General features: G+C 36.6%; 1 protein-coding gene across 1 annotated transcript; it reads right to left on the reverse strand.

Annotated features, from left to right (window-relative positions):
- Nucleotides 1-60,026: 60,026 nt before the first annotated feature.
- Nucleotides 60,027-119,088, reverse strand: LOC150075212 (glycine receptor subunit alpha-2-like). Its single transcript, XM_090389098.1, has 9 exons — nt 118,866-119,088; nt 87,047-87,135; nt 81,189-81,256; nt 80,781-81,004; nt 74,611-74,693; nt 72,602-72,736; nt 71,747-72,120; nt 69,653-69,688; nt 60,027-60,818 (listed from the first exon to the last, which is right to left on the reverse strand). Exons 1-9 carry the CDS (start codon nt 118,940-118,942, stop codon nt 60,645-60,647), a joined length of 1,260 nt encoding a protein of 419 aa, XP_090245224.1. The 5' UTR covers nt 118,943-119,088; the 3' UTR covers nt 60,027-60,644.
- Between the last annotated feature and the right edge of the window lie 4,531 nt (nt 119,089-123,619).

Here is a 123,619-nt window from a genome sequence, read left to right on the forward strand (position 1 = left end):
AACCGAGAAAAAAATAGTAAAATACAAGGTTGAAAACAAAGTCAGTTATCAAGAAGCAAGAAGACTAGTTGCACCAAATATAAACCAGAATATTACCTATGCAAATGCTGTAAAAAAATATCAAGCAGTCTCCGTTCAAACCGACGTCACAATCCCTACTAATAAATCAATTTCAGATTGGGCTAGAAATGTCCTCTCTGACATGCAACCAAATGTATGCAAGCAACAATCCAAGACCACAGACCAAGCAAATAATACACCTCTGACAATACCAGCGGTAACTCCTCCACCAGTGATTGCTACCACATCTTGTATTACAAACACAAATACTGTGAAAATTATTCAGGACCCAACCATGGACACAGATGGCACATCTATTCAGGAAGATCCTGTTTTAGAAATCCATGCCGAAGAAGAAGAAATGGACATTGGTAGGCCAGTTTTCTCCAAAAAAGATAAATCTAGATTAGAACGCCATAAACCAGTCACCTTCAAAAAGCAGTCAGAATCAGCTCCATCAACTAAACACAAATAATGCCTTGTATTTTACAATGGAACTGCAGAGGCTTTCGTTGCAATACAGACGATATCCAAGATCTAATTAATCGATTTTCTCCAGTTGCCCTTTGCCTTCAGGAAACTTACTTAACTTTGCAAATTTCTCCTTCGATAAAGAACTATTGCCTTTATCGAAGGGATCGTAATACAACAAATGCTGCCCATGGTGGTGTCGCAATCCTGATAAATTCCAAGATCCCAACTAAACATATTCCACTTCAAACTGAAATAGAAGCCGTTGCTGTGCGTATAATGCTCCATATTGAAATAACATTAGTATCAATCTACTTACAGCCAAACCATACTTACTGTTTAAAAGATCTTGAAGATCTCCTTATACAGATACCTCCACCTCTCTGTATGTTAGGGGACTTCAACGGGCACCATCCCTTATGGGGCGATCCTAAATTAGATAGACGAGGACGACTCATTGAGAGCCTAATAGAGGCAGTAAACCTCACTATACTCAATACTGGCACACACACACACCCACGTTCAGCTCCCAAGTGGACATAGCTCAGCCATAGATCTCTCCATTTGTTCTCCATTACTGGTCCCGACCATAGAATGGTATGTTTTAAATGACATAATGGGTAGTGATCACTTCCCAATCGTATGCAACCTATTAATAGCACAGGCTCCTCCTGCTAAACCCTTCAGAAAATGGAAATTTGCCAGAGCAAACTGGCCAAAATTCCGGTCATCAGTATCTTTTGATGAGGGAAAAATCCGTCTCCAGTCTATCGATGATGTGACAGAATACATCACGTCACATCTGTTAAATGTGGCTAAAGAAGCAATACCACTATCAAATCCCTCGGTTCGTAGGCATTATAATTATTGGTGGAATGAACAATGCACAAAAGCCAAAAAAGCAAAAAATAAAGCCTGGAATTTGTTTAGGCAGTATCCAACAACACCCAATCTAATAAATTATAAGAAGTCAAAAGCAAAAGCACGTTTCATACAAAGGCAAGCCAAGAAAGAATCCTGGACCCGTTTTGCATCAAGCATTAACAAAAACACTGACACCAATATAATATGGAAAAAAATTAGACAGCTTTCTGGTAAGTTTCCTACCGTACCTTCACCAATTCTGTCCTGTAATGGGCAAGATCTATCTGGTCCTCTGGATATCGCAAATGGTTTGGGCAAAACTTTTGCTGAAATCTCAGCGGCAGCAGCTTATACTCCACCTTTCCAGAGAATTAAAAACACTGCAGAACGGCACTCTATTAATTTCCAAACTTCCCTCCTTCTGCCGTATAACAAACCCCTACAATATTCCGAACTCTTGCATGCTATTGGAGCAGCCCACAATGGTGCTGCCGGACCAGATGGAATCTATTACGTCATGCTAAAACATCTTAATGACAAAGCTTTGCGTCTCCTTCTGGTCTTTTACAATCGTATTTTTCTAGAAAATGTCTATCCAACTTCTTGGCATCATTCTACTGTTTTGGCATTCCTTAAACCCGGAAAAGATCCAACCAATCCCCATAGCTACAGACCAATATCTCTTTCCAGCTGCCTCAGCAAAATTCTAGAAAAAATTGTCCACTGTAGACTCGTCTGGATCATTGAGTCAGAACAGCTAATGAGCAATAGTCAGTATGGCTTTCGTCAAAACAGGTCATGCCTGGACCTTATGGTTAAGGCTGAATTTGCCATTCGTAATGCCTTTATTAAGCATGAACATCTAGTAATGGTTTCCATAGATATCGAGAAGGCTTTTGATACCACCTGGCGGCATGGCATACTAAGAGATCTTTACTCTCTTGGTCTACGGGGCAACCTTCCTATATTTATAAAGCATTTTCTACACAGTAGATCGTTTCAAGTACGATACCAACATGCCCTCTCTGCAACTTTCATTCAGGAAGAAGGTGTTCCACAGGGATCAGTACTGAGTGCCACACTTTTTGCTCTAAGAATAGATTCTATCACCAAACAACTTCCAAATACTGTCGAAACTTACCTTTATGCAGATGACCTTTCCATCTCCTGTCATTCCCAAAATATGAGATCTATTGAACGACAGCTTCAGATATCATTAAATAAAATACAGCAATGGGCCAGCCTTAATGGCTATAGGCTATCACAGCAGAAAACAGTTGCTATCCACTTTTGCAGACAACGCAAATTTCATCTGGATCCTGAACTTCACATCTCTAATATTTCCATCCCAGTCACTAGTAACATTAGATTTCTAGGTTTAATCATGGACAACAAGCTAAATTTCTTAGAACACATTAAAAAAGTACGTACTGCCTGCTTAAAAAAGATAAACATACTCAGAGCTTTATCTGCACAAACGTGGGGTGCAGATCGTACCTGCCTTCTTCGATTATACAGGGCATTAATCAGATCCCGTCTTGATTATGGAGCTCCCATTTATGACTCTGCCAGAAAGAGCGCATTACGCTGGCTTGATCCAGTACAACACAGTGCACTGAGGATTGCACTTGGCGCATTCAGAACATCGCCAGCACATAGCCTTTACATTGATGCTCACGAGCCGCCACTATCTTTACGTAGGAAATTGCTATTGCTAAAGTATTCTGTCAAGATACAAAGTTGTACTTCGCATCCCATCCAGCCTTATCTTTTCAATCCACCATTAGAAAATCTGTACAGAAATAAACCTAGCATAGGAAAACCAGCTGGTCACCGCCTTCTTGAACTACTGCAGGTTTGGAATATATCCATCCATTCCGTACAACAAGTAGCCACATGTACTCAACCACCATGGGTTCAACCTCCTATACCAACCTGTGACACTTACCTCTGTCAGTGGGGGAAGAATGTTTTGCAATCATCAAATATCAGACAAGTTCATGCTGTTCACACTCAAAAGTATGTTGATTTTTTACCAATATACACAGATGGCTCTAAATCCAATTCAAAAGTTGGAGCAGCTGCAGTGTTTCCGAATACAATTGTATCAGCAGCCCTTCCTCCTGATTTCAGTATCTTCTCAGCTGAATTATTCGCAATTAAATTAGCTTTAAAAAATCTCCCTTCTGACTGCTCTTTAAAATCAGTAATTTACACTGATTCCCTCAGCTCAATCAAGGCTTTGTGTAATTCCTCAGATAAATTTCACCCTGTTATAAATGAGATTAGAAAATTATTACTAAAGATAAAAGAACATCACCAACTGGTCACCTTCTGCTGGATACCAGCACATTCTGGTATTTTAGGCAATGAACAGGCTGATAAAGCTGCAAAAAACCCAACCAGCTTAGATTTAACCAATATCCCTGTCCCAGCCTCAGACTGTGCACTAATGATTCATACTGCATGCCTATCAGAATGGACAGCACTATGGCATTCCCAAACGAATAATAAACTCTTACAGATTAAACAGGTTCCGAAAATCTGGCTCTCCAGTATCCGGACATCAAGACGGGAAGAAGTAATTCTTTCAAGAGCAAGAATAGGTCATACTTACCTGACCCATCTTCATTTACTCACAGGAGATGATCCACCACAGTGTCCACATTGTTCTCTAAATTTGACAGTGAAACACATTCTCATTGAATGTCCATACTATAAACAAAACAGAAATACAATCCTGCTATCTTTGGTTAACGATCGAAAACCAATAACTCTAGAGAATATCATAGGTGACAATGCAAACATTCCGGAATTTTTTAACTTTCTGAAAAAAATTGGAGTTTTTAGTCATTTCTGATTACTGCCCTTTCTGACGTGACAAGAATTTCTTATATATTATTACATTAAAAGAATAGGCGCATTATAGCCAAAGTTGCTTATGCGCCATAAAACCCCCACAACAACAACAACAAGTAAGTCGTTGACAGTGCAGTAGTCGCCGCATGAAGAGTATGCATTGATATACGAACTGTTAGCTGGCAGACATGCACCTAGTTGTTGTTTGTTATTTGGTTTTTAGGAGCATTAGCAACTAAGGCCATATGCTCTTGGAATATGCAGTGGTCATTCCCTGACCTTTCCGGACATGCACCTAGTGTATGGATTAGCAGAGGGCAATGGACGAGCCGCTCAACGAATTTATGGAGAACGCTTCCCAGACAGACATGTACCAGACCACCGTTTGTTGCGCTTGTGCATCAAAATTTATGCGATTATGGGTCATTTAGAGGTAACAGGAGTAGTGGGGCAGACCATGTTCGACGCGAACTCCCGCCATGAAAAAAAGTGTGTTGAATCCCATCCAGAATAATACGATTACCAGCACACATGCCGTTGCCTCTGCCTTAGGAGTGTCTCGTTGCAGTGTACAGCATGTCTGACACGACAATTCCTCACACACCTTTCATCTCCAAAGGGTTCAGTTACTGCTCTCCCCCCCCCCCCAAGATCATCCTGCACGTGTGGCTTTTGTGCAGTGGTTTCTCCAAGAAAGTGTTCAAGACTTGAATTTTCCAGCCTATGTTTTGTTCACAGATAAGGCTTATTTCCCTCGGGAAGGCTTATTCAATCATCACAATGCTCATGTGTGGGCTCACGACAATCCACACGGTGTGTCCCCATGTGGCACAACATCGCTTCGCAATAAATGTGTGGGCAGGTATGGTCGATGACTGCTTAGTCAGCCCATACCTGTTCCCATCCCGCATGAACTCCGCTAAATATCGGATCTTTCTTGAACAAGTTCTACCAGGGTTACTTGACGACGTTCCAGCAAATGTGAGACGCAACATTTGGTTTCAACATGACAGGGCACCTGCCCATTATGGAAGGTGTGTTCGTGACCATTTGAACAGGCGTTTTGGGCATCGTGTATTGGCCATGGTGGACCCGTTGCCTGGCCCCCACGCTCACCTGATTTATCGAGCCTTGATTTCTTTCTGTCGGGGGCCCTCAAATCTATCGTGTATGAATCGCCTGTGGAGATGGAAATGGATCTCGTGGCGAGACTCGTCTGCGCTGCTGCTGCTACTACTGTCAAAGAAACTCCAGGTGTGTTCGACCGTGTCCACCAATCCATGCTGCGTTGGTGTCACGCATGCATTGCATCTCATGGTAGAACCTTTGAGCATCTGTTGTAACATCATGAAATGCATCCATCTCTTACTCCATTGTTAATATTATGTTAAATAAATGTTTGCCACTAATTACTGTCTTGTGTCATTTGTGCTTCTTGTGCCTCTGCTACTACTTTCCCGTGACGTTTCCGGTTATGGGTTCCTTTGCGATTCACATTCCTTTAGATGTTACCTACCTCCCCTAAATGTTTGTACCAATATTTTTGAGACACCCTGTATGTATAATAAACGGCCTGCTGAAAAAATATAACAGGAAATTATGTTTATTGTAATTTTTATTATATTTGCTTTTAAAAAAAAAAAAAAGAAAAAAAGTAAACTTCAGCCATTATCTGTTGAGGAGACTGCCACTGCAAGATGGCAGTCTCCTCAACAATTTTATTTGAGGGAAAAGGACCATAATCTGCCATGCTGGTCCAGTGCTCGTTGGCAGATTGATCGTATTTAGTAGTCAGTGGCTTGAACCCCAGTCTTCTTTTTTTTCTTTTTTTTTTCTTAGTAGTTGTTGGTGCATCGGCTTCTGTGGCCATAATGCAAGATGGCAGTCTTCTCAACAATTTTATTTGAGGGAAAAGGACCATAATCTGCCATGCTTGTCCAGTGTGTGTTGGCAGATTGATCATATTTAGTAGTCAGTGGCTTGAACCCCAGTCTTCTTCTTTTTTTTTTTTTTTTTTTTCTTGGTAGTTGTTGGTGCATCGGCTTCTGTGGCCATAATGCACCTCCCAAGGTTTTTGCAGTACTTTGATCCAAGCCCGAGGCGGGATTCGAACCCGCGACCTTTGGGTTGCCAAGCAGGCACTTCCCAGTCTTCTTAAAGTTCGTGTGCTACTGCACTCCCGCTCCTGACCACTTGGGTTTTCAACATTTTAATTGATAGTGTTTAGAGTCTGAATATATGAGATGTTTGAAAAGTTGCTGGCTTATCATGTATTTCATTATTAGAAAATAAGCAGTTATATTAAATTATTAATTTTTGTATGAACAACCCAACTTTTATAGTTAATATCATAATTTTTTTTACGTTTAGAAAGTCGTGTCTGCCCAAAATAATTTCACAAAAGAAGAAAACTGTACAGTAACGAAATACTTTTTTTAAAGGACTGTCTTGGGTGCAAATCTGCAAAGATATGATGGAGACATTACACAATGAGTGTTCATCATATAGTACCATCAGCAACTGGGTTGCTAAATTTAAAAGGGCTCATTGAGTCACCGAGGATGGACTTGGGTCTGGACAGCTTGCGTCTTAACCACAGAAAATGTTAATGCTCTCCATGACCTGAGTTTGAAAGAGCATTATGTTGAGTTACAGTACATAGTATATGCATATCCTGCACATTGTGTCCGTTGTATTGACTATGAGAACTGAGCATGAAGAAAATTTCTGCAAAATGGTTGCCAAGAGATTTGATTCAAAATAGGAGAGTATGAATTGTGCAACAACAGTTATTCCAAAATTTGCTCTCAGTTTTCAAACAAATTTGTCAACTATTTGATGACCATAGTGAAACTTGGATTCATTACCTTGATTTAGAGATCAAACTGTTGTTTGATCTCTGAATCATGGTAATGAATCCAAGGAATCTTCAGGAAAATGGTTTTGTGAAGGATCTCCTCATCACAAGAAATATCAAGAGGTAGCATCAGCCACCCACTGATAACATCACTTTTTTTTTAGGACAAAGAAGGATTGATATTTATTGATTAAATATTGATTTAATCCATTACAGGTGAATATTATTCTTGGTGCTGAAATTTTGTCTGCAATTAAAGGCTAAACACCATGGGAAACTCTCCAGAGGGATACTCCTTGGTCCCAGTCACAAGACTTGAACAACTATACAAGTGATCAATGATTTTGATTGTACATCACTCTGCATGGATTTTGATGTTTGTAAAATAATAGCTGTTTTTAACTCTGATTTTTATGCTGATTTCAGAAATGTTATTAGTTTTTTTCTAGCATGTACAATTTTTTCACAAATCACCTAAGTTGATGTCTTGAGTTGTATTATTTAATCTGTTAAGTTAGGAGTAAATGCTGGGAATTTGTAAACTAAATCTTCACATGTTGGCAACACTGCCTTTAATCATTTGTTTCTTGACCTTGAGAGATCCATGCAGCAGCATTTATCAGTGTGAGCTCAGTTTATTTTTGAGATTGTGTCAAATTGTGCTGAAAAGTGAGTAAAATATCTTCACTCAAGTGTTTGAATAATCCTAACTTATTTTGTTATATTTGCGGGAGTTATGTAATCCTCAAGCAAAGACAGGATATTACAGAATTTGCAAAAAATGTGCATTGTGCTTATTTTGGAGTGAAACTTGGTGACCAAGGTAAACAATAGGTTCCACATAAAGCTTTCCAAACCTGTGTTGAAGCATTGAGATTGTGGAAAAATGGTAAAAAAAGGCTGTGCCATTTGAAATTCCCACCATTTGGTGAGAGCCTACAAACAACTATGATGACTGTTACTTTTGCTTAGTTAATGTAGAGAGATACAATGCAAAGAGTAAGAAGGGCATTGGGCATCCTAATATTCCATCTGCCATTAGACCAGCCCCACATGGAGATAATCCACTGATTCCATGCCCTCCACTTATATTGGAGAATGTAGCAGCATAGAGTGCTGAAAATTAAGCTTCTGAAGATGAAACCGAAGTCTACACACCTGGCAACATTGAGTCCAGCGCTCAACTGTTTTCACAGCATGAACCCATTGATCTGGTAAGAGATTTAAATTTACCAAAGGAACCTTCAGAACTCCTTGTTTCTAGACTTAAATCAAAAAATCTTCTAGCACATGGGATGTTTTTCTCATGGTACCAACACAGAGAACAAAAACTTGTCCCCTACTTTTCTGAGGACAATTCTATTGTTTTTTTGCAGTAATACAAATGACTTAATGAAATATTTAGGAATTAATTACAATCCTACATGGTGGAGACTTTTATTGACTCATCAAAGAGGAAATTATGTAGTCCTTCCTTTAAATGTGTGTTGCTCCACAAGGGAAATAGATATGGGTCAATTTCAGTAGCTCTATGCATTTGAAAGAAAAATATGAGAACCTGAAGAAGTTGTTGACAAATATTAAGTATGAAGAGCACAGTTGGTTGATCTGTGCTGACTTTAAAGTGATAGGCATGTTACTTGGACAGCAATCTGGCTACACAAAAATGTCTTGCTTTTTGTGTGAGTGGGATGGTCGGGCAAGGGGTATACACTGTGATGTCAAAGTCTGGCCAAAGAGGGGCAGTTTTGTGCCAGGATCAAAGAACATAGTTCATAAACCACTGGTAGACTCCAAAACTGTTCTCCTACTTGTCAAACCCAGTTTCGTCAAACTGGGTTTGACCAAACAGTTTGTGAAGGCTTTACTTCAGGAAAGACCCTGCTTCAACTACCTTTGTACTAAATTTCCATCAATCACCCAAGAGAAACTAAAACAAGGTATTTTTTTGGACTTCAAATTCACAAACTAATGAGACTGAGATTTTGAGGGAACTATGAATAAAAAAGAAAAATGGGCATGGATTAGCTTCAGATCTGTTGCTGAGAACTTCTTAGGGAACAACAAGGATCCAGACTACAAGAATACAGTTGAAAAACATGTTGGCAAACTGCAAGAAGCTGAGCTGCAACATGAGTGGCAAGGTACATTTTTTTTACACTCCCACATTGATATTTTCCAGAAAATCTAAGAAGTATTAGCGAAGAACAGGGTGTGAAGTTTCACCAGGAGATTAAAGATATGTAGATGAGGTACCTGGGGGGAGGTGGAATGTCAACATGATAACTGACTATTACTGGATGCTGAAATGTGGAATATGCTGGATGCTGACTATTACTGGATGCTGACTGATACTGGATGATGTAAAATAGAAGGATCTGCAAGAAAATCAAAGAAACAAAAAATTTTACCCATTGTAGATCAGTTTTTAAAGTGAGAAGTGCGTGTTTAATGGACTTTTTGCCACACTGCCCTTTTCAATAGTGTTTTCAGCATGTATTTAAATATAAAAGTCTGGTAAAAGCATTTTGTTATAATTTCAGTGTACAAATTCTGCCAAAATTAATAAAAATTTGTGAAAAACCAAATTTTATTTCATGATTTTTGAAGAAACCTGATGTAATGGAAACAAATGTAAGTTATTTTTGAAATCAGCATTAGAAAATGATTTAGTAATATCCTTTTCTGAGAAAACATCAGTGAATTTTTTTCAAAATGCAGAGTAGTGTAATAAATTGCTGTCACCCTTCCTTTATTTTCCAGATATGGCCCATTCCTGTTACTACCTATTTTGTGTTAAAAAAATAATTTGAAAGGGCAACATTGTGGGACAAATAATGATATTATTCATGTAGTTTAGGAGCAGTTTTATGTGAGTAGTCTAGAAAAGACAAGGAAATGTTTCCTTAGAGAGGACTGTGTTGAATAAATGTTGATTCATTTCCAGATTAATGCATATCTGTATCGAATGAAGTGAAAAAAAAAATTTGCAGTTATAGATCGCAATAAGAAATCCGTTTCATTAATGTGAATAATAATAACGTTTTTGCTAATTTTGCACACTAGGAGAAATTTTTGCTAACGTTATTTATCTTTAAAATAATATTAGCAATGTGTATAAGGTTATTATTTAATTTTTAAGTCTTAATTTTATGTTGTCTGTGATTAGTTAGTTTCTTTGACCTTGCTTATTCAATTTCATCAGAGTATATTTGGTAATCATTTAGAATTCTACATACATCAGAAGCTGTCCAGAATTTATATATGCATGTTTAATTATTTCTATTTCTTTCATACATCTTATTTTGATACAGCTTTTTTCGGACTAGCTTAGAAATAATTCATTCTTAAATTTTGGTATAAAGACTATTAAGGTAGTGAGGTATATAAAATGTTTTTTATTATTATTATTATTATTATTGCCAACACTATATTTTTTTAACATTCCTAAAGCCATCCCATAAAATGTAATATATGAATGACTAGAAATGAATATCACATTATATTATAAATATTTATTAAGGCAATGAAATACAGAAAATATTTCTCTCTCTCTCTCTCTTTTTTTTTTCTTTTTTTTTTTTTTTGTTCTCCCTTTTCTAACAATTTTTTTGAATCGTAATGCTTCCATAAATTCACTTAAATATTTGTGATTAGAAATGAACTAATTTTAGTAAATTAATTTTAACAGTTGTTTAATATCTTATCTTTCCAGAGAGAATAACTTATTTGGAAAACTGATCATGGATGAGAATTCTGCTTAAGAGATTTAATCATTTTTTTAAGTTCTACATTGTTTGGCACTAAATATGTCTTTGTCATGTTTAACAGTTGTTTATACTGTTCAGATGTGAAACAGTTAATACACAAACAGGATGGTTTAAAAATGGGGGTTAGTATTTCACAAGATCGTTCAACACAAAAAAAAAAAAAAAAAAGTTTGAGGAGACATTTTGGGTTTCAGTCATTGCTATCCATTTATACAATTTGTGATTTGATCTCTGCTCAGGTATATGACATCTGATAAGTGTGATGCAAAATTAGCAATAAGCTGAAGAAGCATTGTTGAAAACATTGATTTTAATCATGTAAATACCTTTGTCATCCTCTATAATTCAAAACATTCTGCTTGAAATGGAATGTCATTCACTGGTGTTTGAAGTGACTGCCATCAGCTCAAACACATGCTTCAGTATTCCACAAGTGATATACGTGAATATGGCTGAATTTTTTAGGTACTGAGGGACAGCTGCAGAAGCTACTTGAATGCAGCTTAAAATGTGTCATCCTAGGTCGTAATCTGAGTGTTATACACATTGTTTCGTGTATCCTACAAAAGAATCAATTGTTTTAGTGGGTGAACATGGTGGCCATTCTCTATGGACAGTCACAATCCTCATGGCTGAATGAGGATTAACAACAGTGTGTTGTTAATCCTCATTCAGCCATGCCTTAACCTACTGCCCAAAATGAAATATTCTCCATATTAAAAATCGATAGCTTCTTAATGAATTTATTATAAGAATATTGCTGCATGTTCATTTAAAGGAACAGTGTTGCAATTAACTCTCTGTAAAAATTCAAGGTTTTGTTCTGTGTTTAAATTCTCACACAATTTGTGATCTGATCAGTCCCCACAATGCGACTAGCACATTAATACTGAACTACACCTGGAATCTGAATTTGAGTTTGTGTGCGCGTGCACACATGCGCAAGTTCTCCACTAACAAAAAATTTCAGGTGTGCATGTTAAATATCCCATTGGTGTATAAAGTTAACTTGTCTGCCCACAGGACATTAAAAAGAACATCAGGTTGGTCAACACAGTGTTGCAGGATCAGTAACAAAATTCCCGTTGATTCTACACATTTTCTGGTAAAAGCATTTAAACCTGTTACACATGATATAGATATAAATTTGATGCATGCTGTGTGTATCAAATGAGATTATGATTCATTCCCATTGTTGCTGCAATCTGTTCAATACTAATGGAAGTTTTGATGGACACAGCTTTCAGTATGGCTGGTCCATTCCTTTTCTGATGCCATCTTGAACCATGGCCCTTTTTCTCTCTCTCTCACACACACACACACACACACACAGGGAATGAGGTCTACTGAAATTACAGTAGTGCAAAAATCAGCAATATGTGCCTCTCCAGGTGTGGCATTTCATTATGTATAGTGCAAAAGTTGAATATTTGCATTTTCAGCTGTTGTGATCGTTCTGTGCTTCGTTTCTGGAATGATTCGATATCTTTGTACTTGAATGTAACATTTTCTGTCATGTGATTTGCATTTTAATCTGATGTGGTCACTTTAACATATATTAGCAATGCACAGCTTATTCTTCTGTCCTGACAGTAGAAGTAATTTATTACTTTTGCTGCTGTGATGCAAATTTGCATCAAAATGAACTGCAGTTTTTGCTCCTTGAATGCAATTGTGCATCTATTCAATTTCAGTCAATAAATGAGTGTTGTAAAAGGAAAGGCACATGAAGTGAATAACTGCCTGTTTAATAGCAGCACACTGATTTAACCATGGGCTATTTGCATTATGGCTGGGGTTTTTCTTAACATTAATCACTTTTCATAGAATGCTATAAAATCTGTTTACTTGTTTTACAGTTTCATATATTCTTTGTTCTTGTTGAAGTTATTTTATCTAGCTTAGTATTTTCCACAAGAAAAAAAGACAAAATTTAATTTAATTCTTTAATTTGTGAAAAACAAAACGTCATCCTTAGTGTGTGTGTGTGTGTGTGTGCGCCTACTGATAAAATTTTGTGTAACAAGTGTTTTCCTATAAAATCGTACCCCAAAGTATTGTTATACTGGATCCATAGCCTGGGACATCAGGACTGAAAAAGAACAGGGATGGATAGAGTGTTGAAGCTGATGACATTGAATCAACTCTATAATATGTCATATGATATTGAAGTAGAATTCCATTCAAGTGTTGTGGATTCTGAATCTCATTCAGATACATTTGTTGATGTTAGAACACTACAAACAACAGATACTGGGGTGATGACACTTCACAGATGAAATCCATTTACTAAAAAGCAGTGCTTACTTGTTTCAGCACCCCCAGAAAAGAGCCCACAGAAACATACCAAGCACACAGAAAGGACCCTTGCAAATATAAGCAGCAGAAAACATGTTAAGAAAAGTCTTTTGCAACTAGCATGCTTAACAAGGAATTTAGCCAGTATTTTTGTTGATATAGAAACATGGAATAAAAATTAGTCCCTTATCATAATGAAAAATAGTAGTGGTTTATACAAATGCATCCAATAATGCAAGTACTACCATTGTGAAAGTTCAATCTTACAACTCCAGTAGCAGTGATCTAAATCCAAAAATGACTCCAGACTTTTTTGTTTTTATTTTCATCAAGAGCATCCTTGTGAATCCTCTGTTTTTAAATTGCCCTGTGCAGTTGCTGATATCGATGATGCTAAAATATCAAAATACATATACTTCTCACTCATAAACAACAGTAGTTAATATGGCTTTTAGCACTTTTTAAGGTTTGATTTCAGATTCTGCAAAATCTTTGATAGTAAAACAGTTTCCATAATAGTCTCTTTTTTTTTTTTTTCTTCTTTTTTTTTATTGTTGATATACAAAATAATTTTTGTATATTGAACAGTATAATATTAATGCTTAGTTTTAATGAGTTTCAGAACCTTAATAATATTAGGAAACTGTGTTTTTTTTTTAAATGGGTCTTCATTTTGTCTTGATTTTAGAGATAGTTACACAATAGGCATTCATTAAAATAAGAATTGAATATGACTGCATGTATGTTGTTTCAATGAATAGTGGCAAGTCGGCTAATTTTTTAAAATTTTTATCGGATATACTATTCAGATATCTTGTTCCAGTTTAAATATGTAATTAGGGAAAAAAAAACAGTCATGCTGCATTACAAATTCATTGTTGGTAGAAACAGAGAAATATCAAACATTGTTTCTATTGATCTTTCAAAGTACTAATTTATGCAAAGTAATTTTTGTCTATATCCTAACCTGTTTCTCTCCATGCATTGTAATTATTGTGACTTGGTATATACAGTTGGTCTTTTTAACGTGAAGATTTTATGTGGAGAAATAATTTTTGACCTTGTACTTTATAATTTTTGATGATATATATAGATAAAATTTTTCTATCTTTATAGTGATAATTGTGATCCTAAAGAAATGTTTTCCGTTAGCAATTTACTGCATTTGTAAGTTATAAAAACGTTCCTAATCGCACATGATCATGAAGCCATTTAAATTTATGCTTTAATACCAAAAAAAAAAAAAGAAAAAAGCTGTAATAAAAGTAATGCAAATATATGATCTGGGTAATTTGCATTTATGGCTATTTTATTAAAAAATGGTATTCAACATTGTAAGCTTTATTTTAACTTTTTTTATTTGCTTTATTTTTTACATTATATTATTTCTTGGTGATGATGCATATTTTATTACAATTTTTAACACTTGTTGGCTTATTTGGTAAAGCAGTGGTAATAATACGTTGCATTTAGTGAAATGTGATATAGTAGTATTTCATTGCTAGAGACAAATTTAGAAGTGCAGTTATAATTTGTGGCATTTTTATGTTAATTTCAATAAGTTTTTTTTTTTTTTTTTTTTGTTTTGTATTTAGATATCATTTGTTAATTATTGTTCAATATTAAAATAAATTAAATCAAGTGTACAGATGTATTTTGCCCTTTGTAACTGAGGAAATTAAATTTTAATGTAATAAGTAATATTTTCAGTATTGCCATTGTTACTGCATTTAAAAATTATTTTTGTTAAATAATCTTATGGATAATCAAATTTTAACAAGTCATTTTGACTTTATATATATATATATATATATATTTGAAGTTTGGTTGCTTGAATTCAATTTTAATCAACAGTGAATAAAACCATTTTGTTGTTCCCAAAGTTTATCCAGTATGATACTTAGCCCTGAATTTCCATTGCTTTCTTGTTGACATTATTTCCTTTCTCATTATGATTTATTATTCATCTTAAAATAGCAACAATTACTCAGAGGCATGGAATGTAATTTGGCTATCCCAGTGAAAATTTAATCCACAAGATATCAGCTAATCTGATTATTGATAGACAGAAACTGTAGTTTATATTGACAAAAATAAATACAAAGACACCCATTTGTAAAAAATAGTATAATTACATATACTGCCATTCCATAATTGAATCCACACTATGGCTTCACCTCTCAGTGTGCCATAAAAAAAGCAAGACACCCAACCAACTCTGATTAAATGTTTATAGGAACTTCAGCTTTCATTCAAATAAAAAATATTTATACCAGATGGATATTTCCAATTTGTAATGGAAATTGTACCAAACTTGAAGCATTCAATGGAGTCTCATTTATCAAGCTATGTAAATGGCTTTTTTTTTTTTTTTTTATTTATATATATATATATCTGAGGTATAGGCTAGTGAATACTTTTCATAAGAACTGGTCAAAACAAGAACAGTAATTTTCAAAAGTTAAATTTGAATTGCCATTGGCAAATGAGAATCAGTTTTCATCTTTTTATTGTAAAACTAAATTTGCTTATTATGAAACCATCCTGTGACTTTTCTCTATTTCTTAACCTAACAAAAATACTTCTGTCGAAAGAACACAAAGACAACAACAATTATTATGATTTTATATAATATAATGATGATTAAGTTCCTTTTCCCCTAAGAACAAAGTTTTCGAGTTACATGTAAAGTTTAATGAGATATCATATGGGAATTATTAAACTGGCATTGTAGTCTTTGGATGTAAGAATAAAATCATTAATAGTAATTATTGCTATATCAGTGAATTTAGTATTTTTATTAACTCTTCTGCTGCCAAGGAAGAGGGCAAGAGTAATGAAATTATCTCAGGATAGCCCTTTTTGTGAATGTTTTGGTGAACATTTTTTAAAACACTTTGCTCATATTTGTTTCATAGAGGCTGGTAATCAATAAATGATATTTATTGATTATTAATTTTATAATATATAATATAATCATGTGAAGTAATATTTTCAAATACATTTTTAAAATAAAATTTCTTTAAAAATTTTAGAAATATATGGGATAACTTCATTATCTCTGTTGGTATAAGTTTCAGTATTTTAGCCATTTTTCCTTTGAATAATTGTTGGCAATTTCATCTTTTTAAAACTTTAAGAATAACTGCACTCAATTCATTTGCTTTCTAAACTATTAAAGGTCCTTCATGAAAAGCAGAAATATAAGGAAACACTAAAATTATTTTGCTCAGCTTTATTGTATAATTAGAATGTCATGCATTGAACAATGGGCATATTATCCTATGGAATTACCTGCAAATGTATTGAATGCAGTCCATGGTGTTACAGATAAAGAAATGTAGTCATTATTACCATGAAAAGTGATTTTGACAACATTCAAATATGCCACCAGGGGAAAAAAATGTATATTCAAGAAGGAAATGCTGCTGGAACTTAAACAAGTTGAGACATCTGTTTACTAATTGCATCCAGTTGAGGATGTTGTAAAATGTACACAATGTTTTCTGTAGATAAATGTATACATTGGATTTCATAAATATGTAATATTAACAATAACAGTCACAACTGCAATAAAAAAAAATTGTTTGGTTCTTTTCCTACTTTCCCAGATTATTGAGTTTTGCATAAATTGGACTGCAGGAAAACGTGATGAAAACTAACACTAAAAATTGTATCGTTAATTTTCTTAACTAAGTGAAGCAGAATTCAGAAAGAAATCAGTAACATGAATTAGTCAAAAACAGAAATTGTGTGCTGATGTGGTTATTTTATTAATTGATATGCACGAAATAAATTGATAGTAGAAGGAATAAATGAAGAAAAACTACTGCAATATGATTCAGTATATCATAATGTCAGTAGTAACTGCACATCAAATCAAGGTGTGTTCACCATGAAAAACTAATAATTGGCTTCATCACTTAAAAAAATTTTTCTTTCTTTTTATGTAGACAGATATAATTTAAAAGAAGTAAAATAACAAAGTAGTGGAACAGTCAGTTGTAACCATGTCTAGATGCTTATTGAACTGTCTGTGATCCTGGGGCATAGTGATACATGTGTTGTGAATTGAAATCATATAGTGCCACAAAAAAAAAAGAACCACATGCACAAACTAAAATAACTTACATTTTTGGACCTTTAAAGGATATTCTTTTTCTAATGTATCACATGAGAAGAGCACTGTAAGATGTGGAAGAAATATTGCTGAAGAATTTCAGTCATATAATATTCAGTGATTGATGATTTCCAGTGTTGTTTCAAAATTTAGTTTTTAAAATATGCAAAAACAAAGCAGAACAAAAATAAAACTTGGGGTGCTTTGAATGAACTAAAGTAGATGAAATCTTTTTGTACTGTAGGAAAATTTTAAAACAGTCTAAAATATATTGCTTTTTACATTGTAGATTTATATACACACATACATGCATACACTTCTTTGTTATGTCAATATCATTGTCCCTACATATCCACTGCACTTAAATTTCACAAGAAAGATTACATTGCATTTTGTTTATACTTAGGCCTGCGTAATTAGTAAATGGTGCTTAAGGAAATTACTTTTTCTTGTTTTGCTCAGTTCCTTTAACAAAGTCATTAATGTTTGACAATGAAAATGAAGATATGCAGTTCTAATTAATTAGATTAGCTAATACATACATTTTTATTAACCTGGTAAAAGTAACTAAAAGCAGTGTTCAGCATATCTTAACATTACAAAGGGTACTAGGAAAGTTTTGCAATACAGCTTTGTTTATTTAATTTTTTCAAAGTAATTTCCTCTACATTCAATACACCTCTCCATCCTCCGAAACCAATCTTTAAACCAGTTCTGCCAAGTTTCACTAGGGAGTAAAGCACACTCGTTTTCCCAAGCCCGTAGAAGGTCCTCATCACTGGAAAACCGCCTCCCTTTTAACTTCATTTTCACATGCGGGAACAGTGCAAAGTGGCAGGGAGCAAGGTCTGGACTGTAGGGAGGGTGCTCGAGAAGTTTCAGTCCTGTCGTGGTCAAATATTCGGTGCAGGCTTTGGCGCGGTGAGCTGCAGCATTATCGTGATGGAGGTACCAGGTGTCCATTCTTGACTTTGGCCGCAGGTTCTTCATAGATCCAATGACTTTAGGCAGGCATTGTTCAGTATACCACTTAGCTGTGACTGTCTTCTGCGTGTCCAAAACGACACGTTCCACAATTCCACTCGATTTGAAAAATACAGCTATCATTTTCTTCTTTACAGATCGGGATTTTCTGACAATTACGGGTGTGTCGTCATCATCAAAGACCCAAACTTTGTTTTGAGCCTTGGTCGGCAGATCGTAATAGTACAGCCAAGTCTCGTCACCTGTCACGATGTTGTTCACATACCGAGATTGTCCCTTATTAAACCTTTTTAACATCTCCCGGCACCAAGTCACACATCGTGTCATCTGCTCTTCAGTCAGTTGATGCGACACCCAGAGAGAACAAAGTTTCTTCACGTGCAAATGATCTTTCAGAATCGAACGAATTGCTGGTGCATTTAGGCCCAAAGTATCCTCTATCTGTTGGTAGGTCACTCGCCTGTTTTCGTCAAGCATTTTCCTCACAGCAGTAACGTTTTCCACCGTAACTGACGTTCGTGGCCTTCCCGGCCTCTCAGAATCCTCCAGAGTGAAATTTCTCCTTTGGAATTCTCTATACCACCTGAATATCGTTGTACGATGTGGACAATCATCATCTAGTGCAAGAGTCATTTCTTCTAAGCACTGGTCTATGGTTAAACCACGCACGAAATTATACCGCAAAACTGTCCTTATCTCATTTCGTGACCACGATGCCATCGCAAGCACTTTACACTCTCACTACTAATGAATAACTGAGCCCATCGACTTGGCGCGGCGGCTACTATGCACGTATGAACATGTCTCAAATTGCAGCAACAATCAGCTTCCTGTGATTCATTGTTGCGTCATATTGCAAAACTTTCCTAGTACCCTTGTATCTCATTAATGTGTGTATATTTGCTAATATATTATGTGCATATTTATGTATTTCGTGGATGCTCTCACATGAAATTGTCATCTTTATTTGGGTGTTGATAACCATAACATGCAAGAAAATATAACTATTTTAGGTATTATCCTTTATGTAAGAATATACATAGTGCATGTAGATTTTTAATGTCTGGTGGTGTTTTAAATGTTTTATATTTGTTCCTTACTTTAAAACTTAATTTAACCTTCACCTTTAATAACATTGCATGCCTACCTTTATGGGCTAAGAAAAGGAACTTTTGGCCTTACCTGCTCTATCAGTTAATTACCACAAACTATATGTCATTTTAAAGGTCTTGTTGAGATCCCTAATTGTGAATTACCTATTATAAAAAAATTCAAATGGCTAATGAGACAGCATACACACATTTGTTGTGTATTGTAATCTTACTGTTGTGGTTTTGTTGATTAGTAGTAGTAGTGGCATGTGAGGCAAGAAAGCAAGCGTATGAGCTTATGCAGTATCAGCCAAAAATAAATAAATAAATTACAAAACAATCCCCTCTAAATATTTGTCCAGTTCCTCCTTAAATTTAACCTATCAACTTCCACAACGACAGATGGAAGTGTGTTCCAGCAGTTAACCACCCACTGGCTAAAGGCAAATTTCTGCACATCTATTCTACATCTGTCATTCCTCAATTTCAATTTATGTCCCCTTAGGTTTGTAATCTGAACAAGTGGAAGAATCCCATCAGAATTCAGCGTGCTCAACACATTCAAGGCCTTATACACCTCAATCATCATCAACCCATTCAAGGCCTCATTACCTCTCAGGTGCCTAGTCTCCAGCTGCTGCAATTTGCAGAACTTAAGCCTCTCCTGGTAAGAGGATCCCTTCATTCCCCTCACCAATCTTGCTAAAATGAATTGCACACATCATTCCTAAAATGAGGCCTCCACACCTGCATGCAGTACTCAAGATGTGGCCTGACCATTGCCTTATACAGAGGGACAATCACCTCCTTTTCCCTGTTAACAAAATTCCTGTATATCATTGACAAAACCCCCATGACCTGCCCTGGCAGCCTGTCTGCATTGCTCAGAAAATTTCATATCTGACTGCACATTACTCCCAGGTCTTTTTCATTTTCTACCACCTTAAGTGCAGTACCACACAATTGGTACGTTTCTCTGGGGTTACTTCTACCCATATGCAGTACTTTGCATTTTTCAATGTTAAACTTCAGTTGGCACTTCTCAGCTCATCTGCCCAAATTTTCTAGATCCTGTTGCAGCAGCACACTGCCATTACTGTCATTAACAACCCTGCCAACTTTGTATCATCTGCAAACTTCTGCAAACATACAAAACAACAGTGGACCCAACACCGAACCCTGTGGGACTCCACTAATAACATTAGTCCACGAAGGGCGGCACCCATTGATTACCACCCTCTGTCTTCTCCCACTCAACCATCCTTTTATCCATTGTAGCAACTTACCCTTAATACCATTCTGCTCCAATTTGTACAATAGTCTTCCATGCGCAACAGTGTCAAAACTTTCCTGAAATCCAAGTAGATGATATCAAAATTATTTTTTGCATCCAGTTCCTTTGTAACCACATCATAATAACCAATCAAATTTGTCAGACAAGACTTTCACTTAACAAACCCATGCTGGGTCTGAATTATTGCTGCAGTCTTGTCTAGATGATCCCGCAATGCATCTTTAACCAGTGACTCCATTATTTTATCCGGAACAGAAGTTAAACTAACTGGTCTGTAATTACTCATGTCACCCTTTGATCCCCCTTTGTGAATTGGGGACGCATATGCACATCTCCAGTCCGTGGGGACCTCCCCTGAGTCCAAGGATGCTCTCATAATTATGGCTAAGGGTTTGCCATAAATGTATCCATTTAAAATTCTCACATTGCTTATAATGAGCAATCTATAATTCAACATTTTTGTAATTATATACAAGAAGTTTATATTAATTTTTATTTCTTTTTTTAAGTGGAGGCTTATAAATTCCATGGTATTGTGAAGTTTTCATTTCCATGATGACACAAAACAGAAGGCTACAGATTCTTTGAATTTTCCTCTTTAATTATGTTAAAGGAATTGGTCTGAATATATGGATTAACTTCTTTTATGACAGTTGACAATTTCTGGAATTATCGAGGTTTATCTTCTATAATGTGTTGTTATTGATAAAGTTGTACTGCAATTTTCCTTATGGATAAATGTCCTCGATGCTAATATGACATCATCATAATCTGAGGAAACAGAAGAAATGCTTTTAACTGTTCTTAGGATTATGTTTAAGTCCCAAGAAAATATACCTGCATTTGAAGCATAGCAATTTTGTATAAAAGTGCAGTTATCCTTCCTGAACATATTCAAGAAAGCTTAACTAAATGAATACATTTGTGTACTGTGAATGATACCAAGTTTTCATGAATCCATTCATCAGCAGGGTTGTGCTTCGACAGAAATGCTTGCATAGTGTATTGGATTTTTGCCGTTTTATTAATTTGTTCCATAAAAAGATTAATTTCATTGAACTGAGTGGGGCTAAAGATTTGTCACTTCAGTTTACTGACTTATACAAATAAGAAAACTGAGGCATGGACAAAAGTGAAAAAAATATTAGAATGAAATAAAAATTATAAGTTACTTCTTTCCATCATTTAGAGGCGCCTCCTTAGCCAGGTGGCCAGGAGCAGCAGTGCATAGCACACGCTTCTTGATTAGACCGGGGTTCGAGCCTGTGACCGCCAAATACGGAGGATGCGGAAAGGTCAGGGAACGACCACCACATATCCCCGGAGCAATATGGCCTTAGTTGCTAATGCTCCTAAAAATCAAATAACAACAACAACTACCATCATTTATAAGGGAACTTAGAACAAATGTTTACTAAAAGAAGAAAATTGTGATCAAGGACCAATGAAGTCTATTATTCAGATTCATCAAGTCTGCACGCAGATCAGTTCCATTATAGTTGCTTTTGCCTTTTGAAACTGATGTCATGTTTTCTTCAGTCATTTGTTCTTTTTTAATTTTTCTAGTAAAATAAATTTCTGTTTATTCTCAATATTGTCAAGGCCAGAAGAGTTTGCATATGTCTTCAATTATGGACAGCCAAATTTTCAGTGCCACAGTTAACAACAAGCCTGCATTTTTATTTATTTATTTTATTTTATTTTTTGTGGTAGCATTTAAGCTCGAACATGCAACCTTCTTACTTTAGTCTGAGCACAGGACCGCAACTTGTCCAAATTATCAGTCAAAACTTTATTCAGAATGTTTTACCTACCTGCACAAAAACTGTCTTCCCAAAATGTGCAATTATTGATGAATGAGAACAAATCAGAAACTGAAATGCAATATGATTGTAGCAGCAAATGAATGCGATTAAATTCAAGCGAACATTTGTTTAAAATGAAAACTGAAATAAATAATTGAAGAAAAAAATTGAATTGAATTGTTTTCAGTTCACTTGAAAAATTTGTTTTAAAATGGCAGGTCAAACATTTTATGGTTTAGATTTTATGATTTTAAATTAGATTTTGCTTAGAAACATAACACTTACTGTCTTCAAGGCTTCGCTTTTGAAAACTGTTACAAAGCAGAACATAAATTGCATTTACATTGGGTGACTAAAAGCATATATATTCTAATTAAAAATTACCACTGAACTTGTGTTAAAGTTGTAATGAAAAAACCAGATGGATAACAAAATTACATTGAAAAATTATGATGGTCTGTTGCACAAAGAATATGACCTAGCATTTCAGAAATATTGAAACAGTGATTTCTTGAGATATAGAAATGAAATAAATAAGAATGCCAAAACTAAAAGAAAATGAAATAAAATTTGATTTATGGATGATGTACTATGTGAAAATTTCCCAGTCATATAAGCAGTGGTTTTGGAAAATAATTTTTTAGCCTCTGAGTAGGTGCATAAGTACACGTGCCTTGAGTGACCAGGGTTGAAGCCCGTGACTACCGAATACGGTGCTGTTTCTTGTATTCTATCTATCTTGTGAACTCCTCTGACCATTTGGTCATCCCGGAGTATAAACAGAAAATTTATTTTATTTTTTTTATAAAAATATCTGCCTGTGTGAATGCATGTATAACTTGATAGTTTACGTATTCAGAAGTGATCTCTATTGTGACCTTTATAATGTCATATAGATTGTTATTGTGACTCAGATTGTCAATAGGATGTTTTCATTTCTTTGACTATCTATTAATTCTCTTGTATATAATATAACTAATTAAACATAAACAATTGTATACTGTATTTAATACTATAAAACTAGTAAAGAAATACATGCATACTCTTTTACATGTTGGCTTTCTTCTTCTTCCAGACGCGCCTCTAGAATGGCTCATGTTCTGGTGAGCGTCAACTAGATGGTGCTGGTGTGTCAGTGGTATGTGCTTCATGTGTTCCTCTGATTTCTGATGAACTCCTAACCTGTGCCTGTTGTCATGCTGTGCCACACTAATAAATTCAAATGCATATTTCATTAAAGTCTCAGGCTAACATCTGTTTGCTGCCTGCTCTTCAAACCTAGTGCCAGTGGTCTCTGTAAATTCTCTAGCTGCTTTAAACTAGTTCTTTTGCCTTACATTCCACATTTTATAAACACACATTCCACGTATTCAACTGTGTTTCTTTATAAGATTATTTATATGTATAAATGGACTGTATAATTTTATCAGACTTATTTTGCCAAATTTAATTCACTGGTAAAACTGATTTTATTATTTTGTGTTTGCTGTATTTTAATATGTGTTAATATTAAATGTCAATTGTTTCTTCTGACAGTTATTGAAAAAATCAGTGATATGAAATTTAGCTGAAATTGGGCAGTAAATGTTGCGTTGAACATACTGACCTTCCATTCTTTGAAAATAATGAAGACGTAACTTGCTGGCCTGACAGCGTACACTTAAAAGCTTATGTATAGTATATGGATAATGTACATAATGAAATTTTGTGTATGTGTGTTGTGTGTATGTATATGTGTTAGTGCATGTGTGTGTGTAGTTGTGTGTGTATATAATACATATATACACATACATAAACATGAATGACACTCACATTAGCACACATAAATGAGCCTCATGATTGGCCATGTAATTTTTTTACAACAGGTCTTTGTTACAAGTGTGAACTAAATCCTCAGGTTCTATTATTTTTTTTTTTAGGTGACGAAATTATTGCTGCCATCTTATATATAGATATAAATATCTATATATATGTGTATGTGTGCATGTGGAAAGTCATTTATGTGACTTGAAATATTTTGCAACTTCTCTCTACTCCTCAAATTATTCTTGTGATATGTGTCAATAAGAAGTTCCTCTCATTCTGTCATGGGTGACTCTCACAACCCTTTGATTTCTTTTTCTAAAAATGTTTGGGTTTTTTTTTTCTTTTGAAAAAAACATTCCAGACTTTTATTTTTTATTTTTTTTTTCACTAGGGAAGGTGGGGGTGGATTTATTGTTAAAAGACATGAAGTTTCTCATTTGAGAAGTATTGTGTACGAACTTCATTTTTATGCCCTATAATAAATAAAACAAAAGAAAGTATATCACGTGTAAATGCTCATTTTTCCCCCTTTGTTATTGATCATTAAACTGTAAATTAACTGTTTTGTTTTGTCAGTGATTTTGCATTTTAACTATGAAGTTAAAGCTGTTATATCCTTTGCTACAGGTATTGTCATTAAATTATAGATAATTCATTACTCTCAACCATATTGGTTTTTAATATAATTTTATTATTGTTATTGTTGCTCATCAGTAGAGGAAAGCATGCTAATTTTCATTTTTCTCCTTAGAAAATTGATAATTGGTTTTTCTTTTCTTGAATCATGTATGACTTGTTTGTTGTTAAATGTTGTGTTAAGATGTCTAATGGTTTTGTAACAAAATTGAGCAGTTCGGTAACCTTAAATTTTTGTATATATTTTTTCAACCTACTAAAACATGTTTGGAGAATTGGTTTATATTGATTACAAATAAATTATTGGTGGAACCAGTCTTAGTGAATAAGTCAATGCCTTATTTTTTATATAAAGAATCTCATTGTACACTTTTCATTTTTTAAATTCCCCACTGTTTCTGTGCCTACTGTTCTACCTTTTCTGTGCCTGATAGGAAGGTTTTATTTCACATTAAATGATAATGAACTCTTTTCTCTCTCTCCAAATTCTTAATGTAACTTGTACTGTGCATTCAAATCAGCAGTGATTTAAAAAATGAAATTAATTCTAGTAAATGAGAGGAATTTCATCAATCACAATTTATACCCATCCCCTTATTTAACTGCTGAGGTCAATGGTGGTCCAAATCTTTTCATTGAAAAGCCTCTTTTTCTAAATTGTGTGATACTTCAATAATTTCTTTCCATAAAGAAAAAAAAATCAAATAAATTTCTTTTGTTTAAAATAAACTGTATGTACCCCTACATATCAAATACTGTACAAAAAAGTAAAGAAACATCTGTAGTTCAGAACAATATTTACTAGGAAAATTATGGGTTGGGTTGTCTTTGGCCTTAATGGTTGAGTATATTGTGTAAAGTTTCTACTGTTTCTGGTAAAGTTTTTTTTTTTTTTTTTTTTTTTTAGTATTAAAAACACTATGAACCATATGTATATAAATTGAGGTGAATTTTTTCAAGGTATTTTCAAGTTTTTAAAAAATTAAAGAGTACAATGTGCTTATATGTGAGGTGTGATTTAAAAAGTTTGGGGACAGACTTTGTATCTTGAAATTGTAACATCATAGAGAGTGCTGACTTGTTGCAACATATTCGGTGACTCATCTAGACATAGTACTGTACCATGAATCACTGATCTAACTGTAGTCATCTAAATTAGCACACATTAAATAGATGGTGTGTAATGTTTTCCTTGCATTTTAAAATGAGGGATTTTATTGAGCAATAAATTTGCATCAAATTTTCTTTCAAATTATATGGTTTCGGTTTCAGATTAATGTGGATTTTTGCTGCACTTTCCATACAGAAAAGTAGAACAGAAACTCAGTGTTAAAAACAGCTTTTGGAGAAGATGCTATTTGTCATTCAGACTTTTCAGTGCTTTGCAGAATTTAAAGGGAGAGAACCTGTATGTCGAAGATTATCCTCAATCTGCCCATCCTTCAACTTCAGAAACTAATGATTCGTTCATGTGTGTTAAGGATCGATTGACATATTGCTTTCTACAAAGATGCCATTGAAATTGGTATTTCTTATGGAACATGACAATTTTAACAGAAGATTTTGGAGTACAGTGCATTTCAGCCAAGTTCATGCCACACATCTTCACTGATCTTGAAGAGCAGATAATTCTTGCATGTCTTTGTCAATATGCTGCTGCTGACCCACGCTTTGTTTTCTCCCTCATTACTGGTAAAAAATTTTAGGTGGTGGTGTGACCAAAAAACATTATTCAAGTGGAATATTTCATCTTCTCCAAGATCCAAAAGCAGCAAAACAGTCTCTCAAAAATGTGAAGATTATGCTTATCATATTTTTATGACTCACAGGACATTGTTTATTATGAATTTGTCCTATGTGGTCTAACAGTGAACCAGGTATACTACAAAATAGTTTTAGTGATTGCATGGTGAGTGAAAGTGGGCAGAAAAGTGGGCTTTAGGCAATTTATGCTTGGATCATTTACAGTGCTGCTGTAGTTTGGAACTTTCCATGCAATGATTACTTGCAAAACAGTCTTGCAAAAAGTTTACAGATTTTCAACAATGAAATTATTCAGAAGGTGACACAGGAGTTAATAACAATTCCAAAAGAAGGACATCTGTATTGGTTCCAGAAGTTACAAATGGATCGAAATGGTTGTATATAGTATCAAGGAGATCACTTTGAGGTGGGGGGGGAGTCTTTCTAAATAATATTAGTAGTGATAAATGATGGAAGAAAGCAAGCTTATACAGCATCAGCCAAAAAAAAACACACATCATCTGTTCATCTCTGCCACTAATAATTTTTCCAATTCCTCTTTAAACTTGTTTAAACTATCCACTTTCACAACACCAGATGAAAGTTTGTTCTGACAATCAGTTACTCTCTGACTGAAAGCAAATTTTTGCTATCTAGCAACCATCTGTCAATTTAAATTTGTTTAGAGTAAAGGATAAAGGTGCCATCAGCATTCAGCTTATGCAACACATTTAAAATCTTAAACAATCAGGTCTCTTCACAGGTACTTTCTTTCCAGATGCTGTTCACAGACCCAGATCTTTTCTTGGTATAAGTATCTTTTTGTGCTCCTGACTAATCTTTTTGCTCTTCTTTGTACCCATTCCAATACATCCACATCCTTCTTAAAATGAGGCTTAGAGACCTACATATAGCACTCAAGATGGAGCCTAAACATTACTTAATACAAGAGGATAATCACATCCCTGATGTCAAAATCCCTGTATATCATTCACAGAACTGCATGAGCTGTACACTATGTCCAGCAGCCTACTCTCTGCACTGTTCATTGGCACCTCTGTAGCCAGGTGGGCAGGAGCAGCAGTGCGTAGCACACACTTCTTGATTAGACTGGGGTTCAAGCCCATGCCCACCAAATACAGAGGATGCGGAAAGGTCAGGGAACAACCACTGCATATTCCCAGAGCAATATGGCCTTAGTTGCTAATGCTCCTAAAAACCAAACAACTACACTGTTCAGAGAACTTCATTTTGGACTTTACAAATATCCCTTTGTCATTTTCATTCTCCAGTACTTTGAGTGTGGTACCAGCCAATTTTTTTTTTTAATGAAAATCCAAAACACAAAAGGTATTAACTTATAGTACTTAGTGCTGTGTGTGTTGAACATTGAAAAGACACAAGAATTGGTACATTATTTTGAGATTACCACTATCCATTACAGTAACTTGCATTTATCAATGTTAAACCTCAACTGCTAGTTTTCAGCCTATCTGCCTAATTTCTCTGAATTTTATTCCAGTAGTATAGCCATTGTCATAAACTGCCCTGTCAGCTCACGGGTAGCAGATAAAAAATTAGCCAATTCTGTGGAAGTTTGTTCCAACAGTCTTCCACACAGGTAGCTAATTTTTTTAGCAATTTTTCAATTGATAATGTGTAACCCCTCCTTTACTATGAATCAATTTGTGAATTCTTGGTCAGGATTTAACTAGCTCTTAAGTAGCTTCTATCAATAGACGTAGTAGCTTCTAGACTCTTCTGAAAACAGTTGAACCCATAATTCATTCATTGGATTCTGTTGTGTTTTCACTTTCCATTTTCTCTATAGGATTTAAATTTGTTGACTTAGCTGGCTAATTTAAATTCCCTACAATTCCCTTGAGTTCCTCATGCCAGCTTAAAATAGGGACCCCTGCAAACTGCACAGTTGACATGCTGGAACACAGGAGTATTGGAGTAGTTCCTTAAATTTTCTGCAAGAGATGCAACCTGATCAACCTGAATAATGAATATTTATATGTAGACAGCCTGATTCATCCTTGTTGGAATTTCAAGTAGAGCCCAGTTCATAATAGTTAAACACTCCCAAAGCATCACTGACCCACATCAGCTTGTGACGAACAACACAGTCTGGATGAAATGCTTCATTGCTTCTCCCGTGAACTTGATGTGTAGCATGATCAGAGTATAGGCAAAATTTGTATTCATCACACCACATCAGCTTTCCAATCATCAACAGCACAGTTTTATGCATTTAGCTCATATCGGCAGTGTTTTTTTATGTACAGCTGTTAACATCGGTGTTTTTTGAGGGACCCTATTCCAGGTATTCTTGTTATGCAATTCACTTTGCAATGTTCTCCCACAAACTCACTGATGAAGTTCTTGGTTTTCAGTGGCTCTTATCACATCTGAAATCATATTTCATTTACTAGATGTGATATTTGTTATTGATCACAATCACTTAGCACAGATCTGCCGATTTCTAGATTGATTTTAACTCGCACCATAAGAACCCTTATTACAATTCTGCAGGAACTGAAGGTACAGCTCTCCTGTTTGGCAGAAAGTGTGGTCCAATTAGACGGTCTCCTAGTAGTCCTGCCCAGACATTCAACGAGAAACGCTGATGTCATGATTCGTGAATTGCATTAGGATTTTCGTTGGACAAATGTGACAGTTATGGAAATTAAAAATACCATTACGAGTAAACCCAGCGTCATCAGTGAACAAAACATTTAAAAATTGGGGGTTCAGGACATGCTGTTGTTGCATCCACTGGCAGAAGTTCACTCTGGGAGGGTAGTCTATTGTTAAGACCTTGTACATGGTAGGGGTACAGTAATTGGCAATGTAAAATTTGCCCCACACTGCTATGACAGTACACGCTCTTGCAGAGCAACCCTCCTTGTCGAAATGCCTAGATTTTGTTCTTTCTAACACTTTCCTCAACATCAGGTGTTGTGCTTCTGGGCCTACCTGCTCGTACTCTATGTGCGAAGCACCCATGTTCTCTAAGGCGTTGATGTACCCTGATGAATGTGCACCGCCTGTTGGACTGCCTTTGGCAGGGAAATGCTTCTTGGTACAAACATGCAGCCTCGAGTGCACTGCTGTTGGCTTTACCATACACGAAGTGCATGTATGGTAACCTCTTTCCTTGTTGACTATCCTTTGACAAGTACTAGTATATCTGCTATGTCTCAGAGCATTGAGAGGGGAATGAGCAAAACCTAACCTAAACAAACAAGTCAGTGGATCTCAACTAGAAATGTGCAATATCTCGAAAATGATTCGCTTAAGGACCCATGTTTACTAGACTTTTTTTGCATATTGTAGTCTGTACAGTGAATCTTTAAATTATTGACCATCACTTTTGAAACACCCTGTATATGGAAAAGAATTGCATCTGCTTCTCTTCACCCAGCCAACTGATGTTTTGCAGGAACATTAAAGACCTCATGTAGAAAAGTACTCTGAAATAGCTTTGCGTTAGGGGGATACACATGTTCAGTACTGTTCATCTGGCATCCATTGCCAGATGAACAGTATTGAGACACGTGGCAGAGGAAAAAAAGTGCATAGGATGCATATATTAATCATCAGGTGATACAGAATCTATGGTAGATATAAATTAGTCTGTCGCAAAGCTAAACCAAAGAAAAACAGCAAACTTCTAGGCTTGTATTAACAGTAGAAGGAAGGAGTTGAATTGCATTGGGCCACTTAATATCTGGTTTAACTGTTGACCCTGCTGAGGTAGCACAAAAATTGAATGGGTATTTTGCATATACATTCACACATTCATCAAGCTAACAAGGAGCTAGATAACTGAAAGGAAAGTGGAGGAAAAATTGTTGAGAATGGACAAAAAAGGCACCTTGGACAAATGGAATCTATCCAATTATATTAAGGGAGGCAGCAAAGGAGGTAAGCAACAGCCATAATTATGAAAGAATCCTATCCTTGGATTCAAGGAATGTCCGTACGGACTGGAGATGTGTAAATGTATTTCCAATTCATAAAAAGGTTCAAAAGGCAATGAGTAATTACAGACCTGTTAGCTTAACATCTGTTACAGGGAAAATAATGGAATCACTGGTCAAAGAAGTAATATAGGATCATTTGAACAGGCATGCAATTATACTGCAATCACAGCATGGGTTTGTCAAGGAGCCATCTTGTATGATAGGTCATTATGATGCAGTGACCAAGGAACTGGATGCAAAAAATAATTTTTATGTCGTATCCTTTCATTTCAGGAAGGCTGTTGATACTGTTGCCCATAAAAGTCAGTCGTACAAACTGGAGCAATGTGACATTAAGGGCAAGTTACTGCTATGGATAAGTGGGAAAAGACACTGGTTATCAATGGGAATTGCTTTTCTTGGACTACTTTTATCAGTGGAGTTCCCCAGGGTCCAGTGCTGGGCCCATTTTTGTTTTCAATATTTATCAGTGATACTGATGAAGGTGTATATATTAATGTCTAAGTTTTCAGATGATACAAAAGTTGGCAAGGTGATTAATGACTGTTATCAGGGTGAGCTACTGAAACAAGATCTAGGAAAATTGGATCAATGGGCTGAGAAATGGCAGTTGAAGTTTAACGTTGACAAATGAAATGTACTGCACATGGGTAGCAGTAACAGCAACTGTGTGGTACTACACTCATGGTAGTAGAGAATGAAAAAGCAGTGGTGGTAATGGTGCAGTCAGCCATGCTACCAGAACAGTACACGGGGTATTGTCGATGATATACAAAAACATTGCTAGCAGGGATAAAGAGGTGATTAACCCTTTGTCCATGGTTAGGCTGTATCTTGAGTACTGTATACAGGCGTGGAGACCTCACTTTAGGAAGGATGTAGATCTGCTGAAATGGGTGCAGAGAAAGGCAACCAGATTGGTGAAGGGAACCAAAGGTATGGTCTTACCTTGAAAGGGTTCAGTTCTGCAAATTGCAGTGTCCTGAGACTAGGTGCCTGTGGGGAGATTTGTTGTAGTTGGGTTTTTAGGAGCATCAGCACTAAGGCCATATTGATTAAATTTCGTACGTTCTGAAGTCGATTTTATGTTTGCTGGACGAAAAAACCAGAGTTTCTGGGAATAAAAACATGCTACTATCTTCTGAGACCTAAATCAACCACATTGTGGAAAAGGCCCATAAAAGTTCCTCATGTCATCGACAGGACTCGAAGTGAGTTTTTTCCCACCCTGTGTGGGGAGGACGACGATCCTACCAACTGTGCTACCCACACTGGCAGGGAGGAGATCTCATTGAGGTGTGAAAAACTTGAATGGTTTGAGTTAACTGAATGTTAATGGAATTCTTCCACTTGCTGAAGCTGCATGCATGAGAGGTCATAGATTCGCGTTGAAATATGGTTACAGGATAGATGTGTGGAAGTTTGCCTTCAGCCAGTGGGTGGTTAATTGTTGGATCAGTCTTTCCCCCCATCATCACCCCACGACGGCAGAACTGCGACGTGGGGTGGTGATGTGTTGCCTGGCTAAGTATGAACACTGCACAGACTATTGGACTACAGTAATCTGAAGCCAGAATGTGGAAAAAGGTTGATCTATCAGACTTTAAAAAAGGTTTTATTGCGTGCGCACGTTTAGCAGTAGCCACGATTCAAGAAAAGAAAATCATAATTAGTTTGTGAAAAGCATCCATCTCAAAAGTTTTTAATGATTGGACTAGAAAGCAAGTGGTTCTTCCACATCTCAAAGGCGTAAATGCGGCAGAAGAACAATACTTCAAGAGGGAAGCCGTGTTACTCTAATGAAAACTGCAAAGAAAAAGGACATACAATGTGCAGCAAATAACATTTGAATTCAACGAAACGTATACCATGCATGATCTATCAGACTGAAAAAGGTCCTATCGTTGGTACATGTTTAGCAGGAACTACTATTCAAGAAACGAAAGACATAACTGGTTTCTTGAAAGAGGTTTTAATGACTCGAAAGCAAGCGGTTCTTCCATAACTCAAAGACAAATGTGGTAGAAAAACAATACTTCAACAGCGAAGCCGTCTTACTCTAAGGAGGACTGTAAGGAAAAATAGGACATCCAATGTGCAGAAACTAACATCTGAATTCAACCAAACCCAGAACTTCTATTTCAACCCATACCATGCGCAGGGAATTGAAAAAAAAAAAAAAAATGAGTATTGGCAGTAGCCTGCTTAATCGGATTCCATTTTTAGGTGGGGGGGGGGATAAAAAATCCGCTTGCAGTGGCTCCAAGAACGTCGTGATTGAACAATGGAAGAAAGTCGTGGTCAGACGAATCACGATACACTTTGTTTTGCACTCTAGTAAGCAGAGAGTGTGGCGAGAACCTCACAGAGCAATTGACCCTGCTTGCCTGCCTTGTTAAAACAATACAAGCATCTAGAGGTGGTATGGTATGGGGAATAATTTTTGGCACATACTTCCATCAATATTAATGGATAAAAATATTTGTCCATTGATATTGATGGAAGTTCGAATATCATCGAAGGTGTACCTGAATGAATTTTGTGTCAGATCTACTGGGCCATGCAATGTTGCACTTTTATCTCAAAGGTGATGGCCACTTTATGCATAATAATGCAACTTGGCATTGTGCAAGAATGTTTCGGAGAATATGATACTGATTTCCACAACCTTCACTAGCCCCAATATTCACCTGATCTCAATCCTATTGAGAATCTGTGGGCTATGCTGAAAGGAGCTATTCCACTTCTTTCAACTTTGTAACAGCTAAGCGATATTTTGCTGGAAGAATGGGTACAATTAGACCAAAGTGCACGAACACACCTTATAAAATCCATTTTGCTCCGCACACTAGATGTTATTCGAAAAAGAGGCGACTTTATTCGATACTGAATAAGGGTTCATGTTTTTTTGGCCAGCATGTAATTTCTCCTAGCAGAAAATAGGAGTGTGCATTGAGCTTTTGTTAATAAAACTGATCCAGCAATTTTAATCAAGTGTTTTTTACTAAAATATTTGTTAGATCTATGCTTACTGTTATCAAAACTTGGTAACGCCTATGTGGATATGTGCATTCAGAAGCTGGAAAGGTAGATTTTGTCTTCATGGATTGTGTTGATGAACAGAATGCACATTAAAGCTCACTGACATGTTACTCTGGAACTATATATTGTTTATCTTCTCCAAGAGATTTTTAAAAGAGATTTAGAATTCTTGGTACAAGCAGATTTGATTTTCATTCTGTGACGGTATAATTTTTCACCAGTTACTCATTTGGACAGGTAGTACTAACAAGTCATATAAAAAAAGCAAGCTTATACAGCATCAACAACAAAAAAAATATATCCACATCATGTGTACATCCCCTCTAGTAATTTGTCTAAGTTTATTATTATTTGTTTTTTTTTTTAATTCATTCCCATAATAGGGACATGGTACCCTTACAAAATGTAGCCTCTCTAAGTTAGCACGAAAATTTCCTCCTTCTGCAATGACAGATGTCATTTGCTGATGAACCCTTCAGCTGCCAAAGGTTCGTTGTAAGACTTGGACAGTTATGATTTTCAAATCTGATTTAGGTAATTCTGGTGATAATAGAAGGGTGGCAGATGTCTGATACCAAACCTCTCTGTAAGATATGGTAATAGTAGAGAGAAAATGTCCAAATTGTTTGTTGACTATTATTTAGATTAAGACTATTATTCGTATCATAGTAGCGTCTTTTGAGTCGGAGAGAAGCCTTTAAATAAATTTTTTTCTGTTTATACTCCGGAACGACAACCAAGTCAGCAGAGTTTACAATAAATCGTCAATACAAATATTTATCGTATTTAGTAGTCACGGGCTTGAACCCCGGTCCACTCAAGGAACGCGAACTATGCACTCTCGCTCCTGACCACTGGGCTACGTCAGGCTTTAGACTGTGGTTAGAGCCAATAACCTGTGCATCAAGGAGATAGACAGTGCCCCCCCCCCCCACAAACAAAAGTCTGCTTTCCTTAAACTTTCTAGTGTGTTATAATTCGGTCCTAGAAGAGTCAGCCAGCCCTTTTGACTCAGTCTGTTGTTAACTAAGCCTACCACAGCATCATGCCTTTTAACTCTAGTACCTGTCCGTGGGAGGGAAGAGGATCTTGATCAGGAAGAGGGTAATTCATACGGGTCGTGATCAGGTCAATAGAAACATGGCCTGACAAGGTCGGATCCCATTTCCGACCCACTGATGATGGGAGGGGACTTCAATTGACTCCCCCAGACCACACTCATCAAAAGACCTGTGGAGGAGGGAACTCCATCTTTCTTCAACTTTGCTTTTTGAATCCACAATCATCCGTCCATTTTATTGTAACTTAATAATACTGCTAAGTTCGTTCCTAATGGGGGGAAACTATTCACATCATGTGTATATTCCCTCTAGTAATTTGGCTAATGCATCTTTAAATTTATTCAAACTACCCACTTCCGTAACACTAGATAGAAGTTTGTCCTGACAATCAGTTAAATTAAAATTAAAATTTTAATTTTAATTTAACTGATTGTCAGGACATTGATTTAAGCAATTTAAAGCCTTAAACACTTCAATCAGGTCTCATAATTGCCGAATGACTTTTCGATTAATGTTTCTATTCCTTGCACCCAGTGGTGCGTTATACCTTTATGAGGCCCAAGGCAAAATGGAATTTAAGGCCCCCCATCCAAAGAAAAAACTAATAAAGAACATTTCCAATTTCATTTTATCGTGGTCTGCGCGCGTAGCACAGTGGTATCGTCACCGTCCGAATTCGAATCCGGGCCTTTTCCACACCGAGTGGAAAAGGCCCGGGTTCGAAGCCCGTCTATGACGCGAGTAACTTTAATGGGCTTTTTCACTCCGGAGCTGAGTTAGTCGGTCTCAGACGTAAATAGAAAGGTTTTTTTCTCCACAAACTAGTTTTTTCGTCCAGCAAAGCAGGCAAATCGACGAGAGAACACACGCAATTAACAGACATATTACATATATGGGTAAGAAATTATGGGTAGCCCTAATATAATAATTTTAATTTTTTTTTTTTTTCATTTTATTGTGACAACAAAACAAACAAATTATATGACATAAGAACTAAATATAAAATTTCATCAAAATCGCTAAAAATACCATCTTTTTTAAAAAACGCAATTTTCATGTTAATCTTCAAGTAAAATTCATTTACTTTGGCAAGTATCCGATTAAAATCACCTAAAAATATTAGTAAAAAACAAAAAATTCAAATTATTCTATTAGGACCACCCTTTCTTACATATACCGTTTATTATTGATGTCTGTAAATTGCGTGTGTTCTTTGGTCGTTTGATTTGCTGTTTTGCTGGACGAAAAAATCCTAGTTTCTTAGGTAAAAAACCTTGCTATCTATGCCTGAAACCGTCCAGCAGAGAGAGTGGAAAAGTTCCTCGCGTTATCGACGGGATTCGAACCCGGGCCTTTTCCACTTGGTGTGGGGAGGACGGTGACGATACCACTGTGCTACCCACGCAGACATTAGTAAAAACACAGCAATGAGTTTTTGAATCAGTGAATTTGGGGCCTCCCTCTGATCGGGGGCCCTAGGCGGATGTCTTTATTGCCTATAGGATAACGCGCCACTGCTTGCACCCATTCCAACATCCACATGCTAAAATGAAGCCTCCAGACCCATATATATATACAGTACACAAGATGTGACCTAACCATTGCCTTGTAGAAGCAGATGGTCACCTCCTTATCCCTGCTGGAAATTCTTGTGTATTACTGATAGAACTGCATGAGCAGTCTTAGAAGCGTACTTGCATTTCTCAAAGGACTTCACGTAAGACTGTAAGAATTACTACAATCTTTTTTTTTTTTTTTATTCTTCGCCTAATTGGTATGTTATTCTGGGATTACTGCCACTCATATGCAGTACCTTCTATTTATCAATGTGAAAACTCAGCTCCTTGTGGGTAGCATGGTTGGTAAAATCGACGTCTTCCCCCACAGCTGGTGGAAAATAGCCGAGTTCGAGTCCCGTCGATAACGTGAGGAATTTTTATGGGGCTTTTTCACAACCTACCTGAGTTAGTTGGTTTCGGGAAAGGGTAGCATGGTTTTTTTTTTTACTTGAAACTCTGGATTTTCGTCCAGCAGAGAGAACCGACCACAGAACACACACACAATTTACAGATAGCAACAGGGAAGTTGCCTTGGTCGCTTATGATCCTAAAATCCTACCACAACAACAACAACAAATCTCTACTGCCATTTCTCAAGTCTATCTGAAGAACCCAATTGCTTATTAGAAAATAATGGCAGACCTGTAGATCTTTAACAAAGATTGGTGAAAAATTTGAATTTTTTGTTATTTTTCTAATCACTTTGAACGCCCCAGTGGCCAAATTTCGAAGTACAGTAATTTGTTATTATTTAGAAACATAAAAAATTAATTATTTGTTTAGTTTAAACTTGATATTTTTGTTGTCATTGATCGTTTAATTAGGGTTCGAGAGGATCCTAAGATGTGAGCACAAAAATAGAGAAGCAGTCAGTTTAATTTAAAGGGAGCCTCAGGTTCGTAGGTTGAACTAATGATTCACCCTACACCTCACCAAAATTCGTCCATATACAAGATTATTAAAAAGTAGGTTAACAACTTTAAACATTTGTTAACTCTATAATACAAATATAAACAATCTACAAATACATCAAATTAAAGAAGGTTCTGGGGAGCGTGCATCTCATTTCCTTCAATGTTCAATCACTTATACTTGCTCTGTCTGTTTTTCATTGCACGAGTCACACAACGTCCCGTATTCACCAAATTTCTGTGCCACCGAAACACTGGATTTCTTCTGGGAGGATTCTTTGTAAAATGAGTGAGAAATAGAGCCCAATTGCTGACCATGTTTTCTCAAACCAAAAGACACACCGCTTTTTTGGCAAAGCAAAATCCGCAGTTTTGTTGGTGCTACTGCAGTGCCTCTGGTGGGGACAGACACAATTAATTGTTTCAAAAAACTTCATTATTCATTTGTCTAGAACAGTGTTATCAGTATACGAAGCTATTTTGTAATAATTGTGCATATAAAAATAGGTTTGTATCCCTTTCATCCTTTGTGATCAGTGCCAGCAGCCCAATATATGTTTTGGTAAGTGGTTCCATTCTTTTAGTATTTAATTAGATTTGGTCTTATACTCAGAGCATTGCAAAATTTGCTTTCCAGTGCGTTAAGGTTCCATGAATTTCGAACATTCCCACTCCTATTTATGCAAAATAACACCAATTTTCCTATATGGACTCCCTAATTTTAACTTTTCTCTTCCACTGCGAGTAATAAAGTGTATTACAAATATATTAAAAGAAATTTTCTTTTTTTTTGTTAGCATAGCATATCACTTCGGATTCCCCAACCAAACTGAATATTTTTGTCACTTTGAATAACTGCATACGTGTTTCCACATTGCGAAAAGCAAATACTTAACACGTGTCCAGAATTCCTTTTTTTTGTCCCAATTTTTAGATTGATGTGCTGTCTTCTTAATTGAATCTATTTCATCATTGCAGTTGCAAAGGACGGAAGACCTCTTCTGAAAAATTCTTATCCTTCAAGAAACTGCCCACGTATTCTGAAATTACTTCAGTCAGCTTTTATTCCCATTCTATTTCTCTTCGAGTCTCCTAATTTGCTCTGTCAGTCTCAACGTACTTTCAGCTTTTAAGATTCCACGGGTGAAAATATACGTCACAGTTTAGTCCATCTTACCTGACGTTGCACGTCAGGTAAGATGGACTACTTTGATTGTTACTGTGCATCTGATTACAATATTCAGTAGGTAACGGCAGACTCTGAAATTCCGTTTTAAGTATTAGGAGCAGTTTGAAGTTGTTAAAATTCAGAGTCACTAGAACTTTGTTGTTCTATTGACTCTCCAAAGTAGGGGAAAATTAGATCCAAATATTGGAATGCATGCATAAAGGAATCCCGACCACTGTTGGGGGAACATCAAAAATGCAAAATATCCTCGTGTCAAAAGGAAGAATATATTTTTAAACAAAGTTGGAGCTGATTAATAAGGGCAAGTATTTGTTAAACAAAAATGTTTGAATGAAATAAATCTAGCGGAAAGAACCAAACTAAGAGAAAGAAGAAACAATCTAAAATTGATCTACATTTCAGTATACTCTCATTGGACTGTTCCTCTGAGGGAAGGGAAAAATAGCATGTGCGCTTTATATAATCATTTCAATGGAAAAAAATATAATCACATCCCAAAAACACGATGTTTATTTGAATATTGTTTGTCTGCATCCGAGTGAAAGCGGGCTTTTCTTTATTAGATAAAAAATAAGGTTTGTGATTTACTGGTATGTTAACTGCTGTAGATAGCGTGTTTTGGATGATCCCGAAATCTTCAGTGTGTAATTGTGATAAACAGCCTGTTTATTCGAAACCAACACCTCTTACAGCATGCATAGGGGTAGTCGATAATAAATGACAGCGAACGTGTCACAGTAATTGCGATAAGGTGGACAATGGATTATTATGTTATTCAAAGAGTAATGATTTATAGGTGGTAATCGTAAAGCTGTGAGCTAGGAATTTGCGAAGTTATCCAGTGAAATCCTTGCTTGAACTTATTTGTTTCTCCGTTGAATCCTAAATCCATCTACAACGGTGCTGGATCCATCAGAATAGCTTCATCGTATCGCCTTGGTAAACGTAGATCATATGACTACCTAATACCATAGTGTTGTTCAAGACCATTCTCGTGGAATTACTATACAGTCGTTAGGTTTTTTTTTTGTTAGTCACTGCATATTGAAACAAAATATTAGACAAATATAGAAGACTAGATAAATATTTGATAAAACTGCATATTACACCAAGGACTTCCAGTGTTTTTAACTGGAATGTTACTTTTTTTCGTGTTAAAAAAGATGTTGGTAGAACCATTTTTTTTTTCAGTAGGAGTGGAGTATGCAAATAATTCTGTGACCTAATTTCGTCCAATAATCCTCACTTAATCCTTTTTCCCAGAGACGTTCAATTTTTATGGAAATTGGGGGGGGGGATGACTTTTTACCATCAACAGGTAATTGCTGATCATAACCCAGTAATTTATATATTTTTTAGCCACAGACTGCATAGTTTCTATAACTACAACAAATACAATGTCTATTTTTCATGAAAATTAACTTTCGTTTAACGTAAACTGCAGAAGAAAAAGAAACAAAACGAAGTTTAATTAATCAGGACATGCTGATTAATTAAACTTCGAAGAAAGGTTTGAAGAAAAGAAATGCTAGAGAATGATGAATTGTTAAAAACTGTATGTGAACAATGGATTATTATGATTTATTTTATACAAATTTTCATATTTACGCATTCTTCACCAATTTGGCACAGAGGAAATTTTAAAAAATCGAGGTACTGTATTTACTAACCAAAAAAAAAAAAAGAAACAATCAAAAAGACATCAGTAAATAAAAAGGAACCAAGTGTAGATTGAAATTAAAGTAATTTTACATATTCCAACACCGTTACTTCTTTATTGCATCGATTAATTTTTAACGATTTCGAATTGAAATACTTGGGACATTGCATTTATATCAGGCACGATGTACATGGAACGCAGTGTGTCTGAGTTACGTGTATTTGTTATTGTGGTAGTGCTACCACAATGGCGTGGAGTGGTAGCACGAAAACACATTATTATTAGGCATATGGTGCCCCTACCAAAAACAAATTCTGAGTTACTCTGAGAGAGAAGTAAAAGGGAATCACCAAGAAGGAGAAGAATGATTATATCCAGCTCAGGACCCTGGGTGTGCCAAGCCCATACTCACCAGATGTGAGCCCCTGGGAAGCTATAAATAACAGCAAATGCTTCCTTCTTCTAGGGACCCCCCGTTTTCGAACGAACCAAAATCCCCAACCAGACCTACGATTTGTCATTACTAGTCATAACGTATAGTGCCTGTCGTTTTAGTGTTCTTAATCTTCAGAATGATAAGTCATAATCATGGGCGCCGGCAGCATGGTACAAGTGCACTACATTTTAATTTCAAAGTAATACACAATTTTTAGGATTTTCATTAATTTATTGAAACATTAAAACAATACAAATTCTACACGAAACGTTGGCTCGGTTGTACATCAGTCAAACTTGACTCAATTAAGATATTGCATGTATTCTAAAACTTGGTAAACAAAACATTTATTCCCACATGCACCCCTTGAAAAATATCCTGCCAGCGCCCATGGTCACAATTACTTCTTTCTTCCCCCGCCTCCCTCAACTACGATAGTGTTTGTATGGCTATATATGGTCAATCATTATGACTGCAAAATTGGTGCCATACTGAGTGACCATTTTAAACATTTGGGCATTTTCGAAATTTCGGATTATTTGAGTTTGTTCCCCAGTTTACCAATTACCGGTATTATTTTTAAACGAAATATGGATGTGGTTTCTCCCTTGAATACACAAGATTCTGAGGCTTAAGAAAAAAAATTATTTAAATGTACTTTTAAAACGGTTATTTGGTCTAAGATATGCAAATTTCCAAATCGTCTCTTGAAAGTGGGGAGGACTTTTTTTTTCAGTGGGTTGTTATCGGAGCTGAATGAGACAGTAAACCACAGAAACACCATGAGCTTAAAGTGGAAACATTAGCTTTCTCTGCCACCAAAACTACCTTCATTTTCTTGATTACGTTTATAAGAGATGCTAGCGTAGATTTACCAGAGTTCAACTGCTTTAAATGCATTTTAAAACGAAGACTCACCATCTCCAAACTTTGCATTGGCCTTTTGATTTGTTACGATAGATTAAATATAATTAAAAGAACCAAATTCAATATTGAGGAAGATGGATTTATCCTGTGATGTTCATCCAGGCTCCTATCGTTAGTTGCCATCAATTGTAACTTAGTAGCGAGCTTGGTCTAGACACAGATAATTAGTCTGTGGTAACTGCTCTTTGTCTAGGATTAAACTATTTTAGAGTTCCATTTTAATCAGAGTTGTAGAAACGGATAAAATCAACCTCACCTCCTCATCTGGTTGGACTATCAAGAAAAGATTTGACTTTTTTATTATACACATGCTAGCGCTATTGCATGACCATAAGTTGTGAGCTTTGTCAGCTATAGTATTTATCAAAATGACATCATTAACAACAGAACAAAGAGCGTTTATTAAGTTTGAAACCGTTCTTCAGGACAAAGTAATCAAAGAATTTAAAGGAAGGAATATTCCTTCACGAAGATATTTAAATTGGTACGAAAGTTTTAAGAAAAGAGTATTAGTTAAGAAGCAGACTTTTTCTCCATTAGCCGAAAATAAATAAAAAAGGAATGCCCATGTTACTCCTATTCCCACAAAATGGCCATCCAATTCCACTTTGAATTTAGCCAGATTCAAAGATCGTGGTCGTCTTGCCTCTGATAATACTGTACTTCTCCTCCCTCGCATGTAGGGCGGCAAATCGGTTTATGGGGGTCTATAAGTTGCGTACGTTCTGTGGTCGATTTGTCTCCATGCTGAAAAATCTTGTCCTCGTGGGTATGTAGCACAGTTGGTAGAATCGCTGTCCTATTCACACCGGGTGGAAAAGACCAGAGTTCGAATCCCGTCGATGACGTGAGGAATTTTTATGGGCCTTTTTCAAAACATTGCTTAGTTAGTCGGTCTCAGGCGAGGGTAGCATGGTTTTTCTTCCAGCAAACAGAAAATCGACCACAGAACACACGCAATTTACAAACAGCATATACGGAGCAATATGGCCGTGGTTGCTAATGCTCCTAAACTCAACAGCAATGGAGAACACATGCAACTCTAGTTTTTCGTTCAGCCTGTTTGCTGGACCGAAAACTCGAATTTACAGCAGGGATAAAGCCATACAAGTTTCGCCCGAGATAGACCACGTTATGCAAAAATCCCATAATTCCTCGCATTTTCCATCCGTGCGAGAAGGATGGTAATAATATGCACAGCGATACCCTACAGGGCTGCAGTGAGGGTTGCATAGTAACTCCATTGTACTTTTCAGGATTTTCATCCCGAAAACCAAGAAATCGAACCACAGAATGCATAAATTCACTGCTACGACCCTTAATGGTCTCGTTTTTCTTGACTTAAATTTTAAACAACTCAATCTAAGAATGCCAGTGGAACACAATCATGCTTGCCTCAGATAGTTATGATAGGTTTCTTATTGCATTGTAATATTCATTAACAATGCTGGGGAAAGTTTTGCGGAATGCAGGCTTACGTGAGTGACATATTCAAGTAATCGCCAATACACTCTTTGAAGTTGGTTCCTTGTCGTTACCTCAAAGAGTGAAGTTGGTAACGACAGCCCAGTTAGTCTGACTTCAGTGGTAGGAAACGATTAAGAGCGCAATCCAGGGACATTTAGAAAGGTACATCACTCTGGACACACAACATGGCTTTGTTAAAGGAAAGTCACATTTAACTAACTTAGTAGGCTATTTTGACTTAGTTACTCAGCTAGATTTAAGGAACAATTTTAACATACTTTATTTGAATTTTAGCAAAGCATTTGGCTCTGTTCCTCATGAGAGCTTACTATATAAGCTTGAACAGGTTGGAATTACTAGTCAAATTCGAAGATGGATTGCTGGGTGGCTGCAGGGTAGAAGACAGAGGGTTTTGATTAATGGATATTCTTCAGATTGGTGTAAGGTCAAGAGAGGGGTCCCTCAAGGATTTGGTCTTGGACCACTGTTGTTTCTCATTTTTTTTTTTAAATGACATGGACAAAAGGATAGGTGTGATGTAAAAATTTGCAGATGACGTGAAGATCGGCTGAGTCGTTAATGATCAGTGCCAAGCAGCACTCCTTCAGGATGACTTGAACAGACTTCAAAGAAGGTCAGAGAAGTGGCAGCTATTTTTTAATGTTGCTAAATGCAAGGTATTGCACTTGTGGGTATAACAACCAACTAATAAATTATACACTTGGTGGGGTTAAATTAAAAACAGCGGAGGAGGAAAGGGATATGGGAGTTACAATACGGACAGATATGAAGTTTTCTGAACAGTGTAAACAGGGCAGCCAGGAAAGCCCATGGTATCCTATCGATGATTTATCGAACCTGTAGAGATAGGGAGGTCATAATTCCACTGTATAAGGCAATTGTAAGACCGCATTTGGAATATTATGTTCAAGTATGGAGACCTCATCTGAAAAAGCTTCTTGAAAGGGCCCAAAGATGATGTACAATTCGAATGGTGAGATCAGCAAAAGGGCGACCGTGTGAGGGAAGACTCCGATTATGTGGGCTACACAGCTTGGCAACCAGGCACCTCAGAGGTCTACCTGATTGAGGTTTATAAGGCTCTGAGAAGAATTATTAAAATGAATGAAGGTGGAATTCTCACTTTTTGTAAAGAATTCAAGAACGAGGTGCCATAAATTCAAATTACAGGTGTTGAGATTTAGATTTAAATTGTAGGAAGTTTTTTTTTTTATTACTTTTAGACGGCGAGTCGTTGATAGTTGAAAGAAGTTGCCCTCGCAGGTAGTTGAGGCTGGCAACTTGAATAAATTCAAAGGTGAATTGAGATGGTACCTGTATGAGGAGGGAAGCATATAATTTGTGTTTTTTGCCATTGCAGAAAAAGCTTGTGGCTTCCTTGCACTGTTATTACTATTTCAAGCATGGGAATTGTATTTTAGGAAGAATGTGGACCTGCTGGTGGTGGGGAGGATAAAAAAGCCACATAGAGCTGTGCGATGTAGAATGTAGCGTTTCTGCTTTTCAGGCATCATCTGGAAGATTTAATTTAATTAAGAATTGCCGAAGAGGTTACAAATTTTTCCTTCATCCGGAGAGTAATCATGCTATTAGAATAAACTCCAAAGACTTGTGGAAGCGTGAAGTTTATGCAAATTTAAAAAGTCTGGATAAGTACTGATGAAATAAAAGAATGCGTGGTTTAATTTAAGAGGTATTTTTATGGCCGATGCGACATATGTTTCGTTTCCTTGCATCATTTTTCCAATACTAATACTAGCTGGAATTTCGTTGTTTTAGGGACATGGATTGGTAGAAACCTGCACTATGAAAAAGACTGAAACAAAGGCACGTGAGTTGGCTGGACGGATCTTGAGAACACTTTAGACTCACTAAGAAAATATTTTTCTGGTACCCAATCTCAGAGGACAATAGAGCAAGTTCGGAAAAGCCATTGTCAACAACAGAGAATCGATTGGGAAATAATTCAAACTGAAGCACGACGACCGCCTTTAAAGTGAATTCCTTATCTTCTCGGTGATAAATAGAGCGGACAAAATAACAGGGATAAACATTCGATCACAGAATTACGATAGCTGACCTCGAATGAGTGGAGATTGAAGCAAACAGACAATCGCGAAAAATAATATTTAATATCGCAGTGCGCCTCTCTGAAGTGTTATCAGCGTTTATACCTATATAAGTCAAAATATTGTATTTGTCTGTATGGGACCGTTCGCAAATTGAGTAATGCATGTAGGGGAAGTGAGTTAAATGCCACAGTGGGAGTTTGGATTGCGCGAATATTATGTAACATGTTTTTGTCTAAAATTGGAGTGTCCGTTGGAGTGTTTTATATTCTTTTATAAAGAGATGTGCGTAATAATTTAGATATCTCAATGTTGGTTACTTCCTTCAGTTAATTGGTACTCCAGATAGGATAAATTATGAATATTTCTTTTTGGAAAGAGCAGCAAATTCTACAGTTGGCAACTGCAGAATTAGCTTAGGTATTGAATTCATCAAAATGCGATACTTGTACATAATAGATGCAAACACCAAGTCATTCCGAAACGGATGCGCTTTCATCTGAGTTATTAAATATACAAAGAATACAAACTCCATAACGAAATAACGGTCTGGAAAATCCCGATACATTTACCCAAACTCGTGTAAGATTTCATTTATCAAAAGCGCTGAGATGTAAAAGAATTCTTTGTAAAACTTCAAGTTTTAAAAAGCAAATATTTACTTTCATGAATTGGTGAAAAGGAAAGGCATGCATATTTTAATCTTCCGAAGCCCAGTTTTTATTAACATTAAATATTGCTATGAACACAGTTTCGTACAGGGGATAGAAAACTATGTGACCTCCTCAAAAGCCAATAACGCGAACTCTAAAAATATACGATGCTGCCAACAAAACTTTCTTAATGTATCGTATTCATAGGAAAACATGATGGGGCAGCTAGTAGAACCATGCCATGAAATAAACATGTGCTGGAAAAATATAAAGAATCCTCAAGGGACAGGCTTTGACTACAGCTATACCTACTTCTCATATTCACTTAAACTGTTGTTCAGAAATATGTAATATAGAGGTTTTTCCTCGCGGAAATCTCAAATTCCAAAAGTTCTTGTATACCGCATGTAATGTGGTATCCTGTTAGCTACCTCTGGTACCAGGCATGTAATAAGATTCGTCGATGAAATTCATTTTTGGTCCCCATTGGGTAACTTCATCTTCCAACACTTGTATATATTAAACACCGGCTTACCATTCTGCGCCTGACGTCATCTCTCTCTCTCTAATCCAAAAATGAAAGTGGCTGAGTAGGGCACACATATGATCTTCACTTGAGTATTCTGGAGTTCGATTTCAGACTAAGCGCATTTCTGAAAACGTGCTATCTCGGCCAAGGCTGACTCTTTATTTTGTTCTTTTTGAATATTTGATGTATTACGTTAACTTTTATTTGTATAAAAGGCAAAATTGGTTTTAAGAAGCTAGTTGAATCAAGGCCATCGTGATTCCTGACACGGAAAGGTTATCAGGTGACCTATCAGCTATTCAACAACTGCCGATGAAATGGTTAATACTGCCTGAGAGTTAGCACAAGAGACCCAGGTTGCCTGTTTGCTTTTTCAATCACAAACTCGGGTTTTTCATCCCTTGAACAGACATACCAGAGAATGCATGAAATTTAGTTAATTCTAATTAACCATTAATTGCTGTTTTGATAACAGACCATGGATAACAGACCATCCCAACATAAACCCTTGTTTCCTATTGATGGGATTAAACTGTCAAGAGGACAACATTTGTCTTTTTCTCCTTTTCATTGTTTTTTATTGTTGCTTTTTTGGAATCGATGCTATCAATTATTCTTTTTGGCTCTATAAGAAAGGGCGTATCCGTGACGAATCTATTTACTCTAACAAATCACCTCCTTATATTCTTCTCCGGCAGATAAAAGTTAGATTAGTTCGAAGTTCTCTTATTCCTATCATTACACTTTCATTAGATACTCCAATAATAGGAGTTGTCAGATGCTGCAGATGTAATAAATCATAATCGGCATTGAGCTGACAGCGAACTAGTACGTTTGGACTATCCATCTCTCTCTTTTGTGTGCTGATCGCTGTCTCGAGAATTGAAATAAGATATCTATCAGTTTGATCAGCTGGAAGGGCAATACAATAGAATGATGAGGTAAGTCTGGTAAAAGTACACCATATGTAAGAAACCACAACAACCTGCCCTTGAATCCGCTTCCATTTTCCCCTAATACATCGTCTCTACACAACAATTCAGAAAAATAACTACATGTTCAAAAATTATATCAACTCACATATTTCATTATGACACCTTTAGACCCAAAGGTATTCAATTCATCTTGTTGATCTACTTTTCTAAACAAGACCATAGCAACGCTTCCATCTCGTTGTTAGATCACAACGGACAAATAACTCTTCTAAAAGACTTTTGCTGTCAAAAGAAATGCGAGAAAAATAAATGGTTAAAGATCATGTATAAAATTCATCTTTCTGCGAGAGCTAAGCCGACCATAATTTGAATACCACATAACGAAATAAGGTCTTTGTCAAAAGTGCTTATGGTGTACGATTTCCTGTGAGGTTTCTGAAGTAGGCTAAATGGTCTTACAAAAATGGTGGCGCTACGCCTGATAGGTGTAAAATTTCTTTTAATTTCTGGAAAAAAATTATGGTATTTTTTAAAATTCTACTTGGAGTTTAGAAACTTTTCTTAATGATAGCTTAAAATGCATCAGATATCGCAACACTGGTAAAATATTTCTTTACGTATTCTTAGCAGAAAGCCGTTATAAATTGGACCGTTGAGAATCAAATTCATTGCATCTTTATGAACTTAGATTTCTGTACCTCACTCAGTAATGAAGGTCAAGTGAAGATCATCAGCAAATTTAAACTTATGAGCCCAATTATGCACGAGTTCGTCCATATATTTAAAAGATACTTATAGCAAACTACTCTAAATTTGTTATTTTCGACAATTAACACTCCTTTGACAGCCATCCATTGCCACCAGCTAGCTGACTCAAGTTCTAATATAACTAAATGAGCAATTTTGTTACTTATTCTCCAAGGATTCAATGATAGAGTGTTGGTTATGAGTTCGTTATGACCATTTCTCTTGGTTCCACTTGCGAATTTATATCTCTCCTTTACGTATTTAAAGGGCTCGCGATAGTGGTAGACTAATCACGTGAAACAGTCGATATATTAACTGGCAAGCATGCGCACGATGGACCAAGCATTAGTTAAAATGCTCGTGGAGATTAAAGTTTAACCGCGAGTGTGATTCTGGAAGCTTAAATCAGCGAGATTGTCAGCAAAGGTACGAGATTAGATGCAGATAATTATTATTATCGAATGCCAGGAATGAATGCAGTAATTATGTATGGTAACCATATTCGCAGAAGAGATTATTGTATCCACATGCAAACTATCGCACCACTTTCGAGTGTATATTAATGCGATTAACATCATCTGTATGTAGATACTGGATATTTATATGCAAATGCAGCCAGAATTACCAACTAGTGGAGGTCAATAGATTTGGAATAAGGCCGCTGTTTAAGTGTTCTTAAATAGTAGGAGTCTCTGTTATATTATTGATAACAAACTTAGTTTCCAGTATACTACATGGTTGTTGACGTTTATCGTAAACTGAAGTTTTATTGGTCTTTCAAATATGTTAACTGATACTTTCACACAGGTTTCGAACTGTTTTGTTTTTTAAAAGAAATACATTAATGTCATGTACATGCTTTATTGTTAAAAATAGTTTATTAAAGAGTGTTTCGGGTTATGGGACTTGTCCAATTATATTAAGGAAGGGAGGAAAGCAGGTAAGCAAACCCTCAGCCAAAATTATGAGAGCATCTTTGGATTCAGGAGAGGACTGGAGATATGCAAATGTATTCCCAATATACAAAGGGCGAAATGAATGATTACAGATCTCTTAGTTTAATTTCTGTTCCAGGGAAAATAATGGAGTTATTGGTTAAAGAAGTAATTCAGGACCATCTAGACAGGAATTCAGTTATACTGATCCACAACATGAATTTGTTAAGGGACGGTCTTGTCTGACTAATCTTACTGGATATTATGATGCAATAACAAAGGATTAATACTGCTGCATATAAAAGATTTCTGTACAAATTAGAGCAGTGTGGTATTAAGGGAAAGTTACTTCTATTGTTAAAGTTATGGTTGAGCGGGAGAAGACATAGAGTGGTAATCAGTGGACACTGCTCTTCGTGGATTAATATTATTAGTGCATTCCCCCAGAGGTGAGTGTTGGGCCCATTGTTTTCAATATCTATTAATGATATTGATGAAGGTATATCAGGAAATTAACGTACCAAGTGTGTGTGGTACTACACTCAGGGTAGTGGAGAATGAAGAAGACCTGGGGATAATTGTGCAATGAGATATGAGTTCTGAGCAGTGAAAACAAGCTGCCAGGATATCTCATACGGTTTGTCAATGATATACAGGAACTTTGCTAAGAGGGATAATGAGGTGTTTATCCCATTATACAAGTCAGTTGTTAGGCTGCGTCTTGAGTACTGCATACAGGTCTGGAGGCGTCATTTTAGGAAAGATGTAGATCTTGCTGGAATGGGTGCAGAGGAGGGAACGAAAGGGTGGTCTTACCAAGAAGGGTTTCAGTTCTGAAAATTGCTGCATCTGGAGACTAGAGGCACCGACGAAGTGATCCGATTGAGGTGTTTAAGGCATTGAATGGATTGAGCAGGCTCAATGGCATTCTTCCTCTTGCTCAGGCTATACACATGAGGGTGCATAAATTGAAATTGAGGAAGGATAGTTGCAGGACAGATGTGCGGAGGTTTACTTTCACCCAGCGGGTGGTCGATTGTTAGAACAAACTTCTATCTTTGTGGGAAAGTGAGCAGTTTGAATGAATTCAAAGAACAAGATACATTATATAACAGGGGGTGGACAGGTGATGTTGCAGGTTTTTTTTAGCTGATACTTTATAAGTTTGCTTTCTTCCATCACGTGCTACCACTATTTTTTAAAATGAGAAAGGTTATTTGATAATTTCATTGGCAAAAAGATTACATATGAATTGCTGAGGATGAACAGTATTATTGGCAAACAAGTGGTCAGCAAAGACAGGAGATGAATTATGGTGTACCTACAACAGGAAGATTACAATTTTGGTTGTAGTTATTTTAAAAGGCACGAAAGACAGTCTGCGATATTTCATATTAGAATATCAACAGTTATATCTTCACTCTTTGATTTAGGGGATGAATAAATTATAAGAGCGGGAGTAAAGAAATGAAACTGATACTGAAATAGAAGAATTTTATAAATTGATCTGGTAGCTAATCAATACGATGGCTGGCTAAGTGAGTGCAGAAAATTCACGAATTGCGCTGAATATTTTCAAACTTAGCTAACCGAGATTAGGAGATCAATTTACAATGAAATAATCAAGAAAAACAATGTTCATCTTTAATTAGCAGTCAAAGGTAATCAAAAGAATTATCTGTAATGTATATGACACATGTAACCTTATAATCAACTCAGCTTCTAAATTTCATTGCGTGCATCTACATAATTACTTATTAACCAGAAATATGACTTGTGCTAATCAATAGGAGCTTTCTTTTAAACCTCTATTAAAATGGAACCGTCCATAAATCACGAATAAATCAATACTATCTCAGTCTTACTGGTAGCAGAACATTACAGTACTCCATTAATAATCTCCCACAATTTCATTCATAAAACCAGTCTTTAGCTTGGAATAAACTGCTCAATTTATAAAACTTAACACCTAATGTAAACAACAGTAATCTGCTCGGTCCTTTCACAAAATACTGCACCCTTTGATAAACCTCTTTCCGTTATTCGTCTTATCAACAGCTGAACACCCACAACATACTCATGGTACTTTAAATTTTCAGAAGGAAGTTATGGCAGCCTACATTTTCCACTGGAAAGACGGTCTTTTCATAATCGGGATAGTTTCTCAACAGTAGAGATTTTGTGCATAAAGGCCATTATGAACTTGTGCATCTGCTGATTTGATACGATGATACAATCTAATCCACATCAACTTCTTTCTCAATTTAAAATTGAGGAGTTTGACAAGGAGACGCAATATCTCCGAAGTTGTTTAATGCTGGCTTTTGAGGAGGCGTTTAGAAGATTAGACTGGTCGCAGAAAGGAGTCAATGTGAACGGAGAGTACCTAAACCATTTACGATTTGCAGATGACATTGTGGTCATAAGCCACGATCCCAAAGAATTAGAGGAAAATCTTAATCAGTTATGCACAGTTAGTAAGGATTTTGGACTAAAGATGAATATGGCTAAAACAAAAGTAATGATGAACAAGTATGCCACGGAAAGGGAAATAATGATTGGAGGAGCAGTAATTGAAAAGGTGGAGTCATATACTTATCTGGGACAAGTTATTAGCTGTAATAATGATAAATGGCTGGAAGTCAAGAGAAGAATAAATTTTGGATGGATAGCATTCAGGAAATATAGTCACATACTGAAGAGCAATATCCCAGTTTGTCTGAAACGTAAAATAATGAACCAATGTATACTCCCCACCATGACTTATGGAAGTGAAACTTGGGCACTCACCAAAAGAATGGAAGAGAAGCTAAGAACTACACAGCGAAGAATGGAACGAATCATATTGGGAATCAGACTGTTAGATAAGAAGAGAAACACATGGATTAGGCAGCAAACTCAAGTAAAGGACATTCTTATCAAAACTAAAGAACTAAAATGGTCTTGGGCAGGACACATAGCTCGAAGACATGATGACAGATGGACTAAGAAAATAAGAGAACAGTACCAAGAGGAGCTAGAAGAAAACCTGGAAGAAAACGACAGAGATGGGCAGATGAAATTCATGAGTTTGTGGGTAGTAAATGGATGGCCATTGCACAAAACAGAAAGGACTGGAAAGTTGCTGGAGAGGCCTTCAGTGGATTGAAAACGGATGATGACCGCCAAGTTTTTCTTTCCCACAAGGCTTTGCTGCTGGATTGTCTGATTTTTCTGCTACATCTGTATCTATAATCAGTATTTTTTCTTTACAATATCGTATCATTAATTTCGTCTGCAATATCCAAAGATTTGATTCGTTTTATATTTCAATTTTCAGCCAGCTATCCGGAAAGTGCTGTCCCCATATCTTGGAGAATTGCTGCTGCTTCATCTTCCGTCTCAAATTGGGTACCTCCTTTTTTTTTTTCGCCCCTCTATCGCGCAATCGGCTGTGCATATCCATTCCGAGGTGCTCGTTTGCACGTGCTACCGGCGTTAACAATGTTAAGAAATATAAATTGGCAACTACACCACCCCCCGGCCGTCCAATCGCGTCTTAGATGTTGAGAAACGAACAGAAAGGAGAAATGCTTTATCGGAAACATTTTCCATAACTTCGAGACACTCGAGCGACTGCACAGACCTTCCTTCAACTTCCCGAGTGCTCCTATTTCGTTTTACAACTTCAAAATTCCATTTTCTCAAATGAGTTTTCTCTTTCTGTTTTTCTAGGCAGTGTTCCGCGAATTGGGGGGAGGGGGAGGGCGTTCTTCGCGCGTGACTAAGCGCTTTGCTTTCTTCGGCATCTCGAGTGCAGATTTTGTACCGTTAACGTTTTACGACCTCTGTCGTCCGCGAATGATGTCGTATTTAACGAAACTGTAACGGCGAAGGAGAAGAAGAAGAAGAAAAGGAAAGAAATACGTTAAGTGATTTTCCTTTGAACACGTTAATACTACTCACGCGAATGCGGAAGTTTGTGCAAAGCTTCGACGGACTCTTTTTGCCCCTTCCCTCCCCAGGAGTGGCTTCTGCGCGAGGTCTTTTACAGTTGCGTTCTTACACGAGTGGCTGAGTCAGACGCCGGCTCAACAGGCCCCCCGTAAAGCAGCTGACATCCGCTGCCGCTCTTGCTTCCCTAATAACGCGTGCATACTTTTAAATGATGGTACACGTGACCTAATTACAGTCTGTCATTCTGGTGTCGCCTGTCCTTCCCGGACACTAATTGATATTGATGACGTAAGGTGTTTTCTGGTTTCTTGCCGAAAGTTGCTGCTGCGGGCGCCGGCGACTGTTCTTCCGGAACATCGATTTCGCTAAGAAAGAGTTTATCACGTGCATCTTTGCCACCCTTTTCTTCTTAGAGCGAGTTCGCTTTCCTGCACTAGTGAGTGTTCTTGACACGGAACGCAACCCGTGCAGGCTATAAAACAAGTGAAAGTTGCCCGCTTTTCAAAATTCCAAACTACTTTAATACTTTCGTGTTTTTTATTTTCAACCACCCCCCCGCCCTCTGTCAGATTTAATTCCTCTTTCTCCTGTGCGTGTTCATCTTATTTCGCTCTTCATCCCTTCCCTTTCCTTTACTGCTCCTATGATGTATTTGTCCGATTTTTCTCTGTTTCTCTCTATCCTCTTCCTCCTTCTGTACTGTTTCCTTAGATCTTTCTTTTTCTGTTCCTCTTATGCTGTATTTAATCTCTCTCACCTACGCTGTTTCTTTTATTTCTCCTACTTCTGTCTCTCCCCTATGCTGTGTTCCTCTTATTTTTCTTCTCTGTATCTCCTGTACTATTTCATCTTAGTTTCCTCTGTATTCCGCTTGTATTTTTCCCTTATTTCTCTCTTTCCATGTTGCTGTATTTCTCTCATTTCTTTCTCTATATTTTCTCTTATTTTTCTCTCCTTGCGTTTCTCCTATTTTTTTTTATCTCTGTTTCTCCTGACTGTTTTCTTTATTTCTCTGTCCCTCCTGGACATCATGTGTAGCACAGTTGGTAGGATCGCTGTCCTCCCCACACCAAGTGGAAAAGACCTAAGTTTGAGTCCCATCGATGACAGGACGAATTTTCATGGGTCTTTTTCACAACATGGCCGAGTTAGTCGGTCTCAGGCGAGTAGAATGGTTTTTCTCCCGGAAACTCAGGTTTTTCGTCCAGCAAACAGAAAATCCAATATCTCCTCATTTATAATCCCCACCCTTGTGCTTCAGTGAAAATAGGACACGTACAGATTAAATGGCAACTAAGTGCAGTGTTATACCACGTGAATTTGTTTAAAAATGTATCTATCGAATTAACGCATCGATCTACAGTTTAAAAATTGGCAACGTTTCAAGGTTCTAGTGTACCCCTTCATCAGGCCTCTTTTAGCAGAGGAAGAGTTTTGAGGCGAGTATTTCCCCCTGCTAAAAAGGCCTGAAGACAGGGTTCGGTATTAGCTTGAAACGTTACCAATATTTTAACTATAGATTGATATACTAACACTTCAAAAAATGAATTTTAAAATAAATCGACGTGGTATAACACTACACCACATACCTTTCCCTCTCCTCACAATAAGAATAGAATAACCAAAAAAAATTATGGCTGTCTTTAAGTAAATATCTCGTTCAGAGCATGCGCACTAAGAATGAAAACAATAAATGAACGTAGAAAAAATGCTTAGCTTTTAATCTTTTTAATTAGTTTCCTTTTCATGAAACGAAGCAATGAATATTTAACGAAGTAATAAACATAAAATACGCTTAAAAATGAAAGTCACTCGCTTATTTACTTCCAGGGACCACGTGTGATGAGTGGTCCCCCCCCCTCCCACCCACACGCATAACATCACGTGGAAGCCAACACTGCCTCGCTCTGACAAACGACCCATGTTTTATGGCATTCATTCGCACTCCCACCGATGTGACGAAACCATTTGTGCACCTTCATACTTACTTTAACGGGAAGGGCCTCCTCTGTAGCGGAACCCGCTTCCACCCGCTCCATTAACTCCGTACACTGCGCGTATTCCTCCCGTTTATAGTTCACACATCAGCGAACACTCATCATTAAACGGCTCGTGCTCTTAAACACTTAATGAAAATGCATTTACTGTTACGTTATTAAAAGTGCGCGAGCGACTAATGCAACCCCTTTTAATAATAAAGTGCTACGCCATCATCCCGAAAAGAGGAAGCGTCTTGAAGAAAATTCAATGGATAGTTACTCTTTCGTCCGTTAGAGGGCGCTGCGCGCAGTTTTCAATAAAGGGATCAAATAAGGCTTAGTTTTATATTATCTTTTGCTTTCATGGGTGTAATCCAGTGTTGGGGCGTTATAGATTGGATTCTTTGTGTCAGCAGTAGTCATTGAAACAGCAATCAGGGTGTTGGCACCTTATTACGAATAAATAGTAATAGCATTTAAACTTTTAACTGTAAATTTGAATTATAATATTCGTGATAATAAAAATAGTAACGCGCGTGGTGATTAGGATTCGCGATTTGGTGTCTCAGACATTCTTGCTTAATTACTCAACCGCGATGGTTTTAATAGCATTTTATGAGCCCTTAGACGCTGAGATACGATTCTTATGTCCCCGATTAGAAATATTCAGTGTCCAACTTCCATCTGTAGTCTCTTAAATTGGTAACCACATATCAAACAAATTGTACTTTTTGGGGTTACCATTAAGTAACGCGCTCTAATTGTGGCAGAAGCTGTTCTGAATTAGTACTGAGATCGTTAGCCAACTGCGCTGTCTTTTATTAATTATATGCCACGATAACACGGACATAATTTCGCATTTTAAGCAGAAGATGGATGTTAAAAGTGGGTCAGAGTTATGTAGGGGCTCTGACTAGATTTTCCCGGGATTCGGGAGATTGATGACAAACTATAGGATAGTGTCTGCCTTCAACTCATGACACTGCGCCCTTTGCTATCGACCCATCTTTCATTTTAGACAAGAGGTGGCTTTAGTGAACTTCACACAGTTGAGTGAGATTATATTTTCCCTTTCGCATTCTATAAACAAATACATATTTTTGTTATGGTATTTTATTTTTAGTTAACTTCCTTATTAATCTTCTCGCTATAAACCTTTGATTTTATGAAACCCCAAGCAAAAAAATCCAAAGGAGTTAAATCGGGAGAACGCGTCCCCCAAGGTCTAGGTCCTCTACGCCCGATCCACCGATTCGGAAAGCGCCTGTTGAGATATTCCTGGACAGTTTGAGCATAATGACATGGTGACTCCATCCTGCTGAAACACTACACTTGAAATAACACCATTATCAAGAAGTTGGGGTTCAAGAAACTGCTGAAGCGTGTCAAGTCAACAGTACACAGTTCCTGCAAAAAGGTTAAGATCCATAAATATTTGATTTCGTCACTCCCAAGTCACACATTTACTTTAGGGGAGTCTCTTTGCCATTCTGTGAACTCAGATGGTTTTTGGGAAGCCCAGATACAATTGTGGAGATTGATTTTACCACAAGTGTGAAAAGTCTTCTCATCACTGAACAAATTATCCATTAAGCTGCTATTTTGGATTTGATCGACAAGTTCTGCACACATTGCTGCTCGACGTGGAAAATCTTCACGCAGGCCATGCAACAGTTGGATGTGGTAGGGCATCAGTATCGATCTTGGGTATGTTCAGTCTTCGAGATCCCTCCCTAACTGAATTTTTAGGTCCTCTTCGAACAATTCTCGAATTGATTCAGTGCTGTCCTTTGGCGTCCACATCACTCCTCTTCACGCACAGACCCAGTTCTTTTAAACTTGTTCATCAGCGTACGAATCACATTGCCTGTAGGGCCGGGACTATGACATCTCCTTGAAAACTTTCCCTAATTTCAAAAAACTTCATTTCTTTGATGCGGGACGTTACAACAAAAAATCGCTCTTGAAAATTCATCACGAATTATGGGTTTGAAAAGAAAATATTAAAAAATTAATAAAAATTATAATAACATCTCTAACGCATTAAAAATACTTGTTTTATTTAAAAAAATAATAAATATACTTGTAATGAAATTTATTTGAAAATAACTATTTCACCAAAATACGCAGTTACTTTTGGGACACCCTGTATTTCTTTTTGTCAATGTTAACATGAAAGGATCGTGTGGTAGATTATTGGACTCATTACATCCAGCACAGCAAAGAAGCTATGCATCAAAAAACAGAGAAATCTGTGTTCTAAAAGAATCGATGCTGTGGAAAGTATAAAAATAACAAAGAATCTTCATTTATACCTAAAAAAATCTTGTTGGAAAAATTTCGAATTAAGAAAAATAAGCTGTTCTGAATCGGAATGTAATTTTTTATGAACAACAAAAAAAAAAAAAAAACAAGAAAGCACTTAGGTATTTTCCTAATTATGTACAAATCTACTTTTATACACTTGAACAAAGTGTCATAGCCTTCTGGCCCTCTACCATAAAAACAACCCCAGTTTAATTCCTTTTCATTCCACAAAGGACCAGTTCTATGATCGTGGCTGTTTTATTGAGCTTTGACATAGTTACTGGAAGATGTCACTAACATTAATTTCTTCAAACATCTTATGTGAATGTTGTTCGCTCCATCTAAGAGTAAGATTCATAAATGTTTCAGTATAATTCTTTATTATGTATGACCTCTGGCGCCGCCTTGTGGGAGAATAAAAGTTCATGATAATGCAGCAGGCTATTTGCACCCTGACCTATGCGAAAGTGGTTCGATAATCTCAGGAAGGAATACGATGTGATCTATGTTAAGATTGCTATCATCCAACAAAACAATCTTAAGCACGATGTACGAGAAGTGCTCTGGCCAAAATAAACAGTACGTCGACACCTTAACTTACCACTTGCTGATAGGATGGAGCAGCAGAGACAAATGCACACACACGAAGACCACGAGACTACATCCTATCTACGACTAAAGTTGTCTTAGCCTTAAGGTTGTGTGTACCGACATTTATATAGCCTGCTTAATTCTCCAGTGCTTTTCTGGCACGTCTTAGGTTAGAGTGATGTTGACTTGACACTTAAACCAGCGTAGTCGAATGATTGAAGAGCGACTTCCGCATCACCACACAACTGATGTTTGTGTTCATGGAACCTATTACGTTTTCAACCCATTGATTCTTCTCACCATTTGTATGTCTTGAGTGAATCAGCGAATATTCACACGTATCTCTTGTTATAGTGGCAAGTTATGCATATTAAGACTTCAACAAAGGAAAGACAGAATCGAGGCATTATTTTCACGATAAATATTTTATTTTAGCACACTTACATTTGTCTTAATATAGAGAACAAATTCTAATATTAATCTCTATTTACATAATAGAACGGATCCTTTATCTATACTAAACATATCACGACTTCCTTTCGATTATGAAATTAATTTTTTTCATGCATTGTACAATAAAAGTTGTTTTAAATAAAAACAACAGAAATTTGAGTATTATTCACAAATATACAGTTTCTCTTTCATCCTAAATAAATTTGCTTATATGGTAACATGAGATGTGTTGTTTCTAGGATTCGCCGTTAGAGGCTCTGCTTGTCGGTTGCTAAGGAGTTGGTTACTAGGCATCTTTCCTCTTAAAGCTGTGTAATTTATAAAGACGAAAGAGGTATTTATTGCCAACTAAATTCGATTTGTTTTTGAAGAGAAATTTCGGCTCTAAAAGTTTAATATTCGCTAATACAGAAGTAAATTTTGTGTATATTGATATTAAGTACAGTAACTTACGTTAAAATTAAATTAGGGGAAAAAAATCAATAAAAATGAGTGTAATCAGTAGAAACAGCATCCATTAGTCAATAACCAAGAATTTAAATGCACTATTGATGCTTCCTGTTTAATGGATGGAAAATGTTTTAAAAATGTTACCTTCACACGGGAAACTACGTTTTTCGTTTTTTTTTTCAAAACTAATCATCTAAAACCAACCTTTTTGACTTAAAAGAAAAAAGGAAGATGAATTTTTGTCAAAGAAGTTTATAAATATATCTTCAGTTTAAAATAACCCCTTCTTATATTAGTGCTGAAAATGAAAAAGCTGGGCACATTCTATTTTCAAATTTGTTTTAGAATTCTGATGTCTTGTAAGCGTTTCCTTTCTTTCTGACAAATTTAATTTTATTAATAAGTATTAATAAGTATATTTTCAAGCGAAAAGTATGTATTATCTTTGGATTATTTAAATCTCTAACAGACAAAAATAAGTCTTTCTGGTGTTATACAATTACTTTTACTATGCATTTATTTTCAACCGACCATTCCTTCGTGTTTTGCTATAAACTATGGGGTGCTCGTGAGAGGGCATGCAAAAATTGTCTACTCCAAAATACTATCGATTAAACAGTGGCTAATCAGAATGTAATGATCTACATATTAAGAATAATATAAGAAAAATCTGTCGACATGACTTTGAGCTCAGACAGACAAGTTCTGATGTGAAAGCCAACACAGATCAACAAAGTGATATGATGTGTTAAGTTGAACAGATATAAGAAAGAAACTCGACATCTTATTACCATTTAGTCGAGTAACTTTTATAGATTATTATTTACAGAGATGCATGCTAACTTTTGACACAGGTAGAAATCTTAGCTTTATATGAATAATCTGAATTATAATTAATGTAAAGGTTAGGACAATATCCTCAATTTTGTAGCTGGGAGAAAACTAGGTTTACTAGAATGCATCAATTGCATATTTGTGGAGGAATTTCACGACGAGTAGCCCTAGAACAGTTCTACTTGATTTAAATAAACAAGCACTGCCCCAGTAAAGTATATCGTTATTATATTCAAAATGTATGCCATTACCCAGACCAGGGTCAAAACCGTGGTGAGCATTCGAAGCAAATCTACGAATTCTCTAGTTTAGAAAGATATTGCCCTAACCTGTACTATAACATTATATAGCTGTTGTATCAAACAATTCCTATTCCTTTTACACCATTCTGTTTCCTGTTTGTAACTCCACAAATGAATACCCTCAGCAGTGACAAATTCATACCTGACATGAACAAAACAAAGATCTGTATTCGTTGACTGTGGCCCCACCAGTCATTAGTAAAGCTGGATGTGTATGACAGCTGAGAGAACAATAAATTCTTTTATCACTGATACTTCGGAGAATCGAGCAATAAAAAGTGGAATTGTATATGAAGCTAATTATTTTACTTTTTCTAAAGCTCTATATGAAAGCGATAAACTAAAAATAGTAGAGGTTAAGCAATGAAAAAACTGAAAAAAAAAAATCTTTAGGAAGAAGATATATTTATTTTTGATTTTATTTTGTTTCCATTTGATTAATTCATTTTTCCACAGAAATGAATTCTTTTAAGAATCTCGCGTTTATGAATCAAGATTTCTGCTTAAACATTACTATATTTCTTAATTAGCATCATCATCCACTCTGCCCGTTCTCTAAAACCCTCATATATTAGGAATTCAACACGAAGATGGACATAACGCTAAAATCTATCCTTCTGATCACTACTCTATTGGATATGTTATACGGATATTTTCAGATGATTTCTTATGCTAGTCTAGAGCAAAAATAGATTTTAATTATTGAAGTAACATCGACAAGACAAAATATTTCAATATTCTAACAACAGAGCACCATTATGAATGGGTAGTTGATACCAAATTAAATTTTTGAGCTAACTTTTTTTTTTTTTTTTTTTGATGGAACCGCGAAAGGTAAATTCTCTCGCCAGAACCAGACCCATTTCTAATAATCGTGTGAACAACTGTATAACAGTCACAAAGAATTGACTCCGAGTAATCTCAAGCCACTTGTGATGTCTGTGAGTTTACCAGTCTCAAACAACCTTTTCTTTATCATTCATGCGGGTTGTTATCTGAATTTATAGCAAGTAATACGGCCAATAGAGCACGTTAAAGATGAGAAATAATGTTGGAAATCCAATGCGGCACATTTTATCTATACGTTTTGCAGAAATCTTGTAAGATCCAGTGTACGCTTTCAACTGCGGAATCTTTTCAGCTTCATCTTCAGATTCGTGTTGCAGTTTTGTCATCTGTTAAAAAAATTGAAAAAAAAAAAGAGAGAGAGAAATGAAAAACTTAGAATAACAATTAATAAAGTGTAATCTTATATTCTTAAATTTATTAAGTGGCACGAAAGTTTTGTTATTTGCTTTTTCTGTACCCCATTTATTTTGTATTTAATTTAGATATTGTTTAAGACAATAAAATAAAAATACATAGCTGTGAAGTGTACAGTCACTATTTTTTAAATTATTTATATAAAGTTGGGAGCCCTGCAGCCACCTGAATTTAAAACTGGATGGTAAATATAAGCCAGATGACCAATTGAAACTGGACGGCCAACTAATACCAGTACATTCCCAATCTCATGCTCAGTCCCTCTTCGAGCTGGGCTGTGGCCGATTTCAGCATGAGGGGATGGGGTTTTTCCTGTCAGTTGTTCCCTGTTTTTTTGGCCTGCACAACATGCAGATCGGCCACTCAACACACTTTAAAAAAAATCTAAACTGCCATTTATTTAAACGATGTGACACTACTATGGTAGCCTCTTTCAGGACTTGCTGATCTCTCGTCAGAGAGCATATAGTGTCTAAAAGAGAATAAACAAGGAAAAAAATTGCTTCAAAGTACTTATAGTGCAATAACAGGGCATCTCTTTGCGAAGGCCAATGCATACAATATTTTACAATCCGAAAATATTAAGAAAGCAATACGGTACAAATATTAACGATTGCATTTGTCATAAGAATCCATGCGAAAATTGTAATTTCTTTCTTTATATAGATTAGTGCAGGATTTAAACTGCAGAAATAATGCAATGGTCTTAATTCTGACTACAGAACAAACTTTCCTTTGCAACAAGTTGCCTTCGTATTGCACTACTTTATAAACAGATGGCCTCTCCAAAGTTTAAAAGATGAGACTGCTATGACGCCCCATTTCAAGACTAACTGGTCCCTCATTAGATAATAGGTGGTTTCTAGTGATAACATACAGACAAAACAGTTATGAAATCAATTTTAGAAGCTATCTGTTAAGAGTAGTGTAATACCAAGGCAACTCGTTAAGAATGAAGGTAGCATTATCCCCTTCCATGATAAATCTATTTATTTATCATAAAATATACATTTCACTGGCTATGTATGTACTTACCAATACAATTTATACTTTCTTTTATAAACAGTCTACATACTTGATGTTTCACATTTTCTGTAGTATCGATGTATTTATTGCCCATAAAACTTTATCCATCTTATGAAGAAAATAAACGATCTTATCGGTTTTTTGATTTTTACACTGTTCCGATTTATCGATTGTCATTCACAATATTTTCAGTATCGTTACTCACTGGGGAACTGTATATCATGAGCCAAAATGATACTATTGAGAACCGATAAATAATAGTTCAGTTGTCATTATGAGCCAAAAACCGATACTAGTTCAGTTGTGATCGCTGTATCCAATTTGTAGTTCACTTCACTACGATACACTTAAAATGGTGTTTAAAGAAATTAATTAAATTACTGTAAAATAATTAAAATTACTAATATAATTAATATTTGAAGGATTATACATATTACTTTATTAAATATTTTATACATTTTTATAAGAGAAATATTACTAATATTGAGTTCTGTTCCTTGATTTGTCCTTATGAGAAATATCGTTTTTATAATTTGTGATCAGTCACCTAACGCAAACTCGGCAAGTTGTCACCTTCTTTTTTTAAAAATTGCTCTTTTTAACAAAAAGCATAAAAGTTTATCTCCATAGCTTTATTTAATTTTGCTGTTTTAATAAAAGTGCTTTCAAAATGCGAAAAGTCGTTCGCACAGATAAATGTGTTGAACTGATGAGTCAGCAGTTAGTTTTGACAAAAAACCCTTAAAACAGCAAATATCGCTGAGTTATTACTAAATCTTAATTTTCAGTCTTGGCCAGTGGATGAGAGGGAGAATTCTACTGAAAGTGCAGAATTTTAATTCTTCCCCCATTGAGTTGAATAGAGGGAGATGAATCAGCACAAAGTATTAAGGAAGATGAAATATTGCTTTTTGTGAACCGGCATAAATGAGTTATACAAACGTCTTCTTGGTCAATAAAAAAAAACATGGCTTTTTAGTGCCTGAGCTCTTGGGCGAAAAAAATGATACTGGATGAAAGCTTGCATAGAAAATTGAGATAAATATTTCTTTTATACTTAGTCTGATAGTCAAGAAGTCGCGCGTGAGAAATAAAAAAAAAAATTTGTTTATTTGTCATTTGCGATTCTCTAATAGTCATTTTTTCGTGGAAAATTAATGCATAAATGAAAGATCTTTGGATGGATTCTGCATCACGAATCGTTTTGGTAAAAAAAAAAAAAAAAAAATCATGAAATTTGCCTACAAAGCTGCTGAGCTAATTTGAGGAGTAGTTCTCTAATGTAGTCGTATTACAGTTAAACACACACTGCTGATCTACACTGGAAGGACAGAATTCATGGGATACCTGGTTTCTTGGCAACCCGACGCTGTTACCCCACTCGCTAGTGGACGAACCCACCACTTCGCAGGTATATAGGTACACTGTATTCACGTAGACGGTAATTCGATGTTAGTATGGATAAACGTCGTGAGTTAACCGACTTTGAAAGAGGGATGATAGTGGGTGCCCGACGCATGGGTCACTCTATCGGGGAGGTGGTACAGAAATTGCACCATCTCCGTTCGACAGTATCAAGGGTGTATCGGGAATACACCATTTCCGGAATGACATCTCATCGTGGACAGCGCTGTGCGCAGAGAAAGATGGTGGATGAATGTGTCTCGACGTCTTTCTCGCAGTTTCAGCCAACCGGAGAGCGAAAGTGGCACAAATCACCCCCGACTTCAATGAGGAAGGTGCCAGAAACGTCTCCATCAAGATCATCAGGTGATCATTAGCCGCAATAGGTTATGGAACCCACCAGAGTCCCATTGCTAACACTACGACAGAGGACGCTACGCCTCAACTGAGCGAAAGAACGTCGACACTGGACCTTCGATGATTGCAGATGGGTATCCTGGTCAGATGAGTTCAGTTTTTTCGAGCGGACGGGAAGGTGCGTATCTGGCGGAAATGCACGAAGCTATGCGCCAATCATGTCAACAAGGTGTTCAGGCAGGTGGACGGTCGGTAATGGTGTGGGGCGTGTTCAACTGGCACACGTTGCGACCTCTAGTACGCTTAGACGCATCTCCGAACGGTCCAGATTACGTGTCCATCCTTGCAGACTATCTGTATCCCTTCATGGTCATTGTGCACCCACAGGCAATGGACTCTTCCAGCAGAACACTGCGCCTCTCCACAGAGCTGTGGTGACAAGAACATGGTTCGAAGAGCAGTCCGCAGATTTTACAACCATGGAATGGCATCCCCGTTCACCGGACATGAACCTTGTGGAGCATCTTTGCGATGCTGTGGAAAGGTCCGTTCGAGCTTTGGATCCTCCACCCAGGAATGCGGCGGAATTATGTACAGTGCAGCAAGCATGGATGAAAATACCTGTGGAACGGTTTCGTGAACTGTGGATTCAATGTCTCGTCGTGCGACTGCCCTTATCCGGGCGAAAGGTGGGCCTACCCGTTACTAGGTAGGTATCCCATAATTTCTGTCCACTCAGTGTATGTATATTTATCTCAATTTTGATAGATTTTCTTTAGCCAGGAAGGATGATTTGATTTCAGTAGAAAGTGATTAGTTCCTATTCGATATTAATAAATTGATGTAATATCGTTTAGTTTGATATTATGCATGGACATTCAATATATATATATATATATATATATATATATATTAGGCGACAACTCGGCGTTGTTATGGGCCTATATGAGACCTTGAAGGACAGGGTGGATGCCCTCGAAGGAAATAAATTGAGGGGCCCATCAAGCTCTCAGCTGCCCACATCAACACCAGAGCTTGGACTTGGTCATCTTGCAACACAGAGGCAGCCCCCAAGGCAGAATGCGCTGGTCCAACAGGAACTAGTAGTTGTTGGTGACTCAATTGTCTGGGAAACGGGGAACATGCTTTGTAAAAAGGATAGGTGGAACAGGACCAGGGTATGTCTGCCAGGGGCAAAGGTTGATGACGTTGTAGAGCAGATATCATCTTTTAAGGGCACAAAAGGTGATATAGTTGTACACGTTGGCACTAACGATATCAAGAGTAGGTGACCGGCAGAATTGCTTAACAAGTACAGGTCACTGTTGAAAAAAAGCCGTGAAATAGGGTTGAATTTGAAAGTGTCTGCAATTCTGCCCAGACACGATAGGAGGGAGTATATGATGAGAGCCTTGTCGATCAATTCGGCCCTGGAAAGATTGTGCAAGGCTCAAGGGGTAGAATTTTTTCCAGCCTGGACTGTACTTGTTAACAGGAGAGATTGCTTCTACAGGGATGGGATACACTTAAATAGAAAGGGTGCAAGAATATTTGCTGATGCTATCGAGGCAGTGTTAGGTGGGTCGGAAAACTGCTAGCTTGGGGGGAGACAAAGACCAATAGATTGACAGTAGCCACGGGCAGAGGTGAAAGAGATTCTTGCACTGCTTCTATTAGAATGAGCAGAAGCCTGAAAAACAAGATGCAGGATATTTCAGAGACTGCTGGAAGTCATTGCGGTACAAGTAAACACATGGGTTGTGTTAGGGTAGCTAAGAATAGAAACAGGTGCATGTATACTTGCGTGTACACTAATGCTAGGAGTTTAGTAAATAAATTTGATGAATTTGAGGTATTGCTCAAAACATCAAAGGCAGATATTGTTGGGATATCAGAGACGTGGTGTCACACAGATATAAGGAATGCAGAACTGGAATTTGGGGAATACAACGTCTACAGAATGGACAGACAGGACAGGAAGGGAGGAGGGGTTATGCTATTAGTTAAAAAACACATAAAATCCAAGGAAGTGAAGCCAGTTGACATTGCTGGACAGTGCAGTGTTGAGTCAGTTTGGTGTGACATAAGCATGGGTAAATCAAAATTGAGAGTAGGAGTGTGCTATAGGCCTAATGACTCTGATGAGTATAATAAGATACTGTACAGGGAAATAGAGTGGGCCAGTAAATCAGAGAGTCTTATAATGGGGGATTTTAATTTCCCAGATATTGACTGGAATTTGTGCGTTGGTCACTCACACACTAGCAAGGCTTTTGTGGATTTATTGGATGATTGTTTTCTACACCAGCATGTTCGGGAGGCAACTAGAGGGAGTAATACTCTTGATCTGATTATCAGTAGTGATTCTTCATGCATTAGGAATCTGCAGATAAATGAACCACTGGGTGGCAGTGATCACAGTGTGCTGAAGTGGGATTTACTCAAGGAGGTAACTACCATCAGAGGTAAAGGGAAGGGTTTTTGCTTTCGTAAAGGAGACTATGCTGGTCTGAGACAGTATTTAAATTCTATACAGTGGGACCAACTGATGATGTTACCAACAGCAAACTCAAAATGGGAAGCATTCAAGGAACTAATCTTGGAAGCTACCAGGCTTTACATACCAACCAAGAAATATTGTTCAAGGTTCAGGCCTAAATGGTTGTCAGATGAACTAATGAGACATATGGCAGAGAAGAAAAATGCATGGGATACATACAAATTAATGGGTGACGTGGAAGCCTATGATAGATATAAGTTGGTCTGTAACCAAGTCACAAAGGAGATTAGGCAGGCAAAGGCAGATTATGAGAAATCCTTGGCAAAGGATGCAAAGAAAAACAGAAAAGAGTTCTTTACCTATTTAAACTCAAGAAGGAAAGGGATGAATCAGATTGGTCCACTGGATGTTGATGGTTCAACAGTTGAGGATCCAGCTCAGGTGGCTAACAATCTAAACGAGTATTTTACATCTACATTCACACATGAGGAGTTATTCAGGAAGGGGAATGCCGTAGGTGAAGTAAACATTGGCAGTGAGCTAGATGATTTTCTAATAACTGAGAGGAAAGTGGAGGAGAAATTGTTGAGGATAAACATAAAAAAGGCACCCGGGTGGATGGGATCTATCCAGTTATATTAAAGGAGGCAGCAAAGGAAGTAAGCAAACCCCTAGCCATAATTATGAGAGCTTCTTTGGACTCAGGGGAGGTACCCATGGACTGGAGATGTGCAAATGTGACCCCAATTCACAAAGGAGGATCAAAGGCTGACACAAGTAATTATAGACCTGTTAGTTTAACTTCGGTTCCAGGAAAATTAATGGAGGCACTGGTTAAAGAAGCACTGCAGGATCATCTGGACAAGAATTCAGTTATAGCTCAGACACAGCATGGGTTTGTTAAGGGCAGGTCTTGTCTGACCAATTTGATTGGATACTATGATGTAGTCACAAAAGAACTGGATGCAGGGAATAACTTTGATATTATATATTTGGATCTTAGAAAGGCTTTTGATACTGTTGCGCATGGAAGACTGCTGCACAAATTGGAGAAGTGTGGCATTCGAGGCAAATTGCTGCTATGGATAAAGGGATGGTTGAGTGGCAGAAGACAGAGAGTGGTAATCAATGGACACTGCTCAACGTGGACTAATGTTATTAGTGGAGTTCCTCAGGGTTCAGTGTTGGGTCCATTGTTGTTTTCTGTATTTATAAATGATATTGATGATGGTGTATCAGGCTTAATGTCCAAGGTTGCAGACGATACAAAGGTTGGCAGGGTTGTTAAGGACACTACTGATACTATGCTGCTGCAACAGGATCTGGAAAGGTTGAGCAGATGGGCTGAGAGGTGGCAAATGAAGTTTAACATTGACAAATGTAAAGTACTACATATGGGAAACAGCAACCCCAGAGCAACGTATCAACTCTGTGGTACTACGCTGACAGTGGTAGAGAATGAAAAGGACCTGGGGGTAATTGTGCAGGCAGATATGAAGTTCTCTGAGCAGTGCAGACGAGCTGCAAGAGTAGCTCATGGTGTCTTGTCAATGATATACAGGAATTTTTCTAGCAGGGACAGGGATGTGATTATTCCCTTGTATAAGGCATTGGTCAGGCCACACCTTGAGTACTGTATACAGGTCTGGAGGCCTCATTTCAAGAAGGATGTAGAGCTGCTGGAACGAGTACAGAGAAGGGCAACAAGATTAGTGAATGGAACAAAGGGTTGCTCTTACGAAGAAAGGCTTAAGTTTTGCAAATTACAGAGCCTGGAGACTAGGCATCGCCGAGGTGATCTGATAGAGGTGTACAAGGCTTTGAATGGCTTGAGCATGCTCAATGCCGATGGCATTCTTCCTCTTGCTCAGAATAATCACCTGAGAGGGCATAAATTCAAATTGAGGAAGGACGGATGTCGGATAGATGTGCGGAAATTCGCCTTTAGCCAGCGGGCAGTTGGTTTGTGGAATAGACTTCCATCGCTTGTTGTTGAAGTTGATAGCCTAAACAAATTTAAGGCTCAGCTGGACAGGTATTTCGAACAAATTGAGGGGTGAAATGGGAGTAGTGGTTGTTTTTTTTTTTTTTTTTGGCTGATGCTGAATAAGCTTGCTTTCTTGCATCATATGCCTCTACTAATGCTAATGCTATATATATATATATATATATATATATATATATATAGAGTTTTATTAATTTATTAAAATACATTATAAAAGAGTAGTACTAACCCTAATTGTATTTTATTGACTGCATAATACTGTATAAGGCAAAAACAAAATGCGTCTGGAACCTCTGCGCATAAGCGCATGCGTACACTTGGAGCTGTGCATACGATTCCATACATGACCCACTAAGTTTCAATTTTTCTCTACAAAGTTTCCTAGTAATGAATTACAATTAATTATTCAAGTTAATTCATAAATTTCAATAACAATTAATAAAAAAGATAGTATGAACAGTTTTTTAAATATTTAATCAGTTATATCATAACAGCATTACGAAAAATCTACAAATACCCAATAATTAAATTTTTAATGTTAATAAAATCAGTTTATTTTTTTATAAATAACAGCCACTATTAAGCTGTCTGAATAAATTTTTTTGCTCCTTAAAGGGAATTTTTTGGATAAACTTTTTTTTCTTTCTTTTTTTAAGAGAATGTGCTCAAGCATCCCATTTATCCATCACGAAATTCATCCCATTTATCCATTTATCTTTCCCCCTTTATCCATCATCCTCCACCTTACCATTCCACTGTAATTAGCTAATACTGCACAGATGTTTACAAGTTAAGCAGTGCTGTTTGTCCGTGTGCTGAATATACGGTTCGAGCGGCTTCTGTTGATTTCTGGCGGAACTAGTAGCGTCCGTCATTAATTCCGTTATATCTTCAAATACCGCTTTCTCTCCTCCAACGGATTTATCATCATTATCATAATTCCTAACACCCCCGATGACACAGCTGTTCTGCAACGTTTTGTCACACACAGTTGCCCGGAACGCTTTCACACAGTTATCTGTTTTCGAGACTGGGTCAGGTTTGATCCTCTGTGACGGTCTATTGAACCTTCCGTAATACCACGTAACGCTAACGTACGGAATATTTGAATTACCGACGCCATTTATATCAATTATGTGAATATTTATTAATATTTCATCTAGATGTCATCGTTTTGTTTGACAAGATTTGTCACTAGTGGATAATTTATATGTTGGAGTGTAAGGTGACTAGAGATACTTCGGATGTACACTGCCTTTCCAAAATAATCTGCAATCCATAGATAGAAGAACAAATTTTGCCTTCGCGAAGAGTTGCACTGGTATTGCACTACTTTCAAATAAATGGTGTTTCCATTTTTTTTTTCAACATCAGTGTATATACACCGTTTGCGTATTCACTAAAATTTGAAAAAAAAAAAAAAAAAAAAATATATATATATATATGTACGTTACCTGTTGATTTCCATTCATTCCATCTTTATCTTGAATCTGAAATTAAAAATTAATTAAATCAAAACTTAATTCTCAAAAATCTAGTACGGTTTCTCAAACTATAGTACATAAGAGAGAGACAAAAGCAGGAAGTTATACCTTTTTCTAAATTATGCCGTTATGAAAAGTAGGAGGGGGGACCTTCCCTCCCTTTTTGTTTGTATTTCTGGGGCCAGTTGGATTTAAACTGCTTACTAAATGATTTTCGTGATCATAGCAGAAGGAACTTCACCTTTACGAGTTGCCTTGGTATTGAACTACTTAAATAAGTAGTTTAAAAGCTTAGATTTTGCCATTACAATCCGTTTCAGGACTTATTGGGCTCTCATCAGATGTTTTCTATAAACCATCTAAACGGATAGTTCGTATAAAAGAGCTAAAATTGTACATGTGCGTAAAAATATTGAGGATGCCTTATTTACTTTTAGCTTCAACAATCTCATATTATTTTAGTTTTACACCACATTTGCGTAGTTTAAATAAAATATGGTGTCTAAAACAAAATTCTCCATTAAAAGTAACGTAAACGGGGTTTGTTTAACATTTCAATGCTAATATACTTAAAGTAAATGAGAATGATCAACCTTAGTGGACATTTTAGATAAAAAAGGGACGATTTTTTAAATCCCACGTAGAAGCGAGTGTGTTAGAACAGAACGAAGTGTCTAAGTATGAAAGAAGGCAACCAAACCAGACCCCTGAACTGTTCTTTCATTTATTATATCAATAATAGTACACGAGACTAGAATTTTGATCAGAAAATAGTTATCGCGCTGCCAACCAACAAACTTTCATAATAGTGCAATGTTTAGTCGACCCATATTTGAACATACGACTTTCCCCCTTTAATATCCGTTGTTAAACTATCCGTACAGAGCAAAGTTTTAAGGGTTACATGCATAGAATATTGGCCAGAACTTCGTATATGGAAGCTTAATCCTAAATTGGGAATTCCTTTTAAGGTTTATAGCTCTGTCCGTGACGTAGTATGACATTAATGCTTTCTACTAGCTTCCATTTATCTCCTGGCGTTTAGTATTGATCCCATCGCATTGTACCAGTCGTTTAGTGCTACATATGAATTATTGCATCATTTCACCACATAGTCAACGTGCCCCTAATGGCACGACCACCGTGATAAATCTTCGAACCTTTTTCCAAGAGTCTGCATCGTATATAAAAACAAACGGTTCTCGTATCATAAAATACACATTGACAGAAAAACAAAACGGAAATCACATTTATCTTCTTAATGGATAAGTTTGATTCGTATAATTTCTTATCTAAATTACTCTGGCAGCAGAAAATCGATACTTGAACAACGAGATCCTTTTGTTTATCAATAACACCTGAATTTTAACTTAATTATTCCACACTTAATTAATATTTCAAGTTGAATACGGATTTAAACGAAAATAGAGAGTGAATAATGGATTAAATGGAGTGAAAATAACTTTTAAGACACGAAAGGATCTGAAATTTGAGCAGTAAACTCAACAAACAACGAATTTATCGAATTATTACTTCAATCAGATGTAAACGTTTCGATTTCGGAGAATCATGAGTAAATCGGATAGGATTGACCTTCATTCTGATGGGCCCTACCCCGTTTTGACCTCTAGGTGACAATAGGGCTTTCCAGTGATGCATATATGCCGATCACGTATCGTTTAAAGTATACCCACACCAAATAAGGCCATCCAGAAACGAAATGGTCTGTTGCATTCTATTGAAAGATTTATTTTTATTCGAACGAAGGGATTTCTTCCTTTAAAAGTGGATGAAGAGAGTTCATAAATAATTCAAATAAAGCAAAGAAAGTTTTATTTTCCTTAAAAATGCTCTCCAGTTACTTAAATTTCCGCGGAAGTTGGTTTTATTGCAAACCCCTCGAAGATTATTAATAGCTGCTTTGAATGAATTTACCTTTTTTATGGCTTTCTATGAAAGCAAAATAAATTGTAATTTCATTATAATATTCAGTAAATACCGTATAAAAATAATCGTGCGCGTGAGTGGAAAAAAATACAAAATTAAATCCTCTTTGAATCTTACCAGTTTCATCTTAATGTTGTCGTTTCCAAGTTTGGCAGCAGGTGGCGCTGGTGGTCTCTTCCTCCACAGATAATTGACAAAGGTGAACTCCAGTAATGCTGTGAACACAAAGGTAGTGCAAGCACCCATCCAAACATCGATAGCCTTTACGTAGGACACGGGAGGAAGGTTGCTTTGGATCCCGCTGCTTTTGGAAGAGATGGTCAAAAGGGTTGTAACCCCAAGGGTTATACGAGCGGGAATAGCCTCAACATCGAGCCAAAATGATACCCAAGAGATCACCACCACCAGGATTGTAGGAAGATACGACTGGACCAAGTGGAAGCCAATAGAACGTTGCAGATAGAACTCGGCTTTCAGACAGCTGTATTCGCCTGGAAATCAATTTAAGACATTTATATTAAAGAATAACTCCTAATTTATTAATTAGGGGATAATTGAGATTCTAATTAAGATTTTTTTAAAGTTAAATTATCGTTAGGAAACCCTTAAAGTTCTCCATCTGTCCATTCTTTTGTTTTTTCACTTTCAGCGTCTGCATTGATCAGCTGCGCATGTCCGTAATTATGCTTCAAACTTGACTTTTACATTTAATTACTTGTGGAAATTTCTCCGATAAAAAATTTGTCACAAATAAGAAAAAAAAATCGATTTTTAATTACTTTTTCTATCATTAATAATGTATGGTTACTATAGCAATGAGATAAAAACGACATCTTTCGTGACAGTCGAATTAATCTAAGAACTGCGCGTGCGTGCATGAATGTGTATTGTTATTTGTCCAATGACTGTACATTAAAGTCTCAAAGTAGTTAAGGAAGAAACATTTTGTTTTTGTTTACTTAAAGGGCTTACCAATGTGAAATTTTTCTCTGCACAGGGATGCGTTCACCTGTTCTATTTCGAACTGGGGCAACTTTAGTTTTTCGTAAAGTTTGATTGGATCGATTTCGGACCACTTCAGACTCAGCTCAACTGTTGTCTTGGAAACTAAAGAAAAATATGAACATTAATATTGGTAATTCGTTAATAAGAGAGGAAAAATATATATATAATGAGAGAAATCACAAACTAATTGGATCAGAAGAGTCATCCACGATCTCTTGTCAACTAACAAGTGTTATAATTTATTTAGTAAATTATTTCAATTATTTTACCTTAATGGAAGAGTCTCTTTCCCTCTGTTAGGTGCTGTTATTTTTACAGCTGTAATTCCCAAAAGGTGGCTGGTGGCCACCTTTTGGGAATTACCGTAGTAGTTATGTGAATGGTGAAATCTAAAACGGTAGATTTAACCATTCCTCCATCAGGACATTTGCCAGCTGGAAAGGAAGGTGAACTGCCATTTTTAGCATATCCTAGATATTCTTAGTTGGATTCAGATCTGGAGAATTACGGCCATAGTAGATATCGGAAACCTTGGGCATGTTCCTTGAACCATTTAGACAATTTCTGTACGGTGGAATAACATCTCATCATGGACAGCACTGTGGGCGGAGAAAGATGGTGGATGAACGTGGCCATCAACGTCTTTCTCACATTGTTTCAGCCAACTAGAGAGCGACAGTGGCACAAATCTACTCCGACTTCAACGAGGGAGGTGCCAGAATCGTCTCCACCAAGACCATCAAGCGATCATTAGCCGCAGTAAGTTATGGAACCCACCAGAGTCCCATTGCTAACACCACGACACAGGACTCTACACCTCAAATGGGCGAAAGGATATCGGCGCTGGACCTTGGATGATTGCAGATGGGTATCCTGCTCCGATGAGTCCAGTTGCATTGCCATCTTGAAGGAAACAGTTGCAATCCACTTAAAAAGGAAGCATTAGAGGGTGAAGTCGGTCCAGTACGACTGAAAGATATTCACTGGAGGTAACACGACTTCTAACCGTATGAGCGGACCCACTCCGTACCAACAGAATGTAACCCATACCATGATACAGCTGCTTTGATGGTGTACAGGTGACAGTCTGGATGCATGGCTTCATGACACTTTATCATCTTTTCCACTGTTCCAGAATCCAATCCAGTCTTGGCATTGGCGGCATCACTGTCGAGTCTTTCGATCTTAAAAAAAAAAAAAAAAAAAAAAAGAGGTGGCTTTGTATAGTCAAAGGACTATCAAATCCCAGACTCTTCAACTCCCTCTGCTTAGTTCGGTTGGAAAAGGGTCCTTTTTTTGTCTAAATTGAATATTTCTGTTATTTGCTGCACACTGGACCTTTCTCGTAATGCCCAATTCGCTTAAATTCTTGCATTCTCGTTTCGTCTTCCACCCATTGTATACTTTTGAGATGGTTGCTTTCAACACACCAACGATTTCTTTTGTTTTCTCAATTGTGGCTCCTTCTGAACGTACTCCAACAATAACATCGTTCTGAAAATCGTGAAGATTACACTTCTTCCCCATCACTTCATCGATTAAGAAGTCCCAGGAAAGCGTGCAGTATTTATCTGATACCAAGGAATTTCTGATCATCTTACGTTTGTGACAACTTACATTTTGCTTGCCGTACGTTTCATTATCTGTTGGAACCAATTGCAAACCGTTTCTAATTTTTTGATCAGTGAGTGTATATTTCAAATAAGGATGCATAGAAACATTCATGTAGAGTACAGTTATCTCCAGACCTCAGCTTTGGTCATCCTTAATGAAATAATTCGGTGGATCGCCCCTACATCTGTTCATTATCTGTGGCCTCATTTATAAGAGATACTACACTACCTGGCCACTTTATTAGGACCATGGAGGTTTAGGCTACGTGCAACAATCGATGCAAAAATATGTAAATCGATGAGGTCACATCATCACATGGTATCTTTATAAACTGTAACGAGAATTAGAAAAATCTTACTTACAAGAGGCCAACTCGATTGTGCACACTTGAGAATCAAGTGGAAACCTGTATAGATCCATCATGCAGGAGAAAGTCAACTTCAACCTAAAACAGAAAAAAAAAATCAAAATTTCAAAATAGGATGCATTTTAAGATTACGTTATTGTAATCTTAAATGGAGTATTGCATTTCTTTCAACATTTAACTTATCTTGAGATAAAAATTGAAGAATTCTCAATAGACTTAAAGAAGCATAAACAGTTTTAGTAAGATCAATGAAAAACTTCCATTAAGGAAAAAAGTGGTGTTTATCAAAAAGTTTCAACTTAATTGCAAAACCAATAAGCCTACAACTTTCCAAATTAAGTTTTGTTAGCTCCTTTTAAAGTTTTGCATTTTTATTATAAATCATACTTACAAAAAAATAAAATAAGATGGCAAATCACTTAATGGCAAAAACCTGACTGTGGTTCACATTGTCTTATTTCTTGTCATACGTTTTTATATATTCGCAGAGTTAACGAAAGAAATAAGTCATTATCCAAATTGAATTTTTGTTCTTAATAATATTTTAATAAGACAATGTTTCATCGAAACCTAGTTGTTGCCTACAATTTGCCTTAGAATCCCAGAGCAATTATCGTTTTAATTTAATTTCAAGAAAAAAAAAAAGAAAAAAGGAAACACCCATTTGAATAGGGGATGGAGTTTAATGAATGCAAAATGTATACTGTTTCCTTGGTTACGGATGACATCCAATATTTTTTATTTCAAGTGATACATCATGCTAAGAATATTTCAATTAGATGTAAATTAAAAACAGCAATTAGATTTTATAGCAGTCTGGTTTAAATTAAAAATTACAATTCTAATAAAGGAATGTTTAATTGTAATAAAGCATAGAAAATGTGCCCCTGTACATGATGTTTCCTAGCATAGCTTTGGAACCTTGCAGTATGGCGTCTGTTTTGGAAATACAACAGCTGGATGATTTTAATTTAAATAAAATAAAGTTATGGAATATTGCGTTGTGTAAATCATATCTTCAGAGCCAGATTTAAGATTTGACCATTTTAAATATTACATTTTGAAGATTCGTTTGATTAGAATTAGTAATTTCACACCAAATCTCTGTCATAATAGGTGGAAGAGCCATTTAAGTTCTGGAAGGTTTGGAGAATTAGGAGGATTTGTGGGTGATTAGATTCTTAAATCTATATGAATTGGGACTTTTAGCATAACTTGGCTCGCAAATCTGATCTTTACAAAATTGGAAAGTTTCTCTTCCAGATTCAGAAAGGAAACTTCTTTGAGATAGCAGTGCGATAATATTTTAGCGTGTTTATATTCAGACCAATAGAAAAATAGTAATTTCAAAATGATGATTTACTAGTTGGTTGTTCCTAGCGGTATCTACATCTCAGATTGTCGAAATCTTGATCGTCAGGCAAACTGAATTCCAAGAAGAATAAAAGGAGTGATTATGTGATATCTATGAAATTAGTTTGAGCAAGAAATGTCTGGAAGTATGCAGATGGATGGAAATCTTTAAAAGCAGTGGGATGGGTAACTGGGAAAGCTCTGTGCCTTAGGGGAAATACCTGTCGCTACAAAAAGGGAAAAATCATTTTTTTTTTAATTTTGCAAGCACCTATTCAAATGAGAACAAAGGTTCCAAGATGGAAACGCTAGAGTGCGTTATTAAATAATTGGTGTTAAAGGAGAAGACGAAATGGTATGATCTGAGCTAAAATTACATCGAAGTTTATACACTTTTGCACAGCAGCACCAAAAATGTTGATATTTATTAATATATAAACATAGCTCCACCATTATTAGTAGTTTGTAAACCTCTTAACTCATTTAAGGAAAAGGATTTTCCATAGATTGTAAACATCTACCTATACTGGTTGTTTCAGAAGCATGTGTGAAAATTCTGGGACATCCAGCAGTTCAAATTAAGAGAAAGTCATTAACATTTGTTATTTTAATTAGTTTAGCATTCAAAACTCCACAGTTATCTTTTAAAACTCAACCAGCCAGCCATCGATCTACGGTGGAAGAATTGAAAAACATTCCTGACTGCACAAAATATCGTGGCTCTAAAATAGTGAGACATTACGGTAAATAATATGCACCTTTCTCTCTCTCTTGCATCAGTTTCTTTCTTCGCTGTCTTTTAAATGGAACTTTGCCAGAACGATCTATCAGGAGAAATACGAAACTTTACAGTTGACAGAATCTGACATAAATACTTAATGGGACACATGTCACGTTCCAGCGCCTCTTGTAAATTATGTTCTACAAGTTTCCATACCACCAGCATCTTCTCGTAAAGGTCATTGTATGGCATAGCGTTATTAGAAGTCAGAAAAATTTCATCACCATCATTGTCAACCCAAAGGAAAGTTATAAAATTTATTGTACGTTTCGAGAATGGAACATCTTCAGAGACACAAAAGCGACATCCAGGATAAATAAACTTTAATAGTGGATTCTTATCAAAGCAATGGAAGGACTATCTGAGTAGTGTACCAGTATCGTTATGATGTTTATAATTCCTCCTTGTATCCAAACATACGTTCTCTGGAATACCATCACTTCTTATTTGTCGAAGAGCTAAGTCTTCACTCGGATGCATTCCGATTCGTGAAGAAACTTTTAATGGACAGTGTTTGAACGGTCCATTAATTTTTGACTGCTTATTTGCGGTGGTGAGCAGAATTATTGGAGTGAGGCAGCGGATATTTTTCATTAATATCTTTCGTGTCAGTTCAGTTGAGAATCTTTTTTTTTTCCATGCGTAGAATTTTATTAATAATTCTTCGACTTGCTGATGTCTGCATGCAGAATAGAACTTAAACCGATCTACATTCGTTTAGTTTAAGCCGTAATTAATCAAATATGACTAACAAGAATTATCAGGCGAAAAATAACGAAGTTCTCTCTAAAAGCTTTTGGACATTTTTAATCCTCACTAAGCTTTCCCTAGTTTTAGAGGGAGCGTATCAACGTAGCTCGAGCACATTTTAGTTTTATTAGAAAGCATAAAATAACATTTCGTTCTCTGCAAACTGCGATGGATAATTAAAGTTGAAGTGAAGATTAAACGAGCGATGAATATTACTTAGAGTGAGAAAGACAACAGTAAAAATCTTAAGTTTGTTTACGATTTAAGAACTCATTTTTGCTATATAAATAAACATATGTCATAGAGATGTGCCATATAGATCTTTTCGTTTTCTTTTCTGCAATCTATCTTTCATTTTATCTTTTTATTTACGATTTCATATTCAATTTCGATTTCCTCTTATTCTATTTGTTTTTCTGTCTCTTCTTTAATCCTCCCTCTCTTCTATTGACATTTCTTTATGCTCAGTTTGCTGAAGGAACTTCTTGTAAACACATTTTCCTGTGAATTATCCAACACGATAATTAAAAAAGGATCGATTTTAACATCTTTCAATTTTGTACGACAACCCTATCTTTCCTTTATCTATTCATCGGCATGATCGATTACGTGTCAAGGTGACATAATCGCTGTTCTGAGTTCAAGGATGCCCAACCGTTTCATGCTTCGATTAAATATTAGAACATCTTTCAGTTAATGACTTCCATCCTGTCATTAGTCGAAGTGTGGTGCTGAAACATTTGGGTTTTCTGTTTGGTCTTCATCAAAGCATAAACTGGAAATACAAGATGTGAACTTAGTAAATCAAAGATGGTGCAGATAAAATCATTAAATCAATCCAATCAAAGTCACCTTCCGTTAGAAAGATTTTACACTACGATGCTCATTTAACAAAGCTTAAATATCTTAGCTTCTGTAGTTTCAGGGTAGAGTTCATTGCGCAGGACTATGACGCAACACGTCAGCTGACTTCTTCCCCTCTACAAAATCATTGTATATCGTAAGTCGTTCGCACACAGTCGTATTAGAGATGTTGTGTTGACCAAGTGCGAACAACGTTGCATTTTAAATACAGTTGAATATACTTTTATTAAATATGAAGTCATTTTCAAATCAATTCTGTGAATATTAAAATGGGTTTAATTCATATTTTTTTAAATTCATATTAAAATGTGAATTGAACAATCTACAATTGTTTACAGTACTCAAATCAGTTTGATTCTCGAGCAACGATCTTCCATTAAATCTTGCGCTCGCTTTATAAAACGTACAAACCTTATTCCATGATACAATGGCTTTTAAAGAAGAGTGGCGCAGATTCTCTGGGTAGCCAAATGGCTTCCTGAAGGAAATTAAACTTTGAAGGAGAAACTTTTCCCGAAAGACTTTAAGATATCCTGCAACACGAAAAGCCATAGAAAATGCACCAAAGAAAAATGTACCAGAAAGTCCAAGTCTTTTTGAAGCACCATCGACTGGTTCGAATTGTTAATCACCCTTCCCACCTTCAAATGATCACTAAACTTTGACGTTTTACCAATCTTTTCTTGGATGCCCTCTTCAATCTAATTTATGATAATTAGAAATAGGAGGGGACCAAACACCGATTCCTGAGAGACCCAATTGTTAGGCTGATGCACCGTAAAAGCTGAACATTTGACAACCCTCTGTCTCCTATCTTTTAGCCAGAGTGCAATCCAGTTCAGAATATTACTAGCAACACCAACTTCTTCCATTTTATATAGTTTCTGATACCATCCATCGTGGAAGAGAGTATCAAAAGCTTTTCTTTACTAAAGTTTCTATATCTAAAGTCAAAATTGTTACCCTCGTCTAACTGGCAACATCATAGTAATTTACCAGATTGATCCTAAATCGACCCTTAACCATACATTCCATGATATTCTGTGCTAGAGAAGGTCAGACTTCAGGATCTTCCTTAGCACAGAGGTCAAACCAGCTGGCCTATAGTACCCATCTCCTCTTTGTGGAGTGGAGAGAAATTAGCACTCCTCCAGTCCAAAGGAATCTTCCCGGATTCAATCAGGCTCTCATTAACATTCCCAAAGGTTTGATACGCTCACATGCAGCCAGTTTAATTATAACTAAATACATACCATTCTCCCTTGGAACTTTATCCTCCTTAAAACTCAGTAACTCTTTTAATAAATGATTCGCTGTATGAGTTATTTTACAGCAATTTGACCCCTTAACATTTTCCAGCGAAGTTTGCGTCCGTCAACCTCTCGAAATGAGGAGAGAGAGAGATGCAAAATTTCGGGAAATTATGGTAAGAGATCGTCGCTTGACCCTCAGGATATGTTGATGAGTTGGATATGAATAAGGAGACGATTGGTGAAATTCTGCATGAAGATTTAGGTAAAAATGTCTGTGCAAAATGTGTGCCGCACTGTCTCATGGATGAGCAGAAGCAACGAAGAGTATCATCATGCGAAGTGCTGCGTTTAAAGTCCACTGCATGCTCTGACGCTTCATCCAGATGAAGCATCAGAGCATGCAGTGGACTTCAAAATCATCACCAAGGCCCAATAAGTTCTGTTTACAGAATTCCTGGATCAAGACGATGCTGATCATGTTTTTCGACAAACAGATTGAGATTTAAAGGAATTTGTATCTGAAGGAGAAAGAGTCCACGTACAGGTGCTTCAAAGACTACTGAAGCGCATTTCCCAGGTGAAGCTGCAATCTCTAGAGAAAAGTAGCTGGTTCATGTTGTACGACAATGCCCCCGCCCATTCTGCACTTATTGTGAAGACATTTCTGACGAAACATGATATTGTACAGAATAATCATCCACCCTACTCTCCCGATCTATCACCAGCGGACTTCTTTCCCAAGATGAAAACTGCCCTCAAAGGAAAGACGTTGGATATTGTCTTGCTATGCCTAAGGAATTAGTTGTGCACTGTGCTGCGTTACTGCTGTGTTACAAGAACGAGACACATGGCATTCACTAAAATCGTTGACCACACGTGGCTGTCCCACGTGTAGCCGTTAGCTGATTGTTCAACTGCTGTTGAGTCATTCCTGGCCAAGTCGTGACACCACAGAATGGGAGCATTAAGCTGTGTTGGCTGTTGTCGAGATACTGGCACCTGCACGTCTTGTCCCAACAATAATTCCACGTTCGAGGTCAGAATGATCTCCACCATGAGTCATTCTTCCTCGCAAACACCCAACCTGTATAATTTTGATAATCTGAAGTTATACACATTTAGAACTGTTAGATTCATTTAAAGAAATGAAATGATTACGCTCACCTCAGCATATAGAGAATTTCTCCACCTGGTTTGATCCTCACTAATACATTTGGCACCGTCACGTACTGGAATTCAGCATGTTTGGCGTTTGCGAAGAAAACTTCTGGTTTCCAAATCTTTTGCACAAGCTTCGGATCGTTGAGATCAAGTGGTCTGGAAAGGGAAGGCGTTTTCAGCCTCTCGTCATGCCAACGCTGTCGTAAGTAAAGATCCACTTCATAATCCTACGTGGTAAAGATGCAACAGTAAATTAAACAGAGAACCAGAAAGAACTTGGTTAAAGTGTTAGAAATATCCAATAAGGACTTCTGATAGCGATTTAAAGATGCTACAAGTTTAGCACAATTAGAAAAGAGTTTATTCTTATCATTCAAAGCAAGAAGAAAACTTTTATTTGTTTAAGCTTACCATTGTAGAAGGATTGATTGATCCAAAGCTTCTGATGTATATCTCACAGAACACCTCTGTAGGAAAACCTAACGAAAGGAAATAAGTTTCAAATCAAAATCTCACTAAGATGACACATTTGAATAATAACAGAATCACAATAATAATACATAATCATGGATTTGTTACCACGAACCCATTAGTTGATATCTTCACGTGTATTTTTAGTTTCCGCGATATAAAGTTGGCAATATTAGCGCTGGTAGCCACTTTTCAAAATGGCCGTTACTTTTTCAGATTTCGTTGAATAGAATAGAGAACTATTAGCGTTTAACAGTACCATAATCGCTGTAAAACTACTGTAGAATGTTTCATAGGATAGCAAATCGAATTTAGAAATAGGAAATGCGGACAATTGTAATAATGAACAGAACTAGAAAAGTGGAAGTTCCCTCAACTTTGCGTTGTAAAGATATTATTCAAATTGCTGAAAGAGAGCAGCCTGCAGTTTGTTTAGCTACCCGAGCAAGTCAATTTGCAATTTTCAGTCTTAAGGACATTCATTCGAGCAACTGATTAAAATTAAACTTCGCTTCGCTAATTACAGTGATGACCAGGAGGCAAAAGTAGATTCGAAGTCTTTAAAGAGAATATATTACTAATGTAAAATACGTGCTCAGCAAGCTAACCAGTTACCGACTTCAATTACAGGGCCCAGGTAGGGCACCTCAATCTAATTACCTATCATCAGCCTAATTTCTTATTTTAATCCCTTATTGATCTTAGACGAAAAGTTTCCAACTATCAAAGCATTTCAGCAGTGCAAATTATAGGTTGCGTCATCTAACGAAAAATTATACATATTAAAAAAAAAAGTTTGGCTTCTTTCCATTTCTTGCAGCCTTTATTTAAGTAATTATTGGCCTTCCATTAGATCAGGGCCCCCAGGAACATTAATAACAAGTCCCTTTTTATTGGATCGTATTCCAGTTCGTAATTAGCATTTTCACTTAAATAACAGCTTTTGGAAATTCTTAATTAACTCAAAACCTTCCCAAAAAAAAAAAAAGTATAAACATAAAAAAAAAATCCAAATCCAGTTTAGTTTGCCTTAATTTGACTTTTATTGACTACGATTGTTTATATTTTCTAAGATAAAAAAGATGAATCTCGGTGTAGCCATTTGCGCATGCGCTGGGAGTTACGTAACACAAACTAGACTTTATTATATATTAATACGCCACACTTATGGGAACTGATTTGCGCATGCGCAATCAGTTACGTAAGAAAAGTAGACCGTTGCATTTAATGCTCCGAAGCTTACTAATATGTATGAAAATCAGTTAATTTTATTAATTATTAATCCGCAATGAGTTTATTATTCATTTTGAAACTTAAATTAACCGCTATCTAATGCATATTAAATGAAATTCGTAAGCAATTATGTTCTAGGCTTACCGAGGAAATGAGTTATGGTGACCATCAGTATGAAGACAAATTTTTATTAACCAAGCTTACGTTTTTTTTTTTTTTTCAATAATTACCACTTTCTTGAAGAAGTAAGTAGTGAAAGAATAATAATAATTTTAAAAAAAAAAGCAATCGAAGTGCTGTTGCTTGTATTGAAATTAATAACCTGATCAAAAGTAACAAGTGCTGTTGCTATGGCGATCTCATGTTTATTATGGCACAGTTGAAAATCTAAAATCGATATTTGCCATGCGTTAGCCTTTAATATCAACTTTTTTTTCCATATCTAACTTGGTTAGCTGGTATCGAATCACCATATCTGCAAAATGAAGCTTATAATCATCTTACTTATTAACATTCAAGGCGTTTTTTTTTTTTTTTTTTACTTAAATCGAAAATCCAATTTTATGACAACGAGCTTTAAAGTACCAATATAAAGTTTTTCAGTGTTAGCACTTTTAAGTTTCTTAAATATTTGAAAATTCTATAATTAGATACATGAAGATATAGAGGATAAAAGGCAAGTTTCGTTCACTTAATTTCCCTTATAGCTTGGTAATAAAAATCATTTTTATACAGATTAGTTTAAGCCTAACTTTAACTACATATAATTTTGCTATGACAGGTTTCTGATTTATGTCACTAGATGGCGGTATTATCATATTTGACTCTAAATCAAGCATTTTAAATATACGAATTATTTATAATTTTGCTAGCTGGGGTTATTCATGTGAAATTTAATATATAATAAAAAAATTCATATTTGAAATTTTAATCAAGCATTTTAATAATATAATACGAATTAATTATTATTAAATAATTAAACAAAAAAGTTAATTTTTTTGTTAGTACAAATATCATAATTTGCAATGCTAATTCGAAGTCACAGGTATGGTATGGGGAGGCCTCAGACAGTCGGGGCCGCCTATTGGAAGATTTTATTTCCACCAACAGACTTTATATACATAATAAACGCCCTCGTGGGTGTAGCACAGTTGGTAGCATCGCTGTCCTCCCCACACCGTGTGGAAAATACCCGTGTTCGAATTCTGTCGATGACGGAAGGAAATTTTATGGGTCTTTTGCACAACGTTATTGAGTTAGCCGGTCTCTGGCAGGACAGCATGGTTTTTTCTCCCGGTAACTCGCGTTTTTCGTCCAGCAAAACAGAAAATCGACTTCAGAACGCACGCAATTTACAGCAATATACACGGAGCAACATGGCCTTAGTCGCCGATGCTCCTAAAAACCCAATAACAACAACATAATAAACCATTTACTTCTAGCAGTTCGATGGGGCAGTCGAACATTGATTTAACTTTATCTACTAACGGCATTTCTGGCAAGACTAATGATTGGAATAATTTTGTAGATTGGACAAAAGGCGATCACAGGGCAATGGTGTTTTATGTAGCTGATAATTCTCAAAACTCCGCATGGTCAGTCCCTTTAAGGGACATCACTAGATATTCTATCACGCACATTAATAAATAATAATAATAAATTTTCTGTTTATACTCCGGGACGACCAAACGGTCAGAGGAGTTTACAAGATACACAGAATACAAGAAACAGCACCGTATTCAGCAGCCACGGGCTTGAACCCCGGTCGCATTAAGTGGAACAGTTGTATGCAATCAATTGAAAATAGCTTCTCGCAGGATAATCTTTTAAACTCTGGATCACTTTGCGCTTCTAATCTTGCCTTATACAGTCAGGATCTATTAATAAAAGCTATGAGCAGCTATACTAAGAAAAGTGTTGTTTCTTCTAAAAACGTTTCATGATGGACACACAATCCTCCCATCTTGAGATGTCAAGTTCACCAAGCTGGTCGAAAATTTCAAAGAGGCTGGCCTTCCCCTGAAGTGAACCCCGGAATGACCTTGGGGATCTTGTGTACAAACTGTACTGAAATAAAGCAGTTTCTCGTGATATATAGGTATACAGTACTGTGATGAACAATAACACAGAAACAACAAACTGGTATGATTTGGTCAACACTATTATACCTGCTGATGATTATTCTATGGATACGCAGGAATAAAATGACGCGTACTAAAAATCTCTGGTTGACACGGATCCTTGGAAGAATGAGCGCTTGAAATTTCAAAAATTAAAACAAACAAAAGGCCTGGCATTAACTTAGTGGATAGAATTTATCTTTTGTTTTCTTTTTTTTTTAATTAAGGCCTAAATATCACTGCTAGCAAATCTAGGAAACATTTTAAGACGCTGAATTGCACTTCGAATCGTTGACCTTTCGAATCCACAGATCTAACTTCTCCGCACCAATATGGCTTCTCTTCCAATCATTAATCGTCTGAGGATTCACTAGTTGACCTTATATCCCACATCGAAAAATCTCAGGCCAAGTACGGGCTTGCTGTTTTTATCGACCGAGGGCGCGTTTGATCCTCTCTGTTGGAAAAGCGCCCTCGATTGATTGAGGATGACAAATTGCAATAAACAACTATATTTAATAATAAGGAATTACTTCAACAACCGCAAGGTCCAAGTTTTATCCAAGTACTGTTCTGTTTTAAGACCTGTTACACGAGGGTGTCCCCAAGGATCCATCCTGGGACCCCTCATATGGAAGATCGTTCTAGACGATTTGCTCATTAGACAGTTCGACGAAACACAAAACAGACTACGCCGACAATTTGATGGCAGTGGCTTCTGATAGGTCACGCTCTGCTTTGGAACTGACCTCTAATAATGCTATATCCATTCTTTCCAACTGGTTTGCTCTGAACAAACTGAGCATTTCATGTACAAAAACTAAAATGCTGATCTTTGAGGGAAAACTGGACTGCAATCGTCAGCCAATTGTTAAAATCAACAGTAAATCAACGTTTGGTTCCTTTACAACCCAGTAATGGAGAAATAAATGGTTCACACCAAGCTTATATGTATACATGCAGTCTATTAACTGGCCATGGGTCCATAAATTATAAGCTTTTTCACTTTGGACTTGTTACTGCAAATCTGTGTGCATGTAGTGGTATTGAAGATTGGGGCATAGAATTTAAGTGTCCGTTAAACTACGACCGTCGTTCTTCGTTGATTTCTTGTTTTAGACCCATCATCTCTGGGAATGAACAAAGATTCGTGAATAGTAAAGATGCCTTTAAAATGCTTCAAAATTTTGGGTCATGTTCACAAGAAAAAAACGTCCATGGCTTGTAAGAGGTTAGCGAAATCCATTTGTGGAATAGTATGATTGTGACGTCAAAATCACATTTCCTGCAGGAAGGGTGATTAAACATTACAAATATTTGAACACCATATTTGCATTTTCGTTACATTTCAATGTTAGGTTCCGCTATAGATGTTTTCACATCAAAAATAAATAAAAGCATACGCACCTTAATGCAATTAACTGACCGATTTGTAAAATATGGTCCAGTTTTTAAGAACGTTAGCATACATGCATAATTGCCTTCGCCACGCCTGTCCCTCCTCCCCACCGCTAGCATGTAACAACTCAACTCTCAGAACGGATTTTCATGAAATTTATTTTGGACCATTTAGAAAGATTTGTTGAGCATTCCAAACATCATTAAAATCGGACTAATAGAAATGCTACAATTATTATTTCTTTGTCCGGCCGTCCGTCTGCATGTAATAACTCTTCCCAGTGGACGGATTTTAAGGAAATTTTATATTTCGCTCTGTAAGAAAGATTTATCGACCCTTCCTATGTTTTATTACAATCACACCAATAGAACTCCAGCAATTATTATTATTTTCTTTTTCGGAATATATATCAGATCTGCTATTCATATACTGTAGCTAAGCACCTGATATTATGCTTGATGACATGCGCAGAAACGAAATTTTCTGTGTTCGCGCATAAATTGTTTTTTTTGCTGTAAATTGTGAGTTATTAATGTTTGCTATCTCGCTTGAAACGAAATCCTCTCCGCACATTTAACCACCTTTTTTTGTCTGCAATGAACTTATATTTTGCAGCAGGTGCAAACCCCAGAAATTAATTTTTGCTGAACAGCATAATTATTCGCATTCCTTTTAAGGAGCATGGCATGTCTATTAAATAGACTGCCCGCAACCCACCTTATGATGGTGGCGCGGCTGCCCCACTAACCCCCTTCCCTCAGGAGTTTAGTCTACTCGCATCCCTTTAATTTCACATTTGTCACCAGTCGCGTGGCTAGTGTGACGTCATTGCTAAACTTCCGTTACATTACATTGTTAGGTGCCGCTCTAGAAGAAGCATATCTTCTAAATAGAAGTCAACAAATCACTTTGCAATGTTCTGAAATCACTCTTCTTGTCCTTTAAGATATAGGGTTTTTTGGTCTAGTCACTGGTGCGAAGATACAAACATATGGCCTTTTACAGAGTCAAACGAAGTGTAGATTATGAATTTAGTAACAACTTACCTGATTGACTCGAGGGCAGCGCTCTCCTGTCGTAGTTTTTCAGTAAAGTATCCAAATGGTTGAGATCCTCTATGGTTTCACTTCTGTTGCTAAAAAAAAAAAGGTAAAGAAATGTTAGTACTGCGTACAAGTTTGCATTTTATGGAACCCATTAGCAGTAAGCAGTTCTTAAAGATTCTGACATGTAATTTTTGATTGCGAGTGTACATAAGCATTTAAGTCATAGCCACGAAGGATGCCCAACTGAAAACTGATGTTATCCAAGATCCTTTGTAGAAAAGCACATACATTGAAATAAAACAATTTGCAAATTTTTCCATTTTACAAACAAAAGTTTGCTATACGTTTGTTAGAAATCTTCAGGGATATTAAAGGAAATCGAATACATACAATTTTCAGGGGATAGATGAAGGCCAAGCTTTCTTTCATTATTTGAGCACGTGATGAATAGTTTGTTCGGTCTTTGTGTCAGTGCTTACCACCTGGACACCTCCATCGAACGAATAAAGCAAATCATCGTATTCAGATGTCAAGGTACCTCGCGGTAGTCATTCATTTGAATAGTACAGCGAGATCTGTTGACATGGTCTCGCTTCGGGGCGCGAGTCGCAGATCCCAACAGGAAAGAGCACTTAACTAGGACGAAATAACATTTGTAGCGATTACCGTATCACTGGAGTGGGAAAAGGATGAGATGAGATGGTGTTAGGAAGAAAGCGTTACGAACTACAGAACCAGGACTCGTTCTTGAGTGATGGGAGAGCACAAAGAGAAGATGGATATTGAGATGAGAAAGCGATATGGGGATAGGAATTAATGGATTCATCAGTAGTTCGCATTCAGAATGAAAGAAAGAGTAAAATTTTCTTTAGATTTTGTAAAGTACACGCAGTGGACAAAATATCATGTGTTCTGACAGACGTAAAGAAACAGCGCTATATAGTGCAGCTACGTACATGTCTCAGATACCGCCCCAGGTGTAGAAACAAGAGGGAGGATTTGTGTAGAAGTTATTTAGAAGGAAATCAACTCCAAGCCCTCGTGGGTAGCATAGCTGGGAGAATTTCCGTCTTCCCAAAGCCTGGTGAAAATGACCTAAGTTCGAATCCCATCAATGGCGTAAGAAATTTTTATGGATCTTTTTCAACCTGGCAGAGTTGGGTCTCAGATGAGGGTGGCATTGTTTCTCCCAACAAATCTGGTTTTCACAACAGCAAAACGTCGCAAAAGATAGCTGTTTTCGTTCAGCTGATGGTCCTTTCTTGGGACAAAAAGCGAGAAATCCAACTTAAGTCATACACAAAACGTATATTTGTTCGTGCATTTAAAATGTTCTTATTACTCGTCTGCGATATTTTGTATTTAGAATATCTCTTAAGCATCACTATAATCTGTAAATCCAAAGTGTTCCGAATTAGGCTATTGGTGGAATTAGGATATTGAGAAACAGTGTAAGGAGTGCCGGGTAAAGACTCTCTGAACCCTGGGATGTAGAAATTGGGGACAATTACGGAAGTATAAACAGATGTGGATAAGTTATGGAACTAAGATGGCTCTTTTAAAGAGAAAGCTATAAATTAAGCCGTTGGGAACTCGAAGATATTAAAGACATGATCTGGTTCTTCATCTACAACACACAGTATAATGAATGTCTTAGTGTTCCAGTATCTTATCTTAAGCTCGCCTGTTCTTTAACTTAAGAAGGGATGTTTATGGAGAAATATTCGTCGAAGTCTGAGGAAGGAGAGAGGATTTTATTTTCTACTTTCGGCGTCTGTATTCTGCTCATACGCTGCAAAACTCCTCTCGTCAAGGCTTATCGTACTGCTTGCAGACAATGGGGGATTTACTGTTACCTAACAAGTACATTCAAGTGCAGATTGACTACTAAAACTTATATTTATGGACGACGTACGTGGATGGATTAGGTCGTGGGACATTCAGAGGGTATCACACTTACTTAATCCGTATGAGAAGATGCATGAACTCGTTTCTGGGAGCGTAACCACGCACGGTGGATGCAAACTTGCGAGTAGTTGAGGGTTAGCAGGGCAAGGCATTTCACGCATGAAAGAAGGAAAATAATGATGTTCACATGTTTGTATTAGGCAGTGATCCCCTCTGTTGATAACCATTGTGCCCTATTACTGTTTTATTTTGTAAATTCTCTCCTTCTGATGAAATGTATGTACAAGAATTTGAACTGTTGTATTTGTAAATATGTTTCTCTGTAATAGTTTAATTTTCGATAGAGTTCTGTATTTTTTTGTTCGTCACGGTTAGCAGTGGACAATACCTTACGTACAACGTGGTTTGAATCTCGAACGAGGACTTCGTTTTTCTCTCTCAAATTCGAGTTTTTCATCCCGAAAACTTCAACCAGATCATAGAATGCACGCAATTCACAGACATGATATACTGACGCCTCATAGACTTATATATCTAGGCCCGTATTCCAATCCACAACTTCCCCGTCTTTCTCTCACTTATACATTTCCAGTATTTGCAGTTAAATTCTTGAACTTTGGAGAATCTGAATGATATTTTTAATCTCAACAATATACCATTTGGTACATGCGACTCAGAATATTTCCGATATCAAATACAAACTCTTCTTCAAAACAGTCCAGGATGCATTTAACTGTAAAATCTTCAAACAAATTCATTAATAGTAAAGCTATATTCATTTTTCCCAACCTTCGAGTAAGTTTTTACTCTTCATTCTTACCACTGATTAGGTCAGAGCTTGCTATTTGTGCCCAAAAATTGTCTAGGTCATAGCCAGTGTGCAAAAAGGGACAAGTAAACGTTAATACTAGCTCCAAGTGGATAAAAGTATAAACAGAGATTCACGGGCTGTTATATCAAGTGATTAGAGAAGCAATTCTAAAATGGTTCCAAGCGGATCATGAGGACTACTGCAGTAGCCAGTCTTTGACAGAAAAAACTAACCAATGTTTTACCACATGCTCCTGATAAATAAGGAGCATGTGGTAAAACATGTGATCTACTACGGGACATTTGCAGAGACAGATCTGGTCCGTTCATTGTCATGGTAACTGATCCAGTACTCTGTTAACAATTGGTACGAAATATATACCATCTATGGATGGAAAAAAACAGTTAATTAGACTGCTAAGACATTATTTACTTACCAAATCAATTATCTCGATAGGGAGTCTCACTTCTCCGAGTTTTCTTTGCTGCTGGTCGTTCAAAACGCCGAAGTTTTAGGGCATCTCGCCAGGAGACGGTTTGCCGGTGGTCACATTTAAAAGCTGCCTAACATGAACTGCCCATTGCGAGAGACGCTCACTAATAGAAGGAAATCATTCCCGAGGAAATAGCCCATTCTACTAGATAAATGTGTCTCGTTTTCAGCGAGAAATGCGGTCTTGTTTCCATGGTGCCAGTCTCTTACTATTCTCCTGTTATTGCAGGAACAGCTGGTGCTATCAAGGATTAAAAGGGATTTGCCAAATAACCCGAGTTCCATCCAGCAGAAGGTTAAATGTATTAATATTCTCGTTGGTTGCCAGTACTGGATTTTTCTGTTTATTAACGAGACAATTCAGTCAGAGAGATGATGCCACTGAAGGATCTATTTTGCATAATTAAACCGGACTAAGCTTGTTTTATTAATATTAGAAAAGTAGGAAAAGGAGCCAGACAGTAAAAGTAAAAATTTTATTTTCATCCCGAAAAAAGCAAAACTGATCGAAAAATCCACCTTATTTAGACACACGGTGGGTGAGGGTAAAGATCCACCCCTGTATAATGGACGTAAACTGAAGCAATGCTTTGAATTGCTCCGTTCTTTTTTATCTTCTCAACAAATCCGATATATCAAACTTCAGAGCTGCCATGCGATTTGAATGATGTTACTGCAACGCAAGGCTTATCTGGCATCCATCATCGCTGTGTGGCATAATCCAATGATGTTATGAGTACGCGATCAGGAATTTTTATTGATACATAACTAACGAGGTTTAATTTGGCCAAAAAGGTGACGTCTACTAGCTGTTTAGCGTCGATGGGCACCCTTTTGTAGGTTAATTTTTGCCCTCTTCAGTCCTAAATGTGTAAATGACTCTATTGGCATCCTTGGATAGATTTATGACTCCATTATCGGAATTCCTTCAAGACAAGGAAACTATCAAGCGAAATTGCCGTGATATCCATTTCTTTTCTTCAACTATTCTCTAGTTAGTACTCAGCATTATGGTAATTCTTCGAGGCACGCGTTTCCAATAAATCGTGTCTCGAAGAGAGCTTTTTTATTGCTAACAGCGTTATAAAATGAACTGAGAAGACACAGAAGATAAAATTGTCTTCTGCGCATTCAATAGAAATTTTCATGATTACAGTCATTATCAATATGTAGAAATTGTTAAATTTTAATTCATACCCTATCTTTTGGCATAAATTTGATTACTTTGTCTTTTGGTACAAATTCGATAAATTATACGATTGTTGATAAAAAGACATTTCATAGCAACAATGAAAATTTGCTGGCACGAGATTTTCACAATAATGGAAATTTACATTTTATGACAAAACTTTTGTTCTTTCGTAATAATAGAAATTTGCGTGCGTGCTCCAATCTTTTGGTTATGATTATTATCTGTATTTGTTCTTCATTACCTTAAGAACCTCACTTAGATCATCCACAGGATATTTATTCCCAATTACTAATTTAATTCGTGCGTCTTTTATGGATCACCAGATGCGCAGATTTATAATATTTTAATTAAACGAACGCTGAATATTTAACTGTGTCCTAAAATTTATTTCGTCAGTTGTTTAAAGTTATCTAAGTTTCTGTGGATGCAATATTTTCACGGTTAATGATTAAGAAACACGCAAAACAGTCATAGCAAGATATTTGCAATTCTCATAAAGGTTAGCAATGATTTAACACGCGAACTCTTTGCGAGTTAGTTTTAATGAGCTTAATGGATGGTGAGAACCCCATCACTTTTATCACCTGCAGGGACTTCCCCCTTATCGCTTGATACAAACGTGTTTGGTATCGAGTAAATAATCGACTGCCAGATTATCTCCCGTTGTTGAATTTGATCGATAGATGGCACCACATGAATGATATATTAAGTAGAAAAACGATTTTTATGTTTTGTTCTCACTAATAGTAGATCTTAGAATTTTAAGGTGTGTTAAGCAACCTTAAAATTATGGTTTTTCTGTGAAGCGTCCGTGTATTACAGACAATTCACCGATGGTTCAGTATTAGTATCTTTCCATAAAATTAACAACAAAATCAAACATCTCCATGGTCGGGTTCGACTTCCTTCTCTGAAAGGCAACACTGCGTAAAATCACGGACTCCTTCAACTGGATGATGAGGATAATCATCAACTTGAAGGAGTCTGTTTCAGTCCGTCCGAATATATAAAGGTTTAAACAGCAAACCGACTGAAGAATACACACAATTATGAACATAATACCCTGAAGCCTCATATAAAAGTTCATCTTTTTGTTTCTTCAAACCCTATTAAACAAAAACAAGAAACTGTTTCAATTGCCAATGTATTTGTAAACATCTCTCATTATGAAGTGCAAACATTATCTCTCTCTCTCTCAATAAAGCTGTGGAAAGATAATAAAAGAGAGACAGTCTAGTCTGCTCTATGTCTCTGTTTCTCCATGCTAATTACTTAAATATATTGATTTCTGACTTTAGTAATAAAAGCCTCTCCTCAACAGTGCAAGCTAAGACTTCAGAGCTCGCTGGCTTCCAAACGAGCGACACTCTCATACAGATATTTTGTGGCCACGAGAGGTTACCGTAGTTTGATTATAATTACGGTCGATACGGAACGAAACGTAGAGATGTCTCTCGTGTTTAATTGCTGTTGTCCAATAAAAGAAGCAGACATTACAAAGATTATAACAACACACCAATAAAGCAGACCCCACTCGCTTTTAACCTTAAACCTGTCTTAGAAGAATCCACGCCTCTTTCTTTAATGGCTGTTATTATTACCTTCTGCCTCTACTGATTATTCTTCACAAAGTGGTCTGCAAGATTTTGGGCGCTCTTAACCGGCGACCACCCCGCGCATGGCGCTTTTATTTATAGACTCTTGTGTGTTCGTGTGTGTTCTAAACTTGAAGATGGTTTCTCTCGCGGTCACCAGGACCGATATATCCTAAAGATAGCTTTTGTTTCATCATGAAGTCTGTCATCACTAGGCTAAGAAGATTATTTTGTTTACGGATCGTGTTTATTTATTTCTCGATAGGGCGAGTTTTGACTTGTCCCTTATGTTTTGACAGAAGACAGCTGTTTGGAGTAAAACGTATTGGTGAAGTAAACATGTTTTCAATCTATATATACGAATATTTAACTAAAATTCTGAACGGCTACATGGGACCGGGACAGTTCACGAGTTAGAGAATACGAGAACATTGTCGTGTTTAGTTGGGCTAGAACCACGCTCAACTGAAACGTGTGTACTGCTGTAGACTCGGCTGTGGTGTAAGCTTCAAGCAAAAACAGATTTGAAGCAGTTAATCAATCGCATTAAGCTCTGCTTTGGTAAACAACCGATTTCGAATATCTCCATGTGGGTGGTCACTCCAGTACGCTAGAGTCAAGGCCGAATTTACTGGGGTGCAGCGATGCAGTTGCTTCATGGTTACAAAGTAGCAGAGGACCCCCGACTAACTCAATTACTTTTGGTACAGGACTCATGAAACCTGGTTTTTAGAGTCTCTAAAAATACATGCGCCAAGGTTCCAGACTCCAGCATTGTCCACCCTGTCCGAATTATGAGCTGAACTCTCATCAGAGAGGAAAACAGTGCTGGCAGCACATGGGACAGTATGAGTGGATCCTGGAGTAGGATCTTCCTCCTCTTTTTATCTAACATGAACTTGCAAAGGTCACAGCGAGCGAGTTTATTCCGCTATGGGTAGAAATCGTCAATTCGAAAAGTTTAACCTGTTGGGGTTGATCTGAAGCGCTAGGAATAGAAAGTGGGTTCAGAAATGATCGTCATCGTAATGAAAAAAAAGAAACATCAGAAACTACAGAGTTTGATTTCTGGAAGATCTTTTCGTATGTTAAGAAAGGAGAGCTTCTGATCAGAAAGAATACCCAAATCGGTGTGTTGTTGGACATCACAGATTACCGACTCTCTTAACATATAGTTTGTACCATGGTACGTGTCTGAGAATGTCAACTGCTTCTACTTTTCTGGATGGAGTCTGAATTCGGACTCTGCATTAATCCATCTTACAGATATTACAATTTAAGTCGTTCTTTGATTTTCACACCGTGGTACACTCTCGGGTGAGGTCTTCCTGTAATTCTTGGAACTAGACAAGCTGGAGATCTGAAATAAGGTTGAATGTGGGTAAAGATATTTTATCTAAAACTGTGAGGGGTGACATCCATCCTCATCTCTGCCTGGTTGGCATCATCTTTTCAGTGCCACTGTAATGTTCTAGAGATAAATTACTGCTAATCAGCTAAATCATAATTAAAGTGTCCCCCTGATGAAAACTAAAAGCATGTTTTTGGCGATCCTCCGCCTCTCCACTCACAGTTATCTCCTTCCTCCGTTAGAGAATACCGAGACGTTTCTTCTATTGATCTCGTGGTAGCCACTCAGAGTCGACTGCTTACAATGATTACCTTAGCACACATGGACTTCTGGCAGAGGTCCAAAATCCGGTTGCTATTGAATAGTGAGAGCTCCCTCGTGTTTCCCAAACAAAGGAAGAACTTTAATGATGAATCACGTGAATTAGTCACTGCCTCGAACGCAACAATGGAGCTCTTGCAGCCTGAGATTTTGCGCAAGATCGTTTAACAAATGGCCATTTGAATAAACCTGGTCGGCCTTGAAGTAACTCCAGCAGCTAATTCAATTAAAAACAAATAATTTCTTTAAGTTTTTACAACTCGATGTAAGTTTTCATTAAGCGTGTCAACCATCCACTCACACTACTGTTTATATTTAAGTCTTCAATTAATCAAATACTTAACTGTGGAAGTTTCTACCTAAATTGCTTGGATGCAATTGGTTTCATTAATAACAGTTTCCTCTCGCGACTCTTGTCTCTCCTTGCTCTTTGTCTTGCCTTCCATTCATACTGGAAGTTCATTACAGATCTTAATATTTCAAGAGATGGAACTTAAACTCCATCAGCTCTAAGTGAGCAGAGCTAAGACGTTTTCAACTAAGTCCTACCAATTAGACACAGCCATGCGATTAGCAAAATGGACTCTGGGCTCGTTAGGACACTCCAAATGAAAACCAATTGGCTTCCGTCCGAAATAAATCGCTTGTTTTTCAAAATGACGCCATCACTAACGTATGTCTTCGCATCCTCATATATGTTGGAAAGCAAAATGATACTTTCAGTTATCCACGTGTGACTGAGCTTGAGAAATGTATTCGATCTCTTCTTTAATCTATCCGCATCCTGCTAATGAGGGGTGCATTTAATATGGTGCACATAAAGCAGGTGTGCATCGTATTAAACTTCGCTAATCTTTTAGAGAGACATTCGCAACATCATACGCTCTGCTGAGTGGTTTCCTTGCATAGAGAAACAGGTATAATTGAAAGAGAGACGTTCCATATTCATTACTTAATGCTCCAGTTTCATGTTGCCATCAAAGAGAATTTTCGTGTGGTAATGCATTTTGTACATGCCCTACCAAAATATTAGATATTTTCGGACGCACTACTACTATTTTTCCAAATTATCAGGCGATATTTTGGTATAAAAAGTGGCTGTCGATTTTTTTTGGTAGTACAATTAAAATATATTTCGGTAGGAGTCGGTAATCCTGCCAAAATATCTATTATTTTGGACGGATTAAAAGCTGCTATTAAAAAGCCAAAATATCCATTGCTTTGAACGGATTAAAAGCTGATATTAAAAAGGTAAAATATCCAATGTTTTGGACAGATTAAAAGCTGATATTAAAATGCCTAAATATCCAATGTTTTGGACAGATTAAAAGCTGATATTAAAATGCCTAAATATCCAATGTTTTGGACGGATTAAAAGCTGCTTTTAAAAAGCCTAAATATCGAATGTTTTGGACGAACTAAAAGCTGCTATTAAAAAGCCAAAATATCCAATGTTTAGGACGATTATTATGCTGCTATTAAAAACCAAAATATCCAATGTTTAGGACGATTATTATGCTGCTATTAAAAACCCAAAATATCCAATGTTTAGGACGATTATTAAGCTGCTATTAAAAAGCCAAAATATCTAATGTTTAGGACGATTATTAAGCTGCTATTAAAAAGCCAAAATATCCAATGTTTAGGACGATTATTAAGCTGCTATTAAAAAGCCAAAATATCCAATGTTTAGGACGATTATTAAGCTGCTATTAAAAAGCCAAAATATCCAATGTTTAGGACGATTATTAAGCTGCTATTAAAAAGCCAAAATATCCAATGTTTAGGACGATTATTAAGCTGCTATTAAAAAGCCAAAATATCCAATGTTTTGGACGAACTAAAAGCTGATATTAAAAAGCCAAAATATCCAATGTTTTGGACGAACTAAAAGCTGATATTAAAAAGCCAAAATATCCGATGTTTTGGACGATTATTATGCTGCTATTAAAAAGCCAAAATATCCAATGTTTAGGACGATTATTAAGCTGCTATTAAAAAGCCAAAATATCCAATGTTTTGGACGAACTAAAAGCTGATATTAAAAAGCCAAAATATCCAATGTTTTGGACGAACTAAAAGCTGATATTAAAAAGCCAAAATATTCAATGTTTTGGACGATTATTATGCTGCTATTAAAAAGCCAAAATATTCAATGTTTTGGACGATTATTATGCTGCTATTAAAAAGCCAAAATATCCAATGTTTTGGACGATTATTATGCTGCTATTAAAAAGCCAAAATATCCAATGTTTAGGACGATTATTAAGCTGCTATTAAAAAGCCAAAATATCCAATGTTTAGGACGATTATTAAGCTGCTATTAAAAAGCCAAAATATCCAATGTTTTGGACGAACTAAAAGCTGATATTAAAAAGCCAAAATATCCAATGTTTTGGACGAACTAAAAGCTGATATTAAAAAGCCAAAATATCCGATGTTTTGGACGATTATTATGCTGCTATTAAAAAGCCAAAATATCCAATGTTTAGGACGATTATTAAGCTGCTATTAAAAAGCCAAAATATCCAATGTTTTGGACGAACTAAAAGCTGATATTAAAAAGCCAAAATATCCAATGTTTTGGACGAACTAAAAGCTGATATTAAAAAGCCAAAATATTCAATGTTTTGGACGATTATTATGCTGCTATTAAAAAGCCAAAATATCCAATGTTTTGGACGATTATTATGCTGCTATTAAAAAGCCAAAATATCCAATGTTTAGGACGATTATTATGCTGCTATTAAAAAGCCAAAATATCGAATGTTTAGGACGATTATTATGCTGCTATTAAAAAGCCAAAATATCCTATGTTTTGGACGATTATTATGCTGCTATTAAAAAGCCGAAATATCCAATGTTTTGGACCGATTAAAAGCTGCTACTAAAAAGCCAAAATATCGAATACTTTGAACGGATTACATTCTTATCTCTGTCAAAACAGCCAATACTTTGGACGGATTATATACTTATCTGCCAAATGTTTTCTAATATTTTGGAAAAACTGAATTTGTATTCCTAACAACGATAGTTGTTAGTGATACAAATTTCCATCTAAAAAATGCTGAACTGGAGTTGAAAGTTAGTTTGTATGTTGCTCGTTAGGAGCGCTGTAATAAAAAAATTTCTCTCATTATGACATTTTATTTTGAAGTTCAAAGTTTATAAATTTCCAGTTACGCTTAAATTACACGTATGAATTCTTAATATGCATAAATTCTTAAACTGAAGTATAGAATTGTTAATAAATTATTTCGACTGGCGTTTTTGGGAAGTAATCTACTGTATTTATAAAAATGGAAAATGGTTTTTAGACGTTTTCTGTGTATTTTGCCAGAGGTAAACAAACACGAGTGCATTTCTAAATTAACAGAATTAAACTTTCAAATGGGGTGGTTTATTTGTTTTGTTATATCACATAACACAGCAGGTGCTGATAGCGTTTTGCAGAGGCCCTTAAAAGCAGCTATTAAAATATTTTAGCATCAAAGGAAAGAAATTAATTACAGAACTTTAATTAACTTAATGTGGAGAATTTCATTAACCAAAATACTGCAGAAATGAATTAATTATATCGTATGAAATTGCTCCTAGACACGAATATTGGAATTTTAAAAAATTACGTGTACATTAAGCCAAAAAATCTGAAGAGCTTTTATATACAGTAATTAAAAAAAAACTGACCCAGTTTTTTTTTCGGTGACCATTAAGAATTCGGTCAATAGTCAGATTTTATGCTTTTATTGAATACCGATAATAGATAACCACGAGTCCACCATCTAATCCAATCCATTTTAATAATTAAATATAGGTTTAAAAGCAATTTATATGGCACATAAGGCGATCTCACGTGGAACAGCAGTAAATGACATCTTATATTATTGTAATACGGTAATTAATAATCTCATATATCGATCAGCTGCAAGATTAACAAAACTTTCGTATTTATAATACAGTAGAGCCCCGATTATCCGAAAACGATTGTTAAGGAAAAACTTCGGATTATCGAGACGATTAAATTAGACTCATAAATGAGGATATACGCTATTTTTCAATTTTTAAAGATGGTTATAATTAAAAAAGCGATAAACGCTGTTTTATTTTGTTTTATACAATAAAAAATAAGATTTAGACTTTTTTAAAAGTAAAATATACGAAAAACGTTATTTTAAATGGTTAAAGGAAAGTGGAAAAATAAAATGCGCTTCCATCGAGCTTAGAATTATTAAGTTTGATAAAAAGAAAACTTCAGTTTTCTTAACCCAATGAACTTTGCAGTAATAACAGGGTCTCAGTCTTTAATCACGGCATCATTATTGATGATATCATGGAGTAGAGAATGTTTGCATGGTCAAACGATCAATTTCTTTAGCCCATTAAACTCGTTCTTATCCTTGCCAACCATGCTGCCCTTGCTAAACGTTGTCTTGCGATAGACTGGTGGAAGCATATCGGTACGGGAGTCTGATGATGCTACAACAAACCTGAGCTTCAAGATTATTTTTGCTTTTATAATTTATGCTCTTTTTCTTAGGCTGCTGACGTCGTGGTCTGCAAGTTTTAAAAAATTTATATCGTAGGCAATTATAGTTGAGAGACTAAAGAACAGTTTGTTAGTCGATAAAGAGAAAGATGGACAGAATAAAATATAAGTTGGATAAGTACAGGACCATGATGAAAAGATGCAGAAAGTTAGGTGAGAACGTGTAGATATCTGCAATTCTGTCCAGGCACGAGAGGTGGGACTATGTAGTGAAATCCTTATGGATTAACTTGAGGGACTCTGCAAGGCTATTTGGGGAATTTTTTTTTATCGGTGTGGTCTGATCTAATAGGTAGAAGGAATCGATTTTAAGAAATGTGGTGCGATGGTCTTTGCCGATGTCATTGAGGTGATAGTAACAGTTAAGGGATTCTGTTAGTTGGGGGAAAGAGGTAATCGATGTACGTATTTAAGGGGTGTATTGAAAATGAAATGACGGAGTTTGAACTGCTAACGCTGACAAAATTCGGATAACGGAAACATGGCGTCACACGGAAATAGGGGACCACTTCGCTGTGAAATGCATAATGTATTTACGAAGGATACACAGAAGAGGAGGTGTGTAGGGGGGGGGGTCGTTCTACACACACTAGTAAAAAAAAAAAACGCGAAGCTTTATTCCGTATCGAATCGGGCCACTTTTGTTTCGAATTACAGTGTGTGTGTGTGGCGCAGCATGGATTCTATAAGGTGTTTTAGTGCATTTCGGTCTGTTTGTAGCGATTCTTCCATAGCTTGGACAAAGTTGAAGGAAGAGGACTTCGTTGCCGAAAAACTCCCAAGCCTATTGCACACATTCTCAATAGGATTGAGATCGGTTGAATGTGGAGGCCAGGGAAGGTAGTGGAAATCCGTGTTATGGTCTATGAATCATTCTTGCACGATGCGCTGTTGTTGCATTGCCATCCATAGTGGGCATATCGCCTTCGGGATAAAAGTGAAACATTACAGGGTTCAGTAGATTTGATACAAAAGTCGGGTACTCCCTGCATCACAATCGACCTTCCACCGGTATCAAAAAACCGGTGGAAGGTCGATTGTCATCCAGGTACCAACGAACCGTGCCAAAGAAACATTCCCATACATGATACCATCTTCAGATGTTTGACTTGTCTTAACAAGGCAAGTAGAGTCCATCGCTTCTTGAAGTTCTCGTCACATTCTCTACCTATCATCGGTGCAAAACAAAGTGTATCATAATTCGTCTGATCGCATGACTTTCTTCCACTGTCCAATGACGACATTCTCGTCCTAAAGGTACGACGATTTCGCTATTGAAGTATCCTTTTTCTGCCACATCTATGCCTTTGAGATATGGAAGAACCACTTTCTTTCCACTCTTCAAAAACCTTTGAGATAGACGCCTTTGAGAAACCAGTTATGTTTTTCGTTTCTTGAATCGTGGCTCCTGCTAAACGTGCACCCACGATACGACTTTTGTTACAGTCTGATCGATCACGCGTTTTCCCCATTCTGACTTCAGATTATTGCATTCGAACAGCTTATGCTGTCTTAATACAAAGGTTCGTATTTTTTTTTTGGCCAGTGTGTATATTTATCAAAAGTAGCCTGTGCGCGACAAGCGCATATTCGCAGATTCATGAGTAACCCCATTCCAACATTCAGTCAGTGTGATGTGAAGAAAAAAAGTTATAATGAGAGTGGGAGTAATCTACAGACCAGACTGTTGTGAAGATTATGACGAGAGCACATGCAAATGGAATTGGTTAAGTGTGAATGTCTTGTGGATGGTTTTAATTTTCCCTTTATCGATTGCATGTGGGAGGAGAACTTTCAATGAGAGTTCTCCTCCCACTTTAACTCGACTAGACGACTGTTATTTACATCAGAACGTTATGGAAAGTATTCTACACCTGATAATCCATCTCTCGAAAGAAGTGACATCATAGAGCTGACAGAGAAGGAACCATTAGGGAATGATCACAGAGTTCCAAGTCGGATGATGTCGTCGCAGTTGTTAAAGGCAAATACGTGAATTTTTTTAGGAAAGAAGATTATAACAATACGCTGCATGGACTCTAATAATGAGAATGTAGATGAATTCCGGGATCGATTTAGAGCTACTATTTCGGATCTAGCACAAACGCACTGTCCAGCCAAAATATTATATCCATTACCGAATAGTGAGTATGTCCTCTTTCCGGCCGTACCGCTGCCACGCTGCGAAACATGGACTCTGCAATTCCTCTGGACGTTCCAGGAGGTATGTTGTACCATGTCATCAGGATTGCGTCCCGTAGTTCTGGGGTGAAGGATCCACATAACCTCAAAAATGTTCTATGGAATTCATATCCTGCGAATTTGGCGGCCATGGTAGCCAAGACAAAAGCATTTGTCCAGATTCACTTTCGTGTTCAACGATTCACTCTCAAGCAATACCCGCAATGTAGCAGGGCGCATTATCCTGCCGGAATACACCTGTGCAATCCGAGAAGAGTCACCATGATGAGGTGTAGCGTACCTGATCAACCACAATGAAAGGGTGCAGTCTAGGGTTATGAGGGGCTCCAAGAGATTCTCAGGAAAGCGTCCATATACCACAAAACCCCCTGTTTCTGTTGGGGCAGGACGTCGGAGTGATTCCTCTCCTCAATCTGTCAGTACCTTCCACACGGCATAGGAAACGTAATTCATCGGAAAAAGCATCTTTTTCCAGTCGTTTGTGATCCGATAACGCCGTTTAGATGCGAACTTTAGGCGTCGTTGGTGATGGGTGGTATCTTTTCCGAGCGCTTACTCCGGTGAATCATACAACGGAGGTTCTTTGGATCATGGTCCTGGAAACAGAGCTGGTCGTCCCCTGGTTAAAGTTCATAAACATTTCTTATTTGTTGTACTAGGCGGTCCACTCCAAATTCTGGCAAGTCCATGGTCACCTCTTCCACTGTTTTCAGCTCGCAAAAGGCAAGACAGCCTACGTTGGTGAGGTCTGGTCAACTACTGCTCTGTCCACCCTCGGAACACCTTAACTGCAGCGCACAAGATTTGCAGCTTCCATAATACTGCCCCTCTTCAACTGGTACCCGACAATCATCCCTTTTTTAATCATCACGTTCCTTGCCCATGTCGATCACGCACTTCGTATACCAGTTCTCACCGCAGCACGTGTGCCATCAGATTGAGAGGAACGGCCGATTGCTAAAACACAAGGGGTAGTCATTATGTTTTGACTGGACAATGATTCTGAGTTATATGAATAGTGAAAGTGGCCAGTTTAATAGTGGGTAAAAAGGTAGCTTGGGTCAGATGAAATGAGTTTGAAGCGCATAACAGATAATTATAAATTGGTCTGGCAGAAATTGTTAGTCTATGAGGAAAATCACTGACTAAGAGAGCAAAGAAAGAGACACAGCAAGAAGTAACACGTATGCAGAGAAAAAATAAGTTCATCAAGCCCTTAGGTAAGGGATGTGGAAAGTTCATAACCTATTTGAAGGGGTACTTTCACCAATCTTTAGGGATGAAAGTCCCATTACGACGAGGAGAAATTGTGCTAGTGAACCCGAGGACTTATAGAAGATTATTAGGAAAACCTCCTGAAGACATATAAGAGCCCTGCAGTAGTTTGCTCGCATATACGCAGTTATTTTAAGGGAAGACGGGAGGGAATGCATCAAACCAATAATCAAGAAGGCGTCATTGGATTCAGAGATTATTCACTTGTGTTGAAGAAGCTCTAAAGTATTACGTCCTTAGATGTGATTTCAAAGACGAAGTAAGTAACTACAGATCGGCCAGTCTAACTTCGGTGGTAGGGAAAAACCATGCGGCGATGATTAAAGATGAAATAGAGGGTCATCTACTTAAGGACGGTTTTCTCTAGTGTTTTTAGAGATATTTTGAGTCACTCATCAGTTGGATGCCAGAAGTAACTGACATTTATTTAGATTTTAGCGTAACATTTGACTCAGTCACTAATGAGAGGTTGTTGCATAAGCTGGAACGCTTTTGGATCACTGGTAAGAGCCTTAGATCAATAGTGGGATGGCTGCAGAAAACGATTGTAATAAATGCTTACTCTTAAGAGGAAATTAGAATCGGGACCAGGACCATTCATTAAAAGCGGTTAACTGCACGGGTAGTTGAGATTCAAAAGAAGAAATTCAAAGGTCAGGTGGATCAGTTCCTACAGGCAAAGGGGATTAGGAAGAGGGAATTAAGCTGCTCTATTTTAAAATAACTACTAATTAAAAAGAAGAAACTAGCCACATAATGGAAGAGACAATTCTATCATAAACAGAACAGACATAAACAGAGTGATATACGTAAGTTAGAAGGAAGTAGCTCATATTTAAAACAAAATATTGATTACCTACTTTTTGACATAAATAAACAACAATTCTGCACTTGTTTACGTGCAGTAATTGGCTCCTTTTGGACCGCGCAACATATGTCTTTTAAAGCTTCTTACGTAAGTTATGTCTTGTTCCACGAATCACGCGCAGTGTGGTAAATTTGGGTGTTTATCTCTTGGCCATAGTGAGCAGTGGAATTGGACTTTCAAAACAAAATGCTTTGTTTTGTAAGCTGATTACTTCTATCAACTTCCAGTTACGTAACTTATTCTTTTCACCAAATTTTAAAAATTCCACACGTTTTCATGCCAGTTTAACAAACGTTAAAGATTAATTCTGAACGTAGAGCAAAGCTAATGTCCTCATGGGTAGCCGTCCTCCCTCCACTGGGTGGAAGAGATTGAGTTTAGTCTCGTCGATAACGGGAGGAATTTTGATGGGTCTTTGTCACAACGTGGCCGAGTTAGTTGGTCTCGGGCGAAGGTACCATGAATTTTTCATCCAGCAAACAAAATCGACCTCAGAACACGCGCAATTTATAGACAACATACACAGAGCCAGTATGGCCTTAGAAGAATTATAATTTTTTTAAGTAAAAAGACGGATTGGAGTTCATTTTAAACCAAATCCTATCTTATATAAAAATTATATTGAATTTAGCCTGTTTCTTTTAAACCAGAACCGCATCGTATAATCGAAATCCTCAGAATAATTTGCTCGAAAATATATTTTCATGCAAGCTGCATAATCTCACCAGAATCTTTTCAATAACTTTATATTGGTTTTCACAAACACCATACATGAACAATATAGGCTTTATTCTCCAACTTAAGATTACTGTATTTTACTACTATTGGGTGTCTATAAACCAGTATTCTGGAGTGAATTTTGTATTACCCTTGACACAATAAATTATCTACGTCATAGGAACATAAATATTGAATGTGGTAATAAAGAACTCAATTTAATGGGACACTTGGCGAGTTTTATGAAATGTGCTTTGTTCAGAAAGTTAAATTAAGTCTTAGAGTGCGAAATAGGTTTTTACATTTCTCCAAAGCTTGCTTTCTATTGAAGTCTAGTCTTTTTAACAAATATTTTGGAAAAAGGCAATTAATATTCTTGGATATCTTTGGCAACCACCAAATGATGGATTGTTTTGCAAATAGGTACATTGGGAATTAATATTTAGGCAAAGCAAAACTAGGCTCGATGCTAGTATTTCATTATTCGTTTGAGATTCAGTCACGTACTTTTTCTGAAAAGATAATCCTTTTATTGTTAATTTAAGGGAATCTTAGGGCGACTTTTTTTGTTCTACCGAAAGCCAGAAAAATTGATTTCCAGAGCTCGTCACGTTTTAATGTTAAGTCCCTAACTGATTTCACCAGAAGAAAAAGTCACTCGGCTTATCGATTCTTTTTTTCTGTACTAGAAATAAAATAAAGATGGACACTTTAACTTTAATCAAAGGATGGAACCTCCACTTAGCATCAAGTTCCATCTCTTTTTATTCTCCACAACTCTCGATTGTGTTGGAAGAAAGAAGATCTCTTGCTTTCTTTCTAGGTGAAAATCGTTTGAGTTTAGTGAGACAAAGGAAGGTCTAAGCTAAGCAAATTTATTCATAATTCGTGTCCCTGCTTTCACCACATTACTTGAGGCATGTTTGTATAATTTGCCCATCAATTTTGGTCAGACTTAATGGTGGACTGAATAGACCAGGAAAGTTAGGTACAAATGAAAGTGGAACCAAGACGAATAGCAGAGAAAGTATTACGTTTATTTTAAACTACCACAACATGCATCTCGCTGTGTACTATTTATGCTGTTTTTCTAGAAGATTTCTGGGAGTTCCAATATACTGTTCACCACTCGTGTGATTAAAGGTGTACCCCCCTAAGCTTTCGTGTAGGTTCTCCAAAAACTTGAAGGAACAGACCTGACTTAGTGTGTGATTAAAATTTTCTTGAATTAATTATTTATTAAAATAACTAAAATCATATTTCAATTTACAATTGAATTCGTAATTAAATCCAAATGAATCTTTAGATTTAATTACCTCAATGATGCAGAAAAATTATCCAGCATCCAGTAATAAGCGAAAAATCGCAGACTCTTTTATTAGTTTGCACTAATAACAAAGGAGATTATTTGAATGTAGGAGGATGCTAATTATAACACAACCAACTACAATCCTGAGAATGGGTGTAGCTAAATTGCATTGTAAGTAACAGCCTCTATCGTTGAGAAAATGGCCAGCAATGAACGCCGACAACTCTCTTGACTTCCTGAAGTGATGAGCAATCAGACTCCGCGAAATAACATTAACTGGGAAGATACAGATGAACGAGAGAACGTAGAAAAGGGAAAATGCAATCACAAGAGGCTAACGGGAACTGAAATTGCCTTGACGGAGGAAGAATGCCTTAAATTATTTATGATTCGACCAAGAAACCCAATTGTTGGTAACTGAGTTCCAGAGACTTAACTATTTTAAAAAGGGAGTTTATCTTAATAAACAACGCGATTTATTTACATCTATCGTCAAGAATGGTTAAATTTTAACTCGCGAGAGTATAATTGTTTATTTTCCTCTAACTTTCCACCATGTTTTCCATCGTTTAAATTGGTCATTGGAACAAACTGCTCTCACAATCGTGTTCTACACGAGCTTTCGAAATAATTCACGAAGTCATAACCCTCCAGCCTCCCACCTTAGTTTGTACAACGTGATATTACTGAAAGTAGTCGCTATCAAATATGGTTTCCCAAGGCATTTGATAAATTGTGAACAAATGGTTTATCATAAAAACTGTACACAGACTTCGATGGATGTTGGATTCCCTGTATTACTCCAATGTCTTCCACGAAAGTGGCAACTACAGGGTGATGCATATGACTGCGCAAACATTGGAATTCGATATCTCTTTGTGGAAATATTCCCTACAAATGTGCCGCACGTCGGATGCATGTTATAAAGCTTATGTCGATACATCCGTTTGCTCGTGCGTTTGTCACAAAGGAGAAAGAAGGAAAACATTTATGCTCCTTGAAGTTTCTTTTTGTATTTAGTGTGTTTTGTCAACGAGCGAAACTTGTGTTGGGAAGATTTATCTGCGGATTTTAATTAAATAGGAAATGGAAGAATCTGCAACGACTGGGACTGCAGGAAGCTTTGAAAATTTTAAATCATAAGTAATTATTAAACGCACAGATAAATAAGTGATCAGACAATCTGATTGATGAACGATTTATCCTCTCCGAAAAGTGACCCAAGTAGCGTGATGTCATCAGGAAACTGAATTAGATTCCCAGAGCCTAAACCAGTAGAAGATAAACTTGGCCATCTTCTAATCTGACCAATACAGTGACACCTGTTAAGTGCTTCTCAATGTTGATAGCTGAATTTTGCACATCTGCAAGAGAAGATGCACATAACTTAAGACCAGATGAAGTATTCTTCTACACAGAAGTTCATGCAATGACCAGTCCTAAGAATGATCGCGAAAGAGAAGCCACCTTCTCTTTATAAATGAGTCCAGGAATTGGACTACTACTTAGGAATTGGAGAAAAATAATGGCTGATAATGTCCTACCTTGTAAGAAATTAAAATATTGACAAAATGCTGAATGTCTTGCTCTCTTGATCTTAACCTGAGCATGCGTGGAACACGCCAGGAAGCAGAAGAAGAAGTTAGAATGGCATTACCGATTGAGCTGAAGAACGGCCAATTACTGATGAGGTTGAGGAGTTGAAAACTTCTCTATAGTTCGTATTTTTCTCACTTTCACTCAATTATGATTAAAGTCCTTTAGTTTTTCATCCCGGCTAATACTTCGGCGCAGCTATGTCCTCGTGCCCTTATCTTAGAGAAAATTTGAAACATCCAGCATACACTCTTCAAATAAGATGGCCACCATAAAGTTAAGGTTTCGATTCTCCTCTTCTTAAAAATTAAAATAAGAAAAAAAGATGAAAGTAATCTTCATTAGTCCTCCCTACCTCGAACTTGTTTAATTCTGCGACCAAATAGAAACATAATTCCTAATTAGGGAATTTTGTTAAACATCTCTCCCTAATTAGGGATAGATATAATTAATGTGAATTAGAGATAGATAAAACTGAGAGAGACGTTTGATATAGATAGATATAATTTGACATAGGATTAAGAGAGATTAGAACTAATTGAGATTATAATTAAGGATAGAATTAAAAGGGATTAGAACTGGTAGAGATTATTATTAGGAATGGTAATTAGGAATAAGAGGGATTAGAATTGATATAACTAATATACTATAAGTACTGCAATTCAAGTCGACTTCGAGTATGTCTGCCCCTAGTTTTTGGGCCCTGGGTATTCAGAAAATGTATAAATTGATGTTAGAGAATGTGCTTTGAGGGCATAGCCGATACTCCCCGATTTTGTTTATCTCGGGATGATGAAGTGGGTCGAGTGTGTAAAACTGTTTTCAAATTAAAGCCGGCTTCATGTGACACTCTTTGATTTATTTCAGCCATTTTTTTCACTTTTTGGGAAAGAATTAATAAAACTATCTTAAAACTAATATTAATAAGGATTAAATTAAGGATAGATATATAAGATTAAGGGGGATCAACGAAGAAGGATTAACGGGATTAGGAATGGGTGGTTAGGATTAACTGGATTAGAATTAGGAATGGATTGTTGGGATTAACTGGATTAGGATTAAAGGAATTAGGAATTCTAATTGGTTAGGATTAAATATTACAATTAGGAATAGATACAATGGATTATAATTATGGATAGTTAGTATTAAGAAGGATTAGAAGTAAGGATAGATATTTAAAATTGAGGGATCAACAGAGAAGGGTTAATGGGATTACAATTAGGAATAGATATAATAGATTAGAAATGGATAGTTAGTATTATGAAGGATTAGAATTAAGAATATATATTTAAGATTGAGGGATCAATGAAGAAGGATTACCGGGATTACAATTAGGAATGGATTGTTATGATTAGCAGAATTACAATTAGGGATGGATTATTAGGGTTAGGAGGACCTAGGAATAGATGGTTAGGATTAATAGCGATTAGAACCAAAAGAAAAATTTGGTGGTAAGTTGGGATATTTCTGAGGTACACCACTTGGTACTTCTATCCTACAATGGACCAGTTTCTGGATGGGGTAGTGCGTCCATGAGCCTGTCCAAAGGCTTTACTATGATTTTTGATTTTCCCTGGTTTTGCTATGATTTAACTTTCGTTCAGAGGACTGCGGATAACTCCTGATTACAAGCTGGATAGAGACTAGAATTGAGAATAGACGGTCAAGATTAAGAGGAATTAGAACTGATGGATTATAATTAGGGATGATAGTTAGGATTAAGAGAGATTAAAACAGATTACATTTAAGGATAAATAGTTAATTAGGGATAGCCAATTATGAAGGTGAGAATTGGGGTTTCCTCTAAATATAAGATGGTCGCATCTTCTTATTTCTGTGTTTCCAAACACCAACCTGCTTATATACACCATATAAGGTACTTGGAGATCTTTTAAGTGTCGTGTGTGATACTTAAGATGCATTTCATCTCAAGATAAATCAAATAATAAAAAGACCCACCCGAAAGCAGCCTTTGTGTGGAAAAAGGGAAACTTCTTTTGATCTTCTCTCTATCCGTGTCAAACGTTTCGGAAGAAAAGTTGTTTTTTTAGTGGTGGGGTGCTGCAACAATGTTATTCCATTGGCTTACTTTTAGCGGGGCGATGCTATTTATTGTTGCGCTAATAAGCGCGGCATCTGCGAGTGAGCGAACACGGGTTCTGTTTCTTGTTTGTGGACAGCAGCCCCCCGAGGAGTTTAAACGATGAAAGATTAAGTTTTCAAAAACCAAGTTTACAAGTCTGAAAATTTCATTAAAACATTCGGAGCAAAAGACGGAGAGGGTTGTGCGGAGGCGCGGGCGGAAGGCACGGAGCGTGCATTAGGGAAATGAGCGAGGGAATCAACGTGTCCCTAAAGTACTCAGCCATCTGTGGGTAGAAGCGCGTTCTCAAAGCAATGGAGCGTGTAACATAATTCAAACCATTTCGGCGTGGCTGCAAAAGTGAGGGTGATGAATTTCGCTAGCAGAATCGGAACCTTCATCGCCGCTGCCCGTCGTAGCTCGTATGCCAAGAAACAACCCGTAAGGAAATATTGCCCGCAGAAGTCAGGTGGATGCTCATCTAGCTGACGAGAGCCGCTATAAATTGGCCCCTTTAAAATGACTACTTTTCCCACATTAAAGATGGCTACCGGCTGGAAATTGGCATCCCTCTTCCGATGGGAGCACTTAATTTGAAGAGTGTTGTTGCGGATGCGAACAACAGGGACTGCGCATTCTGCTACCAACCAGGGAGTCATTCATCAAAATCTCTTGACTCTCTTTACAAGGCAATTCCGATTAACTTTTGAATATTTTCAAATTACAATTCACTCTGAATAATGCCTCTCTCGGACCTTTGCAAATTATACACACATTCTCTCTCTTCTTCTCTGTCTTTCTCTCTTCTCCTCTGTCTTTGTATTTCTGTCTTCTCTTATGTCTTTCTCTTCTCTTCTCTCTATTTCTGTTTTCTCTTCTCTCTGTATTTCTATCTTCTCTTCTTTCTTCTCTGTCTTTTTCTCCTCTCCTCTCCTCTCTGTGTATTTCTCTCTTCTTTATCTCTCTTATCTCCTCTTTGTATTTTTCTCTTCTCTATCTGTATTTCTCTCTTCTGTTCTCTCTGCCTTTCTCGCTTCTCTTTTTGCTGTGTCTTTCTCGCTCTTCTCTGTTCTCTTATCTTCTCTCTTCTCTTTTTGCTGTGTCTTTCTCGCTCTTCTCTGTTCTCTTATCTTCTCTGTTCTCTTATCTTCTCTCTTCTCTTCTGCTGTCTTTCTCGCTCTTCTCTGTTCTCTTATCTACTCTCTGTATTTCTCTCTTATCTTATCTTCTCTCTGTATTTCTCTCTTATCTTCTCCTCTCTCTGTATTTCTTTGTTCTCTTATCTTCTCCTCTCTCTGTATTTCTTTGTTCTCTTATCTTCTCTCTGTATTTCTTTGTTCTCTTATCTTCTCTCTGTATTTTTCTTCTTTCTATATTTCTGTCTGTCTCCTTTTCTTTCTCTTCTCTCTGTACTTTTGTCTTTTCTTCTTTTCTTTGTCTCTCTTCTCTTCTCTCTGTACTTCTGTTTTCTTTCTGCTCTCTGTACTTCTGTCTTCTCCTCTCTTTTCTTCTCTCTTCTTCTGCTCTCTCTCTCTTTCTTCTGTTCTCTTTTCATTTCTTTCTGTCTTTCTCCTCTCTCTTTTCTATTTTCTCTCCGTCTTACTCTCTTCTCTCACTCATTTGCGTCATCATCTAACCACAAACAGTGATTCTAATGATAATAAGTTCCATAGATCGTTTTAATATAAATAGACCGAGTATTATTGAAGATGTCTTTTCTTTCTGTATTCTTTTCTACCAAGTGCATCTTTGAAGAGGACAACTTTGCCACAACGTGTTCGACACAACACGGGAATTATTTCAGGAAACAAAATCACCCCAAGTTATTTTCTTACACAAATACGTTTCTTTTCTTGACATAGCGCGCGCTCTGATAACTGAACGTAAGAAAAAGTTAATGAACAAGTCAGCTTCGTACCCCTTTCATACAAAAACAAACACGAGTTCCGAATCTCGTTCATAATTTCAAAGCGTACGATTTATCTTAATCCCCCTCTTAGACTTCGTACTCTGACTACTTGCGGTTCCTTCCAACTCTCTATTTTTGTCTTTTTTAGCTTTCCGTTGGAATCACCTGAATTTGGCGAATGGCACTCACTTCAAACACTCTGTCCATCTCTCTCTCTCTCTCTTTTTTCTTTGCTTCGAGGATGCAATTTATCTTCATTGCAAACGTCAGCCTACATTTCCTTTCGCTCTTAAGTCGAATTCTGGAGCAACGGAGAGTAATTAATTGATGAAGGCGCCGCAGGTGTGTCGTAGGTTGACAGAGAATTCCGAGAGAGAGATTCGCAGCGAAGAAAAGCGAATGCCCATTCCCTCCATCCCGTTTCTTCGTACGCATTAATCACGAGAGAGAGATGGGAGATAGAAGCTTTACGGTATATGCACGTGCCGAACAAATACGGGATTTTGTTCGCGAATATTTCCTTCTGATTCATCATAAATGAGAAGAAACAGGCCAAGACATCTCCATAGTTGTATAAAAAGCTGGACTTCTTTTTGTGTGGTTTTAGTTTACATCTATTGGCAATGGGATCATTATCCCGCTTCCAGCATAATAAAATCCCACGAAACATTTTGAATATTAATCGGTGGATTTGTTTTTAAAACCCACATCAAAGGACAATTTTTTAAGGAATTGCATTTCAAGAAGAGTTCGTGAAGATTCATATAAATAAAATCCAAATTAGGCAGTAACTCCTGAAAATATCCAACAACGAAAATCTAAACTCCAATCACGTGAGAGTAGCTCCTGAAAATATCCAACAATAAAAAAATCTAAACTCTAACAATAAATCACGTGATAGTAGTTCCTGAAAATATCCAACAATGAAAATCTAAACAACAGCAGTAACTCCTGAAAATATCCAACAATAAAAATCTAAATAACAGTAACTCCCGAAGAGATTCAACAATAAAAATCTAAAGTCCAACAATAAATCTAAAATCAAATCAATTGATAGTAACTCCTGAAAATATCCAACAATAAATCTAAACTCCAACAATAAATCACGTGATAGCAGCTCCTGAAAATATCCAACAATAAATCTAAACTCCAACAGTAAATCACGTGATAGCAGCTCCTGAAAATATCCAACAATGAAAATCTAAACAACAGTAACTCCTGAAAATATCCAACAATGAAAATCTAAACAACAGTAACTCCTGAAAATATCTAACAATGAAAATCTAAACAACAGTAACTCCTGAAAATATCTAACAATGAAAATCTAAACAACAGTAACTCCTGAAGATATCCAACAATAAATCTAAAATCAAATCATATGATAGTAGCTCCTGAAAATATCCAACGATTAAAATCTTAAGCTCGTGAAAAATGTACCATGTGCCAAAAAAATAAATAATAAATAAATAACGAAAATCCGAAATCACGTGAGAAAGAGCTCTCTGTGCATCAGTTGCATCCATAAGTACAAACAATGTAAAAGTAAATCTAGTGAGACAGCACATTTTTATGTTAAGCAAAGATGGTTTTTTTTTCCAAAAAACTTTCAAATTATTCAACCGTCTTTTTTGGTTGATTTAAGCTGACGTTGTCTAAATATGGCGAAATGTAGTTCAACTGTTTTTGTTAAATGTTTTATTTTAGAAAATACCTCTGGAATGAACATCGTTCAGTCCTTGTGTTCCTACAAAGCGAGCGAACACGAGCCGTCTCCTGTGGTTTGTTTATTCGTTCATTACAATGTTCTGAGCTTCTCTCTCTCTCTCGAGAATCGAAGGATTGGCCACCTGGAAAAGTGCCAGTGAAGGAAGCGAAAGAATTCCAGGAGATAAGTTTGATAGTCAGTAAAAATGATGGCAATTTTGTTGCTCTGGACTTTTTGAATAATTCGGTTGAAAGAGAAAATCTTAGTCTCAGACCTTGTCCGGTTACTTAAAGAATACATGGATTCTTCCTGAGAACTCTGGTTTGATGTTTCAGTTAACAACTATGACGTATCACGCAAATGTACTCTTAGTACCAAAAGTTTTGGCAGCACGTTTGAATTTTGATGGTAAAAATTTTAAAATTAGTATTTTAAGAATATAAGGATATTTTTTAGTTTCTTCTAAGCATTTCTGCAGGTTTTGGTTTCTCAAATAATTTTTATTTAAGAAACGAAAAAAAAGTGAGTCTTTGATTTTTTAAAGAATATCTTTAAAGATTGTTTAAAAAAATTCAACATAGATGTTCCTTAATTTTCTATAAGATTTGATCTCCTTTTAAAGAATTTCTATAAGATGACATCTTATAGAAATTCTTAAGACAAAATGACATTTTGTCTTAATTTCTGTAAGATTTTCTTTCTAAAAGAATATATGATGATGTCTTCGAAGGGCTACAAGCATTATCTTTTAACGCTTTCTCTAAGGTCGGATTTTTCTTGTGTGTTTCTGTAGCTGGTTGTTCTTTCGCTGTTGAGCCAATCACGATAGATTCATGACGCCACAGGATGGAACACTTAAGTTGGCTGTTGTCGAGATACTGGCGCGTATACGTCTCTTCCCCACTATCATTCCACGTTCCAAGTCAAAGATCTCAAGATACTTCAAACACTGATCGCCACATGTGTGAACTACAATCTTATATTAGCCGTTTCCGACTTTGAGCCTTCACCAACATCACAGATCAGTCCATTCCTACAAAAGGGGGTGTTGCTAATGCAAAGCCAACTCATGCGTGGACATTTTGCGTATACTAATTAATGCTATATTTAAATGCGCTTACATTTAGGATAATGAGACTTTTTTTCTTCTTATTTTCTAAAATAAAATTTCGGTTACATCAGCGCACACTTTAACGAATTAAGGACATTAAAACAAACATCAACAAGATAGATAATTACTCAGAAATACAGAACTTATTTCGAAGAAATCCCAATTAAATTATTTAACTAGATTTATTTTCTAGTTGCTCACCTTTTCCTGAACTCTACAGGTCCGATTTAACCCCATTAGGAGATCTCAGCGCGAGCGAGCGATCATCCATCTTCCCAAGTTTAAAAAGATCATTTTCAAAGAGACTCAAAAAAAAACTTAATTTTTTTTTCTTTCACCATCTTAAATTTTGTTGGATATTCTTCCGAAGGACATTAATCATTTTAAATTGTACACCATGAATCAGAAAATTTAAATTCGCAAGACAATTAGCAGTATTAAAATTTGCCATCTTAAGATCTCCGATAATCTTTAAAATCCACACTTTAAAATTTCTTAAACTTCCTATAGGTAATCGTCTTAAACTGCCAGCCTTTCTCTTCAGCAACAAATGTTTAACACATCTTAAAGTTATCGGGAATTTCGTATTAACAGTAAACTCGTGTACTTAGAATTCGGGCAACTTTTGCTAATCACCAAAGAGGGCTTAAACGAAAAGCTCATTTATCTTTTAAGTTTTCTTAAGCATCACAACCTATTATTAATGGGATAATAAGCATCTCTTGTATCCTTAGTGATACTTCATGTTTCAACTAACGCAGCTCTGAAGACCGATACATCTGGGATAAAGACGATGTAATTCCACCTGAGGGCTGATTGAAAAGATGATATGCCGAACGTATGGATGCTGTAGGCCAATCTATGACATTCTAAATTAAATTTATTATAGAACCCACAAGATAAGCAAAGTTGAAGCTCCATCGGTTGCTATGAAAACACGAATTGGATATTGAAATCCTAAGACAATATAGGAAAAAAGTAAGGCGCATGTAAAGTTATAAAAGGAATGGAAATAATCGAAAATTGTTTTCTGTAATTGGATTCGTTTCACCCAGATACAAAGTCGTTCAATGTGACAATTCTCCCCTCTCCTAGCTCTTAACTGGGTTAGTATTTATCTTCCCAGACTAGAGAGTAATTTCAAGAGATTCGAAAAGTTATTGGACACTCGCTGTCCAGAAAATTAAACCTTTCTGAAGTATCCATTTGGGCCACCTTTTGTCAGAATTACAGCGCGGACTCGTCATCTTAGCATTGGTTCCACTAGGTCTCCGAGGGAATCCATCTCCGGATTTGACCATTCTTCCATCAGAATGGACAAATCCTGTTAAATGCATCTTCAATTTCATTTAGATCTGGAGAATTACGGCCATAGTAGATGAAGGAAATCTTGCGAATGTTCCTCAAACCATTTAGATATAATTCCTCTCGGTGGACAGTTGCGTGGTCATTTTAAAAGACTCCATCGCAATCTTTTAAGATGCGATGGATTCTTTGCGAGAAGCACAGATATATGAAGTCGCAAGGTTTTGATGCCAAGAAAGAAGGAATAACACAGATGGCATCAAAGTACGAGGTATCTCCAGATAGAACAGAAAATTATACTGAATATTTTTGAAATCAGTTAATAGATAAATGGATGAGAAAGATGGTCCCATCTTGGATGAGAGAAAAAGGAATTGATAGAAGCTCTCAGCATCTTTAGCAACTAAACTACAGTTTTAAATAGCGTCTATTTAGCAAATATGAATAGAACGAAAGAAGAATTATAAGGTGTGTAAACTTGAAAGGTAATAATACAGCCAGGAGAGAATTTATGCTGCAACTTAAAAATCGATTTCGTGCTTTGTAACTTAGAGAAACGAAGTTCGCTCTAAAATAGAAGATAAATGGAATGTAATAAACAGTGAAATAGTAGTGGACTATAAACAAAGACAAAGGAAAAATTTGTTGACAGAAAAACGGTGGAAGTTAATTAGTAAGAGATGGGAAAAGGCAAAAGTGAATTTATATGGAAAATCAAGAAGAAAAAGTGAGATTGCGCAGACAATGTGGAACATTAATTAAAGTATGAAGAAAGGAAGGAGACACAAAAGAGAGATTAAAAAAAATGATTAACGAATTAGAAGATCAGACCCAATGAGCAATAAATAAAGATTATAAAAATAAGTGATACCAAATAGCCAATTAGAATTTTTCTCAAATGAAACAGCGAAAGATAAGTGGGGGAAATATTGGAGGATGGAGATGAACGGATAAAAAAGAGAGAACATCTTAGTGTGTTACTGAATAGATGAAAAAAAATTGGTGTATTCTATAGACGTTTGTGGGATGAAAGGTCTGAATTTCCGGGATGGAAAACCAGGAAATGCTCCCCCGATTCACTCAATCGCGATTTAAGAAAAATTCTTCACGTACTCCTTCATCTCCTCGTGGAAAATGATGCCAGTCACGAGAGCTACTACAAAACAAAACCGAATCTCGACATTTATATATTCTTCTATAGGATTCTTCTTCAAAATAAGAGTGGTAATTTATTTCAAAATTTATTAAAAACTAATTAATTCAAATAAAGTTTAATCATGTGAGCCTTCGTTTAAATATAATCAAAAAAGAGTTAATCATCCGAAGATATTTTCTTGATGTGTTTATATTCACCAGAAGGTTCATTATCTTAAGACGTTTAATAATCTTAAATCCATTAATCTCTTGAAACGGCTAACTTCATGCTTACTAATCAATTTAAAGTCTAAATCCGCTTAATCATTACCACCCTGCTAATCTTCTGACAGCTCAATTTTACTAAGTAGTACAGCTTAGATGATTTTAATTATCTCATTTCTTGGAGCACAATATTCTTCAGGAAGAGTCCGACATTATTAACTCTCGCTAACCTCACGAGTCTTACCAGGAAAAGTGAGTTTTGTTAGATTGTCTTTAAACCATCACATCCATGTCTGTTGTCCACCAATTATATAAATCCAACCGTGAATTACTCCAGAGTATTGCCCTTTTAAGTCTAAGAAAGTATTCTGTATTTTAGAGGTACACTCGGGTATCTCTTCACGCTCTCTCTCAACTGGGTCACCTTGGAAACACTATGACGTCATATCATCTCTCTTATAATAACAGAACCCATCTTTCGAATGTGGTCCTCTACAGTGAAAAAAAGTTGAGCATTTCAGCAGATTCTTCATAATCAGTGAGTGGTTCTAATTATGAAAATTACTTAATTATCGTAAGGGAAATTTTGTTTTTTTTGAGAAAAGCACTTAATCCAAATTAGATATAATTAGTATATCAATTTAATATTATTAAAAGATTACTTAATATAATTATTTATTACTTATAAATATTAAGGGATTTTTTAATTTTAAAATATAAAAGTTTCCCTCGAATTCATGTATTTGTCGAAATGGGCAATTATTCTAAATAATAAATTATTTTTTTTCAATTTTGGATAAATTCTAACATTAAGCGCAGGAATTTTTTTTGATAGATTCTAACATTAAATATAAAATTAATTTTTTTGATAGATTCTAACATTAAATTAAAAAATGAGTTTTTTTGATAGATTTTAACATTAAATAAAAAATGATTTTTTGATAGATTTTAACATTAAACATAAAATGTTTTTTTGATAGATTTTTAACATTAAATATAAAATGATTTTTTGATAGATTTTAACATTAAACATAAAATGTTTTTTTGATAGATTTTTAACATTAAATATAAAATGATTTTTTGATAGATTTAACATTAAATATAAAATGTTTTTTTTGATAGATTTTAACATTAAATAAAAAATGACATTTTTGATAGATTCTAATATGAAATTAAAAAATGAGTTTTTTTGATAGACTTTAAATATAAAAGGAGCTTTTTTCATAGATTCTAACATTAAATATAAAAGGAGTTCTTTTGAAAGATTCTAACATTAAATATAAAAGGAGCTTTTTTGAGATTCTAACATTAAATATAAAAGGAGTTTTTTTGATAGATTCTAACATTAAATATAAAAACTTTTTTGATAGATTATAATATTGAATATAAAAGGAGCTTTTTTGATAGCTTCTAAAGGAGCTTTTTTGATAGATTCTAAAGGAGCTCTTTTGATAGATTCTAACATTAAATATAAAAAGGTTTTTGATAGATTCTAACATTAAATATAAAAGGAGTTTTTTTGATAGATTCTAACATTAAATATAAAAACTTTTTTGATAGATTATAATATTGAATATAAAAGGAGCTTTTTTGATAGATTCTAAAGGAGCTCTTTTGATAGATTCTAATATTAAATATAAAAACTTTTTTGATAGATTCTAACATTAAATATAAAAGGAGTTTTTTTTCATAGATTCTAACATTAAATATAAAAACTTTTTTGATAGATTATAATATTAAATATAAAAGGAGCTTTTTTGATAGATTCTAAAGGAGCTCTTTTGATAGATTCTAATATTAAATATAAAAGGAGTTTTTTTGATAGATTCTAACATTAAATATAAAAACTTTTTTGATAGATTCTAACATTTAAATATAAAATACATTTTTTTTGATAGATTCCAATATTAAGTATAGAATCATTTTCCCCCTTTGGATAGATTCTAAGGTTAAGTATACAATTTTTTTTTTTTTTCCATTTGAATAGATCCTAACATTAAATATACAATCATTTTTCCTTTGGATAGATTCTGACATTAAACATGAAATTTATTTTTTTGGGGGGATAAATTCGAACTCGAAACGTACCAACTGTGACTCGCATCTGTCTAATGTGAGCAAAACACTCTCGGTATTAAACAGGTTTAAAGTATCGTTTACTTACTGCGCTCTCAGACCACATGACAAAGCCATGACCAACAACATCCACAGCATCTGTTGCACGAGATTTCTCGTAGACATACTTCGATCTTCCTGTTTGCTCCAGACTGTCGGTGTGGGGGGTGCGCGTGTGTGTACGAGAGGTACGTACGATCACACGTGAGGAAAGCGTCCATCCGCGGCAGCAGCCGTTTACAGGGACATATGCCTTGCGCGTGCCCTTACACTATGCTCCGAGATTGCGTGGAATTAAGAGAGCAAGTTTTGGCCACCAGGCAATGCAACAGCATCCACCGAGCATGCGCACTTGTTCGTGGTGAATCCAACACGTGCAGGCAGGCAGGCAGGCATCGGGAAAAATTTCTCTATCCCTCTCTCCTATCTGTGTGTGTGTCTCTCTCTCTCTCTCTGTGCTTGCGTTTAGGATTAATCAAATTATACAATTGTCAACGGTTATTATGCGTTGTGAATGTAGTTAACTGCCACGGTGTTGCAATATACAATTATATAATTTAATTTGACTTCAAAGCTATCAGCAATGTTTTTTTTACTTAATTTTTGACTTTAGTGCGCGTGCTTTTGATTTGTTCAGATGGTATTTAAGATATTGGATTGCGTTTTTCTCTCTTCCATAACGAAACACAAACAGAAAGCGGTGCCTTTTCAACTGATACAAGTTTCAGTTGAAAGCACACTTCCAATTTTTAAAACAGTAATTTTATTTGTTTAATTTATAAATACTGTAATAAAAATTACATTATTTTGAACCATTTAACTCTGAAATTACACTATCATTTGTTACCTTTCAGAGTTGCTAAGATCAAAGGGTCATAATACCCACAATTTTACTGGTCAGTTATAACAAATCGATGGAGTATCTTAAAACACCTAAATACAAGTGCAGATTGACTTTCTCCTTACCATATTATGCGCGTAGTCCCCAGGAGGGGCTATACGCTGAAATAATATTTTCTATATGCCTAAATGGGTCGGGCAAGAAAATTTGATTAGGGTTGAAAACGCTGTGAAAGTCAACAGTAACGGGGATGGGAAGAAAAGGAAGTAAGGGGCCGATAGAGAGAATGGCCCCGCGATTGCAGTGGAGCAGGTCCGTGCCCCACAAGAGGGAAGAGATTTGGGAAAGGGAGGAGTGGGGCAAAGCCCCCGCTCCCCACGGGAGGAGAAAGAAAGCACCGTTCAAGAGAGAAACAGTATGTTGAGTCATGTGATCACCTTGGATGTCCTTTAGTCCAGGTGCCCAACAAGGCAAGATGAGGTTCTTCTGTGGTGTCTCTGACCGAGTTGAGTCACAGTCTTAGTTGTGTTTCCATTACTGTGAGCCATTGAGGGATGGCTGTTGTCTCGTGATTGATATTGTCCTATTCGTGGATTTGTGAACTTTTGAGATACCTCCACTCAAGGGGAGGGGAGGGTCCGTTGTCTTGTGAACAGATTTTGCGCAAAAAGTGTGAAGGCTTTGTAAGTCTCTTCCTCTTGCAGAACGATGTCCTCCTGGTTTCGAAGAAGCGAGTGAATCTTGGTTTATAGTTGACATCTGAGGTCATCTTAGTGGTCACACTCGTAGACCAGGTGCTCCCAGGACTCCTCCTGTCCACAGGAGCACCGCGGAATAGCTGAGATTCCAAAGTCATATAGCCTCTTTCTAAATTAGCCATGTCCGGTAAATAAGTAGGTGGTTTGGAGTCGGGGCGAAAACCAGGCTGGGGAGAGTGGATGAACTTGTCCGACATCCGGTATAAACTTCTTAGTAATGGAACCTTTGTTAGTGAGGTTCCAGCGATTTTTTCATAGTGATTTCATGTGTTGTAAAATCTGTCTGTTCTCCACGGTTTTGGAGTTTGCTGGGTCTGTGGTGAATCCTATATGGAGACTATTTTTCCTTTGGAATGTTGGTACAGCAACCCCCAGCACGCAATCTCCAAGGCCAGGGGAAGGCATCCCGCCAGGACCTGGAGCGTGTGGGTGCTCACAGTGGAGTAAGCTCTTGTCGTTATGAGTAATATCGGTCGGTGTGTCATCTCCAGTTTTTTTTTTGTTGACAGCTGTGCTAGTCTTTGTGTACCAGGCCACAGCTGCATAGACTAGTGCTGGAATAAAGAATACCTTATAGAGGACGCCAAGGGCTCTCTTCTTCAGGCCCCAGTCTTTCCTTGTGACTCTGGCCAGTAGGCTCGCATATCTTCTTATTTTTGTTCTCAGGTAGCAGCGATGTGGCGTGAAGCTAAGGTTTCTGTCAAGTATCACTCCGAGGTATTTTATTTCTGTTAACAACTTTATGGTTTTCTCGTTTATCTTAATCTGCGGAGGTCTTCTGGGGTCAAGGAATCCTTTGAGAAGTATTGAACTTGTTTTATATGGGGAGATAATAAGGAGATTTGCGCTAGCCCAATTTTGCAAGTCGCTAGTGGCCCGGTTTGCTATGGTCTCCAGTCGTGCTCGGCTGTCAGCCTGCAGCATCAAAACCAGGTCATCCGCATATGCCTGGGTTTGGACATTTGGAATATCCAAATTAATGAACTCTTCAAGGGCCAGGCTCCACAAGAGCGGCTCCAGGACAGAACCCTGAAGGCAGCCCCTGTGGACCGGCCTAGAAACAGAGGCGAATGGAGTGGTAACAGTGATTCGCCTGTTTTCAAAACAGGATTTGAGGCATCGATATAAGTCTCCTGTGATATGAGCCTTCCGGAGCCTGGCCAGAACAGCAGGCCACCAGAGAAAATCAAAGGCTCCTGCGAAGTCATTCGATATTAGGAGGAAGTACTTTGTGTTGCAGTTTTTAGCTGTTTCAATAATATTTTCCAGAGCCTCTACAGCCGAGCGCCCCTTCCTAAAGCCATATTGATTAGGCGACATGAGGTTTGATTCTTGGAAGTGGTTCTCGATTGTCTGGTAGAGAAGGTGCTCGAAGAGCTTGCTGAAAATTGACAGCAAGGCGATTGGCCTATACGACCCCGGCATTCCTTGTGGTTTCGTCGAATTTTTTAAGATGAGTTTTATTCGTGCCGTTTTCCACGAGGCTGGGAAGTGGCTCACCGAGAGACATCGGTTGAGGAGTCCTAATATTGTTTTCGGTATAGTTTCTGCCACCATCTTGAGCATCTCGGGCTCAATTTGTTCTATGCCAGGGGTCTTTCTATTTTTCATCCTCGCTGCCGCTATGCTGAGCTCCATTGGTGAGAAGGCAGGTTCAACAGCTGTGGTTGTGTATGAGTTATTGTCCTCACTTAGTTTTCTTTGTTCCTGCGTTTGGGGCTCAGTTGCAGGAAGGAAGATATGGTCCAAGATATTGTCTATAGAGGATTTCCATGTTCTGGTATAGGTTCCCTGAGCTGTCTCGGTTGCCGTTACGACTTCCCCTCTGGGAAGTTTGTTTGTGGTGACCCGATTCGAGCCTTGAAGGAATTAAATGAAATCTTAGCCATATTCAGAAATCCTTAGACTTTTGTAATGTTCCACTGTCCCAATCACCAAGGCAGAATATAGTGCCAATTTTTTATGTGGTATCTCTGTAAAAGATTTTGCGGTCTTCTTTGATATGTCTTCTTTGATTTTTCTTGATCCACAGAAGATATTGTCCAAGAGATATAAAATCAGAATTCGGCAAGATAAGAAATATCCAGAAGGCCTGCGATAAAACTCGGAAAACTAACGTCTACGCTGTTTCTCCTTATAGGTGAAACTATAAATCTAACAAATCCAGGAAGTCATAAGAGCGAACAAGAAAATTATGTTTAAGTTTCGAAAGTCAGTGGAATATGCTTTTTATGAAAATAAATTATAAAACTCTTTGGTTTGTAATGCTTCAATGGTTGGAGATCATAATCACAACACACAACACTGATTTCAGTTGCTGGAATAGCATGGCTTACGATGATCTGATTTATGAATTCTTAAGTATGAATTGTATTTGCTGGAATTGATAAGATTCATGGTTCCAGAAATCTGGTTTTTAATTTTTGGACTGTGATGGAATTAAATGACTTGATTTATGACTTCTGAAATGGATTAAGGATGGCTTGATTTATGACTTCTGAAATGGATTAAGGTGTCGTAATTTGACTTATTTTAATTGCTGGAATGGATTGTTAAATGATTTATGACTTTCCAATTGTGTGTACGTGTTTTCCAAATAGGATTTTTCAATCCTATTTGGAAAATAAGATTATTTGATTTCTGAAATCTCAATCAACAGTTTTAATTACTAGAATGGATAAGATTTGCTTTATGACTCAAAGTTCGAAGTAATGTTTGTTGCAATATAATGGATTAAGTTTATTTCTAGCTTCTGAAATCTAAATTTTAGTTGCTGAAATGGATAAAGATGACTTGATTTATGACTTAATAAATCTATGTCCAGATTTTCAGAATATATTAATAGTATTTGATTTACGACTTTAGAAATTTAAACTATTCTGTTTATTTTATCTCTGGCTACTGAAATCAGTTCTTTTTTCTAGACTGCAGTAGATTAATATTACTTAATTCATGCCTTCTAAGATATTCCCTTTAATTTCCCAAATAGAACGGATTAAGATGACGTGATTTATGATTTCTATAATAAAAGTTTTTAGTTTGCTTAAAGGGATCGAGGATTTGATTTATGACTTGCTAAATCTGACCTTTTATTTGGGGAAATAATCGATTAAGATTAGTTGATTTATGACTTCTAAAATTCAGCTTTTATTTGCTGAAATAGGATGAGATAAGATTAACTGGTTTATGACTTCTGGACCGTCG

This window comes from Mastigoproctus giganteus, chromosome 14, assembly GCF_048544385.1.
Source record: "Mastigoproctus giganteus isolate SK-2022 chromosome 14, ASM4854438v1, whole genome shotgun sequence".
NCBI lineage: Eukaryota > Metazoa > Arthropoda > Arachnida > Uropygi > Thelyphonidae > Mastigoproctus > Mastigoproctus giganteus.

Excerpts from the sequence above, each read along its gene's own strand:
- LOC150075212 (XM_090389098.1), bottom strand. The coding sequence starts at position 118,942 with ATGTCTACGAGAAATCTCGTGCAACAGATGCTGTGGATGTTGTTGGTC. Across the intron at positions 72,121-72,601 it reads CAGAGAAAAATTTCACATTG|GCGAATACAGCTGTCTGAAA; the intron begins GTAAGCCCTTTA and ends ATTGATTTCCAG. Across the intron at positions 60,819-69,652 it reads GAATGAATGGAAATCAACAG|ATGACAAAACTGCAACACGA; the intron begins GTAACGTACATA and ends TTTTTTTAACAG.